At 36.8% G+C, this 142275-nt stretch overlaps 16 protein-coding genes, 2 non-coding genes and 1 pseudogene across 21 annotated transcripts; 10 read left to right on the top strand and 9 right to left on the bottom strand.

Annotated features, from left to right (window-relative positions):
- The first annotated feature begins 18997 nt into the window (after positions 1–18997).
- On the top strand, positions 18998–20996 carry LOC125204944 (uncharacterized). The gene has a single exon (XM_048103716.2). It carries the CDS (start codon positions 19014–19016, stop codon positions 20826–20828), a length of 1815 nt encoding a protein of 604 aa, XP_047959673.1. The 5' UTR covers positions 18998–19013; the 3' UTR covers positions 20829–20996.
- Positions 20997–24656: 3660 nt separating this feature from the next.
- On the top strand, positions 24657–36742 carry LOC125208674 (protein HUA2-LIKE 3-like). Of its 2 annotated transcripts, XM_048108325.2 has the most exons (12): positions 24657–25080; positions 26719–26795; positions 30029–32053; positions 32151–32559; positions 33678–33786; positions 33890–33999; positions 34098–34282; positions 34360–34843; positions 34950–35391; positions 35476–35652; positions 36200–36252; positions 36328–36742. In XM_048108325.2, the coding sequence occupies exons 1-11, from the start codon at positions 24961–24963 to the stop codon at positions 36223–36225; spliced, it is 4164 nt and encodes a 1387-aa protein (XP_047964282.2). In that variant the 5' UTR covers positions 24657–24960; the 3' UTR covers positions 36226–36252; positions 36328–36742. The 2 variants fall into 2 exon arrangements, with proteins under 2 accessions (XP_047964282.2, XP_088916529.1); XM_089060403.1 differs by having other exon boundaries at positions 36200–36742.
- Positions 36743–39292: 2550 nt separating this feature from the next.
- Positions 39293–39721, bottom strand: LOC125206315 (uncharacterized). The gene has a single exon (XM_048105588.1). The coding sequence runs from the start codon at positions 39719–39721 to the stop codon at positions 39293–39295; it is 429 nt and encodes a 142-aa protein (XP_047961545.1).
- A 3217-nt stretch (positions 39722–42938) lies between these two features.
- On the top strand, positions 42939–48633 carry LOC125207191 (uncharacterized). Of its 2 annotated transcripts, none has more exons than XM_048106431.2 (9): positions 42939–43081; positions 43508–43577; positions 43775–43934; positions 44092–44903; positions 45158–45331; positions 45443–45559; positions 46582–46761; positions 47710–47756; positions 48165–48633. In XM_048106431.2, the coding sequence occupies exons 2-9, from the start codon at positions 43530–43532 to the stop codon at positions 48469–48471; spliced, it is 1845 nt and encodes a 614-aa protein (XP_047962388.2). In that variant the 5' UTR covers positions 42939–43081; positions 43508–43529; the 3' UTR covers positions 48472–48633. The 2 variants fall into 2 exon arrangements, with proteins under 2 accessions (XP_047962388.2, XP_088917083.1); XM_089060957.1 differs by lacking the exon at positions 42939–43081 and adding an exon at positions 43424–43442.
- Positions 48634–49080: 447 nt separating this feature from the next.
- On the bottom strand, positions 49081–50310 carry LOC125207192 (putative phospholipid hydroperoxide glutathione peroxidase). Its single transcript, XM_048106432.2, is given in 6 exon segments — positions 49081–49125; positions 49127–49330; positions 49449–49567; positions 49685–49746; positions 49823–49899; positions 50177–50310. Coding segments are annotated over 6 exon segments (564 nt in total). The 5' UTR covers positions 50234–50310.
- Positions 50311–50746: 436 nt separating this feature from the next.
- On the bottom strand, positions 50747–57989 carry LOC125207190 (DNA-directed RNA polymerases IV and V subunit 2-like). Its single transcript, XM_048106430.2, has 8 exons — positions 57832–57989; positions 56937–57452; positions 56164–56391; positions 54934–55814; positions 54346–54643; positions 52828–53775; positions 51780–52051; positions 50747–51415 (listed from the first exon to the last, which is right to left on the bottom strand). The coding sequence occupies exons 2-8, from the start codon at positions 57450–57452 to the stop codon at positions 50914–50916; spliced, it is 3645 nt and encodes a 1214-aa protein (XP_047962387.2). The 5' UTR covers positions 57832–57989; the 3' UTR covers positions 50747–50913.
- Positions 57990–58677: 688 nt separating this feature from the next.
- Positions 58678–59267, top strand: LOC148923307 (uncharacterized; annotated as a pseudogene).
- An 8488-nt stretch (positions 59268–67755) lies between these two features.
- On the top strand, positions 67756–68180 carry LOC148923306 (outer envelope membrane protein 7-like). The gene has a single exon (XM_089060757.1). It carries the CDS (start codon positions 67885–67887, stop codon positions 68071–68073), a length of 189 nt encoding a protein of 62 aa, XP_088916883.1. The 5' UTR covers positions 67756–67884; the 3' UTR covers positions 68074–68180.
- A 1382-nt stretch (positions 68181–69562) lies between these two features.
- On the top strand, positions 69563–73227 carry LOC125207928 (protein trichome birefringence-like 11). 2 transcript variants are annotated; one of them, XM_048107451.2, is made up of 5 exons: positions 69563–70184; positions 71299–71366; positions 71535–71688; positions 72031–72189; positions 72486–73227. In XM_048107451.2, exons 1-5 carry the CDS (start codon positions 69775–69777, stop codon positions 72844–72846), a joined length of 1152 nt encoding a protein of 383 aa, XP_047963408.1. In that variant the 5' UTR covers positions 69563–69774; the 3' UTR covers positions 72847–73227. The 2 variants fall into 2 exon arrangements, with proteins under 2 accessions (XP_047963408.1, XP_047963407.1); XM_048107450.2 differs by having other exon boundaries at positions 69564–70184; positions 71299–71688.
- Positions 73228–74914: 1687 nt separating this feature from the next.
- TRNAF-GAA (transfer RNA phenylalanine (anticodon GAA)) lies at positions 74915–74987 on the top strand. The gene has a single exon. It is a non-coding gene; the product is annotated as a tRNA-Phe (tRNA).
- Positions 74988–76020: 1033 nt separating this feature from the next.
- Positions 76021–82261, bottom strand: SCY2 (SecY protein transport family protein). Its single transcript, XM_048107005.1, has 13 exons — positions 82141–82261; positions 81362–81877; positions 81181–81269; positions 80508–80587; positions 80293–80382; positions 79927–80018; positions 79483–79566; positions 78827–78968; positions 77553–77669; positions 77086–77215; positions 76868–76991; positions 76682–76788; positions 76021–76407 (listed from the first exon to the last, which is right to left on the bottom strand). The coding sequence occupies exons 1-13, from the start codon at positions 82184–82186 to the stop codon at positions 76318–76320; spliced, it is 1707 nt and encodes a 568-aa protein (XP_047962962.1). The 5' UTR covers positions 82187–82261; the 3' UTR covers positions 76021–76317.
- Positions 82262–98608: 16347 nt separating this feature from the next.
- LOC125206314 (protein FANTASTIC FOUR 4-like) lies at positions 98609–99511 on the bottom strand. Its single transcript, XM_048105587.2, has one exon. It carries the CDS (start codon positions 99402–99404, stop codon positions 98730–98732), a length of 675 nt encoding a protein of 224 aa, XP_047961544.1. The 5' UTR covers positions 99405–99511; the 3' UTR covers positions 98609–98729.
- A 3156-nt stretch (positions 99512–102667) lies between these two features.
- LOC125204535 (uncharacterized) lies at positions 102668–105401 on the top strand. Its single transcript, XM_048103221.2, has 5 exons — positions 102668–102826; positions 103942–104310; positions 104380–104457; positions 104544–104615; positions 104988–105401. The coding sequence occupies exons 1-5, from the start codon at positions 102770–102772 to the stop codon at positions 105204–105206; spliced, it is 795 nt and encodes a 264-aa protein (XP_047959178.1). The 5' UTR covers positions 102668–102769; the 3' UTR covers positions 105207–105401.
- A 157-nt stretch (positions 105402–105558) lies between these two features.
- On the bottom strand, positions 105559–105630 carry TRNAH-GUG (transfer RNA histidin (anticodon GUG)). Its single transcript has one exon. It is a non-coding gene; the product is annotated as a tRNA-His (tRNA).
- Positions 105631–109210: 3580 nt separating this feature from the next.
- LOC125207104 (cyclin-U4-1-like) lies at positions 109211–111215 on the top strand. The gene is made up of 3 exons (XM_048106319.2): positions 109211–109481; positions 110162–110613; positions 110705–111215. The coding sequence occupies exons 2-3, from the start codon at positions 110213–110215 to the stop codon at positions 110958–110960; spliced, it is 657 nt and encodes a 218-aa protein (XP_047962276.1). The 5' UTR covers positions 109211–109481; positions 110162–110212; the 3' UTR covers positions 110961–111215.
- Positions 111216–111311: 96 nt separating this feature from the next.
- Positions 111312–113107, bottom strand: LOC125207105 (uncharacterized). Its single transcript, XM_048106321.2, has 5 exons — positions 112914–113107; positions 112758–112835; positions 112603–112678; positions 111799–111872; positions 111312–111716 (listed from the first exon to the last, which is right to left on the bottom strand). Exons 1-5 carry the CDS (start codon positions 113010–113012, stop codon positions 111645–111647), a joined length of 399 nt encoding a protein of 132 aa, XP_047962278.1. The 5' UTR covers positions 113013–113107; the 3' UTR covers positions 111312–111644.
- Positions 113108–113679: 572 nt separating this feature from the next.
- On the bottom strand, positions 113680–117480 carry EMB3129 (GTP-binding family protein). The gene is made up of 9 exons (XM_048101765.2): positions 117287–117480; positions 116712–116855; positions 116479–116595; positions 115840–115983; positions 115665–115751; positions 114902–115017; positions 114446–114627; positions 114206–114263; positions 113680–114029 (listed from the first exon to the last, which is right to left on the bottom strand). Exons 1-9 carry the CDS (start codon positions 117425–117427, stop codon positions 113906–113908), a joined length of 1113 nt encoding a protein of 370 aa, XP_047957722.1. The 5' UTR covers positions 117428–117480; the 3' UTR covers positions 113680–113905.
- A 2100-nt stretch (positions 117481–119580) lies between these two features.
- On the top strand, positions 119581–123781 carry LOC125204697 (uncharacterized). Its single transcript, XM_048103405.2, has 10 exons — positions 119581–120168; positions 120243–120389; positions 120474–120563; positions 120654–120731; positions 120831–120920; positions 121023–121247; positions 121739–121870; positions 122545–122891; positions 122970–123301; positions 123365–123781. The coding sequence occupies exons 1-10, from the start codon at positions 119643–119645 to the stop codon at positions 123633–123635; spliced, it is 2238 nt and encodes a 745-aa protein (XP_047959362.2). The 5' UTR covers positions 119581–119642; the 3' UTR covers positions 123636–123781.
- An 83-nt stretch (positions 123782–123864) lies between these two features.
- LOC125204698 (ARM REPEAT PROTEIN INTERACTING WITH ABF2-like) lies at positions 123865–131396 on the bottom strand. The gene is made up of 19 exons (XM_048103407.2): positions 131050–131396; positions 130548–130711; positions 129456–129628; positions 129262–129382; positions 129111–129185; positions 128926–129020; positions 127856–127931; positions 127620–127727; positions 126843–126971; positions 126643–126711; positions 126472–126531; positions 126011–126134; positions 125741–125880; positions 125399–125462; positions 125239–125318; positions 124658–124722; positions 124434–124551; positions 124218–124342; positions 123865–124137 (listed from the first exon to the last, which is right to left on the bottom strand). Exons 1-19 carry the CDS (start codon positions 131342–131344, stop codon positions 124044–124046), a joined length of 2175 nt encoding a protein of 724 aa, XP_047959364.1. The 5' UTR covers positions 131345–131396; the 3' UTR covers positions 123865–124043.
- Positions 131397–142275: the final 10879 nt, after the last annotated feature.

Below are 142275 nucleotides of genomic sequence, written 5' to 3'. Positions count from 1 at the left end.
ATTCATATTTCGGTCATATGTTTATGACCATTTTTTACCTTTACTCTAAAAGCCATATATAGTAGATTTCTTTTTAAGTAACAATTTGGATTGCAAAAAATTAATAATTTTTATTTAAATTCGTTACTTGCATAATTCAATTTCTTTAAGTTCTTATTGTTTCGAATGTTATAGTTGAACCTTGATAACAAAATCATACTTTATGTTTCTACCTAATCTATCTAATACCTATATTATTTTCTTCTTTTTTTCTTATATAGAGTTTTAAGCTCCCTTCAGTATATCATTAAATAAATTAAAAATGAACAACAACAACAACAACAACAACAACAACAACAACAGTAATAATAATAATTGACTTTATAGTTTTTATTTTAAGAATTTTGTAATTTTTATTATACTACTTCTTTCCTTTCCAAAATATTAATTTATTTAAATTTTTTATTTTTAGAACATTGCAATCGAACTTCGATCAAATAAATAATTACAAGGTATTTTCTCTTTTGCTTTATAAATAATTGAGTTATTAGCTCAATTCACTATATCATGAAATAAAATTAAGAAAATATGTATAATATATTAATACTAATTGGGTGTAGGTTTTTTTTATATCATACTTACTATTTTAAATTATTCAATTTTGAAATTTTAATTTATTCAAATTTTAAATTTTTGGAAAATTATTGTCGAACCTTAGTCAAAATAAATATAATACTAATTAAATTTATTGTTTTAATTTTAAGTATTTTATAATATTAGTACTCTAGTTTGATTTTTGAGTATTTATTCTTATGTTATTCCTATGTAAAATATATAATATACTCCATTGAATTAATTTCACCGTGAGCTCTATTAGTCTTTATTATAGAAATTAGATCACCCCCTAATGATCATGCATTCATACTAATTGATTTTATCCAAAAATAGTGTTTGGTTATATTTGTCCACATATAAAATATAATTATGGCATAGAGACGTAAGGGTATTATGTCATGGAGACATTATGTCTCTAAATCACTACTCTTATACTAATTGCATCACATGCTTTGGGCCTGAGGCTTGTATAATTTGATTTGCATTAATTAATTAAAGTCTAACTACAATTAATTAAACCTAAATTTACTAATCTAGTCCATATATTTTCGCTAGCAACTTTTGTCTTTCGATACAGATAATTAATGATGATATTGTTCCATATTTCACTTTAGTCAAAGTTAAAATTATAGAAAATGAGTAAAGACGACTAAATACCACCTTAAATAAGGTAATTTCATTTTTCAATATTAATGACATTATTGCTATAGATAAAGACTCATTAGATTCGAAGATCAAATAGTGCTATGTAATTTAATTTGCACGACTCGTAACCTAAATAAAAATTATGTCGTCGCCACAATAGCAAAAATTACAGAACGATATAAGAGGATGCTCGACACTTGATAGCCTAACATGGAGCCTCTTGAGCACCACCTCAACAGAAAATACTGAAATGACACCCCGTCGCACATCATCAATGTGACGAGCATTTTGGTCAGATGTATCAACAATTAAAGGTTAGGTGCGATTAAAGACTTAAGTTGGAAGAGGATCACGCGGCTACATAGTAGTAGATGATCCAAAAACTTATGATATGATGGACCCAATAGTCTGATGCATTAGGAAGAGACTACACAACAAATGCTCCAACGACCTAGGGTTTTGTCACGACCGCATTTTCTAAGGATAGAAAATACAGTTGACCGCGACTAGGGGAGGGTTGAAACTTAAAGAAGCGGGGAAGAAAGGGAAAAAATCACAACTTGACCATAGCTTGAAATAACTTGGAATAGCTCGAATAAAATCAGAGTACCATCTCAACAATCAACAACTCAAAAGGAATACTATCTCAGCAATACTGTACTAAAAAGAAAAGCAACTACGCAGTGGAATCATTCGAGAGAAGAAATATGCCACGTGTGAAGACATGACACAATCGAAACATTTAAACATGAAATTTCTTCAACGGTCTTGCTCAACAACCACCGTGCTCATCACAACTCAACCTGCACATTTTTAAAACATATGCATGGCTGAGTATTTGATATACTCAGTGACACGTGCCAAAATAATTTTCATAAAATATTGTGTCAGCATTTAAAAGTGAACTCGAGGTTTTACAAAAGGCGGAGTCACCAAAACATTTTTTCGGTTAAAAGTATGGTCGTGCAGCCCATATTTCTCTCTCCTCATACCATATCCGAACCTCATATGTGAAATGAGAATGTGGCCACATTCTCGATCACTAGACCGGCCAACTCGAAAGATAACGCACGATCCTCTATATGTACACTAACTTGAATATGGACTCACTCACTCGAAAAACCCAAATTCGATTAAACTCAAAAGAGGGACTCACTCTGATACGACCCTAGACCCTACAACAACGGGGAAGCCACATTTGGTCGATGAGCACGACAACATGGAACCGGATCAGTCAGAGGTTGAGAGCATCGACACAACGGACGTGGAAAGTACAAGGATGCCGAGCAGTTCGAGCAAGAGCCGCAAGTCCAAGAGGAACAGGTCGAAGCCTGCAGAAATTCAAAGATTATGAGTGCTAGATACAGATCAATATTTTGCTGTTATTTATTTTCCTTATGCATAATTATTTTTATTTCCTTTTGAACAATAGTATTTTTGGTAGCTAGAATTTATAAATCTTTTCGGGTTTTCTTCTTGATTCTTTCCCGAATCGTAAGAGTCGAATCAAGCAGGGTCCGGACTCTATATAATAGAGTCCATTAGAGAGTCAAAATCATCGAGAATTGAGAAATAAAACGTTCTTTTCTCGAAACCTTGTTTCTCTCCAAACCCTAGTTGCTGCTAGGGCTTGTTCTTGTTTTCTTTCATACAAACGTGTGCTCATTCAAAACCGATAGGACTAAATATCCTATCATCTGGTGCTTGCATTGAGCCCTCTTCTCCCGACACTCTACGATGTCTACTTCCGGTACGACGAACGACATGGAGGACCCACCGTCTAAATACACGGTGGAGGAATTGGGTCAGATGATGTTTGACGCAAATATCCGTCACGCCGCTCTAGATAAAAAGTTGATGTCACAGCAATGCGACCTTGAGGGTTTTATGCGCCGTCAAGAAGCGACGAACAGAAAAATAGAGGACAGCCTTGCCCTCTTGCTTGACCCCGGTCACGGTCACCATACCAAACCGCCGGACCGCCCCCCTAACACGACCGCCACTCGTGGCTGGCACCCTCCGCCATCGATCCTTCAGCCGCCACACGGTGTTGTGCCAGAACCCTTAGTGAAGGTCAAGCCAGAACCGCCCCATTTTAACGGGGAAAACGCACCCGATTGGATTCGAAAAAATCCAAAAATATTATAATCACTACTTCACACCGCTGCATGATCGGATCTATCTTACATCCTATCTGTTCGACCACCCGGCTTCGAGTTGGTTGACATATTGGGAGGATAACTGCAGGAACAGAACTTGGGACGAGTTCCTAATAGCGGTCAAGCACCATTTCGACCCCGATATCTACATCGATCACTTGGGAACCCTTGCTACTCTGCGACAGACAGGATCAATTGAAGCCTACCAAACGGCCTTCGAGGACACTATGCAGCGTCTCTCCAACGTATCAGACGATACCCTTATGTCTCTGTTCATCGCTGGCTTGCGAGACCCAATCAAGAAGGACCTGCTAACAAGGCGACCCTCATCCCTGAACGAGGCATTCGCCCTAGCCCAGCAGGTGGCGGCTTGTCAGATTCTCCTGACCGGAGCACCCCCCACACCCAAATCAAGCTTGCAGGACCGTGAGACCCGCCAACGGAACTTCTCTTCGGGACTCTCTACCACGGTGCAACACCGCCAGGGGCAAGCCCCGCCTGGACAGAACCGCCCACCCTACCCGATTATCAAGGTGTCCGCGGCTAAACGGGCAGAGAAACAGAGGAAAAATGAGTGCTATTACTGCCCAGAAAAATACACTCGCGACCATGTGTGTAGTAAGAAGTTCTATGCCTTGATCGGCGAGGATGATGAGGAATTTTTGGATGACCCGAACGAAGAAACCAACACTGATCTGGATGGTGAAAACATGGTAATTACAGGGGATGTGTCGAGCATTCACATGGTCAACCCAAGACTTAAACCTCGTTCAATTCGATTGCTGGGAACAATTAATGGCAAGACGGTGAACGTGCTGATTGATCGCAGCAGCACACATAACTTCATTAAGCCCGCCGTCGCTGAACAGCTAAGTCTCCCTGTGCTTTCGGTTAATCCTTTTCGTGTTTTTGTGGGTAACGGAGCCTCACTCCGTTGTTCGTATGCTTGTGTTCATACCCCTATTGCCTTGCAGGGACACGCTTTTGAAGTTTATCTATATATCCTCCAAGTGGAGGGACCTGACGTCATTTTGGGCGTCCAGTGGCTGCAAGAGCTGGGCGACGTCACTAAGAATTACAAGGAGCTGACTATGCGGTTTGAATTGGGTGACAAACAAATTTTCCTCCAGGGTGAAGGTTCACCACCACGGCAAATATCTTATCATGGGTTATTTTCACTCTTAGCGCATTAGGATGACTGCGACCTATTTGAAGTTGTAGCTGCCGATCAGCCGACACCCGACCCTCCGTCCCCAGATCCCCTTCCGTTCGTTGACCCTGTTCTGGGGGTGGTCCTGGCCAAATTTCAGCCGGTGTTCGCGGTTCCAACGGCCTTACCTCCGGCACGTCGCTGGGACCACCGGATCCATCTGGCTCATCCAAACTGCCCGATCAACGTCCGCCCATACAGGTACCCATACTTCCAGAAGACAGAGATTGAGCGACTAGTTCAGGAGATGCTCGAGCAAAGGGTTATTCAACATAGCACGAGCGCATTCTCCTCCCCCGTCCTGTTGGTCTGTAAGAAAGACGGCACTTTCAGATTTTGTGTCGACTACCACGCGTTGAACGCAGCTACTACACCGGATCATTTCCCGATCCCCACGGCAGATGAATTGTTTGATGAATTACATGCTGCGAGGATATTTACTAAGTTGGATCTGCGGTCCGGTTATCACCAAATACGCATGCAGGTGGATGACATCCACAAAACGACCTTCCGTACTCATGATGGCCACTTTGAGTTCCTCGTCATGCCCTTTGGTTTGACCAACGCTCCCTCAACTTTTCAGGCAGCAATGAATGGTGTTTTTCAGCCGTTCCTACGGAAGTTTGTCATTGTTTTCTTTGACGATATTCTGGTCTACAGCAGCTCTATTCAGGACCACGTGGGACACCTTTCTCAAGTCCTCACTATTCTTGCTGAAAATTGCTTCTATATTAAGTTATCCAAATGCTCTTTTGGAGTCAACACCATCGAATATTTGGGGCATATTATTTCAGCTGGCGAGCTTCGAGCAGATAAAGCCAAGATCGAGGCAATGGTTGCCTGGCCCACCCCCACCACGATCAAGCAACTCCGAGGTTTCCTAGGATTGACGGGCTATTATCGGCGTTTTGTCGAAAATTATGCAATGATTGCGAGCCCACTTACTGAGCTTCTGAAGGACGCCTTTCGGTGGTCCACCACTGCGACCAACAGTTTCGTAGCACTCAAAGCAGCGATGAGCTCGGCTCCGGTGCTACGTCTGCCAAATTTTGAGATCCCTTTTGTCATTGAGACTGACACCTCGGACTTCGGTGTGGGTGCAGTTTTGTTGCAGGAGCATCACCCCATTGCCTATTTTAGTAAAAAATTGGGGCCAAAACGTCGCCTCTCTTCTACATATCATAAGGAGTTATACGCGATCGTCGAGGCTGTCCAAAAGTGGAGACAATACTTGTTGGGTCGGGAATTCATTATCCGCAGTGATCAACGCAGCTTGAAGGAATTGTTGTCTCAGGTCAATCAAACACCCGACCAACAGTTCTACATTCGAAAACTGATAGGTTTCAAGTTCCGAATCAAGTACAAGTCTGATGCGTCGAATCGTGTCGCAGACGCTTTGTCACGCAGAGGGGATGATGACGCTGATGAGATGGCGTCGGTATTGACTCTTTATACACGACCATCACCTACGATATGGTCCACGATCCGGGCCGAGAATCAATCTATCCAAGAGCTGATCGATCTACACAAGTCTGTTGCAGACAAGTCAGCTTCGCCTCATTTTACAGTAGCAGATGGGATTTTGTATTTTAAGCGCCGGATTGTTCTTAGTCGGGATTCAGCGGTTTTAAGGGATGTTCTGGCAGAGTTTCACGACTCCCATACCGCGGGCCACCCGGGTGTTCGGCGTACATTGGCCCGACTGACTGCGGTGTTTTTTTTACTGGATGGGAATGAGAGCCGATGTGGCTGCTTTTGTCGCGGCTTGTCCAGTTTGTCAAGTGACGAAGTATGTGACGCAGAAACCGGCTGGTTTGATTCAGCCGCTCCCTATCCCGAACTTGGTTTGGGCGGAAGCATCCATGGACTTCATTGTTGGGCTCCCAAATTCGCAAGGTTACGCAGCCGTGATGGTGGTAGTAGATCGTCTCTCAAAATACGCTCACTTCGGTGCACTAAAACCGAAATTCGACGCTCCCAGGGTTGCAAGACTTTTTGTTGAGACCGTGGTTAAGTTGCACGGTTTCCCGGAGAAATTACTATCGGATAGAGATGCCATATTTATGAGTGATATGTGGAATGAGCTGATGTCCCTTAGCGGCACGAAGCTACAATTTACAACGGCCTATCACCCTCAAACGGATGGCCAATCGGAGGTCACTAACCGTGCTCTTGAACAATATTTGCGCTCATTCACGTTCGACCAGCCGGCTCGTTGGTCTCAGCTCTTGCCTTGGGCAGAATTAGCTCTTAATTGTAGTTATAACACGAGCATTGGTATGTCTCCCTTCCAAGCTTTATATGGCCGGGAACCTCCATCGATTTTTGCTACCCCTGCCCGCCCGGCGAAGAATGGAGAGGCTGCGGCCCTTTTGGAGGATAGGATGACGACCCTACGGAAGTTACGCGACAACATTCGTCGCGCCCAGGAGCAGATGTCAGCATCGGCTAATCGCCATCGACGCGACGTCGAATACAGAGTGGGTGATAGAGTTCTGTTACGTCTGCAGCCTTACAGACAACACTCTGTGGGAAAGCCTCTGTCTGCAAAATTAGGAAGACGTTTTTATGGCCCTTATGAGATAACAGAGAGGATTGGGAAGGTAGCCTACCGACTTAAACTCCCGGTGGAAAGTCGCATTCATGATGTATTCCATGTCTCATTGTTGAAGCCTTTTATTCCCCCATTTTCGGATGATATTGTGTTGGACTTGCCAGTGACATTTCACCGTGGCAACCCGTTGGATGTTCCAGTGCGTGCGTCAGCGGAACGCACGATTTTGTTGGAGGGGATACCGCAGCAACAATGGTTAGTGCATTGGGCCACTGACCCGGAGTTTAACCCGTCTTGGGAACCAAAGGAGGAACTGCAGCGTCATTTTCCTTTTGTTCACCTTGAGGACAAGGCGGTTTCGAAGGGCGGGGGAGTTGATACGACCCTAGACCCTACAACGACGGGGAAGCCACATTTGGTCGATGAGCACGACAACATGGAACCGGATCAGTCAGAGGTTGAGAGCATCGACACAACGGACGTGGAAAGTACAAGGATGCCGAGCAGTTCGAGCAAGAGCCGCAAGTCCAAGAGGAACAGGTCGAAGCCTGCGAAATTCAAAGATTATGAGTGCTAGATACAGATCAATATTTTGCTGTTATTTATTTTCCTTATGCATAATTATTTTTATTTCCTTTTGAACAATAGTATTTTTGGTAGCTAGAATTTATAAATCTTTTCGGGTTTTCTTCTTGATTCTTTCCCGAATCGTAAGAGTCGAATCAAGCAGGGTCCGGACTCTATATAATAGAGTCCATTATAGAGTCAAAATCATCGAGAATTGAGAAATAAAACGTTCTTTTCTCGAAACCTTGTTTCTCTCCAAACCCTAGTTGCTGCTAGGGCTTGTTCTTGTTTTCTTTCATACAAACGTGTGCTCATTCAAAACCGATAGGACTAAATATCCTATCACACTCCCTACTGGGTGATCAGATAGGTGCATCTTCTAATACAAAATATGTCATCACAACATATTTGGAATTCAAGTACATAACTCATACTTGAAAGATATCGCGTAAATTTAAAAGTAAGCCCACAAATATTGCAGACTAGAAAAGCCCACCTTGTTCGTTTAAATTTCTAACTTGAAAATTCTCACTCTGTCTTTGACTCGCTTGTGAAAGAAAATCCTTTTGAAATAAAAAGATAATTTCGTCAAAACTCGAGAAACATCTAGTTTAAATGCATGGATCCTACATGAAAGCTCATTTTATTCTTCATCTTTTTCTTAGTAAAATTTCTACATTCACACTCCTTCCCAATAATTAATTTATTCCACCCATCACATAAAAATCTAATCCAATATCTAAAACTCTCGACCAACTCTATGTAGAAGGACACATCAAAGTTTAATCCTATTTGAGCCCACCCTTAACAAGTCAAACTATAATTCAACAACCCAATTAAAAAAACTAAAGGGGCCCAAGCAGGGGCAAACCCACGTTGTGGCATGGTAATCCCACCCATAACAAGTCAAACTATAATTCAACAATCCAATTAAAAAAAACTAAAAGAGCCCAAGCATGGACAGACCCACGTTGGGGCATGGGGTTCCATGAGACCCCCCAGCCATTGTAGTTATTACTACTGCTACTACCTCCGTCCCTTAAAATTTGCTACACTTTGATCCAACACGAGTTTTAAGAAATGTAATGGAAAGTGAGTTGAAAAAGTTGGTGGAATGTGGGTCCTACTTTTAAAGTATTAGTTTTATAATAAAATGTGAGTAGGAATGAATTAGTGGAATATGGGATCCACTACCAAAAATGGTAAAAGTAAAGTGTATCAAATTTTTAGGGATGGACCGAAATAATAAACTGTATCAAATTTTATTATATATTGTGTATTCACTATTCATAGAACACTTTACAAGTTTATACGTAGCCCAGCTGTTTTGCAAGTTGCACAACCGTGTTCGAATCCTGCTGGGAGTGCCTTCGCTCTATTAGTTTTCTATACTTAATTTATTTATGTTTATTATAAATTTTCTCTTAATTACATTAATTTATTTATTTAGTGATTAAGTCTTTTTTTAGTTTTCTTTTAGTTAAATAAATATATTTATCTAGTATTTGTAGTGTTCTTAGATATATGATAATAAAAAAAAATCTTTAACCCCATAAAAATAAATATATACTCCTTCCGTCCGCCATTAGGTGTCTCATTTCTTGGCGGCACGAGTTTTAAGAAATGTTAAGAAAAGTGGGTGGAAAAAAGTTATTGGACTAGGGGTCTCAATTGTATATATTAGTTTTAAATGAAATGTGAGTGTGATGAGTTAGTGGAATGTGGGACCCGGCCTATTACCATTTATGATAAAAGTGAACTGGAACTCATATTCGCGGACGAACTAAAATGGAAAAATGAGACTTCTATTCGCGGACGGATGAAGTATCATATAATATCAGTAAATTTAATTCTAATATTAAATTTTTATAATTTTCAATTGTTTCGACATTGACACTATTGAAATATGTATCTTTATTGTCCATTTATCGCTCATTATTCATCTCTATCTCAGCTATGTACTATTTAAGTCGAAATTGTTTCTACCGTAGTTGACATTTTATATATATATATATATATATATATATATATATATATATATATATATATATATGCAAAATTGTTATAGTAATTTGGACCCCAGTACAAAAATCTCGCATCCGCCACTGGGCCCAAGTAATTAAAAAAATTGAGTCACCCGGCGCTCCCCCCTTTGTGACCGGTAAGTCCCCTTAGTTCATTCTAACTCTAATTTTCTTAATCGATTTTGATTGGTTTATCGAAGGATTAAATTTTCAGTTGAGACAAAGGGCTAAACTAAAAGGCTTAACTTAAAGATTGAAACTTTGTACACAGCACGATGATTTAAAATTTAACCTAAATGAATGCTACGAATTCAATGTTGAGAATTGGTCGGTGATTACCTTCTTAGAAGGCCGAAAACTCTCTTCTCTAACTCGGTTCGTTCTCTTTTTTTTCCTCGAGATTTATGAAAGGTGAGAGACGTGTACATATTTATATGGTTGAAACTGATGCTGATTGCATCCTATTTCTCATGAACAGATTTGAACGGAAGATTTGAGCAGATTTGAGCTAAAGCATATCTGCGTTTGTTCTCATATTGGGCTTCTCTAAAGTAGTTTCACAAAAAGAAAATTAGGCTAGGAGAATAATAAATTATAGGCTCTAAAAAAATATTCCATAAAATCTCAAAATAAAATAGAACGATAATTGGCTAATAGTTCGACGGTCATCCAAAAACAAACTTACTAGGAATAGGAAAAGTCGGGTGTCACATTTTTGAACTGATAGTAAATTGAATATGATTTTGTTTGAACTAATAGTTGTACTTGATATCAAACTGTTGTTATAGTGACTTTGTTGTTTCATATTGTTACTTTGTTTTTTTTCCTATTCTTGATTAGTTGCAAAGAAATACATAATGTTGTTCTTGATTAGTTGCAAAGAAGTACATAGTGTTGTGTTAGGTAAACAAATAAATATAAAAACTTAAAACTATAATACATATGGATTATCAATAAAAATAAATAGTCGAAAATGCAAGACAAACTTAACGACAAGCATCTAATGTCGGTAACACTGACATACAAAGTTGTTAATAAACGGTGTAAACCGTGTAATGAACATCGTGTTCTTAGCAATGGAGTGCGTTGTTGGTGAACACGTCTGGAGGATGATTTCAGACGATAACTTACTGAATGAGAATGTCCATGTTGGTCCATTAATAATATTTACCAATGGCCTGAAATTCAGCGATGTTTTCTTTGTGACGTGCTGCTTTCATTGGCAATCTATCAATAAGACAACAACTATCAATAGCATTTTCAATTTTAACAAAGAAAAATCATCATTAAACTCCTTTTTTGCAATGCTAGAAACAAACTTGAAATTAAAACTTAAATAAAAAAGATAATTTAAAATATCACTAACAATATAGTGAGACTAAAATGTTATCAAACCATAGTATTTTGGTAGAAAATTAATCGATAAATGTTGTAAATATGTTGAATTGGTACATTAAATGATTGAGTACATAATTGAAAAGTTATATGATTCTATTACTACTATACATTAGAGAAATTATAGTTGAGCATTTCTACCCCATTTCTAATTAAAGAATCCTTTTTTATTATTGTTTTGATAATTGTTTCCAAATCATTACTAATTGAAATCTTTTCAGCAAATAGTGATCATTGAATCTTATATTATTAGTATTTAGTGCGTATTAAATAAAAAGTTGGGATAGCGTCAAACTGAAAATTTTAATTTAAACTCTCAGCTCAAACTGAATATATGAAGGTTACATGTTCAAAATACTCAATTATATACTTAGTGCTTTATGTTTAATGTATTTATTTATATAGTTAGATGTCATGATATAGCATAATATATGGTATATTTTATTAGTCATATGTCCAAAAATTTGTACTATAACTTTTTTTAATTGAATACATATACTGTAATAGTTCTTTTGTATAACAAAGTTTATGTGTGTAGCATTTAATTTTTTAACACGTATAGCTTATAAAATGAATACTGTAATATATACTTTGGGTGTGACTAGAATGCAATGAAGATATTATCTCTATTTATAAGGGCTATGATAATACAGATCAGATTAATCTTCTAAACTCTGTCCATACTCAGTACGATTTCTAAAATAATTGAGATTATCTAAAACGCTCTAATAAGATTTAGAGTTTGATACTAATATTTGGTGTAGAACTTTTCGCAATTATTTGATCAAGCATACTCATTTTTCTGAAAACACGAGTGATGTGTGAGGCTAAAGATTAAGACTTGAGTAGGAGTTTATTTTTTTGTTGTTTTCGAAATTTAGATGTAATTTTAATTATTTTGTTTGTGTCAAATTCTATCCCTATATGGAAATGAATTTATTTGCAGCCGTTTTCAACTAGAATTAGAAGTTGAATTTCGATATAATTAATTCTATCCTTTAAGGGATTGTTAGTTTTAAAATTTTAATGATAGCTTTTGAAAATTTTTAATAAACTGAGATTTAGGAACTTGAGTTTTTTTTTTTAATTGATTTCATTTACTGAATATATTTGGTTATTTTTTAGAGCGATTCGACATTAATAATGTGCTATGTGCCTGTCTAATTGCCCAAATTGAATTATTCGACGATCCAAAAATTGAGTGTAATATTACTTGACCTGATTGACATAATATCTTTAATATATTTATTGTTTGTTTCAGTATCAATTCTTTGCGAAAACAAATATCATCACTTTAATAAAAAAAAAAAAAGAGAAGAAATAACTATATTTCAACATTTTCATTGGTACCAGCACTATCCAAATTGATATTAAAAAATTGATCAGTCAATGATTCTATAATATTCATTCGTAAAGCGTGTCACTATAGTCCGAATTAATTCCACCAGATTTGACAATAGGAATGAATATATTCATTTATAATTTAATATAGTGCAGCAACATATACACAATGAATGATCAAAAATATTAATTACACATATAGTACATAATTGAAGTCTATACACGAACAGATACTGTGAATACTCTCACACGCATACACAAAGATGATCACAAATTAATTAAAACTTAGCAAATCCACAAATTGCAAATATAATACGACAGTTACTAGTAGTTTTTTTAATTATTATTATTATTATTATTATTATTATTATGATGATCAATCCCAACATTGGTAGTAGTTCTGATCTTGACTTTGGCTTGATCAATGTAGTTGGACACTTTATCATTAAAGCTATCTCTCCTAGTTGATTTTGGATTAGCACCACCACCGCCGCCGCCGTCTCCACCGATATGTGAGGCTGTCTTCACCATCCTGTTCTTGAACTTGGTGATGTAATCAGTAAACTTACCTTCATGATGATGATGATCTTCATCCTTGCTCTTGCCAAAATGAACATGGTGTGGTGGTGGTGGCGGAGCATGTTTTTCTTTCCCCGAAACAGATTTGGCGAACTTGTGCCCCCGAATAATGGCTATTTCTACCTCTCCATTGTTGCTATTTTGAGGTGAGAAATGTGCAGCCGAATGTCTGAATTCGACCGGGATGGTTTTGGATTGAGGTGAAGTGTTTTTGACTGAGCTTTTATCTGCGATGACGGAGATTGGAGCTCGGGGATGATCTGAAATACGAGGAGTTCTTGGCCGGAAAGGGCTGACAGCATTGTGGATTCTCTCGCACAGCCCGGCAGATTTCTTCTTGTGTTCCATGATGATTGAGGGCTTCACTAATCTTGATTTTTTGGTGTTGATACTATCTCAATTTATATGGAAGAGTGCTAGCTTGATTTTTGGTGTGAACAGGCTCATGCTTTACACGACTAAATTAAATTTAATTTATGTGATAATTATATGAGATTAGGGGTAATTAAGTAGCACTTCCTTTTTAGATTTCAACTAACGTTGAAAGACTTGGTTGTGATGAAGAAAATATGTGTTGCAGTGCAAATTTGTCAACAACACTGGCCCTTTATATTCTCCTTGCCTTGTTGAGTTGTTTCAAAATTGCAATATGTACGTAACACATTCAGGAATCACATGTCGAGTTAAATTAACATGGGTTTTTCTTGTTCTACATATATAAAACTCATCATTTATCAGTACAGAATCGGATTCTCAATGTGTCACATAAGTCTAAAGCATTTAGTTAGATGTGGGAATCACGAGTGATATGGTTGTCAAGACTTGTTGGAGTTGTCAAGAATCTATGTTGTGATAGTGAAGAATTGTTGGAGAAATGGGGTGGAAAATTAGGCAACATAAAAAATTCAAAACCGTGTCTTTACTTGGTAACATATTCCATTACTTTTAATTGAACACAATTTCAAACGAATCACTACTTTTGGAGTCTCGCATATGCTATACCAATATTGGAAAAATGAAATAGTACTTTTCGGCTTGGGCTGGTTTATATATAATCGTAGAGAATCAGCTAGTTAAAATAGTCAAATACTAGTCGTAAATAGCATTATCGTATGTTCTTTTCATTATATATATTCATCCATAATGCATATACATCAACACATAAAGAGTTGTATGATTTGCCTAGCATGATTTGGGGGGGTTATATTCAACTTATATCACGGATATTACGTTCTTGAAGCAGGTTCGATTCATATGTAGTATTACTATAGGATTACTATATAAATGCAAAGAATGAGCTGCTGTAAATTGTGGGAATTAATTTGATGATTGGAGAAATGTGAAGACTCCACATTACAAAGAATTGTTCGGAAATGGGTGGAAAATTAGGCCAGTGTGGGACCACCGAAAGAGTTTTGGTATGCTTTATTTTGGTGAAATAAACTAATAAAGGAGACATAGTATTTCAAAGGCACAGCTTATTTTCTATGATTTTGTCAGATCCCTCACTATTACTAATTATGATCCGGATACAAATTCAATTAGATGTATTATAATCTAGTGATATTGGCCCCTAATACTATGGAATTTTTAAAAAATTGGTTTTTTTTTTATGAACTTTGAAATTAATAAATAATATCATGAATTCTACCCTGAGTTTGTTATTTCCACCAATAAAAAAATTAAGGCAAATAATTTTATTTTACGAATTTTTTTCGTAATTTCTCGACAACAACTTCGAGAGCTTCGAGTTTTTCAATCTTTGAAGATAGTTTTTCTTGAAGCACACCCTCAAAAATTGTTCTTCAATCTATTAATATAGCCGTAATTTTTCATTGGTGGGAAATAACAAACTCAGGGTAAAGTTCGTGATATTATTTGTCAATTTTAAAGTTCGTGGGAAAAACCCAATTTTTTGAAAGTTTCATGATATTAGGTGTCGATATCCCTATAATCTACTACCAAATTTAAAAAATCTAGAAACTTTAAAACATTGAACTAATATTATATGAAAGATGGACTATTAATGTTATAGCTACTAAGACAGAGTGAACTGAACATCAAACCTAAAAATTTCTTGGCAGAGCAAATAATCCAATTTAACAACCATTGATAACTAAATTAAAACCAGAATACAGAAGAAGCAACTAGCGAGAAGCCGATGATCCATGAGCACGATGAAGATTGGAGACAGGCATGGAATGAAAAGTTAACAAAAGTAAGCAAGAGCGAGCTATATGGCAATGTCAAGAACGGGAAAGATATTAGATTATGATATTGAACTTTAAATTGATTAATACAGACAAAACAAAAGGATACAAGTTTATGGATCCAAAGCATATAGTCCAGTAAATTTATATGGTACAAAAGTTAAGAACGTGACTTTATTCTTATGTCATATTCAACTGCGACTCGATTCATAATTGTTTTGTAATTTCATGTGGATTAGTTTTATTTCTTAGGCCGATGCAGCTAGGCTGCTCATCCCTCCAGAAGTTGGGCAGGAGTGTCTTGTGTGGCTGGGCCAATACTTTTTCACTAACTCATTTGCTATTATAAGCTGGGCCGGCATTTTGGGCTGAAACCTATTAATTTGACAATCAATTTTGAGCTCTTATTTACTAATCCCTCCGTCCCTGAAAAGTACGAACATTTAGTTCAGCACGAGTTTTATTGCAGAATTAGTAAAGTAAGAGAGATAGAGTATAAAAAATAATTAAAGTATTGTTAGTGCATAATGGGTCCCACCTTCTTAGAGAGAAAAACTTTCAGAAATTAGAATGTTCATACTTTTTAGAGACGAACTAAAAAGGAAATTGTTCATACTTTTCAGGGACGGAGGGGTATTATAAATAAAACTATATAATAAATTTAAAACCAATTATACACAATTACATTAATTAGTTATTTAATTGATTAAGTTAATAATTACTCCATACGTCCGCCATTAGAGTCTCATTTCTTGGTGGCACGATTTCTATGAAATGTTAGAAAAGTTAGTGGAATATGAGTCTCACTTGTATATAGTATTAGTTTTAAATTAATGTAAGTAGAATGAGTTAGTGGAATGTGAGACCATATCCGTCCCATAAATATAGACACTTTTTTTTTCATTTTGGCCCGTCCCATAAAATAGTTCATTTCTATTTTTGGTAATTTTTCTCTCTCAAATGAGTTAAATCTTACGCAATCACTTTTTCTTTCTTATCTCTCTTCTAATTTACCAATTGTGCATTGAAACTTGTGTCACCACATAAGTGTATTTTTATGGGACGAATGAAGTATTATTATTTTTAGATATTCCCTTCATCCCATTTTAAGTGGAGCAATTTCTTATTCGGTACTAAATATATGCGGCTATATTTTGTGAGTTGAGTGGAGAGTGAATAAAGTAAAAAATGTTGATTAAAGTGAGACATCCAAAAAAGAAAAATGGGTCACTAATAGTTTGACGGAATGAGTAATAGGGGAGTGTTATATTGTTAACTCAATACCTAATTGCTAACTACAACTAAATAATAGCCATTAGATATTCAAATTAAGAGCCTAGATCATCAACTAAGAAATATCAATACGATCAACAAAAAACGTCAATAAAGCCATAGGATTAATTCTATAAAATATCAATAGGGGTATTAATGTCAATTAACTACATGTTTAGTTATAACTAACTTTTAAAAGAAATCCCAAAACTTTAAATTCATATAACATATATCAAATTAAAGATAATTTTATAAGGATTCCAACGATATCATATATGCATATGTTCCGACGTCAAAATTTGAAAAAAAATTCAAAAATTTTTCAATTTTTTTGTAAAGCAGAAATGTCAACATACTATATAAAATATGTCAATATAATACATGTAGAATGTCAATATAAGCAATGGGTTAACATTCTTAAAGCATCGTGTTGACATTCTCAGAGCATTGTGTTGATATTTCCGAAACACTATATTGACATTTTCATCTAAAACCCTAATTTGGCGTTTTATTTTATCTTTTTTGATTTTATTAATAAAAACGAAAATTACACGTGGCAAATTGTAGACCACACGTTTTCTCAAATCCTATGGCTTTAAATTAGTTGTAGTTAGCAATTAAATGATGAGTTAGCAATTGATCACTCCCCATGAGTAATAATAGTAAATGTATGTTTTACATTAATTTGAAATTGATAGTACAAATTAGGGAATAAACTTATTAATTAGATTAAATAAATTGTAATAGTAATTTGTTATTATTGTTTCAGTAACAATAATAAATTTAATATTAATATTAATTTGGAATTCACATTAAATATTTAGCATTTATATACTATTGTTAAGTCCATATTTACTATTTAGTTATTGAATAAATTTTTAATTGAGTTAATGAATTTTATTTGTTGAACGTTGTTTTTCAATGTGATAAGTAATTGAACTATGCTATCTTTCTATTGTTCGTCGTGGTTTGCAATAAAATCAATGTATTTTTACTCTCAAAATATCATTTAATTCAAACTTTCGTTATATATATTGCATGACTATGCGGAGGAATGATGTGCTACATATCTTATGTGAGCACCACTCCCATTTGACGCACGTTTAACACTGTTCGTTTCGATTTATATATTTATTTTAATTCTAATACATTAAAAAATGTTGAAATTTCTAATTTCACAAAATTCATAAAAATCAAAGCTCGATTTGCTCGTTTCAATTTCAAATAAGTTAATAAAATAACAAATCAAGCTTTGATTTTTATAAATTTTGGAAAAAGTTAAAAATTTCAATAACATTTTTTAATATATTAGAAGCAAACTAAATATATAAGTTGTAACGAACAACGCTAATCATTCCTCTTGGTATAATATTTCATCTTAATTTTCATTTCCATTAACTAGTTTGGTTTATACAAGTCATACATTTCAAATATTTATTTATTTCTAGAACTTCTTTTATAAAATCATGCTACGACGGATCTTTAATTGGTAATTTTGACACGATACCATAACCCGATAAGAATTTGCTTGAAATTAATGAGTTTGGGTCAAAACTTATTGGGTTCATGTCTTTATTGGGTCGACCCGGTAAGAACACGAAAATTTCGTGTCGAGTTCGGGTTACCTGTCAAGAAATAATTTTATAATATTATTAATTTTTATTATTTTAGAATTTGAGTGAAATGTGAATTTTGATTTCTAAAGTCTGAATTTGTTAATACTTAAATTACTTATCGAGTTGTGTTGACCCAACGTGGTTCGTGTCGTTAATGAGTTCGTGTCGAGTTCGGGTTTGAAGGTAGCAGGTCGGATTCATGTTCGGGTTTAGTGTTTTCTTAACAGGTCTTGTTCGTGTTTATCTTTATTAGGTCGGATCGTTAATAGGTTGACAACCCAACATGCACAATTTGCCACCCCTAGACCTTCAGTTTTTTTTAAATTGTCTCTTGCCGTTTACAAAGTTTTAAGAAAGCAAACGTCCAAATTATAATTAAAAAAATAGTTATCCAAATAATTAACAAATTAATTTACGTGCAATTTAGTGGGTAACTTGTCCTGCAAAAATGTCTATTGCCGCCCCTGATATCCCTTTAATTTGTAAACTCAATTTAATAATTAAATAATGCAAGTAGGCATATATAATATCACATTTTATGCAAAAAAAAATTTTAATACAAACTTTTTTATTCTAAAATTGTTTGTGTCCTTTGAACATAGATGTGTAGTGCAAGCAGTGTCATAATAGGAATCTAATTATATATGGCATGGCAGATTCATGGATTAATTAACTAAAAATATATAGAAGTAGTCGCCCACTAATTATGATGCATACAACTAGATAATTGAGTTTATTTTAAAGATTAACCAATATATATATATATATATATATGCAATATTAATTCTATCATCAAACACAGAAGAAACCAACACTAAATATGGAGAAACACAAAAAAGTAAAGCAAATGCCATTTTTCGTTTGCACAATATTACTTTCTATCATTGTCTCTCGTGCATCAGCTTATAAGCCTTACATTTATTCATCACCACCACCACCAAAATACGTGGAGCATCCCGAATACACCTACAAATCTCCACCTCCGCCAAAGAAGTACACCTATAGCTCGCCTCCACCACCACCATACCAATATAAGTCACCACCACCCCCAAAACATGTAGAGCATCCTGAATACACCTACAAATCTCCACCTCCGCCAAAGAAGTACACCTACAGCTCGCCTCCACCACCATCATACCAGTACAAGTCACCACCACCTCCAAAACAAGTAGAGCATCCTAAATACACCTACAAATCTCCACCTCCGCCAAAGAAGTACTCTTATAGCTCGCCTCCGCCACCATCGTACCAGTACAAGTCACCACCACCTCCAAAACATGTAGAGCACCCTGAATACACCTACAAATCTCCACCACCGCCAAAGAAATACACCTACAGTTCACCTCCACCACCATCGTACCAGTATAAATCACCACCACCTCCCAAACACATAGAGCATCCCGAATACACCTACAAATCTCCACCTCCCCCAAAGAAGTACACTTACAGCTCGCCTCCACCGCCATCGTACCATTACAAGTCACCACCACCTCCAAAACACGTAGAGCATCCCGAATACACCTACAAATCTCCACCTCCGCCAAAGAAGTACTCCTATAGCTCACCTCCGCCACCATCGTACCATTACAAGTCACCACCACCTCCAAAACACGTAGAGCATCCCGAATACACCTACAAATCTCCACCTCCGCCAAAGAAGTACTCCTACAGCTCGCCTCCGCCACCATCGTACCAGTACAAGTCACCACCACCTCCAAAACACATAGAGCATCCTGAATACACCTACAAATCTCCACCTCCGCCAAAGAAGTACACCTACAGTTCACCTCCACCACCATCATACCAGTACAAGTCACCACCACCTCCAAAACACGTAGAGCATCCTGAATACACCTACAAATCTCCACCTCCGCCAAAGAAGTACTCCTACAGCTCGCCTCCGCCACCATCGTACCAGTACAAGTCACCACCACCTCCAAAACACATAGAGCATCCCGAATACACCTACAAATCTCCACCTCCGCCAAAGAAGTACACCTACAGTTCACCTCCACCACCATCATACCAGTACAAGTCACCACCACCTCCAAAACACGTAGAGCATCCCGAATACACCTACAAATCTCCACCTCCGCCAAAGAAGTACTCCTATAGCTCACCTCCGCCACCATCGTACCATTACAAGTCACCACCACCTCCAAAACACGTAGAGCATCCCGAATACACCTACAAATCTCCACCTCCGCCAAAGAAGTACTCCTATAGCTCACCTCCGCCACCATCGTACCATTATAAGTCACCACCACCTCCAAAACACGTAGAGCATCCCGAATACACCTACAAATCTCCACCTCCGCCACCATCGTACCATTACAAGTCACCACCACCTCCAAAACATGTAGAGCACCCTGAATACACCTACAAATCTCCACCTCCGCCAAAGAAGTATACCTACAGTTCACCTCCACCACCATCGTACCAGTATAAGTCACCACCACCTCCCAAACACGTAGAGCATCCTGAATATACCTACAAATCTCCACCTCCTCCAAAGAAGTACTCCTACAGTTCGCCTCCACCACCATCGTCCCAATACAAGTCACCACCACCTCCAGAACACATAGAACAACCTGAATACACTTACAAATCTCCACCTCCTCCATACTACTACAATTCACCCCCTCCTCCTAAGGAATACTAAAACAGTGTCTGCATTGCAATTTCATATTCAAATTTGAGTTCGTGCGGATTTGATTGTCTTCAACATCTCATGGTTGTTTGTTTCTGCATGGGATGTGTCAATGATGAGTGAATTTGATTATTTATGTATCTTTGCATTATGTAATTTTAGTTCTAATGAAAAATTGTTTTTTTTTTTATGAATTATGAGCACCCATGTCGGATGACTGCTTTAAATTTACGCGGTTAATACTATATATCTATTGTTATTGAATGGTTATACCTTGCAATCTTAAAATGTTGACTAAGTTGGTTAAGAGTACCTTATTGTAAGTAGAACAAAACGCTTAATATAATGCAAGAATTATCATTACCATGATTTGACCATTAAAAAACATATAAACTTATTTGAAGCTATTTTAGACTCTATCAATCTTCTTTTTCATTTCATCGTTTCATCTATAAAGAGATGTTATTTAGATTAGAAAAACAGATGATATTTCATCTATCTCCTACATTTTTCATTCTTTTATAATTATTGTATTTGGCATATAAATTAGGCAACTCTGAAATCACACATAAAAATGTTATCCAATTTTCAAATACATATTACCATTGTCCTAATAAAGCTGATTGCGTATTTTTGATTGAAGGATTATGTATAATAAATGTCATACTAAAATAGAAAGCTCAACCAATGGTGAAAAACCCTACATATGATTTCGTAAAGCCCAAAACGTGACTATAGTTACATTTCTACTCTTCCCTTGTGAAAACAACATATGGTGACTCTAGTCGTACGAAATCCCATCTGACGTGCGCCATGAGGTTCTACTCGCCAATTTCCGCCAAATGATGCTGTTTCCGTAGTCGGACCCGCACTAGCACGGTCTCTCAATCTTATCAAGTGATCCATGGCCACTTTCACTCGCTTGTAAGATGCGACGCGTCTACAAGACGACATCTTTATTGCACGAGGGTCGGTCTTGGCTGCACTGTAGGGAATAATGAAGACACCAATAATGAGGACGTTTTTTTAGCGTCCGTGGTAGGTATATTTAGAAACACAAATTAACATCCTTATTTGTATTAAAAAATATTTTTAGCCGTTCATTATTTAGTGATTCCATGTTCTAGATCTGATTTAATTTCGTGAAGGAACTTGTAAAGTTTTAGAAGTCATCCTATGAGATCATCAAGAATGGAAGATCTTGATATATCCCTGACATAAGTTATACGATAACACGCATATTGAATCTGAATGATCTGTTATTAGATATAGAACTGCGAAAGAAGTTCACAATATTAATTCTATGAGATACTAACATGAATACAGAAAATTCCTCATTGAATCTCAAAAATCTACTTGTCGGATGAGTATAGTAAGTACCAAGGTTTGGATCCCAAAGAACTAATTTATATCGTGAATGCAATAACTTTATACTCTCAAATACGATAGATTTTAGTGTTTATAGGGATATGTTATCTATACATATATAAAAGGCGAGTTTTAGCCTTATTTTGAATTTTTATGAATTTTGGGTACAAATTTAAATATTAACAAATGTAGGGTAAAAAGTTGGATATTTGCATTGAAATTATAAACCCCATAAATTCAGTAACCGTTGCATAATGAGAAATCCCATGAATTAACCGTTGCATTATGAGAAACCGCTGCACACCTAATCAATTACATTATTAGTATATGATTACAATATTTAGGTGCTCATAAAACTATTGCAGAAACCGCTGCATTATGAGTAACCATTGGAATTCAATTTTGAATTCAAAATTTTCACCACTAATAAATTGCAATATTAACCACTAATAAATTTATGGCCGCTAATTGGTTAATGTCTAGACATTGCTTTATTTTTTTGTCTATAAATAGTGCGTGTTATTTGCATTCTTTTTACTCACTTACTCACTTCCTCATTGCTTGCATAAAAAATTCTTTAGGGTTCTTGCTCTTTTACCAAAAGTAGTATATTTATATTCATCTATTTATTTACTCTTTTTGTTTGATTATTACAAGATTCATATTGTGATATTATTAGAAGAAGAAAATTGAAACCAAGGAATTCACCTTCCTCGAAGACCTACAATCTAGCATAACTCAGTCAATGAAGACAGAGTCAAGGAGGCAGTGGAGATTACTTATGTGAGAGAGAGTGAAAGACGACGAGCTATTTGAGGATTGGATTGTGTTTTACGTTATGTTAGTTCATATTTAAATTTTATTTTTTGTTAGTTTTGTTTTAATATCTTATGTCTTAGCTATAACAATTCTTTTTTTACCTATTATTATTATCAATCGATTTTGTTGCCAAAAAATTATGTGGAGAAATGGTTCTCCTATAAATTACTATAATTTTTTTATGTAAAGAAATTATTAAATCATCTTAATTTTGCATCTAATTCTTTTATTGTATGAATAGATTTCATGGCCACAAAATATAGTAACCGCATATTAGTGTAGCAAAATAATTAGATTATCTTCCATTTTGGACCAATCAAATTACCACTGTTAATAAACACGTAGTAATAAATTTTGATATAGATCATCATTCATGCTTAAATCGTGAATCATGAATCAATGTTATAAAACTTTTAAGATTTAATGATATTAATTTTATTTAATTACTAATTATTTTTATTTTCCTTAACAATTATTATTCGTTGCACTATTTAACATTAAAGCCTTTACAAATAAATAATATATGGATACAATTTAAATCAATGGCTATAAATATACTCCTATCTTTATTTGCTTGTACGTTACTTATTACCTTCTATTACTTCACTGAATTTTTTGGAAAAAAACAATTTGTTTACTTTGCACACTCTTTTTGTGTGACTATATTTTGTTACTAATATTTGTTGTTTGCGTTTTTATTATTTGAAAAGATGGGGTCGACGCATGACAATGAAAGTGTTGGAGATGATGAACGGAGAAAAAGCGGGTGGGTAGAGCTGCATGAGCATAGGCGATTTTGGGAATTCATATTTTTTATTGAAAATTTCATTTTTTAGTTGCATCCTAATCCATTATATTTTAGTAATAGATGATTAACGATCTATTGTTAATCGATTCTCAATTAATAGAATTATTGAATATTTATTGATCAGTAATTAATGAGATTGATGACCAATTCAAATATAAAATTATAAATATAATATTTTATTTTTAACATTATTTAAAATAACCAACAAGACAATATGGGAAGCTCTTTTGTTTTTTTATTTTTAATTAATGTGATCTATAAACTCTATAAAATTTTAGATGTGATTTATAAATTCTCTATAATTTTACTTTTATCATTTTATTTGTTTAAAGTAAATTGGCATTTCCAATTTTGTGTGAAGAAATTTCAATGAGTCGTGCAACGCACGGGGGTGATACTAGTTAAAATGAAAACGCAAAAACGCAAAAAACTGATTGCAATAAAATGTACACTTAACTGGATATACATGTTGTATACAATGTTTCTTATAAATTGAATTCAAGTAAAATAAATAGTACTAGTAATTGTTAAATCTTGAAATTGGGTAATTTTTGTTTCTTAATGAATATTATGATTAAATATTTGGAGTCAATACAATACACTTTCCCTTGACTTGATTCTTTTAAAAAATATTAACCTTTTTACTTTGTCCATGATTTCATAGTTGAAGTTGAATTTTGTACCTAAAATTTAAGAAGAAGAGGGCCTACAACACAAGCTTAATCTTAGTTACCTTTGTATATGGAGTATGAAAATAAAAGTAGGCCCGTAATATGCGCGGCCTACTCTTGAAAATGGGCCAGTAATAATGCGGGCCACGTGCTGCCCGCGCTGTCGCAGTTTCTATCCTACACTACACCCACCACCTGCGCCGTTTAGCAAATAGCGCCGCCCCTTCCAGAAACTAACCAAACTCTCCATTTCTTTTGCCCAACTCTTTTCTACCACACAGCACCCACTCACTCCGATTTTGAATTAAGTTTAGGACTAGGGTTTTGTTCAATCGAACTCCTGTGCAGCTCGCCTACTCGAATATCGTGTTGCTGGGGTGCTCTATGCTGATAATTTCAGAAATTAGGGTTCTTTTTTGTCATATTTTATTGTTTGACTATCCAATGCTTTGGCGTAGTTAGTTTATGTAGCATTCATATGGCTCCGAGCCGGAGAAGAGGTGCGGCTAAAGCGGCGGCAGCGGCCGCCCAGCGGAAGTGGGAGGTCGGCGATCTCGTGCTCGCCAAAGTCAAGGGGTTTCCGGCCTGGCCTGCAACTGTATGTCTATTTAGCCTTTTATTTTGTTTTCTAGTTTCTCTCTCTCTAAGAGTTAGGGTTTCGTGTTGCATGCTAGTTTAATTGCGTTTAGTGTTCGGTTTCTTTATATATGTGCCTTTTATACTTTGCTAACTTTGGATCTGGGTGAGTGCCATAGTTTCGATTGATTTTGCGTTTTTTTTTGCTTGCTGAAGCTGTATATGTGGGTGCAGTTTAAGTTGAGTTCCACTTTGATAGTGAAGACTAGCGCAGGTGTTATTTTTTGTATAGCTGTGCTTTACATACTTTTGATGGGTATAGATAACCGTGAAGTAAATGCAATCAAGGCATACATAGCAACGGCGTTGTTACACTTTAGTTCCTTATATGAATTCGTAACTATTCCTGATTTAGTATCTGTGTTGATGTCTATACCCTGTCGTCTCTGTAGTCTGCGTGCCTTGTTGGAATTTGGGTGTTCTTTACCTTCAGGGAATCATAAGAAGTACAAAAACAGGGCTAGTTTGAAGTTGGAATGATTTGTGGATAAAATATTGATTAGTTCTATGTTGCCAATAGTACTTGTCTGTTTGTTTGGCACACCAGGTGCAATGCTGCAGAGGTTCTGCACAGTGTACTTCTTTGCCATTTAATTGGAAAAGTAACTGGGCTTTCAGGATTCTGGAAAAAAAGAATGGCCTTTAGTTTTAAGACAAATACTGATAACGAATCAATGTTTAAGCTTATTTATTGGCTTGTCATAAATCCTATTTATAGAGCACGACTTTGGTTAAAAGATATCGGCTGAATTGGATTATATGATCACGTTTATTCTGTTTTCCATCAGCATATAATAGAAAAAACCCACCCATTTACCTTCTAGATGTTAATACCTCTTACCATTGGAAGGTTTTAGTTACATTCCAAATCTTTGATGGCAGTTTTAACTGACTACTGTTCCATCATACACATTTTGATTTGTTTCACTAGAATACCATATAATACGGAGTATATAGAAAATTCTTTCAGAATGATGCACTCAGCTTCCCTGAATTTGCGCATGGGGGCTTTTGTGGTGTATCATTTTAAGCTCCTACTGCACCTTGCCTTATTTATGAATACTCGTTAAGCTCTGCAGTGTTCTAAAATTATGGCTATGTTGAACTAGTCTGGAAAAAAGGTGTTTGAATAGACAGATTTAATTTTTCTTTGTTTGCTAAAGTTATTACATGATATATTTTCAAGGTGAGGAAGCTTTCTTTAGAACTCTTCATCATCATGCTTTGAGGAACTGGAAAGGAGCTGGTTGAACTGACAAATATTACCGGAATATGATATCATCATATACTCTTGCATATGACTAGGGGTTTCTGCAGTTAGTTTAGGCGGCTGAAACGAACTTAGAGTTTTTGTTTGGCTTCCTAGTTTTGCATAATTTTAGTATTTTACTGAAGTTTAATTCACGTTTTGATTTTGGTAGTTGGTCTCAGTATGTGACCAAACTGAAAGAATACTGTGTCATTCATTGATAGTGGTAGAATCACTATATGTTGTCTGATTCCATGCCTTAATGGCCTTTCCCATAACTGTTCTGTTACCTTCTCAATTCTCATTCAAGTTACTGTTCTGACTATTGTTTCTTCATTTTCCCCATGGCAGGTGAGCGAGCCACAAAAATGGGGGTACCCTTCTGATCTGAAGAAAGTACTTGTTCACTTTTTTGGGACTCAACAAATGTAAGTTATATTTTATGTTTTGCGTAGATAATGTATGGTTAGGTTTTATTGGTTTTCCAATGGCTTGCATTAGAAAAGTGTCTGAGGTTTCCTTTTGGGCTGAAGTTTTGGTTTTATATGATATATCATGAGTAACAGAGTAAATGCCCTTATTTATTTGGTGATGCTACATGCTAGATTAAATTGAGAACCCGTAATTAACTGCACAGTTTTATTGTGTTCGATTAACTGCTCATCAATATTTTTAGGGGCGTGGGGCACTGAGGCGGGTAGGTAAAATCTCAGGGCGATGGAGTGACGGGGCGCACTAAATTGTAGAACACACATACATATGCTGTATATTAAGATAATAATAACACAAACCTATTGCGCTGACACTAATAATTAACAAAACTTGAATAACTAATTTAATGAGCAGCTTGAATTATGCTTCTAAAAGGTGTACAGTGCAGCTGCACACCAATGAATAGACTATGCACTGATAATTAGGAGTAATTAAATATGCACACCGATTTAAATAAAGATGCACACAAACAAATGTAATACACACTCCATGCACAAATAAAACACTATTTTTAAACTAGATGTGCAGAGAATCGTAGGCCCTTCATCCTCCTTATGCCAACCCTAATTATTCAGCTTGAACACCACTGCCAGTGCCAAAATTCTGTCCAGCCACAGCCAATTGTGGTTGTAAAGTAGAGGGGAAATACCAGGGAGGTGATAGGTAGTCTATCCTCAGAGGTTTCGTAGACTGCCGACGCCCCGAATGGCTGGAATTATAGTTACTACCCAGAAACCCTAATCACAACACCTTGGCCTTGGCCACCCATTCATCCACCCCTACAATATCACTCCTCCGCTCTGGTATGGTCGGGGTGATTAGAACAGACCCAGGCCCGCGGGCTTCAATAAATTAACTTCAATTTGTTATAACTTTTTTAACAAACTCCTAATTAACAAATAATAAAAAGAACATAACAATTGCCTAAAAGCTTATACTTTTGCGCGCGGTGCTCTCTCCGTCACTCTTTCATGCTCTTGGCCCGCGTGCTCTCTTACTCGCTCTCTCCAATTAAAGGCCTAAAACCTACAAAAATTACTTAAAACCCCAATTAAAGTCACATAGTTGTTAAGGTTGTGAAAACTCAAAACCACAATGCCCTTGTGGTGCGGGGTGCATGGGGGCTCGACTTGGGGCAATTAGGTTTCTTGTTGGAAACTATAAGAGATAAATGCCAATTCCGGCCAATTCCGGCAGTTATGGTTGACAAAATCTCCAAGTATCGATGACCCTTCACCGCCCCTTCCCGTTCTTTCTCCCATTTTCAGGCCACAATTGGCGGCGGTGGCTGCAAACTTAGCCGAAGAAGTGACCACCACCCCTCAAATTTTTTCTAATGGAAATTGGAAAGTACTCCCGGAAACGTCCCTTTCGCAGCGATAAGATACCCTAGCATCGACGGTGAGTTGTTGGCAACCAAGGTCCTGGCAGTGGTTGACCGGAATTCTTTCAGTTGCGGTTGAATTAGAATTTAAGGTTTAATTTTAAATAAGGATTGAGTTAGTGTTTTATTTGCTCTAATTTCAATCCTTGATAATTATCCTTTAATTCTGGATAAATTGTCATGTAATTTCAGTTAATAACTTGTAATTATATGTATCCGTGTAATTGTGCTGTTTTATCAGGCTTTAAGTGGATAAATATACACTTATCTGCGTATATGTAATCATGATGCTTTTAATTTCTGTTTATTAAGTTGTTTTGTCATGCAATTTGTTTTTGAGAATTTTCTGATTTCTTGAGTGATATGAAGTATGATCTGTATTGTTCGTATGAATAATTTTATGTTTTATTTGCTATTATTGAACTTTCTAGTGTAGGTTGACTGATTTTTAAATGGTTAGTAGTTAGTACACCCTTATTTGTGGTGCCCCCCCCCCACGAGCGCCCTGGATTTTTACGTAATCGCCTTTAGTGCGCCCCACAGTCCTGACAGCACTGATAGTTATGTAGTGTTATGAGTCTTATGACTTGTGAACTTATATTTGATGTTTTTTTTCATTTTTCATATATTTGTTATACTATTTCGTTCTTCTTGTATTAGCTAATACTCCCTCTGTCCCATTCAAGATGTCAACCTTTCCTTTTTAGTTTGTCCCAATCAAGTTGTCCACTTTCTATATTTGGAGATAAATCTCTCTCACCTCATTAAAATATTCAACTACCTTTTCCTATCTACTTATTCTACCTAACAACTCCTCCTATAATCCTGTGCCGCTCAAGAATGTGGACATCTTGAGTGGGACGGAGGGAGTAATATTTATGTGTATTTATGATTTATTCTTCGGTCTTTACACTCAGACTGCCTCGAGGCTTACACCTTATGAGGCGGAAGGGAAATGCCTATGATCTTAAAACATTTTTTAGAACCGTTGTGTATCTGAGCTGCATTTGGTATATTTGAGCTTATAGGCGAGCGGTTACTCTTAGTTATGTCGCAGTTATAGATCATATCTCTTATTTCCTTGCCATTTTTTTTATTATCCAAAGCTATCCTGCCCATGGCTGATGCAAGTTACCTGGGAATTAGTTTGAGTGTTTTGTTTAGATTGGGAATTAATATTATTTGTCAACTGGAGTATTTGATTAGAATTATTATAGTATATCTTTATTTGGTTTTAAGATAACTTATTTAGTAGATTTGCAATAATTTTGTTTGTACTAAATATATGTAAATACGAAATAAACATACTGACACATGTATGGAGATTTGTTCTTCTTATTGCCTCTTGTAAGCTTTTTTTTGAACCAACATCACAATCACAAGTTCCATTTGAAGACTATTTTTGTTGAACTAGTGTAAATTGAACTCTAATGGGAGTCAAATACTAAAAACTATCTAGTTATAAAACCAGGCTTAAGTAAACAACTTAGAATAATAGATGAAAAGTAAAATGCATGCATTATCATCATCACACTCCAGAATAATGTTTAAGGGCTTTAACTTTCTGCCAGCACATTCTGCCTTCTCAACAATGTGTTTGAGCTATATTGTTGGCACTTGGCACACTTTAGTTGCATCTCTAAGTTGACAACGAGGAACTGGAATTGGATGGCAATGTAAACACTTCATTATCTTTGTATTGTATCCGTATAATTGGTAGCATTTTTGTAAAAATTATTGTAGTTTTGATTTCTGAATTCTATCAGTATTTGTTCTCTTGTACAGTGCTTTCTGTAATCATGCTGATATTGAAGAGTTCACAGAAGAGAAGAAAGTATCTCTGTCAGGTAAACGCCACGGTAAAGGTTCTGATTTTGCTCGTGCATTAAGAGAGATAGTTGACTGCTTTGAGAAGCTGAAGAAACAGGACCTGGTTAGTGATAATGTCACTGAGGAAACTGTTACCACAAATGAAAACAACTCAGATGAGTCCTTGACTAGACCTGTGAATGATGAAGCTGCCATGACTACAGTTAAACAACTTTCTGGTGGATCCACTAATGATTTGAACTCGCTAACTGAAGCTGCTGTAGCGGCAGCAGCTGAAGATGCTCTGCATGATGAGGAGATGCAACTGGAGGAGGCACATTCAAATTCCGGGTTTACTGAAATACATGTTTATTCAACAAGAAGCAAAAGTGATGCTGCTCAATCACGAATTATTGGTAAGCAGAGGAGGTTATCTGCTAGAAAGTTGAGAAGTTCTTCAAGGGTGGATGTGGGTGGACTGCAGGAGCAAACATTGCCTCCTTCCAACAATCATAGGAGCTCCAGGCGGTTGGGTGCTAAGGCACAGGATAGATCTCTTAGAAGAAGTAGAAGGATCATTAAATCATCTGATGATTATGAGGGGAACAATGCCAACTCACCTCTTTTTCCGTCTAATTGTAGTGTGGAAGAGAATGACTCTGAGATTATGACAGCAGACTCTGATTCTGATAGTCTCAATGGTCGCAGCTCTGTGGACTCGGGATGCAAACCAGTAGAGGAGGACCCTTTCACTGAAAAGAACGAAGGAGCAACAGAGTTGAGTGACCGGCTTGACTTTCAAACAAATGCTAATATTATTAAGAAGAAAAGGAAGCCTAATCGAAAAAGACATAGAAGTGATCTGGTGGCTAAATCAGATGAGGTTGGTTCCGAGACTGAAGCACTTAAGACTGACTGCCTTTCACCTAGTAATAATGAAAATGTAGCTGAAAAATGTCCTAAAGAAGATGGGGATGAGCATCTACCCTTAAGCAAAAGGGCTAGAGTTCGTTTGGGTAAATCATCACCTGTTGGGGATGAAGATACCGAATTAGCTCATGAAGAAGAAAAAACTCAGAAAGTTCCTGAAACCTCTATACAGTCTGATGGGCTCTCGAATATTAAGGTGCATGTTCCTCCTGGTACTGAAGCAATATCTGTCAAAGAAGATTCATATATTTCACCTTTATCACTTGATAGTCTTGATAGAAAGCCTCAGTATTGGGAAACTAGAAAGAATCTTGTGGATGGTGAGGCTGCTTTACCTCCATCGAAGCGTCTAACTCGTGCTTTGGAGGCAATGTCTGCTAATGAAGCTGACCTCAGTCAGAGAACTTCTAGTTGTTCACCGAAGGTGGATACTCCTAATGAAGGCTGTTCTTCTGCAAAATGCTTTGAGCTGTCCACAGAAGAAAAAGCTGTGGTCGATTCGGGATTAGGATCAGTGGGGGAGCTCAGTACTAGAGTTCCTCTGTCAAGTGTTTCTGGGTCCTGTCCTGGGCTAAAGGAGGATGTCCCTGAAAAACATGGGGAAACCATTGAAGTGGTGTTAGATTCTTGTAAAACTTCTGGTGTTGGTAGCTCAAATCCAGAATCATGCAAGGATTCATTTCGTCACACCGAAGGTGTTGAGAGCAAACACGCTGTTGAGAGCAAACACCTGCAGTTATCTAGCTTGATTGAGTTCCGTGATTCTGTTCATCATTTAGATCCAAATCTGGATTTAGCGAGCACTCCCAGCTTGTCTCATTTAGACTGTAGCAGGCCATGCTTGGATTCATCTCTTGATAACTGCAAGAACGAATCTCCAGAGTTTAAGGAGACGACTAAAACAACTGATGCCAAGATTTCCCTGATGGACTCAAATTCTCTCTTGGTGGAAGAGACTACTGGTGATTCACTTGATGTTGAGAAATGTAAACTTATAGACAGTTCAGATTGTGGTGATAAATTACAAAAGAAAACAATCCTTTCTCTATCCAAGAACCAAGGGAGTCAGAGGTAAAATTAGTCTTATGTACTTTACTCTCACTTTTTCCTAGTCCGATTCAATTTGTCTGCCTAACACTTACCCTCTTCGGGCTTGATGTATCTCTAGGTCTGGATTTATCAGAGAAGCAAGCCTATCATGTGCAGATTCTAATATTGTACTATCAGTTAGTCCCTTGAAAGTTCTGGATAGCAGTCATCTAGAAGTTGGAACTGTCTCAGTTGCTCAGTCTTCTTCACATTTATCTGATCGAACAGGATCTGTTACGAAATCACCTCCTCCCAGTTCTTCCATGTGCGGCATTTCCTCATCTGATAGTTATGTTGAAAAGAGAGGCTCTTGCATTACTGCTCAATTGCATCCTGAAAAAGCTAAACTTGGGGTCAAGTCAAGCAATAAGGTGGAACTTTTGTCATCACTTGAAGCTGCCATCCGATCTTTGACAAGGACTAAGGAGAGCATTGGTCGAGCAACGCGGGTTGCCATTGACTGTGCAAAACTTGGTTTTGCAACTAAGGTAGCCTTGTTCACTGTTATCCATGGCTTTTATATCCTTTCTTCTATGTCATAAACCTGCATGTTATATACTCCCTCCGTCCTATTAAATCTGTAACGTTCGGCATGGGATTTTATGTAGTTTAGTTTTGTGAGTTAATGAAGAGAGAGTAAAGCAAGAGAGGGGAAAAAGTAGAGCTGATGGTATTTCCATTTTAGGAAATGTATCATTTTTAATGGGACAACCTATAAAGGAAAATATTTCATTTTTTAATGGGACAGAGGGAGTAGTTTATATTCCGTTACTTGCTTGAAGTTGAAATCAACATCCATTTTCATGATTATGTGACAGCAGATGTTTTATACTCCCTCCAGCCCAAGGTACTTGAGTCGTATTCCTTTTTGGGCTGTCCTAAGGTTGTTGAGTCATTTTCTTATTTGGCAAAAGCTTTTTTCTCTTTCTAATATTTTACTCTCTTTTGCTCTCATAATTTATTCCCTCTCTTAATTTATTCCTCTACTTTAACCTTTAACTCATCAATTTCTTAAATCATGTACCCAAAAGAAATGCCTCTACTACCTTGGGACGGAGGGAGTATAGTTTAAGTATGTGTAAAATCAATATAAATAGGTTTCTTGTGAGCTGAATGCCCAAGGGATAAGTAGGCGGTGCATCTTTCATGCATCTAAATGCCCAAGGGAAAAGTATGGTGCATCTTCTATGCATCTGAATCTCTGATATGAGAACTTGATTTGTACCGTTTACAATACTTGGAAACTCTTGCTCAATGCTCATATTGGTTCTGTTTAGCATTGGCCCTCTCCTCCACGGCCTCTATATTAAAGGATATTTATGGCAATAAAGATGTTTGGAATTGTAAATAGTGGTGTAAACTGTAAATGACCTGGAACTTCTCTGACTTAGAACAACTATGCGAGATTTATATGAGTTCATATTATGAATATGCGAGTTATGTTAGTTCACAGTAACGAATGAGCATGTGTTATTGATTTCTACTGACTGTAGTTTAAGTGTTAAACCCACATCAGTTCTTCCTTTAGTATATTTTCTCTTTGTTTTAATCTCTCTTTTCGGTTCTGCATAACCTCTTCGATGCGCTGATATTTTATTTTCCTTAGGTGGTTGAATTACTGGCCCATAATTTGGAAAGTGAATCGAGTCCACACAAAAAGGTTGACTTGTTTTTCCTTGTTGACTCAATCGCACAGTGCTCTGGTGGCATGAAAGGTAGCTTCTGTCCTAGTTCTGTTTTATGTACCTCTGCTATTGCTTACTTTGTTAATTGTACTGAATTCTCTTCGATGGTGATTTATATAATATACCTGGTCAGGTGATGCTGGTGTATATCCCTCAGCAATTCAGGCAGTCTTGTCACGTTTACTATTGGCTGCTGCCCCTTCTGGTACTGGCTATTGTGACAATCATAGGCAGTGCTTGAAAGTGAGTGAAGCTTCTTTTTTAATGTATTCTCATTGTTCCTCTCACAATTATTGCATATTTTGCAGTAACTGTTGGTTAATTTACTATGTGCTGGATAGGTTTTGAGAGTTTGGCTAGAGAGGAAGATTCTTCCTGAGACCTTAGTTCGCCACCATATTCGAGAACTTGATGCTCTTTACCATTCGCATGTTAGTGGTGGCTCTCGGAGATCTTGTAAATTTGAAAGGCCTTTTGATGATCCCATTAGGGAAATGGAAGGGATGTTGGTTGATGAGTATGGAAGGTAATTTTCTCTCCAGGCTTCCTTAGGTTTCAGCATTTGTTTTTATACAATGACTAACAAACTTCTTATCAATTTAGTAACTCAAGCATCCAGCTTCCTGGTTTTTGTATGCCTCCTATGTTGAGGGATGATGATGGAGGCAGTGATTCTGATGGAGAGAACTTTGAGGCTGTCACTCCTGAGCATAATATGGAAAATGTACATGTTGATGCAGAACCAAATGTGAGTGCTACAGCTGAGAAACGGAGCCATATCTTGGAAGATGTTGATGGTGAGCTTGAGATGGAAGATGTGGCTCCGTGCTGTGATGCTGAAGTTGCTTCTACCGGTAGTATTGCTGATAGCCATTATGGAGCACCATTTCTTGCTCAACAACACGAGGATGCCCATCTGATATCTGCACGTTTTCCGGGGTCTGCCCCGCCTCTGCCTCCACCTCCGCCTCATTCTCCGCTTCCACCACCACCTCCACCTGCGCCTCTAGCTCATCCACTACCTCGATCGGGTTTTCCTCCTGCTGTGCTTGATTCTGTTCCAAAATTTTCTCATTCAAATTCTCAGGTTTTTTATCTTCTATATCATATTCTTGGTCTTTTGATCTATGGCTAATTGAGATCTTTCTATTTACTTTGCCCATGTACCTTCATAATTGAAATTTGTTGATCAGGAACCCGTTATGAGGCGGTCTCCTTCGCCAAGAACCAAGTCAAGAACCTTAGACATGGTGCATCATCGGCATTATGACAACAGAGACTCTGAAGCCCAATTGGCAAGACATATTCCTTATGGCAGTAATAATCGTCCTTGCAATGATCAGCACATTCCCCATTTCTCTGGTAGATCATCAAATGGCTTCCAGCCAGCAGATGGGGCTTTCAGCAAGGGTTTTCATCTGCCCCCACCACACCCTGCGCCTTCAGATCATTTCTCATATGTCCAAGAGCCACGCAGCCAATCGCGAAGGGATATTCCACCCCCTTCTCATCCCAATAGATTCACATCACGTAGCACAGAAAATGGAAATTTTTACAGGGATCGAGACAGATATAAGTCTGGTGAGCGGGATAATATTGGAGAGCGCTGGAGGCCACGTATGCCGCCTGTCTCTGGTGACTAAAGCATTCTCAGTTTACTTTTTCTCAGGCCGTCATTTGTTATGTTCAGATCATGTGAATAATACAACTATATCTCAGGTCCATACCATTGTGATGGTTCCAGAATGGCTCATGCACCAATGCCATACTCTGGCCCAGTCCGTGATTCTGAATTTTCTAATAATAGGTGGAATTACCCTCCACGTTCCATGAATCACAGACAAATGAATCCTTATGGGCCACCATCTGAAGGTCCTATTCCAGTGGCAAATAAAGGTTTGTCATATCTCTCTCTTATGAAGGAAGTAATTATCTGGTCTTTGTTTTGCTGATGCGCTCATAAGCTCAGTTATTTGTGAATATTGAAGGAAAAGCAGGTGGGTGGGTTTTGATAGTATGCAACTTCCCTGTAGAAAATTCTGTTCTTTTTGGGTTCTCTAACAATTTAAGTTGGTAGGTTATAACTCCCCTGTAGGAAATTTTCACTTTAAATCTTAGCAATCCTATACAATTTATGGCCTCAGGAAGATCTGTATCTTTCCTTCTTGGATATGGTTGCACCAGCAATTCTGTTTACAGAAATGCTGCAGATATTTGCAATCCAGCCTAATAAAATCCTTGCTTCTTCAGAAAGCTGAATGATCAATCTACTCTCCCTGTAAACTTGAAGATACTTCAATTTCTTCATCATCAACTCTGCAGTAACCTGACAATTAGATACATTGGGAGTGTATTTCTGTTAAAATTGTGTGTTTTTACTATGGAATCATGTTTTGGAATTACTTAGCTGCTACACATTTTTATTCTCTGTTATGTTTCTCAGGCCCTAACTTTTGGAAGCCAGGATAACTTTTTTGGATCAGCTCCAGCAAACTGGTATTTCAACGTGTCCTATGAAATGTTCATTAATGTAATCCTGCTTGCTGACTTTGCCATGTACTATATGGTTAGCTCGGTATTTCAACAGAGATCACTCTTCTGGAACTGTCTGAGGGTTACTGATTTGTGGCCACAAAGAAGAGAGGCTGTGCTCCTCCGGTGGTTGTACATACATATGTTGTCAATCTGTTTGTCGCTGCCTTATGAACAGAGAATGAGAGGTTGTTTGGTAAGTGGGAGATGTAGTATCTCATCCCCGGGCCGCTAAATTATGATTACGTTTGTTGAATTATAAGCTTTTGGAGCAACAATATAGGATCTGATCTGCCTTCAACATCTGATAATGATATGTATCTTCTGTCCTATTCTCTTTCATTCTAAATAGGTGCTGTCGTTGTATAATTATCACGGTTACCATGTACATTGTGAGTTGTTCGACTTCCTCAGCCGATTATAATTAATCTAGCTCAAGGTTACATGTCTTTAACCATTTTTTCTCTTATAATGGCATTATATATTGCGTCTTGCATCTGGCTTGTAATTGTCGATCTCTTTTTATGCCCTATGTTTTGGATTGATGATATGATTCCACTAGGTAGGTTTTCTACGAATTAAGTCAAAGTAATATTTTATCTGACGAATCTGCCTAACTTTATACTATTCTCGGTTAAGCTGGTCGACTGAAAACATTCAGTTTTATTCTCTTGTTTTCTAGGTGTAACTGATGAAAGAGTGAAAGTTCTTTATTCGCATTGTTCATTTTTTTTTATATAAATTTTGGTTATATAGGGATTATTAAAAAAAATATGCACGCTTGTATTTAGAATTTTAATACGGGTATTATTATACAGTTAAATGGTATTCATTTGGATATTACTAGCATTTTGTGTTTTGTGTGATTTTATAGCCCATACTTTATTCACTACTCCCTCCGTCCTTGAAAATTTGTCATCTATTTTCTTTTTCGTCCGTACCTAAAAATCTGTCACCTTTCACTTTTACCATTTTTTGTAGTGGATCTGATATTCCACTAACTCATTCTCATTCACATTTTATTATAAAACTAATATATAAAAATAGGACCTAACATGCTACCAACTTTTTCAACGAACTTTCTATTTTATTTCTTAAAATCCGTGCCGGGTCAAATGGTGACAAATTATGAGGGACGGAGGGAGTATAAATCTATCCCACTACAAACAAGGTGTTTTTTTCTGGTTGTTGTTTTGCGAAGATAGTAATAAATAGATAAAGTGGAGAAAAAGTAAAGTAAGAGAGAATAATGTAAAAAAGAGTTGTATATACATTATTATATTACTTGTTTTACTTTATCTCTACTCTAACTATTTATTATCATTTTTTCAAAATATTGTCCGATTTGGAGCGCCTCATTGTAGCGGGACAGAGGGAGTACTAGTATGTATACGATACTACATATACTTAGCCGGACGGAGGGAATATTAGTATACGATACTACATATACTTTTTTACTACCTCCGTCCCCCAAATTTTGACATATATATTAGTTTTATAATAAAATGTGAGTAGTAATGAGTTAGTGGAATATGAGGTCCACTACCCAAAATGGTAAAAGTGAAGTGTGTCAAATTTTCAGGAATGGACCGAAATGGTAAACTGTGTCAAAATTTGGGGGACGGAGGTAGTAGTTATAAGTAGAGGTGTCGAAATGGGTAACCACGGGTATCCGCACCCAAAAATTGAAGTTTTTTGGTACCCAATACCCGATCCGCAAGCAATGCGGGTATACTGAATACCCGCTGCGGGTATCCGAACCCCGCATAAGCGGGTACCCTTCCCGCTGCATGTCCTGCTATGTAATGAAAAACTATTGTTTCTTATATAGATTTTGGTTTGCCATCTTTAATCTATGATCGATGTGGGAATGTTCTTGCTTAAAAACTTCAACCTAATACTAATAGTATAAAATATTCTTATGCAACTACTACTAACTATATTCATCCCTTTACTTTACTGTTCAAGTTAATGTAAAATATTAACTCATTAATTGAAAGAAATAATTTCACTGATACTTCTATCATTTTGCAGCTTTTTTAGTCAAAAGAGCTCAACTGAAATGGTGATATAAATACTATGGAATGTATATTTAGAATTAGTGAGGAGTAGCCGAGCAATTAACTATACCTTGCTATTAAACATTATCCAATATAGATGTATGAGAATAAAAATTATAACATATCTGAATTCACTTTTTGGGTTCATATATACTTAAAACTTATTTTATTTATAAAAATTTGAAAGTAATTAGAGAGGAATATAGCTATAGAAATAAGAAAGGAGAGTAAAGCAAATTGCTCTTTCTCATGCTTGGTTGTCCCACGAGATTAGATATATGGTGGTTTAATTTTGTGTTGTATAAATAAAGGACAAATTTTAGATTTAATTAAAGTTTGAATCGGGTAATTATTCGGATAGTTGGGTATACTCGCTCGGGTATTGGGTAACCCGATAACCAATAATCGCCTAGTTTGAATAACCGATCCCGAACCTGACCCCGACTTTTGCGGGTAGCGGGTGGCCGATACCCGCTGGGTATCGGGTCGGGTCTGAAAATACCCGTTACCCACTACACGTTTCGACACCCCTAGTTATAAGACATAGCTCCAAGTGAAATATACTCTCTCCATTAAGGTAGAGAAATGAAGTGAGAAAAAAGAACAAATGATTTTTTAAGGTAGATCAACGTTGATGAATAAATGTTACTTATCGTATATAACAACATTAGCATGCCCAAGTTGAAACTTGAATGAATATATACAGCATACATATACCATTCGAAAATATGGAAAAAGAGACATGATACAATTTACTATAATGGAATATTTCATGTATTAATATGGCGATACATGTTACCATGATGAAAATAATGACACTTACAAAATGAAATATAGCCTTTTGCATTGATGCAAGAAAACATGAAATGATATCTATAGATAATTAACTAGAAAGAGAATACCCTTTTGTTGAACAAACTATTTTTGCATTGATGCAAGAAAACTCAGAAGTTGACCAATCTGGAGGCGCAGCTGAAGCTGACCTCGCAGCTGTCGTCGACGATCACCTTGTACTCGTGGAGTGGCCTCGTCATGAACGGCGGCAGATGCACCAGCAGATCACACACACACTCCGTGTCCACCTCCTTCACCCACCGGCAGCACTCTCCCTCCTGCGCCGTCTCCACATACCCCTCCCGCCGCTGCCGGTGGTGGTGGTGGTGCCCGCTCTCCACCTCTCCCTCTCCCTCTCGGGCGGGAGGTGATGGTAGGGATGGTGGATTGACTAGTGCGTATGGCAGACGTCCGCACGCACGGTTCACTATTGCCAGCTGGGACACGCAGAGTGGCGTGGGGCGGCGGGGGATCCAGTGGGCTTGTGGGGTGCTGAGGGAGAGGATGAGGATGGTGGCTGCTAGTAATTTCATGGCCATTTTTTTTATCTTTGTTTTGGGGTGTTTGTTGAAATAATTGGTATTGTCTTGTGTGTATTTATATGGGAATATTGGTTGACAGGGATCTCATGGTTCTTTGTCTTGAAAGAGGTTGGTTCGAGCTATTGACCTACATTATTGTAAAGATCAAGAAAATGAGGGTTGAGTGAGGATTTTAATATATTTAGTGGTGAGGGTTACGATTTAGTTGAGAATTCTTAGGGACTATATATCGTTTTCTTTAAATGTAAGCTTCTTTAATTTACCATCTTGCATCGCATTTGAATGGGAGGATTCGGATTCAAATCTGTAAATAAAATCTGAAACAAAAACATACTAATTCTACAATACTACTATCACTTATAATCTGTGTGCCTTGCTGCTAAGAGCATCCGCAGCGGTGAAGAGCCGCTGCTCGTCCGTCCGTGCCGCTGAGCACCGGCTAGTCCGTCCGCTGATGGAGCTCGTCTGCCTGTGCCAGCGGCACGGCGCTGCTCTTAGCTAAGAGCACGTCCGTGCCGCTGAGCAGCACAAGTGGCGTCGCCTTATTCGCCAACGGCATAGCCGTTGGCTTATTTAAATTATTTTTTTTAAAAATGCAAAATTAATTAAAAAAAATGTTTTTAAATAAAAAAAAAATATTTTCCCACTTCCCAAAAAAATATATCCGTTTTCTCCCCACTTTTAATTTATTTTTTAATATTTTTTCCCCCAAAATTCACATTTTCATCTATAAATACCCTCACTTCAATACAAAAAAATCATATTCTCATCTATTCTATCACCATCTACATTCTCTCATCTTTTTTCCTCATACTCTCTCATCTAAATTCCCACCACACTACACAATGTCCTGCTCCGGCGATCACCCCTCCGGCAATCGCGGTTGGAACCACGATTGGTTCGACTCCGAGGCCGGATTTAGTCCGGAAACGCAATTTACGGCCCCTCCTCAAACCCAAGGTTCACAAGCTATGGGTGGCTACCGTCCTTACCCGGTGCACGACCTAAACGCCTCCAGGTTCGGGTGGGCACCCGAACCCGGATCGGGAGGGAGCAGCAGCTCTACTCCTACTCCTACTTCTGTTCCTATTCCTACTCCTTTTGTTCATGGCACCCGCACCCCATACACTCCGGGTGAGATGATGGCGATGTTCAAAGCCTACTTGGCAGTCTCCGAAGATCCGGGCGTCGGCACGAATCACACCGGGGATATGTATTGGTGGTGCATCACTCGCCTCTACAATGAAACCCGACCGGGGGGAACCATCTATCGCAATGATAGTATGGCGCGCAATTGCCTCTTCAGATGCAACGAGCAATCGGTAAGTTCCAGGGGTATTACCTCCAGGAAGAGCGGTCGGCGGGGAGCGGCACGAGCGAGCTCGACACCATCACTGCCGCCTTGGCGACCTACCAACGCATGAAGTTCAAAGTGTTCAAGTACCTCGATTGTTGGCAGGAGGGACGCCTACATCCGAAGTATATGGGCGGCATAGTAGCATCCTCCTCCAGCTCCTCTAGCAAACGGTCGAGGTCAGTAGCCCTATCCGACGGCGCCTCTGATGATGTGGCTACCCAGCTTGTCGGACCTAACTTGGGTAGCCCCGATGCTGGCCCGAGCAGTTCCCGCCGACCGCAAGGAAGGAAGAAGGCGACGAGCACCCACCGTCGCGCCCCGACTCCAGCCACCCCCGCCCCCGCTCCGGCTCCCTTTGTGCCTCCTCCATCCCCGAACAACACGTTGTGGACCCTCTTGGGTCAACTCTATTTGAACGATACGTCTAAGATGACTCCGGAGCAACTTGCAACACATGAGCAAATGATCCGGGGTCTAAAGAGGCAATTGGGGTTAGAGGACTAGTCTTCCACGTGTGTAATTTTTATTTTCTAGGATTTTAATTATGTATTTTTTATTTTTTAGTATTTTAATTATGTAATTTTTATATTTTAGGATTTTAATTATGTAAGTTTTATCTTTTAGGATTTTAATTATGTAATTTTTATTTTTTAATGTATTTTTATAATGTAGAAATGTTTTTAATAATTGGAGTATTTAAATTGAATAATAGAATGGTGAGACCCTTGAGCTTGTCCTTAGCTAAGAGCACGGATGTGGGTGTTGTGCTCTTAGCTAAGGACAAGGAGTAAAAGTGGGTCCGGGACCACTTCCGTGCTCTTACCTAAGAGCACGGATGAGGATGCTCTAAGGCCATCTACATCCCTGAATCAATATCGTCTCAATGTCGTCTCATCCCTTAACTATTCATGGGCCCCACTGCACTTTTTACTCCATCTCTTAACTAAAAGACAACACCTACAATCTCACATCTCCTAACCATCTCATCCCTTAACCATTCATTCAATTTCATTTTTTATTTTTATTTCCACCAAATTCAATTAATAATACACACTTCATTAAATAAAAACAAATTACAATTTAAAATCCTAAAAAAATAAAAAAAACACATAATAAATCTTAAAAAAAATAAAAAGACATAATTAAAAATACTAGAAATTAAAAATTGCACAGTTAAATTATAAAAACTAGTACTTCATTAATTTTTAAAAAAAATTTAGAAAATCGATTTTTTTTAAAAAATAATATTTATTGCGTCAGCATGACGACGTCCACCCGCAGGCCGGCGAGGGGCGTCACGCCTCGCGCCAGAGCTGGCCAGCTTCATCGAGGCGGAGGGATACGCGACACGACGCGACGGGAGGGCTGCATCGCTATCTAGATGCTGGATCGTCTCGCCAAGACGAGTCCGAGCCAGCATCGAGATGGCGATGCGGATGCTCTAATTCTTGATATACAAAACCTTTTTTGATTAGACATAAAATAAACTAAATGCAGACGCTCATGGGATTTAATTTCGTCATAAATCTACTAAGATTCTCTACAATACAGCAAGGGAAAAGAAAGGAATAGTTGCATGACGTTGAAAGGTTAAATTACTATTACAGGAGGGGCAAAACGAATATATTAGTAAAATTAAAGAAAATTGTGAATAGATTAAACAATGAACCCCCATTATTTCTATTGACATATCTTGATATAATTCTAACCACCGAACCATCATCCCAAGTTTTTTTAATACAAAATGACCAAATTACCCAATTTCTTAGCGCCATAGTGTTCTTCCGCTACATCACGTTGTACCTTAAGTCAAAATCAACCACGTTATCTCAAATGTACAATCATCTAAAGCATTAAATGAATTGATATAAATGACGTAGCCCTTTTCAAAGAGAGAAGGTCACTACTCACTACGTACAAGTTTCCATCTTTCGTTAGAGCAAATCAGATTGAGATATCGTTCTCATTTTGCTCCGCCGAAGAAATTCGGTCGCAATTTCGTAAGATTTAAGCTTCTATTTTCTTAATTATAGGGGTTTGCAGTTTGATTTCTCCTCGTTGTTTGCTTCTGTTTCTCTGCATTCAATTCCGCCTTTAGTTTAGTTTTCCTGCTGATTACGGGTACAAACTACGAATCTGATGCCTTCGTATCATTGCTCTCTCTCTCTCACACACACACTCCACAGAGGGCGAAGAAGACAAAGTTATTTTGTTGTTATTGTGATTATATGAATTACTTTTTCACTTTATCAAATTTTGGTTCAATTGTCGTTTTATATGTAAAGGTGATTGAGCGTTAGGTTTAGAAAGTTATTTAAACGTTTCCTGTATCTGGGTTTAACTGCATGCCGTACTGACTTGGTGAGCTGATTGAGTTTGAATATCTCAGTATGATCGTGTAGGTTGAATTTTTTTGTTATTTGCAGATCTGATTTTTAGAATTCGGTGATGGGATTCAATAAAGTTTACAAGTCATTGCAGGAGATTTTCCCACAGGTGCGTTTTGGCGTTCCCAACTTTTATTATTTTTGTCAGTCATGATTGTTTCCGGGTGGTACTTTTAGGATGCTTTTAAATTCTCGTATTCTGTTGCGATTCTTATTTATATTCTGAAAATTTGGTTGTTATATTGTGTTTTTTTCCCTAAGAAAGATTAATGTGACTTTTGCGGCTTATCATTTTTTCGGCAACAGATAGATGCTCGGGCTCTTAGGGCTGTTGCTATTGAGCATAGCAAGGATGCTGATGCAGCTGTTGAAGCTGTGCTTGTGGAGATTATACCTTTCTTCTCTGAACGATCGAGACCACATACCCCTTCAACTGGGAGTAGTGCTGTTGGAGAATCATCAGGAGGTATCAAGCTGGAAACTTTATCTGATTAAGATACCCAAACTGTCTTTTGGTCGCTTACTTTCCTATTGAGTTCCAGATGGTGAATTACTGCATATCTGGGGCAGGCCCTGTTGCTGTGGTTCTGTTTCTTGATCCCAATTCCCAACTGCTCTTGCAGGTGCTGTTACCACTGTTCAAACTGCGGATTGCACATCTGTGAATGCTGTTGCAGGAACAACTGATGCCCAAAGCAGTTATATTGCAAATTTTGGATATCAGAAGTCTTTTAGTGATGTTAATGATGGCCATACCGAACCCTTATCTGATACCAATGTTGAACATCATGAACTAGAGGGTGTTATGGCTTACTTGAATTTGTCTGGAAGTGTACATGATAACAACATGCAATTGAAGACTGATATTTACTCTCATGATGAAGTTGCTCATTTGACTAGTACGGATGGAGCAGATACTCTTCAGATTGAAGTGTCAGTAGAACCCAAAACTGACAAGACAGCTTCAAATAGCAGCATCCAACTTGCATCTGATGATGCATGTCATACCATGTGGACCTTGCAAGGAAAAGATTCTGGAAGCATTCAAGATTTGAATATGTTAAGTGAAGGATCAGACTCTAGGTGCTTAGAGACTGAGTTTGATACAACTACCAATGACGTATGTGAACAGGGGAAATCCTATGGAGATGAAGGGACTTGTGTGGTTGGACCTGCTTCATTTATTGTTCGTGATCTAACAGCAAGCCTTCCAGAAAATAATTTTCCGTTGTTAGCACTCCATGAAAAGTCTGTAAATGATTCAGGGGAATTAGATGTAAGTTATCCTTGTAACAGTGCTCCCAAGATGGAAGCTGGTAACAACATCGTTGACTCTGATGATGAGTCTACCTTAAGTGGCTCCATGTCTCAATCTAGCAAAATCCATATGATTGATGCTCTTGCGAATATTATAGCTGATGCAAGAAATAATAAGGTATGATAGAATCAATTTCTTTCTTTTTATTTGAATCTTGATAAAAAATCTAATGTTTGAAATGATTATCTTTCCTTTTTTTGACCGATTTACTCTACATTGTTGTATCTATATGCCCTTATATTCATTTTACATTAGACATGTATTTCGAGCTTCCAAGTATTATTATTTTAATCTGTGATGTTTTGAGTTACCAATAATCTAATTATCCACACTTTTCATAAAATTGATCAGATGTCTGATACATTTTGCAGAAAATGTTGTTCTCAGCAATGGACTCTGCAGTAAGTTTAATGAGGGAAGTGGAGCTTAAAGAGAAAGCTGCAGAACAAGCCAGAGTAGAAGCTGCTATGGGTGGAACAGATATACTGGTTAAGTCTGAAGAGCTTAAACATATGGTGAAACTAGCAGAGGAAACAAATTCCATGGTTGTATTGCTATTACTGACCTTATCCATTTAGTTTACAAGTATTTAAAGCACTTTGAACTTTCCAAATAAGTAAATGAATGTTTTTAGCTAAATATATTTCCTCTTCCAGCATGCTGGGGAAGTATATGGTGAGAAGGCCATCCTAGCAACTGAGTTGAGAGAGCTTCAGTCTCGTGCACTCTCGTTGTCAGTTGAAAGAGACAAATATCTTGCTGTTCTTAATGAGGTGCTTTTTAGCTTCACTTTCATTTTCAGTGCTAATGCTTCCTACATTTATTGCGTATAGTACTGTGGTAGTAAGTCTACATGCTCAATTGTGTTACAGATTTGTCAGATTGTTATTCTTTATTTTGATGTCCAATTGTTCCTAAAAGTGACTTCTTTTGACATTTTCAAGTTACTTGGTACCTTCCTTAGTAATATTTGTTTTGCAAACTAACAAAAATAGGGAGATGTGGAAGAAGTGCAATGACGACTTCCATTTGTTCCTCGGATAACCTTACTTGAGTATTTCTTGTGTAACATTGTGGGCTCATTCATCTTGAAGCTTTTGCACTATGTAATATTTTCTCATGTGTTAGTAATTTGGATTATTTCAAGTTAAAGCTTCTTCTTTACCTCTTTTGAATTTAACATAAAGTTGTGTGGCTTCATGAAGTGCTCAAGGTTTTTCCTGGGTGTTGTCTTGTACTTACCTCAGGTTTATCTGAAAGTGCTAGTTATTTTAAAATTTTACAACCAACAAAACTTGAGTTGTGTAATGCTTCAATTCATTTTTGAAGAGGTACCAATCTCCTCTATAATATGGGTATGAAACCTTCCTAAGTCCATGTCAAAAGATGATCCTTGTTTTTGGCGATGAAAAGAATAATGCAGCAACCATAGCTTATTGGAGGGATTGGCGACTGTGTGAGAATTATTTTGCTTGCTGCTCGCTTTTTTAGTGCTATTATGAGGATCTTTTGAATTAGACTATGACTTCAGCCAATTTCTTAAATCTGTATAGTTTGGATATGCATCTCAACATCTGCCTAACATTGGTTCCTTTTTAGCTACATCAATGTATCTTAGGCTTTACATAATAAATTACTCCAGATATAATCCTATACCGTACACCATATTTTTATTTCTTACATGTATACTATTAGCTTATATCTGGTGCTAGCTAACAAGGTGAACAGAATCATATAATTCCTCAATGGTTGATCATTGTCAATTTGTCACAGTTATTTATATTTTCTGCTGCAGATGCAACAAACCTTGGAGGTGCGATTAACTGAAGCTCAGAATGTAATAAAATATGCTGAGCTAGAAAAAACAGAAAAGGAAAATGCTGCAATGAAAGCCCTTACTGAGCAGGAATTGATTATGGAGAAAGTGTTGCAAGAGTCAAAGATCCTAAACCAACAAGCAGAAGATAACTCCAAGGTAAAGTGACTTGTCTCATATTTGTTGTACTTAAATGGTGATTGGTATGTTTGCTCCCAATCCCATTGATTGGATGAAACTGGTAAGTACATTTTCTTGTTGAAGCACCATTCTCATCGAGTCAAAATGACTAATGGTTATGATATTTTTACATAAATAATGCTATATACGGAGTAATATTATTCCCTCATATTTAGAAAAATAGTTTGACAACTAGTTTAAATAATTTAGGGAAAATATCACTTTGTCTCATCGTTTGTTGCCAACAGCATATGTGTCCCAACGTAAGTACAATTAAAAAAAGCACTCAATTTTTTAAAAAATTCAAGTTTGTGTCCCAACAAAAATAATCCAGCACCTGGATGATGTGACATGCTGAAATTCACATGTGACATCTCTTGCGTTTCCACAATAATATGATGTGTGTTTGCGCTCGATAACCCACATAGTATGTTCTGGAGATGTTCAAATTGGGCTTACGATGATTGCAGCAATTGAGGACATAAGAAAGGCCACATGTAGCTCCAGCGTGCCACATTATCACTTGGGTGGCAGAAAATTTTTGGGACACAATCGTGAATTGTCAAAAATGTTGTGCACTTATTTGCAATTATGCTTAGGTTATGGTGTATCTGTCGTCAGTGGTGTATATAACATTAAAAATAATTGTGCATTTGATAGGAAACCACTATTAATTTTGTAGAGATCTGATTTAAATTTTTTACAATGGCATTCATAGGAAAAAAACAATAATTTTCTAAAACAAAATCAGGAAAAACATCTCACTGTCATTTATCTATTTATCTTTCTAAAAGTAGTGGTATTTATTTGATTCATATGTAAATTAATTTGGACATAGGAATGCTAAAATGCTTTTTTACCATTGTAACAACTCCATTGTTTCTTGAACTATATTTCTAATTTATCTTGTTTTTATATATGTTGCAGTTGCGCGAATTTCTTGTGGACCGTGGCCGTGCAGTAGATACGTTGCAGTAAGTTCACATGTTCTTAACAAATCTTTCTTCCCTTATCTGCTATTATTATACCAGGTTGCTGACCACCCTTATTTTTTATCTGCAAATGTTATCCTGGTGCTGTATATTCCATAGGGTTATTATTGAATATTTTTTTGCTCATCGAAACCTTACTTTGAAGAGGAATAGTATTAATTTTGTGTGAGCCCCCAACAAAGGTGGTTATCATTGTTGAAGTTGGAGTTGGTGGGTGTTTGTTTTGTTGATGTGACTTTTTTTATACTTGGTGGGTATCAATGTTGGTGGTAAATGCCCTAATAGTTTCAGAATCTTTTGCTAGTGAAGTTGCTCGATTTCTTTTGGATGTCCATAGCATATAAGTCATAACAATTCCCAAGCTGACGACCCTCTTTCCTTTTGTTCCAGGGGAGAAATATCTGTTATATGTCAGGATGTGAGGATGCTGAAGGAGACTTTCGATGAGGATATTCCATTTAGCAAGTCACTCTCATCCAGCCAGACCAGCTGCATCTTAGCTTCATCTGCTTCATCTTCAAAAAGCTTGATTCGGGAGCAGGTGGACTTACTTCCTGACGAAGGAACTGAGTCACTGGACACTCGAGACAAGAAAGGAACTGCTTCTTGTTCGACGGAAAGCTCATCTCAAGATGAAGCTGCTGGGAATGATGACAAGGCACTTTCAGACGACGAGTGGGAAATGTTGCTTGCTTGAGTTTGCAATCCGTCCATATCTTTCACTTCTGATACTTCAGCATCTGCTTGGTTTTGTTTATTAGCTATTAAGATTATGTGGAACCTTAAACGCCTGAAAATTAAGTGATTGTGCCTCTACATTTTGTTCATATGTAATATAATAAAGCGCAAATTTCCAGGTGTTCGTTTTCACACTTTATTCTTTTCAGTTTCTATACAGTGGTGCTAGAAACCCTGAGATTAGGGGATAAGAAAGCTTCTTAGTGTGATAAGTTATTTGGCTTTGAAATAAGCCTCATGATTAGAAAATTATTTGGCTTTTATCAGCCTTGTTAATAATCAGGCATTCTAAAGTGATTGATCAAGGTTTCTAGATTTATTTATCGGCTTCAGAATTAATCAGAAAAACAAAGTACAGAGTCATCATAGACCTATACAACAACATGCCGCCAAGGCCAATATTATCTCAAGTAGAAATATCAAGAAAGGCAAAATGGTAGAGTTCCAGTCCCTCAAGGTTTTACATCTTGCACCTAAATGCTTCCCCGTTGATGATGCAGCATGAAGTTTGCCCGCCTTGCCTCAACGACATTTGTGGATACGATCAAGTTCCAGAGCCTTTTGTATGTCACCCTGCAATGCAACACAGAAATTGGCAGTATCAGTAAGGGAAAGAGGGGTGTGTGCGCACGGGGGGGAGAGAGAGAGACCGCGATAGCCGCTGGGGAGGTTGTTGTTCCATAACGATTGATGACATGTCCATCTCTGTCAACAAGAAACTTGGTGAAATTCCATTTGATGCTACCCCCAAAATGCCCTTTTTTATTTGATTTCAGGAACTTGTAAACTGGTGCTGCATTTGCTCCATTCACTTTCACCTTTAATTATGAGGCAATGACACTGTCAATATACAAAAATATAAGCACAAGACAACCTCGTGAAGTAGTATATAGCAATGCTTTCAATTTCCTCACTGTATTGTATATGTAGAGTGACCTTGTGAAATATGGGAAACTCGGCGTTGAATCTTGTGCATGCGAATTGCTCTTCGTCTTGGCTTGATCCCGGTTCCTTCTTCGAGAACTGGTCGCATGGAAATGCCAATATCTCCAAACCTAATACACTCCAAAAAAATTAAACCTTTTCTGAATCAAAATGAACATAAACAAATTTAACAGCAACAGAAATAATTCAGATCGTAAGAGGTCGTACTAATGCATAAAACAGCATACCTTTAGCCTTGAATTGAGTGTAAAGCCCAGCTAACTCGGTGAAATTCGAGTTTGTGCACCTACTGTTTCATCCAACAAAGATCAGTCTCAAGGAAACACCACACCACACGCACACAAAGAATAAAAGAGAGAGAAGACCATTGGGAGGTGACATTGACAATAAGCAACACTTTCCCCTTATATATATCGAGGCTGACGTCTTGACCTTTAGTGTCCTGCTTGCTCCACATTACGAAATAACACAAACTTTTATGTGTCAAAAAACACATGTATGCATACCAGTTGATAATGTTGGAAAGAAATATAGAAGAATCAAGGAGAAAATCCGGCTTAATCTCTTCGAAAGTGTACAAAAATCAAGATTGGTTTTTATTGATTATAATTGATTTAGCACGTGAATTAGTGAAATCATCTCAATCCAATGCAAGGCAGTCCTATGCTTCATTCAAATATTTATCTTGTGTTCTAACAGATATATGAGAGATAACGAACCTTGACAACGAAATCATGGATGGATCCCTCTGTGATTGATGATGAAGAATTCCCCATGGAGTCTGTTGTTATCTATTGTTTCTCTTACAATGACATTGTTGTTGGGTTGAAAGAGGAAAGGGGGATATGCAAACAAATTTTTATAATCAATCTCCGGGGGCAGCTATATCATTTTTTGCTTACTTGTGTAATATGTATGCATATGTAATGTGTAGTCAATGTGTATTGGTAATCACAATCCTATGTATGTATATGTAAATTGTAATGCGTGAATTGCAGTGATACACAATCTTATACATGTAATGTGTGAATCAGTGAATATGCATTAGTAATCCCGTGATACACGCACTCCATAAAATCACAATATTGAAATCCAATAAACCTTCTATTTCGATTTTCGAACATATTGTTAGGATTGTACTCTAACGCCATGAAATAGTAATTTTTGCATCCGATATTATTTCTAAAATCCAAAACCAATTCAAGGTTACACACATCAATTTTCAAGTGTCCATAAATCAATAGTATGATGTTATTGGAGATGATGTGATATGATATGATATTCAGAAGTTTCTGCTTGGAAAAGGGGAATTTCTCTGGAAACAAAACATAGTTTTTCACAGCAGCCATTAGCTAAGAAAAGTTGCATACAAGTTAGAAATTCTTACATACATCTTCATCTACATAAATAGCTAAGAACAAAATGCATAGTTGTCTGAAGAGATTTACATAGAAAATCAGCACAACTCAGTCTCAAACTTGAGTGAAATCCCCATGCTGAAGAGTTCTTGGCAAAGCAACTTAGCCCCATAAGGCACATTCACCCTCACCACATCTTCCACAGACTCGCAGAATCGACAGTATGGGCCACGAACCTTCTGACCACCAAACACTGATCGCTGGATCACACCAGCCATGTTCTTGCACTTCCTGCATATGTGCATCTGTGATGAATCGCTGAGGGTGAATAGACGCTCATGTAGATTGGCTGCTGCACCATGGGCTATAAGGCAGTCTCGTTCCATCTCACCAAATTTAATTCCACCAAAGCGTTTCCTGTCAGCAACGGGCTGACGAGTAAGAGGGTGAACCGGCCCGGTATTTCTGAACTTCACCTTGTCCTCAGCCATATGAGTAAGACGCTGGTAGTATGTTGGCCCCATAAAGATGAGAGATTCAACCTTTTCACCTGTACGGCCATCATATACTCTTTCCCCGCCCCATCTGGAATATCCGAGCCTGACAAGATGCCGTAGTCGTTTAAGTTGGAAAATATAGATATCAAGGGAAAGACAATTCTATATAGAAAGTTAGAAACCTTTTTCTCAGGTTGTCTGATTATGGGAAGTAGATCTTCAAACTAGCACTAATTTAGAAATCTGACTTACTTATAATGGATCAATATATAATCAACTTTTTGAAACGACAGTCCTGATTAATAAGCATACCTTTTTGGCCCTAACATGATGTATTCAATAGCCAACGATGAAATGCAAAAATTGGGAGTCAGATGGAATTATATTTATAAATAAGACGGTACTTAGGAGCAAAGAATCAGTTATGAAGTCAAATATTATAAAACTCCACCATTAAAGATAAATACCTGTGAAGTTGGGTGGTTATATCTTCAACTGAAGGAGTGGAAAATGGGGTCGCATATTTTAGTCCACCTCCAAGTGCAATCCCTTTGCCAAGGGCAGCTTCCAGAAGTTGTCCGGGTGTTTGTCGAGAAGGAAACGCATGTGGGTTTATCACAATATCTGGAACTATTCCTTTTATGGTAAAAGGAAAGTTCTCCTGAGACTCCAGAAACCCCAGAACACCTTTCTGCCCGTGCATGCTCGAAAATTTGTCCCCCAGGCATGGAGCACGAACCTGGGCAGAGCACAAGTGTACCCAGAAACAAGACATGGGAAAGTTAAGAAACTTAACACAAAGTGTATAAGGGATTGGGTCAGTGTGCTCGACCACAAAAATGCATTCTATATCCAACATATACGTAAATAGCAGTAGTAATCCCTTAAAACAGTGCATGCGTCTGAGCATACTTTGAATGCATTGTTGAGGTAAAGAGTGTATAAGGAAGTTTTAAATAGGAAGACACAGTGTAATTAGTACTTACTGAGCTGGAAAAGTGTATCATACTATTTAGCATCTAATTTCATGGAGTTACTGAGGCCAAGATTTCTATATCATGCTCACAAAAACAGCCTGCTCCTAGAAGGCAAACAGGGTCATAGAATACAAATCTCAAAGAGCAATTCACTAGGTGATCCCATAATAGAAATTGTAAAAGGTAATGTTTTAGGTAGAAATACTCCAATATCTGTACAAATACATACTCCATGGTATGACGCCAGAGAATCAGCAAAAGAAGCAGATAAATGAAGAGAGTATCCAGAGAGCAATAATAAAGTAAAGGGAAATACCACCAACTGACACTAGGAGAATACACAATTACAAGAAGTATATTTCAAGTCAAATAGTGTGAACAAGCAGAAACTGTATGCACAGAAGCAAAAGATTTTTATGCCTTAGGCAATTACATTCCTCATAACAGATCAACATTTCTAAATGCCTTTTTGTTTTTGTCATCTGCTACCTTTTTTGGAGAGAGAATGTGGGGTTAAAGTTCTGAAATATAAAATTACCTGTCTCAAAGACACAACTGCAAAGTTCTTTCCCTCATCATTGGCTGACAGCACAACCTTTTGAACCATGCCCCTTTCAGTATGCTTGAGCTTGATGCTATGATCAACCCCTGAAGCAGCATGCTTTCCAATGACTATGTCACCAGTTTGGAGATTTGCACCAATAAAGGGAAAGCCATCATCATCAAGGCTGTCAACACGCCCTATCTTGCTTTGCATCTTCCCAAAACTAACAAACTCATCAGTCTTGGTTCTTTTCCCCACAGCTTCTGAATTTTCAACCTCGGCCTTGTAACTCCTAACATGTTCAGTTCTGAACATGCCACGCTCTAAAGAAGCACGGTTCATCACAAGTGAGTCTTCTTGATTATACCCAAGATGAACATTAACAGCCACAATAGCACACTGGCCGTTGAAGAAGTCAGGTCGCGGCATCATCCCTTTGTGATGCTCAGCATACCTAGACTTCCCAAGGCAATCTGAAAGCATGGTTCTGAAAAGAGACCTCTGGGGATAGTACAGCTGATGGGAGTTTGTATCAACTCGAATGCTAGGATTTGTGGTCGAGTACCCAATGGCTTGCTGAGAGTGCTTAGCAGATTGGTAAAGAACTCTCCTAGCATGATCATGGTTGGCAAACGGAATTATGCCACAGCTTAAACCTAGAAGGAAAGAACTATCAAACTCACAGTGGGTATATTTCACAGGTGGGTTATCTAGTTCGGCAGTGAACAGGTAGTCAATTCCCCATGCAGTTTGACAGTCTTCTTCCTCTTCCGGTCCGATCAACTCAACTATGCCATTATTAAGAAGAGATTGAAACAAAAACTCTCCTTTCAAATCTTTGATCTTTTTCAAGTTCTGGACAACAAAGAGAGGTCGCAGTATCCTTCCAGCATCAGCAAATATACGCACTTCACCCTGATGCTTGTCTCTTTTGATCTCAATCTGCAACAGACAACAGGAATTAGTATCCAAGAAATACCATAATACAGATACATGTCCCTACTTAGAAGGAAACTGCTGGAAAGCTCAATCTAACAATAGTACAAAAATATGTGCCATGTTGAAACCTATAGACTTACACACACTTGGAAGCCATAAAGAAAGCATAAAGAGGCATTATTTTTATGTTTTCAGCTTTTAATTACTATCTGGATTCAGGATGCTTCAGATTAAAAAAGAGAACCATCTCAAGATAGAACCAGAATACTATCAGGCATATCTAAAGTTGATGAAATTGTATCATAAGAGACAGAATGCAGACAAGACAGCACTACGGATCCAATAGCACAGATGATAAAGTTAATGAATTTGCAACTTGTATGGGCAATTGAGTGATTACTTGAAAAAATAAAAATGATAACATATTTGTAAAGCCAAAGTCAGCAAGTCTAACTTATTCTGGGCTTCCGGAATGATTAAACCTTCAACAACTTTGGGACGTGATACAATACAACACATATATCATCTGCCACATAAATGATAGAAGAGAAGATTATATGAGTTTAAGACCACCTGATCAGGTATTTCCATTTTGCGTCTCTTGCGTCTCAGCTTAGCAACAAATGATGAAGAATCTTTGCATACTCCAACCCAATCTCCATCTAGAAAAACTTTGTGCTTTCCATCAAGCAAACAAGAACCATCATCGACCAAATTCTCCATTCCACACTCATGAAACCTCTTTAGAATGCTTTCTAGTTCCAGGATTTTAGTACTGACAAGACCCAGGCTGGCCAGATTCTTAACTAGACCACAATTTTCTCCATCTGGTGTAGAGAGAAAGCAGACCTTACCCCAATGAGATGGGTGCCTGCAGTAACCATTTCGACAATCATAAGATACTTATTTTCATACCAAATATAAGAATGCTGATACACACTCCTTATAATGAAATAAAACAGAATATCACCACTTGCGACATAATTAAATAAATGATAAATCACCTATAACTTCAGGATATGGCTCAGAACAGGTCCAGTTAGCATATTAGAGTTAATAAGGCTCAGCCTTAAAGAGAATAATAAAATTTGCTTTTGTTACTGAACATAGGGCAAGAAATTTCTATTCATCACTAGCTTTTAGGTGATAATGAAAACTTACGGGTATCTAGCATCACCGACTCTGCCTGTGTATGAGACCTGCTGTCGAGTTCTTCGCATATCACAGACTGCCTGCAAGGGATTTGTTCGCCTCAGATTAGCAACTACACCAGACATTCTTTCCATCCTCTTGTAAGGGTGCACCCAAGCTCCGGTTGAGAAGGCTCTGGAAAGACCATTGGTGATTATTGAGGCATCAAAGTAGTGATCGATGGTCTGCACCTCCCTATCTTTGTACAGGTCTCTCTGTATGGCTTTCACCATTCGCCTCTCCGCATGTTTAATGTGGACCCTCAGTTCTCTTTCAAGGAGTTCACCTGCCAACTCCACCCTCTTGTTCCTAAAGTCATCTCTATTGTCAACTTTGCGGAGCCCTCTGTAAGCCTCCAGCAGGCACTTGACCATATAGGCAAGAAAAGAAGCCTTCTGCCTCCGGCTCCTCAGATTGGGAAAGAGATAGGTATCAATCAAATCATCCACTGTTTCTGTAGGTGGAAAATTGCAGCCCTGCATCAGTTTCTTGATGTGCTCAATAGCATTGCCTGCCTTACGGAAACCATCAAATTTCTTATCAGCATCATATATCGATGGCACGAGTATATTTGAAATTGCAGAGTTTTCATCAGTGTCCAGACCAATCAGCTTAACCACCTCTCTATCATTTGGAACACCCAGAGCAAAGAACAAAAGCCAAATAGGAATCTCCGTGACATAAAAGTAGGCAGTGAGGATCTTGTCTCCAGCTATCAAATGCTCCACTTTTGGAATCAATTTTATATACACTCGATTCCTTTTTGCCACTGGACGATATGCAACTGTCCATGTAGGATCCTTAGCCACCCACAGCCTTTTAAGGCATATTTGCTCCTGAGCAATGAATGTCTACGACAATAGTTGAAGACTATATCAATAACTTTAAGCTAACAGAAAACAGAAAGACCTTTGTACAACTTAAAATTTCAAAGGGTTGTAATAATAAAGTAGAGTGTAGCAAAATATCAACAGTAACAGATTATGCCAACAACGTAGGCTACTAAGATCAACCAAGTCATGGTATATTTAGTGACTATAATGGAATTTCCAAGGTGTTACTGAAGTTATCTATCAGTTGGAATACGAGACAGAAATAATAAGATTAAGCAATACAAAAAATCAGATTTCAATACTTTCTACTCACTATCACATTTCCCAACTAATAATTAATGAAACAGTGACACCTAATAAGTCTTACCTTCTCAGCACCCTTGATAACAAAATAACCCCCTTGATCAAATTCACAATCTCTTTTTTCTTTACCATCAGGTTCAGGTGAACTCATCCAGCATAAGTCCGATTTCACCATGACAGGGAGTCTCCCAAAGTTAACATCAGTCTGAGTCTCACTCAGTATTGTCTTCTCAACAACTATATCTACACCAGTTTTGAATTTGTCACTTCTCGAGGGGCTTTCTGTGTACACCTGAAATATTGAGATTATCAAAACAGATTGATATCTGAAAGAACATAAGAGAAACAAAATAAAGATGGTGTTAGAATGCCACCTTCATTTTGTTGCTCCTCCAAATGGAAATAAACTAAAAGGTTTGCGAATACTTATGGATATCTACAAATTAGCATGAGTTTGTGTTGCTCACTTAGCTGAGATCCTAGTCTACACTGTTCCATTGGTAAAGTAAAGCAACTAAAGTTGTTTGGAATTGGAGCATCAAAACACTTGAGTGTATGAGAATGAAACCAAGAATCTAATTGCACGGTAAATCAACTACTTACTAGTTACTAGTATATTACAATGAGTTAATCCAATACGCAAGTGGATTTCCCTAACACCCATAAAAAAGCTATAACATTTATGAACCCTTAACTATTATAAAATCGAGTACTAACCACATTAAGTGGAGAATCGGTTGCTTAACTCGGAAAGCTAGAAAATAAAACACACTGCAACTGATCTACACAACCACAGAGGAATATACTACAATGAAGAAGAAAGAAACCACCTATTACCTGAAGAAAAGTCTCAACTTTAATCCTGGATGAATAGGTCATATTTTGAAGATGTGCATGCCTGGGCAAAAGCTCCAAAAACTCTTTAGCACCATCAACCGAAGAAAACTTTTCACCGGTCCAGAATGTAGGGCGATCAAGTGTGACTTTTCCAAACCTAAGAGTTGCACGTCTCCACTCACCATCTCCTCTTTTTGTAGGATCATATCCAGGTTCAATCATAATCTCCCCAATGGATTCAAAGACTTGTTGGATCCCATGCTTAACAAAGTCATTGTAAGAATTGATCTGGTGGCTAATTAAACCATATTTCTCGAAGAACGCCGTTGAAGCCTTCTTACAGAACCCTTTCAAGAAGCCTTTGTCCAGTTCTTGCAGGGCACAATCCACCTCATCTTCAGAATCAGAATAGTTGAAGTCTACATCATCATCAAATTCCATTTGTTTCGACCCATTAGAAAATTTATCCTTGACGCCGCTAGGTCCTACTTCATTTATAAAATCCCACCCATCCATCTGTATGAGAATCAGATGAACAAATCAAATATCCGACCAATTTTTTGTCCTCAATATTATAAATATGGAATGGGAAAAGTCCATCACGAAAGTTATATATACTAGTATTTCAAACAAAGTCACACTGTCACAGCAAATCGCACAACCCACTAGTGAAAGTATACCAAAATCAAAACACCCGAGCAATTCCCATTTCCCACAACCACACAAAAAAATCACAGTTTCATCATCCTCGTGCAACAGAAGCATAGTATGCGACATGCATTTCACATTCCTACACAAATACTTGGATAATTTTCTAGCTGAAATATACAACAACAACAACATCAACATCGAAAACACTTCAAGTCGATGAACGATCACCAAAGAGAAAACATACCTTGATTCCAGAGTATTTGCACCGATTATTTTCACAATTTTGGGGTGAGTTTTTTTCAAATAAGCATAGCAAGTGCTTTTAGTTCAGTACTTGGGCTGTTGGGAAGCGTGAGCTTTTCTCCTGAATCCACATAATTATTATTGGAATTTGTAATTTAATGGTCAATATATAGAAAAGTGAATATTGAAAAGTTAGAAAAATGTCGATTTATTTTTCTAGCAAACGAAAATTGGGAAAGCTAGATTCGCTTCTAGCGACAATAATGAGTGTGCGATTCTATAAGTATCAATTAAAATTTTAAATTGAAATTTAAATGTTGATTTATTCATTTTTCTGTAGTGGGAAGATAATTAAAACGTTAGTAATGAAGTGCCTGATCGCATTCAATTTAGTCACTATAAGAAATTGCCAAATTGGACTAGGCCAAATTTGGACCTATAGTTGGAGCATTATCTAATTGATTTTAATATGGATTTTGATTTGACAATTTTCGATACTACGAATTTCGTTAGTTAATGGATTATTATCAAGTTTTACTTTTATCGTGTTTCTTAAATATGGTAATCGAGAGACTTATAGAAGGATTGATAAGACGTAGTTGATATTGAGAGTAGAGAAAAATATGTATGTATTTTTCTTGTGTATTCCAAATGTTCATTACCCTAATATTTATAGGGTGAATGAGAATATTCTAGTACATCATTAAATGTAAATTGGTACTCTACATAGCTTAGGAACTCTACACTCTTGGAACCTCCACTTGCTTAGGAACTCATCTTCAATAAATGAGCAACGACTCTTTTGTCTTTCCAACACTCCCCCTCAAGTTGAGCAACGGTATCTCCAATGCTTAACTTGTCAAGAAATTCTTTGAAGACTTTAGGACTCATTGCCTTCGTCAATATGTCTGCAAGTTGCTCCTCAGATCGGACAAATGGGAATTCGACAATGTCACTCTCAAGTTTCTCTTTTATGAAGTGACGATCGACTTCTACATGTTTAGTTCTGTCATGTTGTACTGGATTTTCTGAAATGCTGATTGCCGCCTTATTGTCACAAAAAAGTTGACTTTTCCGTGTAGGTGGAAAGCCAATTTCTGTTAACAATCTTCTAAGCCAAAGTATCTCCATCAGACTACTGATCCCTCGAAATTCGGCTTCCGCACTTGATAGGGCTACAACTTTCTGCTTCTTGCTCCTCCAAGTGACTAAGTTACCTCCAACAAAGGTGAAGTACCCTCCCGTGGATTTCCTATCGACGGGGTTGCTTGCCCAATCGGCATCAGTGTACCCATCAATTTCCAAATCTTCCTTCTTCTCTAAGAATACCCCATAACCAGTTGTTCCTTTTAAATACCTCACAACTCTCATGACAACATTCATATGATCTTCCTGAGGCTGATGCATGAATTGACTCAAAACTCCAACTGCATATGAGATATCAAGCCGAGTATGAGCAAGATAGATAAGTTTTCCTACTAACCGTTGATACATTTCACGATCTGTAAGCGTAGCTCCATTCACAATCTTCAACCCATGGTTAGGTACCATTGGGGTTTCAGCAGGCTTGCAGTCCAGTAGGCCCATTTCGGCTAACATGCCGAGTACATACTTCTTCGGCCTTAAAAATATTCCGTGCTGGGATCTCAACACTTCAATTCCTAGGAATTACTTCAAAGCTCCCAAGTCCTTCATTTCAAATTCCTTGAAAAGGTTCTCCTTTAGATTTTGGATCTCTTCGGCATCATCTCCTGTTATGATCATGTCGTCAACATAGATGATTAGACATGTCATTTTTCCATTTCTCGTCTTCAGGAATAGTGTGTGATCTGAATGGCTCTGTTTGAAGCCATGTTTGAACATCGCCTGACAAAATCTTCCAAACCACACTCTGGGGGATTGTTTTAACCCATATAGGGTCTTTCTTAGTCTGCACACTCGTCCTTTCCCAAATTCTTCAGAAAAACCTGGGGGAACCTCCATATAGACTTCCTTATTTTTCTCAAGTTCTCCATGAAGAAAGACATTTGTAACATCAAACTGGTATAACGGCCAATCCTTACATGCAGCTACAGAAAGAAGAGCTCTTACTGTATCTAGTTTGGCCACAGGGGAGAAAGTCTCCTCGTAGTCTACTCCATACACCTAAGTATATCCCTTAGCAACCAATCTTGTCTTGTATTCCTCGATTGAACCATCTGCACGTCTCTTTATGGTAAAGATCCAACGACATCCTACTAGTTTCTTTCCCGGGGTAGAGTACACTTCTCCCATGTCTCATTTTTCATCAAGGCATCGATTTCCTTCTTCATTGCTTCCCTCCAGTGCTTGTGTTTCATTGCCTCATCAAAAGACTGTGGAATCTCTTCTTCTTCTTCTTCTTCATACAGTGCAGCTTCGAATGCCCTAGCCATTTCGGTAAGGTGTCCCCGGGTAAGATTGGCAACATAGTATCTAGTCTTCCGTCCTTTCCAGTCTGGTGAATATCTTCGAGGGGGAATGCCCCTTGTACTTCTGCGGGGCAATCTGTCGTGCCCTGTATCTTGTTCCGTAACTGGGTCTTCGGTATTGCTCCTGACACTGTTAGTGCTTTCAGATGAGGTATCAATATCCGGATGAGAAGTTTTTACCTCGGGATTTGAAGACTGGTCGGATAGCTCAGCAGTGTTCTGAGGTGGCACATTATGTACTAAGGAATTTGACAGCCCGGTGGTACTGCTAACTTCCTCTGTTGGACCGACTTCTGTGACAGAATTATGGTCTGGCTGATTGGTTTGGTCGTTCTCTCCCCCCTCCCCCCCCTCCCCCGAATGGTTTCTCCCCAAATAGGTAGCCAATTTAGTGTGTCACTACTCGAGTTTTCTAACTCACTCCCCCCATGACCGCTAGATTGGCTATAGAAGTATTCGCTTTCAACAAAGTCGCAGTTCATAGTTGTGTACATACGGTCTGTCGAAGGATCATAACATTGATAACCTTTTTGATTTTTTTCATAACCCAAGAAGACACATTTGTTAGAATTTGTTCCGGTCATGTTTAGGGATGTGGACAAACACGGTACAACCAAAAATTTTTGTGTCGAGATGGAGGGATGATGGTACCGAGTTTTGGGAAGAGAAGACCTCTAAAGGAGTTTTGAAGTTAAGGATCCCTGTAGGAAGACGATTTAAGAGATAGACGGCAGTTGCGATTGCTTCTGGCCAGAAGGACTTTGGGATGTTTGATTCAATGAAGAGGGCGGATATAACGAATTTTTCGTTCGGCTACCCCATTTTGTTCTGGTGTATAGGCACATGAAGTTTGGTGGACATGGCCTTTTTCAGTGAAGAAAGATGTCATCCTAGAGTTCACGTATTCCCTCCCATTATCAGATCTAAGGATTTGAATTCTGGAGTTATATTAGGTTTGGACAAGACGATAGAACTTAGTAAATTTCTCAAAAACTTCTGATTTTGTTTTCAAAAAATAAATCCAAGTCATACGCGAAAAATCATCAATAAACAACAAAAAATATCGAAAACCTTGTCCTCCTGTAACCGGGGCAGGGCCCCACACATCAGAGTGAACCAAAGCAAAAGGTGTTTTTTCTCTAGTGTTGTTTAGCTTAAAGGAATGTCTGTGACTTTTTGCCAAAACACAAATTTCACAATTTAAAACATGCGTAGAAGAAACTAACTCAGGAAAGAGTAGGCGAAGATATCTTATGGATGGGTGCCCTAACCGGTGATGCAAGAGCCAAATCTGTCAGTCAGTTAGTCCGTGAGTTAGCATCGCAGTACTCTGTTAGGCTATCTCATCCACGTAGTACAATCCATGTCGCTTAGTGCCACGCCCAACTATCGTCCCCGTCTTGATATCTTGTAACATACAAAAATTAGGTTGCATTAGCAATTGCTGTTGAAATCTCTTGTTACATGACTAACAGACAACAGTTTGTGGGACAATGAAGGAACATAAAGACAGTTCGAGAGGCGAAGGGTTGGTGAGATAGTGATAGTGCCTACCCCCTCTACTTGTGTTAACTCCCCACTGGCTGTTTGGACAATTTTTTATTTTTTTGTTGGATTGGGAAATATCGAGGAAGTCCGATGCATCAAAGGACATGGTATCAGTTGCCCCACAATTAAAAATCCAATGGTAATCTTTCAGTCCTATGTGGGAGGATGAAGAGTACGCTAGAGGTTGGAAAGAATTTATACATGGGATGGAAGGCTTAAACTCAAAAATATGTGGTGTAATTTTCGAATTTTCAAAAGATTGGGGTTGTTTTTCGAATTTTTGGATTGATTGGGGGTGTATATTGGATGAAAAGTTGGTGTGGGGTTTATTTTGGGGTTCTTTTGAAATTGGGGGGGCTGTTTTGCAAAATGGATGTGAGGCTTTTAGAAAACCCCCCTTCCGGCCATTCCATAATTCTAGCCACCTCCTTCACTTCTTCTTTCTTCCCCTCCGCACAGCACCCGCCGCCGGAGCTATGAAAGAATTTGTGACTTTTGGGAGGCGGCAGAGGATCGGCGTTGTCCGTCGGTGTGCTGGCCCCACGCCTCCTCTGCTTCTTCCTCCTTCCCCACCGCACAACCTCCGCCTTGTGCGGCTCGTCGGTCACCGGTGCAGGCTCTGGAGAGGTGACGCCGGTGTCCTTGGGCAGCTTCTTCCCTGCCGTCGGCTTCTTCTCAGCCGGAGCCTTTTCTGCCACGGGCACCTTTTCAGCCGGAGCCTTCTCTGCCGCGGGCACCTTCTCTGCCTCTGGTGCCATTTTGGTGAGAGAGATTTTGAGTGAAGAGAGATGTTGGTAGGGATTGGAGACAACGACGAAGTTCTTCGGCTGGTCGGAATTTTGGTTTTGATTTGTGTTGGTTTTGTACAAATCAATTAGATTTGAGATTGTCTCGGTCAATAGCTCGAAAGCATGTATTTGGCTTACCTCCATTTGTGGTTTTTGGTTGGTTTCCTGCTCTGATACCATCTTAAAGATGGTAATCGAGAGACTTATAGAAGGATTGATAAGACATAGTTGATGTAGAGAGTAGAGAGAAATATGTTTGTATTTTTCTTGTGTATTCCAAATGTTCATTACCCTAGTATTTATAGGGTGAATGAGAATATTCTAGTACATCATTAAATGTAAATTGGTACTCTACATAGTTTAGGAACTCTACACTGTTGGAACCTCCACTTGCTTAGGAACTCATCTTCAATAAATGAGCAACGGCTCTTTTGTCTTTCCAACAGTGTCAATATTTTTATCGATCAAGACAATAATTTGAGGCTAACTATTGCATGATAAAATGAAGAGAAGTGAATGTGGGCTGCAAAGGAGACTAATTGCTTAAGCGGAGGAAGAATAAAAGAAGTGCGATCCAATTATAAAATGGACATATCAGATTATAGAGAAAGGTAGCTGGTGTATGGTGTCTTGTGAGAGTGAATGAGCCCTTGCACTTGAAAGAGGCAGCAATTATAAAGAAGAATGTCAATAGGCTTTATCTAGGGATGTAAATCGGGCCAGCCCATCGGGTTTCAGGCCAACCCTACTCGGGTTGCGGGTCAATCGGGTGCGGGCTTGCCGGGTTGTGATTTATTTCGGGTTGTAAAAGTTCGGCCCTAACCCTAAAAGCTCGGGTTTCGGGCTAGCCCGACGGGTTAATCGGGTTGCTACCGATAAGGTTAAGACTCGAACAATCCAATAAATCATGATGAAAATTAGTTATATTTATAAAATATAAAATATTTAATTATGATAAATTTGATATATATGCTTAAACTCAATCATAAAATACTAATATTTGTGACATTTCGTGAAATTTTAATGCATGCTAAAAATATAGATATTCTTTTAGTGAGATTAATTTATTTAACAATTATTATATTAATAAAAATTCAATATATAATTTATATATTTACCATAAAATTGAAAGTTATCTTTTTTAGTTATCTATGTCATAAAATTAGTCAACGAAGTGTCGAATTAGGAGTAAAAAATTGAAAAATATAAATTTTACCGGGTTATCGAGCCAGCCCATCGGGTTTTCGGGTCTGGCCCTAACGGGTTGCGGGTTAATCGGGTGCGGGCTTATCGGGTTTTATTTTTATCAGGTTAGAAATATCTGACCCTGACCCTATAAATTTAGCGGGCTATTCGGGCCAGCTCACGGGTTGCGGGCTATATTGACATCCCTAGCTTTATCTATGTGATTCATTGAGGACAATGAATCTTAAGGGGGATGTATTGTTAGAGCATCTACAATGGTCGGCGAGCGACCGGCTAGCCGATTCCCAGCGCTGGCCGGTCCGCTCGCCGCCATTGTAGGCTGGCGAGCGGCGAGCGATCGGCCAGCGCGCATATTTTTTTAAATTTCCGAAACACTATATATACTCGATTTGAACGTCATTTTCATTTGCACCGCTTGTACTAACGAGCTATCTCTCTCTCTTAATTTCTGTACAAGACCAACAACGCAAAATGAGTAACGCGAGTGGTAGTAGTGATGAGGAGTATGAACGGAAAATGGACGAGCATTGGAGGCCTATACGTCCGGTGGGATAGACCGGTTGATACAAAGTGCTTTGCAGCCGGCGGTACCTCGACCTCGACCCGCTGTACACCGCCGAGCAGTGATTGCTCGGGATCACGTGGTTGCACATCAGCGGCTATATGACGACTACTTCGCAGAGCAGCCGCGGTTTAACGCCAACCTGTTCAGGCGCCGTTTTAGGATACGCAGGGAGCTGTTTATGCGTATCGTTGACGCTTTGGAGCGTCGATATCTGTGTTTCCGCTTCAAGCACGATGCGGCTGGCAGACCCGGCCACACCCCTCTTCAAAAGTGCACTGCGGCAATCAGGCAGTTGGCTTACGGAGGCGCGACAGACATGTGGGGCGAGTACCTCCACATAGGTGAGACGAATGCCCTGCAGTGTCTGAAGAATTTCTGTGAGGGCGTCGTTGAAATATTCGGGAACGAGTATCTTCGAAGCCCTAACCCCCAAGATTGTCAGGATCTGATGCAGATGCACGGGGAGAAGCATGGGTTCCCAGGGATGTTAGGCAACATAGATTGCATGCATAGGGAGTGGAAGAACTGTCCCGCTGCCCGGAAGGGGTTCTACACCACCGGCTACAAGGGAAAGAATCCAACGATGATCCTCGAGGCCGTAGCTGATTACTGGCTGTGGATTTAGCATGTGTATTTTGGGGTAGCCAGGTCGAACAACGACCTAAACGTCCTCAACTTGTCGCCCCTTTTCAACGAGCAGTGCCAGAGCGTCGGTCCGGCCATCAGTTTTGTCGCCAACGGCAACCGGCATGATATGGGCTACTACTTGGCGGATGGGATATACCCTAGGTGGCCCGTCTTTGTAAAGACGATCAGATGCGCAAATGAGGACATGATGGCCTACTTTGCGGAACGACAGGAGTCAGCGCGCAAGGACGTGGAGCGCGCATTTGGTGTGCTCCAGGCTCGATGGGCGGCAATTAAGGGTCCAACGCGTTTGTGGCATGTCGACTGCATTGTTTCTATAATGTACGCATGTATTATCATGCACAACATGATAGTCGAAGATGAAGGTGTACAACTGACTAGTTGGGCCAATGACGATGAAGCCGGTCCAAGCCACGGCGTGGCCACCCCCAACGTACGACGGGGGGTACCTCACGATGAAACCGGCCGCCTCTAGGCACATGCCGACATGCGCCAAGTGGATGCCCATATTCAACTCCAAAAGGATTTGAAGAGTTGTGGGTGCGGAGGACTGCACGGCGATAGTTGTTTTTTATTTTATTATGTATTTTTTTTAATCATGTAATTTTTTTTTGGGACGTACTTTTTTTATTTAAAAGAAATTATTGCTTTTTTCCGTATATGTGTCGTACATTTAATTCCGTATTTTGTGTTTAATTCCGTAAATTTAGTTGTTTTTTTTTAATAGTTCTGATGATGTGGTCAGCCTATGGCTAGTCTATTGCTTGTCGAGTTGCTTGTCCTGATGATGTGGCAGGAGGAGTTTGTGGCTGGCCTATGGTTGGCCTAAAGCCATTGTGGATGCTCTTACGATCACAAGACTTATGTGCCAGCTAGAGTGCCACGTCAGCTGAAGTAGAAATGAGAGGGAAGGAAAGTTGAGGAGTCTAAATGCAAATGATTGAGTATAAGTACAGAGGCTCTCCTCTGATAATTCAAGAAAAAATGGTGTGAATGTGCACTGAGCGCTTGGGCTAGGATCGTGGATCTGTAGCACTTCTATCTTAGCTGAGTTTCATACTCCCTCCGTCCCAGATTTGTAGTAACATTTTGCCATAAAAGTCCGTCCCACATTTGGAGTAACATTTAGAATTTACCATATTTGCACATAAAATTTTACCCTATTATTCACTAAAATTACACTCAAATGTCATTATCTATATTAAAATAAATCAAAACAAAAATAAATAAATAAAAACCAAAAAGTCAAAGAGGACTCACCTTCAACCAACTCACTTCATTTATTACATAGTCCATCATCTCACTTCATTTATTACACACTCCATCATCCCAATCCACCATTTCATTTTATTTATTACACACTCCACATCTCACTTCATTAATTACACACTCCACCAATTCCTTAAAACCCGTGCCATAACTAAATGTTACTACAAATGTGGGACGGAGGGAGTATTTCATTATCGTTCAATTCCTTACATAGAGTTCTTATTTGATTATGTGAATCTTTCAATTCATCTGTATTACATTCTGCAATTGGTGTTATTGGTTGATAACTTGAGTTCTCTCTTTTGTGTGACTTGTGGCGTTGATCTTGTTGATTTGGCGTTGCGGATTGTAATTGTGGAGTTGAGCTTGCAATATTCAGCTGGATAGAGCTGAATCGCAACACTAACCTAGTAGTATTTTTGTACTCCATATCTGATCCCCACACCATCGACGCAACAACTGGGTGGCTGGCTGGTCCAAGTCGAAGACTCCAGTGAGGCCAAAATACAATGCAAGGCTCCTACAAAAATGTTCTTATTATCCCACAAAATGCCAGTAATCAGTCTACTTATTAAAGAACCTAGTATTAGTAATGCAATGAATCTATCAGTTGACCTTGATCATGATTTTCCAACAACAGTTTTTAGAGGAATTGTACCATCCAATAAGCTTAGAATACGAAATGCCGAAAATGGAACCTACATCACAAAACTTTGGGTTTGAACTTTGAACTATATAAGTGGAAAAACAATGACATGTAACAAAAAGTTTAACCAGATCTGTAATCCATTAGCCCTGCATCATAAATCCAATAAGAAACTGGCATATAGCATCAAATCATGTTAGTTATAAATTTCCAAATAATGCACAATTTGTAACAAAGTTACAAAACATACCAACCAAACATCAAATAAAACCCAAACAATAACATGACATTGCGTGGAAAATCTATTCCATTGTAATTTGTGTTATGTTTGAGTTTTCTCTCTTATGAATACTAATAAGTTTAGCAAAAATTTTAAAGGTCTTGTAAGATGTTCAATTTTCCTTTAAAGGGTGGCATTCAAGTTTGCAAATCAAGAATTGAAACATATAAGTTATTGGTGATTTGAATGCACCCCTTCTAAAGTTCATGATTTTAATCGATAAAATGACAGATTTGATAGAAGCAGTCATTTAACTTACAATTAACCTTGCCTTAAATATTTTGTAAAAAAGGTCTATAGTAATTATTTTCCATGCTAAAAGTATTACTACAAATATTTTTTATTCAACTAAATCGAATTCTTCTTGTTGAAACTAGAACGGAATATTTTTTAGGAACAAGTCTTTAACTATATACTTGTGTATAAAATAAAGTAAACAATTAACTTATCATTTTGGAAATGATTGACAAATGGTATAATATTTAAAATATAAATATAAAATGGTCGCTTGTGCAATTTAAATCAAACTTAAGTTGAATCCCTTTTTCTCTCCCTCGGGAAAAAGAATTATGCTATAGAAACCCTAAATCGCAATAGAAAAAACCCCCAAACGTAGCTACAGCTTTCGCTCTCTATTTCTCCGTTAAACTCAAAATGGCGCAGTCAAGTTCGACGAAATCGGCCGCGATTGTATTCGGAGCCTTGGCTTTCGGCTGGCTGGCGATCGAGATGGCGCTGAAGCCATGGATGGTCAAGGCCCGCTCCGCAATGGACGACACCGATCCCGACGACGCCGACCTGCCCCGCCCCGCCGACGAAGGCGATGACAAAACCGATGATTAGTCACTCCTAGGTTTTTCTTTAGGTTTAATTACGTTTCTATTATGCCGATCTACTTAATTGTTAATCAATTAATCGACAATTATAATTTAATGTGGCCTTTGTTTTTATGTTTTCGGTTCTGTTTTGATGAATTTGGCATTTCGTTCGATTGTCGGCGTTTTCGAATTTCATTTTTTAAGATGATAAATTACCATTTGTTTGTCGGCAATTTTTTATTTTTTATGTATAGATTCATAAGTTAGCATACAATCCAGCATAGGATCTCATCTCCTTTCATTCTCCGGCCACTTTTTATTTCATAAAAACCATATAACCACTTTTCCATTAATATCCGTTTGTGGATTGATTACATGATTTGATTTTATGCTACTTCTAATATAATTTGTGTGTATAAAAACATTCTACTGTTTTATTATAACAACTGAAAACTATTCTCAAGACTATAATATGGATGTATCCTTGGATTGGATAATTGGAGCTCTTTGGAGATTCGGTGTCTATCAAGAAGTCGGTCCAATATTTAATATTTTTGATCTATGGGCCATAAGCGAGTCCAATAAATACCACTAGTAGTATTTGCAAAATTAAGAAAAATAAAATAAAATGCGTGTTGAAGGGTTCAGATTCATAGATTGTCTTATATTGTATGAATAAAAGAATTTTGGTGTCCATCTCATCCCCACAAAACATGCATAACGTTAGGCTAGCATCTAGATGCATCCCACTTCATTCAATTGTCCATTGTTGGTAGGGACCTCTCACTAAACATTGATTGGAGCCAATTAAAACCAGATATACACTTTTTTAAAGCTGGGTAATTAAAAAAAATGCATTCCAATAAAATCATAATTATTGGAGATTTACGGAGTCACATGTACACATCATGGAGACTATACCGCTAAAGAGTATCAAAAGAGTATAGTTAGTTGGATGAACCAAAGTGGTAAAATTGAATTCTGGTACTATTAACCGTAAAAAAACTCTTTTATGATTAAAACTTTGGGTTGCTTCGACCTGCCAAAACCCATAAATTATTTAATGCCGTGTTATGATTCTTGACGAGTTTGTACGTTCAAGTTTTGAAGCACACCAAAATTCATAAATGAAGATGTCCAACTATATTTATAAATTCAACTATATAGTCCGTATTCAATATTACGGTATGGAGAATCCGATGCATCCTACATAACTAGTCTTGATTAATTGCATTTTAATAAAAAAGTGTAACAAAATATTATCCGAATGTTAATAATCATTAATTTGGTAAGTATTACTCGACTCAATTAATAGAGAGTATTAATTAATTTGAATATAATTGTGGTCGTCCACTCCAAATCCAATTGTGCTACAATAGTATTTATTGATTAAAACAATATATTGCGTAAGTGGTAAGATAATGTAGATAAAAATATAAAATTGTGGTGTAGTAAAACGCATTTGGCAATTGTCGCTCCCATCTCGTAAACGCGGGCGGGAAAGTACGGCAGAGCAATAAAATATAGCAAAGAATGTGTCATCATTTTTCATGTTTCTTTCTCTCTCTTCATTGTCGTGGTCGAGGAGTGGGAATCTAGTAAAGGCGAAGTTGCTCTGCTTTCCATTCAAATTCAATTATTCATTCTACTATAACTTCTTTACCTTACTCTTCTCTCATAATTAACCCATTTTTCCTGTCTGCTCTAAGTAAAATCTCAAGGACTAATGTTTTGCAACATGCCCCTTTCCGATTTCTCCAAGAAATTCAAATTCTTGAAACCTCCGGATTCCACGCTGGGCGTTGTGGGCTGCTTCTCCTTCTGCCTATGCTTGATTCTTTGCTTCTTCCTGCTGGACTACAGCGTTGTGGAGAGCTTTCATGGGAATTCATCGTTGATGGCATGGTTCAAGCCGAATGGTTCGTTGCCGGGGCAGGAGAGGGTGGGATTTCTTGAAGCAGGCGGTGATGGGTGTGATGTATTTAATGGGAGATGGGAGTGGGATGAAAGGTATCCGCTGTACCAATCGCGGGATTGCGCTTTCTTGGATGAGGGTTTCAGGTGTAGTGAGAACGGCAGGCCAGATAATTTCTATACTAAGTGGCGCTGGCAGCCCAATCATTGCAACTTGCCAAGGTTTGTGTTTGCATCTGTGTGTGTTTGTGTGTGAAAGAGACACAGAGTTTAGATTGGCAAACTGGAGATGTTAAGTTGAGTAATTGAGATGCCATTTACTATTTATGTGGGCTTGAATTATTCTGTGCAAATTTTTTTGCTTGGTTGGTTATATGCTGTATGGTTAGTTGATGCTGATGCAATTCCAAATCTGTGTGCTTGTGTGGGTGTGTGAGTTCATATTGGCAAAAATATGTGAAGTTGCTGAGTGAATTAGATGTCATGTAGTCTTTATTTATGCAGGCTAAAAATTTTGTCCCCAAATTTGTGAGGGATGATTGGAATTTGATGTTTCAATTGCTGGCTTATTGTTGAGGAGAAAAGAAAACAACAGATTCCAGATTTAGTAATACTAGAAGCTAGGTCTAGATTCTGGTATGCAGTTCACTATTATATGGTGGTTTTCTTGAGGTTCTTTCTCTCTATTGTTTTGACAAGGGGGGTATCTGCTCATTGGTGGTTATGGTACATTTCGGTCGCATTCAATAGCCTAGAAACCGCCTAATGCAAGAAGAGTCCTTGTATTTACCTGAATAGAACCGGTCAAGGATGGTGGTAGTGTGAGGATGGATTTTGAAGTATGGTGATGCGTGTTATTTGAATTCATGGTAGTTATTTGGATTTCTAATAATTTTGTGTGTAATTCTATTGATAACGATCAGTAAGCATGCAGAGTGCTCTTTTTCTACTGTTTTGTGGTAGATTGGTCATTGTTCTTCAGTTTACACACCCAAGTCGCTTGGTATATTCTACTTTCATGTGTCTATGTTATTGATAGCAACTCATAAACTTGCTAGGTTAATTTGCTCGGTATGTACTGCTTTTTCTTAGACTGTCAACTAGCTTGAGATATTTGTGTCAAAACCGACTAAGTTCTTATCATGTTTTGTTTATCTATCTTCCCTACTAAACATGCACTACTGTCAAATATTTTTCTAATTTGTTTGTTGAAATGATTGAATTATCCTTGCACATATTGGTAGGTTCTGTACTGTATCTTCATTTTGACTATAAAACCAAGTAGGTTCTATCATTTGGTGAAAGACAGCATTAATCGTTTCTTGACTTGGTGTAGATTTGATGCGAAAGTCATGCTGGAGAAGCTGCGAGGCAAGCGCCTAGCATTTGTTGGAGACTCTATTGGTAGGAACCAATGGGAGTCACTTCTTTGCATGCTATCCTCAGTAGTTCCAAACAAGACTTCGATTTATGAAGTTAATGGCAACCCTATCACAAAGCATATGGGCTTTTTGATCTTTAAATTTAAAGACTATAACTGCACAATTGAGTACTATAGAGCTCCGTTTCTAGTGTTGCAGAGCCGGGCGCCCACTGGTGCCCCCAAAAATGTGAAAATGACATTGAAGCTGGATCAAATGGATTGGAGCTCGTCAAAGTGGAAGGGTGCGGATATACTGATTTTCAACACCGGACACTGGTGGAATAACGAGAAGACCATCAAAGTGTACGCTTCGTGCTCTCCTTGTTATTATCTCGTTTTCTATTTTGATTTTGACATTATTCTGATGAACAACGACAAAAGTGCAAAAGAGAAAACATCACTATTTTGAGATAACCTTAGAAGTTATTCAAGAATTTTTCGATCAACTATCAGTCATTAGATCATCTAATTGAATGTTTCAGTTAAGTCCTATCCCTGGAATCGGTATTTGGTTAATATTTGTTTCATTTCCTACATATACCATGAATTTCAATATTTTTATTTGCAAAACAATCTCAACGAGATAATATGACTTGGTACCTATTAGATCAAAGGCTGAAACCGAGAAATTCTTATTACGCGTAGGGGATGTTACTTCCAAGAAGGGATGAAGATTAAGATGGGGATGAGCGTCGAAGATGCCTTCCGTAGGTCTATATTTACGGTAATGGACTGGATCGATCGTCATGTAAATGTTTCAACAAAACATATCATCTTCCGAACCTATGCTCCCGTACATTTCAGGTATCAATCATACACTCAATCTTGAAATTTCCGCTAAACCCATACTTAGCCTTTCAGTCGGCACTCTATTGCACCGTTCTGCACAGATGGATGGTTTTCACTGTGTCAAGGAAACTAAAAACCTACTAATGAAAGTGCTATATTTTGCACCTAAAAAGAATAACTATGAATTCCCATTAGCAAAATTTAGTTTTTTTGTATTCTTCGAGATTTGGTAATCATCCATAGATGTAATAGGAGATGTTGCACAATGATGCAATGAGAACTATTCGTTTAATGTCTTGTTGCTTGGACAGCGGAGGGGATTGGAACACCGGTGGTGGCTGTGACCTAGAGACGTTCCCAGATTTGACTGCATCCACGATGTCACCTGAAACACTAGTGGGGTTCAAAACCGTTGTTGATGCCTTGTCCGAACGTCAGAGACTCCCAGTTATAGAATTATTGAACGTGACTAGCATGACGTCCCAAAGAAGAGACGGGCACTCTTCATACTACTACTTAGGTCCTGCAGCCCAACCCTCTGCTCTTCAGCATCAAGACTGCAGCCACTGGTGCCTCCCTGGCATCCCTGACTCATGGAACGAGCTTCTGTATGCTGTTTTACTCAAACGAGAGGGGTGGAATTCAACAAAAACTCCTCATTCCCCTGGCTAGCGCAATACAAGATCAAAATGGCTTTCGATGCAAAACCATCAAGTGATGATAACTTGAGGTTTGATGCAGTGATCTGTGCTGTTCGTATGAAAGATGGGGATGCTTCTTCGATAGATTGATCAATTGAGCATTCGACACTGCAAAGAAGCGCACGCCACTGGTTAGGTCAGTCGCTTTGATGTTAGGGAGATGTGCAGGGAGTAATTTGAGATTATTTTTAGGTAAATATATATTCTTATCGTTGCATTATTGGAGAAATACAAATTTGATGGCCAAGAAATGCACAGATTTAGAGCTAAATTTAGGTGAGTCCTATTTATGAATTTATGTTGTTGAACTTTGTTTGAATTTGGATATGTTGAAATCTCATTTATTCGATTATGTGTAGCAATTTAATACAGATTCAGTGGATAAAAATGAGTACAATAAAGAACATACATAGATCAATAACTGACTCAACTGACTCCTATTATGGGTTTTATTCTGATTATGAGTCAGTTAAAAAGTTCATTACTATTAGTATTTACTTAATTTTCATGCATCCAAAAATGTAATAGGGTCACCTTATTTAGTACACCGACAATTACTGCACAGATCTAAACTAGAATAAAAATAAAATAAATTTGATTTAATGTACATTTATCGTATTGATACAATTCTCTGTGTGATACCTCGACGATTGAGTTCTTTCTTCGTAGAAAGAGAGCCATTGATAGATATTCCGAAAATTTGTCATTACATGTGTGACTTAGCTAAATTTGATTCAATAACTTTATTAAGTAAGATGATTGTTAGATACAGAAAATTACTCCGTACTAAGCAAACATGCGAATAAACCTTGATACTCGTAGTTAAGGTAGAGCTGCCCAAGGTTTACCGAACCGACGGTTAAAACCGAAATCGTAACCGACGGTTACGGTTCCGAACTGAAACCGCAAAACATATCCCGAACCGAAACCGTGAATTTTATAACCGTGGTTCGGTTCAGGTTCCAAAATTTTCGAACCGAAACCGCGATCGAACCGCCGGTTCCGGACGGTTTCACGGTTCCAAACCGCCAATGCAATGATAAATTTAAACATAGTTAATCCTTATATTAAAACTATACTCCATTCAATAAAACATTGCTGAATGATCCGGTTTATGAGTTTTATACTTATATAAGTAACTTTCATTTTTAGATTTGGTAATATATGTAGAAACAATAATGTGGGACAAAATTTTGTAGCAAAAATAACTTTATAATACTATTTGGTAAAATTGGATGGTAATTTGGAAAACATAAGAGAAAAGATAATAAAATAAAAATAACTAAATTACAAGATGGAGTCTATGGAGTATGGTTATGGTAATAACTTTAAAATACTATTTTCGATTTTATTAATTAACATAGTTTTTTTACGTATGGAGTCTATGGAGTATGGATCATTATTAATAAATATCTATCGAACATTTTTTAATAAAACTTAGAAGAATTGATTACTTTAAATAAAGCATAATACTCAAATTAACATAGGTTAATGAATTTGTAGTCTTCAAAATTGATTAGTTGAGTCTTCAAAATTGATTGGTTAGCCGTGGGCGATGGTTGCACTATTCAAAATTGATTGCACAAAACACCATTTCTTTTATTTTTATTTATTTATTTTGTTCTTAAATGTTGATTTTAAATTCAAATTGGATCTCATTTCTCTCTATTTTTATCTATAAATACTCCTCTCTATCCTCACTTACACTCGCCTCATTTTCGTGTTAACAAGAATTTCTCTCTTCAATTAAAACTATCCATTTCCTTGTTCCAATTTATTTTATAATTTCAAATTATATGGCAAAAAAAAATTAAGGAAAAAAACCGTAAAACCGCGAAACCGCTACGAACCGTTCAAAAACCGGCGGTTCGGAACCGAAACCGAAACCGCCGGTTTTTGAACCGAAACCGAAACCGTGAAACAGCCTCACGGTTAGGTTCCGGTTCCATATTTTCCAAAACTGGAACCGGCGGTTCATGAACCGTGGGCAGGTCTAAGTTAAGGTATATTTTATGAAATGTATTTTATATATTGACAACGCGGGGATAGCTCAGTTGGGAGAGCGTCAGACTGAAGATCTGAAGGTCACGTGTTCGATCCACGTTCACCGCATATCTTTTTTCATGCTGATTTTTCCCTCTGCTTATGCTTATTACTATTATCTTTTCCCCTCCTCTGCTTATGCTTATTACTATTATCTTTTCCCCTTTCCATAAATTAAAATATGTATTGCATAATTCAAAAAAAGTTGCAATGCAAACTACGGCAGAATTAATCTTAATCAACCAATTTCATGCCTTCATTTACGCTGACAAAAATAGTGTTTGAGATTTCGTAACACGTGCTGTGTCTATCTTAAGCAATAATTAATTATCAACGCAGACAATATGCATGCACCCCATATGGGCTATATATTTCTCCAACCACTAAAACCATTTCTATTGTATTTATGTAAAACGTAAATTGAATTTGATAATGAATTTCTTTTGTGAAGTAGTGTCCAAAACTAAAATATGCATATCTTGCAGATTTACTTTGGTAAGGCTTATGGCAGAGATGGTGTTGATTAGGGTTAATTAGAGATTTCCTAATTAGTGTTGTGTAAGCAATTCTCAGTGTGTACTGAATATTATACTTAAACTTATTATTTTATCAAAAATACTTAATATTGAGAAAAATCTCACTTATATTTGACCTTGAATCCTAATTATTTATAACCAAATACTGTACTGAATTATGCTTGGAAAAAAGTCTCAATGTGCGATCTTCAGACATTCACATGTTTTGTTCTTTTGTGACAGTATTTATCAAGGTGAATTAAGCTTTAAATGCTACCCATATTGTATACACTTCTTCTTAGATTCATTCTTCTGTCATGAAACCTTATTAAAATAAAGTCTTGTACACATGTTAAAAAACCGTATTTCAAAACATAATTGGCGCATCATGTACCGACCTACGACCCTATCATACACTCCTGCAATATACTTATTATTTTATACCTATTTATTTATGATAGTTTTAATTAAATTTTGATTATACCTAAAATGTATTATACTGTACATCTGTTAGCTGCTATTTACATATTAATTACTTACATTCAGTAATTTATGTGCATCGCACATTTAGTGTTGTAGAAATCATGTGACCTAACAAATTTTTGTCTCCTTGGCTGTTGTACATCTACATATCCAATCAATTAGTATTACATGTGTAGAGACTCAAAATGAAGTTACATTTCTACATATGTATCAGCAGCTCCCAAACTTGCTACCTTGTTCAAAAACTGACCTGCCAATCTACGGTTATTGCTTGCTACAACGAGAGTACTCGATTTAACCATTGATGATTCTAATCTCGTTGAAACAGCAGATCCCGCCATCCATTTATACATTCAAGAATTTTTAAACATCACAGGGCCTCGTTCTCCTTAACGTGATAATCATAGTCCATAGCGTTGCAATGCCTTAGCAAGACTCGGCATTACATTGTATGCTTGGTAGGATCTTCGCAGTTCAATGATCGAACCCACCTGGAGATACCATGTCGAAGAACATCAACTCTATTTTGTTTGCAATAATTAATTAACCCATCTACTTTTACGAACTGTTAAATTTAGGTCTTTGTTTCTCGTGTCGTACAAGGACCCAATTTCAACATAAATATACCTAAGGGGACTTCAGATTTTACACCAACTAATTCAAAAGTAAGAGGCCCTAAATATGCATTTTCCAAAGTTCAGAGAAAGATTGGGAACATCTATTTTACCAGCAAAGAGAAGTCATCTGAGATATGTATATACTTACAATGATGAGAATTGAAGTGAAACCAATCGGAAACCCTTCATTGATACTGCGTAAATAATGATCTAGAAGGACTGATGTAGTCGCCAAAAGACTTAGCAATACACCACCTGCAATATAATTGGCAGAGTACAGTTAAGATGAATAGCAGTAGCATGCACACTGAATAATGTAGTAAAAGCATTTTACCCCAAAAACGTGTTGAAGCTTGGATCTTCGTGAGAAAGTCAACAGTGGCTTTTCCAGGTTTTATATTTGGAACTCTTGCACCCATCTTATTCAAGTAATCAGCAATCTCCTTTGGCACATTGGCCTGAATGAGATTGTAACATTCCGTTAATTAAAACCCATACAAACGACCTAATATGGAAATTATCATGTGAAAAAAGGTCCTAAAATTTGCTTACTATGTCGATTATATTAAAGATGAAGACGCAAAATGCATATATCATATAATAAACCCAAGGATCTGCACCGCGCGATGTATCAGGATTCAGGATATCTCTCACGTGTTCCCATAAGCGCGAGCCAAAAACACTGAGGACAAAAACCACATTTAAGTTTTTTTAAAACTCGTAAAAACGGTAAAATGTACATAACCATGGAGAGGATAGAACAACAAACAGTTCAACATGAAAGTAGTATTTAGGAAGGGAGAAGGTAGTCTGAAGCAGGTCCTAGCCCATTAAATCAACATGCATGCGTGCATATTTATGCAATGCATGATGGTCTCATAAGATAATTGCTTGAATCCAAGAAATACCCCACATGTTAACATGAAGTATCAACAAAAATCTTAGACACCTCTTTCTAATTGAATTGACATACCAAACAAAAAATAGGAGAAACAGTAAGAAATTAGAAGCCACACTACCTTGCAATCAAGCTGGGAAATGCCAGAAAATATGAAGTAGTAAGTACAGGTTGCATCCCGGCAGGATTTATGTTGAACGGAAGATAAGGTTCAACTTCGGTTATAGGAGAATCTTCTCTGCAAAGAGAAGGAAGAAAAATAAAAAAACTGGTACAGTTAGTAGCCAGAACTTTTTCAGAATATATAAGATTCAAACTAAACCCATTCTCTATATCACTGTATTGTGTGTTTCATTTGTTTTACATGAAAATAAAACTAAATAAAATAATGGATAGCAATGTTGAGTAGCTGAAGCTCTGCCCTTAACAGACAAAATAAAGAAAAAGAAAGCAAAAGAATTGTTACCAACAGATTTTGTTGTTAATCTTAAGTTTGGGACATTGGTCAGGTGACTCAGGTCAGGCATCAAGATTTGTTTGCGGCATTAAATATAATCATATTTTCTATTGTATTAATGGAATGTATCCCAAAGGATATATTTTCTATGAATTTTTATTGACCAATGGGAGATCGACACATGGCAATGAAAGTTGGAGAAGATGAGCCATTGAAAATTGTGCCAACTAAGCACCAAATTCCATATAAGCCCTAAAGGTCCATGACATTGGTGGCCCAAAGCCCACAAGCCCCCACTCTTATGCGTCTATAAATAGGGGTGTTGGGTGAGCATAAATGATAAGCGAAGGGGGTGAAATATTGTAGAGGAAGGAGTCCTCTACAAGTTTCCACTAATGCTCAACCTTATTCTCCAATTGAAGGGGGGGTCTCTCTACCTAATACTCTAGTATTTCCTCCAACATCCAAGGCGTTCTTCGTGCAAATCATAATATTATTCGTCTAAGTCTTCTCAAAATCATATAAAGGATGATGTTCAACAAGGATTTAAGGTGAACGCCATCTATATTATTCTAACCGAACCAAATCCAAAGCTCAATCAGGAAACAAGACAAAAGTCCTCTTATTGACATTGTGAAATCCAAAATATTTGAAGATCAACGATGCGTTCTTGATCAACCCTAGCGTTCAGTCCGGAGACAAGATGGTCCTATTAATTGATGTTTTCAAATTCAAGCATCTCAACAAGCATTCAAAGATCATCCAAGAAGCAAATCGAAGGAAAGAATCAGGTGACAGATAGAGATCGAACTAGCACACATTTTTAATCAAAAAAATATTGATTTGTATCCAATTTCTTGTTTATTGAATTAAATACTACGAAATTTTGTGTTACGACCCAACTCAAGACTTATTCTCTGAAAAAACACAATGGTTACCTGGTGGCGGAAGCAAGTTTGAAACCATAATATTGTAACTTGATCTTTCGGAAGCTCTCAGTTACAACAACCGCCCACATTGCAACTATGGTGAAGACACCTAATACTGCAAGGACATATGGCCACCAGCTCACAGAACTTCCTGCAGTTGAGCAGTAAGCCCCAAAATGTAATCACCATTATCAACTTAAGTTGCATCAGCTAGTAACATATACTATAAATATATAAATGTGTGTGTGTGTGTCGCCCCAAATGATTTGATCTCCTAAGATCCAGTTCGGTTTGAAAGATTATATCTCATGATTGAATATGTATTATGTTTGGTTCATGAGATTGAATATCATAACTTAATCCTTGATGGTTAATCATGTGATAATGAGTCATAGTCATCCTCCTCCAACTAAAATAATCACACAACTTAATCCTAGATGGATAATCATATGATAATGAGTCATAGCAACCAAACTACACCTAAATATATAACTTCAGTCTTTCACAAGAATATTTAAGAGAATTCTTGAACTAAGACGAAACAAAACAGAAAAAATTCACAGATAGACATGTTATGTGATTATACCAGATAACTAAAGAGAGAAACCAAAACGTAATGAACTGAGAGCAGTATAGATCTTAGAGACTTTGTTCTCCAGGCTCACCTGAGAGCTGAGCCAACATCTTGTACAATGTATCAGTATAACCAGTCAGGATGTTGACACAGATAATTAAAGATGATCCTTGACCTGGCCATATATAGCAGGTTATAAAATCAGTGGAACATAATTTAAAGCCATGTAAATATTTAATTTCTGAACTACTCTAAGAAATCAGAACATATTTTGTCTGCATCATGATATTATAATGCGCTTCACTATTAGTTATTGGGTTTCTTTTCATTCTTTTATTTCTTTATGGTTTTTGGTCAAAGGACTTTTACATGTCATTAGATAATTTATGCCTAAAGAACTCCACAAATGAAAAGGTGCATTCAAAATTTCAAATAACAAACAAAGAGAAGATACTTAAAAATAGTAGAAAATATAATGAATTGCACGATGCAGATATCAAAAATGTATATTTGCATCATAAAGGAACATAAATACCGAATCCGGACTCTGATATCTTGTCAGATATCCAACCCATGGTCATCGCACCACACACCAGAAATAAAGTTGTGATCATGACATGCTTTACCCTGCATATTTTTGGTCAGAGGAAATCCCATCACTTCAAAGGACAAGGAAAAAAATTGTGCTAATGTAAACGCAACTTGTAAGACTGATTACAGCATGGAGTGATCAGTCAGGGGCATCATATGATGGTGATATGTCACCTTTTTGAGATTTTTTAAAGAGAAATTCCATTTAGAGGTGAACACTGAGTTTCATTATATCATTGTTTAGCAAATCTAAGTTATATTGCGAATATAGAGCTCAAGTACATGAACGAATGTCTTCTCTCATGATTACCTGTGGCTAGCTGCATATATAGAATAGGGAAGTGAATAACAAGAAAGAATAAAAGCCTGTATGAGAGCAAATCCTAGTGAAATCCACCATCTGAAAAATAGATCAGATACAAGTAAACACTCAAATCATTCTGTGGCAATTAAAATATGTTCTAAAACCAACAAAATATTTCACAAGGGCTTGTCTCACTGCTTGAGATGAATAACTAGACACACATATATCTCTTGATCTTCTCATTAGCATCTAAGCCTTCTTTCCGAAGCTTCACTAAGGGAGGGAGAAGGACACATAAGATCTGAACCAAAATTACTGTAGTTAGCATGATATAAGAGATAGATCAAAGTGAGGCAGTGACATAACATTTTGACATTGCTAAAAATAATTAGATCCAGACAAAGGAGCCAATATGACGTTTAGCTACTCCACCTCTTTATAAAAACTGATCTGTAAATTTAAAGATCGCAGAATTTTTTTATCAACATGGTCCTCAAGTTATCATGGATACTAGGAGAGCCATCTTTTCCTCTGTAGCAAACCTTTTCCTTCTAAATACCACATGCAAACTGGTTCAGCTTGGAAAATATGTATTTCTTCTTAACATGAATAGTAATGAGAAAATATTCGTGCAACATGGTTATTGATTGAGTTTTAAAAATCTTGGGATTGGGCATGACAGTTATCTAGCAAAAGGTGACATCTTTGCAACATTGAGTATGTAAGGTTTCTCTGCAAATAAATGAGGGTAGGAAAGATTTCCTGTACATAGTGAACTATCTGACAGAGCACAGAGACTCTGCAAAGGTTACAAGATCATTTTTATGGTGGACGATATCAAGCAATTCATAGGTCTATGTTTTCACTTAACAGTAAGTACATCTAAATGTTAACCTGCATAAGGATAGATGCTGCTATTTGAGGACTAAGCCCGAGCTGAAAGAGAGAAAGCTCAAGTTCCGGTGTGAGATTACCAAGCTCCTCTGTAAATAGTGAAATCACAACTAATGTTATAACAAGATCAATCATGTCAATATTCAACTGTCTGCAAGTAAGAAGGCGATATTCTTCTCACCAGTAGAACCAGAGAGAAAATTGAGATAATTTTCAGGCATCAACCTCCTGTCGAATCCTGGTAAGGGAATAAAGTAGCCAAGGCGACTCACAAATAACAAGACAGCAGTCACAAACAGCCTTGTCCGTATTTCACTCTTAAAAAAGGATTCCAAAGCATTGTTAAGGATTGCTCCAAACCGTGAAAAATTCAAAAACCGATTCCTGAATGGCTCGGTCTTCAGATCCAAGGCTACTGAATTTTCGAAACCATTCACATTCAGAGCACTTTCGCTGCTCCCTGATGTATCAGCAAACTGTTCATAATTTATTGGATCTGCGGAAGCAGCTCGAACAATTGCTGAATTCTGCCGAAAACAATTCAATGACAAAAACCCTTTGTTTTCTTTCAGCAACACATGATCTCTTGACGAACAAAACCGTTTTCTGCTTAATTGCAGAGATACTGGTTTAGCACATATACGGTTTCCGAATAATCTTGTGTTGTGAAATTGGGAATTGCACGACGAATTCCCAGCTGCCAAAAGCATTAAAACAAAAAATTAACTACAAACAAAGCGCTGAGGGAGAGCATAACAACATTCAATAATAAAACCGAGCACCATAAAAAAAATATAAATATTACTAAGCAAAGGGCCAAGAACACCATGAGTCCTCAATAAACTATATCAGCAAACACAGTTAAAGTAGCAGTATAAGCAAATTATTCGACCAGTATTTGCAGCCCCTTATTTGTCATATAAATAAGAAAAAAATACAATCTTGGAAAATAGAATTAACCTTGAACGTAGAAATGAGGTTGAGTTCTAAGAAGTGTGGCTTCCATGGAGCTGGCAAACTTTTGGAATTGGCAGAAATCGAAGAAATCGGCTACTTATCTGTTCAAGTAATCCGATGCTTCTGGAGTACGTGCTCCCCAAAATAAAAGCTTCTTAAATGGAATTAGCAGTGAAACGACATCGTTCTGCTCGGGGGGGTTTTTAGGGTTTTAGTTTTCTTTTTCTATTTCAAATTTGTTTGATTTTAATTAAATTAGTAGGTGAATATTAAATCGGGAACAAAAATGCAAATTATATAAAAAAATTTATCAATTAATTTGATAACGCAAGTACATCTTGTTAGGCATGCTTATTCGACCGGTTCCGGTTGTAATCGGATTGGTTAATCGGTTTTAAATTTTCATAAATCCTAGAACCAGAATCGGAACCGATCGATTCCGGTTTGGAACCGGCCATTTAAGAATTGGTCGATTTTGGTTTCGAACCGAAACCGATGTGTAATTTTAATTCGATATTTTTATAATTTTAAATAGTTCAATCCTAAAAATTTAATAATCCAACATCTATAAATATAACAAATAGTACCTTAAAATTAAAAAAAATACAAAAAAAAATATAAACCAACAATACAATAATATTCATATATGGATAAGAGTGATGCCAAATGTAGTAGGTCATCAGACTAGTTTGTGTTAGCAATTTTTTAATAAAAATAAAAATAAAAGTTCTACGCTTTAGCAATTTTATTTTAAAATTGAATTCCATTTTTCCTTTTTTTGGCTAAAATATTCAATGGATTTCCAATACTAATTGACCTTGTTGTGACTTTTTGGTTTATAACGGCAAAGTTAATAAATTATTGACAAACAGGTTAAAATCATCGTATGTTAAATAAATTGTTACATAAATTTGTTATAAAGTTAAATTTCTATTATATGAAATGATATTGTATTTGTATAAGTTCTTTTGGAAATTAAAAATAAACATATGATGTCATAATCATTGTAGTTAGTTCATAAAAAATGGACTGAGGAAATAATTGTAGATTCAAAGTATCGCGATTTAAACATTTTAAATATTTCATAAATTAGAGCTCGCAAATCTAACACTGTTTAAATCTAAAAATCACTTAATGTTTCAAATTATTTTATTTTAATTCAAAATTAATTTAATTTAATTAGATTTATTAATATATTAAATTATAAAAATAAAAATTGAATTATAATCTGGTTTCCGCTTAGGAACCGGTCGATTCTGGTTCCGAACCGGAACCGATTTTATTTAAAATATCGGAACCGGTACCGGAACCGATTTTTCCGATTTCTCAATTATTATAATAACATTGAGATTCTACCTATACAATACAGAGTACTTTTTAATTAATTTAAAATAATGTAAGTACGTATTGGATTATAATTAGATAGGCGGTAAAAATTTTGATTTAAATAAGTTTCTTTGATGGACTTATGTCAGTGAGTATATGCTCATAAAATGTGGATAAATCAGGCACAAATATTAATTGACACTTTTTATGATAATTTTATATTTTTATTGGATGGTAAACGAAAGATATCTTGCTTTAATTGATTAAAAGTGTAGCTTTTATTTTGGCAAAACACATTTTTAAGTCCTCATACTTTAATGGTTTACTTTAACAGATCCTGGAGTATAATTTTTCTGTTTTAGTAAGTCTTTGTACTTTTATATTTGATATATTTCAATTCTTATTTAACGGAACGTAGCTTTTATTTTGGCAAAACATATGTTTAAGTCCTCATACTTGATGGTTTACTTTAACAGATCCTGGAGTATAATTTTTCTATTTTAGTAAGTCTTTGTACTTTTATATTTGATATATTTCAATCCTTATTTAACGGAACAGTTAACTTTTCTGTTATAAAATAACGTATTATATATTACTTAAAATATTCCACCAAATATTATAGTTGAAAAATATCAACATAAAATAAAAAGAGGTAAAACAATAATTCCTTCACCTTTTCATCCACCTTCGTCCCTCTCCCTAATCTCTTTCTTTTCTTCAATCCCTCAATCTCTCTTAATTAATCTCCCACTCCGTTAGCGCCATTTTTTTAGCAATGGGAGCGGCAAGCAGCGCTGGAAGATCTCCTTCCACAAATCCCCCTCGCCGCTCAAGCAGATCCAAATTCCGGCCGAGTTTCTCTGCCCTCTCTCCGGCGCTCTCATGGCGGATCCTGTAATCGTCTCCTCCGACCACACATTCGAGCGCAGCTGCGTCCAAGCCTGCGTCTCCTTCTCCTTCCACCCCACTCTCACCGGCGCCGCCGCAGATTTCTCCACCATCATCCCCAATCTCGCCCTCCGATCCACGATCATCAACTGGTGCCTCATACATCGCCTCGATCACCCGAAACCCCTGTCTTGCACTCCGCCGAGAAAATCATCCGTCAATTAATGCCTCCGCCGCCGCCGGTCGAGTTTAATCGGACACCGAGCGTCGGCAGCTCGGAGGAGTCCGCGAAGCCGTGAACTCCGCTCCTTCTAACCACTAGGCCCGGCGTGCTACTCTTTTTTTTTAATCTCTTTCTTTATGTTATGTTATATCTGTGGATATTAGGTGGAATATATTTAAATGATTAATAGATGATGTGTCATTTTAATGGAAAAGTTAACGGTTCCCTTAAATAAGGATTGGAGTGTATCGAAAATAAAAGTACAAGGAGTTAGTAAAATAGAAAAATTGTATAAAGATCTATTGAAATAAACAATCAAAGTACAAGAACTTAAGGACGTTTATTTTTATCGGAAATTTGAAGGGGACATGTGAAATATCTATGGGAAATAGAGAAGACTGTGGGCTTCACTATATAATTCAAGCAAAATATCAGCACTACTTCATTTCTAGTCCATTTCTAAGCCCAATTCATTTTAGGAAAATTGTTGGATCAAGTTTAGTCAATTTCTGATAAGTATGCAACGTTCAAATTAGTCAATTACTATTATAGATTCGACAAGGGATCAGATACGTAGAACACTATATTTTTTGGTCATGTAACAATTAAGAAAACTGTCGAAGTTATTTACCAAACTTAGATGATTTTTTGGGCAATTTTTCCTTTTTATTATAACTCATAAGTATCGTCGCTTGTTGCTTCGCACCATTTCATTTATTCTATAATTCAAGTTGGCGTTCCAAAATAGGGTTATAGCCATGTGCAATACCGGACCCCTTATATTTTGCAACTTGCACATGTACGGTCCACAAACTTTAATTAACAATGTCAATGCATGTCTCTAAATTTCGATATAATATCACTGGAAATGGAACGACTTTAACTTTTTTGGGTTTTAAACACCCTCCAATCATGAAGGGCTATTATCATCAAATTCTTTCTCCTTATATGCATGGCTCTCCTCCCCTTAATTTATTTATGTTAGTGTTTTTTATCTTTCATTCTCATTAATTTACTCCATCTAATGCAGGTGCATCTTTTGAGATTGAAGTATTCCACCCTTTTACGGAATAATGCAAGCTAAAAACTGCTTCAGCATTATATATTTATATATAAGTCTATGATTTGAGATTTTTTAGGCTAAATGAGATGCAATTTCAACCATTTATTTTTATTAAATGAGTAGTCCAGATTTTGCTACAAAAAAAATGTTTTTAGATTAATTAATTATGAAAGGGTAAAATGGTAATTTCATATTTTAATTAGGGTTCCATTTTGGGCGATTTCTGTGAGATCTCATTCTCCGCAGCCTTATCCACCTCTGGCTCTCCCACACCGACCCCGCCCAGGCTCCGCAGCCGCCGTGTGCCGTCTCCAGGCATGAAGCTGCGGTGATCATCAAAGGTGAGGTCGACGCCGCTTCCTTGCAGAAGCTCGTCGATTTCATGAAGGCTTCGGAGGGGAATCTGAAATTCGTCGCACATTCCAGCTCCGCGATTCCGAGATTCGTCGAATTCTTCGCAGAATCCGACGAGATTCGGATTCGCGAGCTGATTGCTGAGGTTTTCTATCTGATCTCGTCGGAGAAATCCGTGAGAGAGAGGGCTGAACGAGCTCATTTTGAGTTCCGCCTATTGTCTATCTTCGTTCGCGACGATTTTGCAGAAAGGAAACACCGAATCGAAGGTGAAATCAACGAAGATTTTAGAGTTAATCGCGTTAAATTTACAGATTTAAACTAAAAGCGATGGAGATTGGGTTCAGGTTGATGCTAAGCCGCATACCAGATACCAAACTCTCTCTCTCACAAACACACACATCAGATGGATAAGTGAGTTGTAATTTGTAATCTATCGCTTCTGTTTCATGTCGCATTAATAAATCGATTTGTGGTGGTTTTTGTTTCTCTGATTATTCCAGTTGTTATTCACGCTGTTGATTCGAGTTACTTGTTTATGACTTTCTAACAGTGTTTATAGTTGTTGATTCGATCAGTTCAATAGTAGATCTTTCTACAAATTTCTTTTTTGTTTATTAATTTTTGTTTGGCTGAATTGAATTTTTTAGGTGTTTATAGTTGTTGATATTTTAATACGAGTTGATGACATTTGATATTCTCGGTATTGATACGTGAATTATAAGTGTTATTTTTTAGTTGTTGACATTTTAATACGAGTCGTTGACATTTGATATTCTCGGTATTGACACAAATAATACGTCGTTGACATGAAAATATTTGTTGTTGACATTGATTATTTGTAAAATGTTGTTGTTGACATAATAGTTGACATAAATAAAGTTTGATGTTGACATAAATAGAGTTTGCTATTGACATCGTAGTTGACATAAATAACGTTTGTTGTTGACATCGTAGTTGACATAATGTCTTTGTAGTTGACATCGCACGAAAATGACAAAAATACCCCCTTGTTGACATAAACGACACACTGTTGATATCGCGCGCAAATTGTGAATGAGTGGCTGAAATTGCATCTCAATTCTCAATTAGGCCTAAAAATCTCAACTTAACATGACCCTTTATATATATATATATATAGAGTTGTGATCAATGTCGAACCAATTTTAAAGACCGAACTTGAGACCAAATCTGGGCCATTAGATCTAGTTTTTTTGAAGAGTTTTTGATGAGATGTGCTGCTGTGAAAATTTTTTCGGCTTCATTACTAGCCCATTTTACTTCATTGTATAGGTTTATTACTTCATTACGTACGTAATACCTTGAAACTACAACATGTTTTCACTTGCTTCCAGTAGGTTTTGAAATGATTCAACATATGCTTCATTCAAATTCATTGACGTGGGTTTTTGCTTGATTAACATTTAAATATGCAATTTATTCAAGTAAGTTTATTACTTCATTCAGAAACGTTATTACTTCATTGGATAAGATTTTCACTTCATTCCAGTAGGACTTCAAATGCTTCTACACATACTTCATTCAAATAATTTATTATATTATTCCATGTGTTTATTAAACCATATTAGCGCCATGATGGTGGTGATAGATATCGTAGAGAGAAAGAACGGCACGCGACGGCGAAACCACATTTACGTACTGGAATGAAGTAAAAACCTAGTGGAATGAAGTAAAAACCTACTAGAATGAAGTAATATATTCTGGACGAAATTAAATCTTCGTAATATGTTAGTATGACTTATTTACCTTCGGATGAATTAAAATAGGCTCGTGATGAAGGCGAAAATAATTTATAAATTTCAGTATCTTATCCATAAAAAACTAGATCTAAAAGCCCTAATTTGGTAGGGTTCGGTGGTTCGGTCTTTAAGAGTGGATTTTTGGATAATAGGACTCTATATATATATATATAGAGAGAGAGAGAGAGAGAGTTGTGATCAATGTCGAACCAATTTTAAAGACCGAACTAGAGACCAAATCTGAGCCATTAAATCTAGTTTTTTTGATGAGATGTGCTGCTGTGAAAATTTTTTCGGCTTCATTACAAGCCCATTTTACTTCATTATATAGGTTTATTACTTCATTTTGTACGTAATACCTTGAAACTACAACATGTTTTTACTTGCTTCCAATAGGTTTTGAAATAATTCAACATATGCTTCATTCAAATTCATTGACGTGGGTTTTTGCTTGATTAACATTTAAATATGCAATTTATTCAAGTGAGTTTATTACTTCATTCAGAAACGTTATTACTTCATTGGATAAGATTTTTACTTCATTCCCGTAGGACTTCAAATGCTTCTACACATACTTCATTCCAATAATTTATTACATCATTCCATGTGTTTATTAAACCATATTAGCGCCATGGCGTTGGTGATAGATATTGTAGAGAGAAAGAACGGCACGCGACGGCGAAACCACATTTACGTACTGGAATGAAGTAAAAACCTACTAGAATGAAGTAATATATTCTGGACGAAGTTAAATCTTCGTAACATGTTGGTATGACTTATTTACCTTCGAATGAATTAAAATAGGCTCGTGATGAAGGCGAAAATAATTTATAAATTTCTGTATCTTATCCATAAAAAACTAGATCTAAAAGCCCTAATTTGGTAGGGTTATGTGGTTCGGTCTTTAAGAGTGGATTTGTGAATAATGGGACTCTATATATATATATATATATATATAGAGATGTGATCATATCATAACCCTCAAATCACATAATAACTCTATAACTAAATCTGGACCACACATATTTGATAATCTTGTGGTTGAGATTCAAACTTAGATTTACTTCATAAAAAAGGCGCAGAGGGATAAAAGTGTAATTTCCTCATTTAATTTCTGAATTTTACTCTAAACACGCGATTCACGCTTTCATTCTGTTTGAACTCAATTCTCTCACCTTCATCTTCATCTTCATCTTCACAATTAACAGATCGATTCTCTCATCTTCATCTTCCATATTTCTCGCCTATTTTATTTCAACATCTCCAGATTTTCTTCGATTTGTTCATTATTCCGTAGTCTCCAGATTTTGTTTCCATATTTCTCGCATAATTGTGATCGGGAAGATGTTTTGAATTTTGTGTTCTTATTTTCATTGATTACCTCTTCAATTGCTGTGAAAATTTGCTTCGATGGAATCTGTAGAAAATAACGAAGATAACAATCATTATTGATTGTGTTCATATTCATGTATTGAATTTGATTTTAGATTAATATTAGTCGGATAAAATGATACTACGATAAAATGATACTTTGGGTTGATAAAATGATAGTCATAGCTGATAAAATAATACTTTTCAGACGTGTCATAGCTGATAAAATGATAGTCCTAGGTGATAAAATGATAGCCATAGCTGATAAAATGATACTTTTGGCTGATAAAATGATAGTCATAGCTGATAAAATGATACTTTTGGCTGATAAAATGATAGTCATAGCTGATAAAATGATACTTTTGACTGATAAAATGATACTTTTCAGACGTGTCATAGCTGATAAAATGATAGTCCTAGGTGATAAAATGATACTTTTGGCTGATAAAATGATAGTCATAGCTGATAAAATGATAGTCATAGTACTTGATAAAATGATACTTCTTACTAATAAAATGATACTTTTGGCTGATAACATGATACGTTTTAGCTGATAAAATGAGCAACCTTGGAACAAAGTTTCTACAACGGTTTACATCTACAAGGAAACTTCTATGACAAACTATCTTTGAAGAGGGCTTCCAAAATAATTTCAATTGAACAATACAGAAGAGTTCTCTTAACATTGCACAGACCTACAAATGAAAAGTCTAATCTAGTTCAAATTGAACCACAAACAATGGCAAAATAATGTTTAAAGCCTACATAAGTAAATGTCTACCAACAAAATCTATGCTGAAGTATGGTAATTAAACCAAGCGCTGAGTTTCAGTTAGAGATCCTATCATGCTCGCGCTTGGCTTCACCATCTACGCACTTCACCATCTACGCTTGGCTTCAACATCATCAATGTTCTTACCTAATAAACAAATGATTTCAGTGTGTTAAACAGTTTATGTAATTATATAAAGTCAAAGTATCATTTTATCCCATGAAACTATCATTTTATCCCATGAAACTATCATTTTATCAAGAGCAATTATCATTTTATCTTCTGAAACTATCATTTTCTAAATTTCAATGAGTTCAAAAAAGCAGAGAGGGCATAACTTGTCACTTAAGTAGAACAAAACACTATTCACAAATTATCATTTTCAGAAACTATCATTTTATGCATCCAAAGTATCATTTTATCAAGCAAAAGCACAATTTCTACATTTAAACAGATCATACAAACACAGCAGCAGTAGCCTCAGGACACACACACACACAAACATAAAGTATCATTTTATCCCATGAAACTATCATTTTATCTTCTGAAACTATCATTTTATCCCATGAAACTATCATTTTATCAAGGGCAATTATCATTTTATCAACTATCATTTTATAATATGAAACTATCATTTTATCCCATGAAACTAACATTTTATCTTCTGAAACTATCATTTTATCAAGGGCAATTATCATTTTATCAACTATGATTTTATAATCTGAAACTATCATTTTATCCCATGAAACTATCATTTTATCAAGGGCAATTATCATTTTATCAACTATCATTTTATAATCTGAAACTAGCATTTTATCCCATGAAATTATCATTTTATCTTCTGAAACTATCATTTTATCAATGGCAATTATCATTTTATCTTCTGAAACTATCATTTTCTAAATTTCAATGAGTTCAAAAAAGCAGAGAGGGCATAACTTGTCACTTAAGTAGAACAAAACACTATTCACAAAGTATCATTTTATCATTTTCAGAAACTATCATTTTATGCACCCAAAGTATCATTTTATCAAGCAAAAGCACAATTTCTACATTTAAACAGCTTATCCAAACACATAGCAACACACACACACAGCAAAACACACATAAACAAAGCAAAACACACACACAAACACAGAAAAACACACACCAGTAGCACACACAGCAAAATGTAAATCTAAATATATAGATTGTTCTCAATATTGTTATGCATGAATGATATTGTATAAATATAAGAAATATCTACACTAAAAAACTACAGAATCTAAAAAAATCGAGAAAATCTCCAGCAAAATGATAAATCGAGCAAAATCAAAAGTGAAATAAGTAATAAACTTCATCCAACCTTTCTTCGATGATGCTTGATCGTTTTCCTTCGACATTTTCCAGAATCGGATGATTTTTCCTTCGATTCGAAGGCTTTGAAACATGATTCAGAGGGTTTGATTGTGTGAGAAATTGATGCAGGGTTTGAGTCAAGTTTCCTTCTTTCCCACCAAATTTTAAAACAAAATGACAATTTTGCCCTTAATATGTCCGAAAATGATAGTTTTATTTGATAAAATGATAGTTTTGTTAGATTAAATCTAGACCACATATTTTAAAAATGTGTGGTGGAGATTTAGTTATAGGGTTATCACATAAATTGGGGTTATCATTATAATGCACCCCTATATATATATATATATATATATATATATAGGGGTGCACTATGGTGCCACATAGGATAACACCTTACCACCAATATAGTCCGTCAGATCTCATCTATGGACGACTAGGATTAAGTTTCGTGAAAAAACACGGGTTTGCAGTCTACTGTATTAGATATTGCAGTCTATTGCATTAGATATTGCAGTCGTGGTAAACTGCAATATGTTGTGGTAAGACTGCAATATTCAATGAACAGCACTGCAATCTGGTAACGTAAAATTAAAAATTTTCTATTTTACCCCTCCGTGTTTTTACACGTGGCAACATGACAAGCACACGATTTTCAGATTCAGTGGCCTAAAATGGTGTTATGGTGTTAGAATAAAGAGGGTTGTTATCTTAGTACATCCCTCTATGTATATATATATATATACGTAATATGTAAGATTTCTGGGAAAACACAACTTTGATTCGAACAATGTGTGCATCATCAAATTTGTGTAGACAGGCTATAAGCTCTAATAAACTGATAACATCTTATTGGTTCGAACTAACAAGATGTATCGACCTAAAGCACGAAGAAAAATATCATTATAGATCCATTGGTAGAACCGTTATGTTATAATCAACTGAACCTCTATAATTTACTTGCAATGAGGTGTATCTGCTATAGAATTTCAATCGAATGAACACAAATAAATTTCCTTTCTCACAATATTTAGGAATTTGTTTTTTGAATTCCTTTTATTGGAAATTTTAGGATAATATATTTGGTATGGTAGATAACTCATCTAGGAATAGAATTCTACTCTACCAAACATGCGCAACCTATAAACTAAATTGTACTCCATGTGTGATTAATAAATATAACTGGCCATGTGTGCGTGAAATCCCGATATCCTTGTCGTGAAATCTTCAGATTGAAAAAGTGCAGGATACTATACTGAAGCCAGGTCTGGGAAAGGAAATCCAACTTAGATTCGTACACACACGCGCACACTGAATCTATATTATATACATACACATGTGACATGTGAGTGTGAATATAATCATATATATATATGCCCTATTTATTTGAGCAGGATTTCGTTCTGAATATATGAGATATGCAGTCAGAAAATATTTCAATAATCATGCATGCATATTGTTGAAATGATCCAAACAACAATTTTTTGGTTAAGTGGTGAAGATACACTCGATGATAGAATTTGTGGGAGGAGATAACTGTGGGCCCTCCACCTCTAGGTTTTAATTCATTTACTTAATAAAGTTTTCAAAAAATGTGCTTGTGAAATGACTGAGAATTAATGCATAATTAGTAAAGTATAATAGGGAAAAGAATAGAAGTTAAATTAGAGTATAGTAAATACTTCCTCTATTCCATAAAGATTGTCCCACTTTGTCTGGGAACGGGTTTTAAGAAATGTAATGAAAAGTGAGTTGAAAAAGTCAGTGGAATGTGGGTCCTACTTTTATATATTAGTTTTATAATAAAATGTGAGTAGGAATGAGTTAGTGGAATATGAGGTCCACTACCAAAAATGGTAAAAAATGAAATTAGACAAACTTTGTGGGACATACTGAAATGGAAAAATGGGACAATCTTTGTGGGACGGAGGGAGTAGTGAGATCCACATTATTATTAATATTGAATGAGTTGTGATAGTGAATTATAGTGATATAAGTTATAAATAAATTAATGTATATAAATAATGAGACAGAAATGGAAAGTGCAGCATCCGAATCAGATTTAGCTAAACCAGAAAAGTCCCATATTACCATGATTCAAATTTCAAAATATGATATAACGAAACATCTTTGTATAAAATCGGTAAAGTCGATTGCGGCGTCTCAATAGTTGTGTGAATAAAATTAGTAGAACAAGTATTTTACTCCCTTCGTCCCGCTTTAGCAGTCCTAGTTACTTTTGTGCACTCGTACTCTTTTCTACATATTCTCTTTTACTTTACCAATTTTCCACTTTAACGGGTGCACAAAAATAACTGGGACTGCTAAAGCGGGACGAAGGGAGTACTAGTTATAAAATATTTTATAATTCATTCGTCCAATAAGAATAGCATATTAATGTTGGAATGATACGAATTTTAATACACAATTGGTAAAATATGAGAGAGATAGAAAAAAAATGATCGAAGTATATGAAAATGAGACACATATCACTAGTAAAAATGTTCACAAAAACAAAATATTAATTTTTGTAGGAGATACTAAAATAATAAAAAAAAAATAGTCTATGTCTATGAGATAGGAGTGAGTATGTGATAACTATTGGTATATATTTATACAAGAGAAATGTGGTTACTTCATGTTATATCAATCCATTACTATTTCATTCCACCAACATAACACACCAGATGCTATAGAATATTAGTCCACGATGAAAGATGAGATACTCGGAGTGACCATGACACAATTCACATATGGATCATCAATTAGGAAAAAGAAACGGATTAGATAGGTGACACCATAGTGGGTCATGTAAAAATTTGAATGGCTATAATCCCCAGACTTAGGAAAGGTGCAAAATGTATCCATATATATTTTATATATAGTGAGAGAGAAAGTGGTAAGTATTTGTGGAAAGCAATGAAATGCATCCAAAACCAAGTAGGAGACAAAGGTTGGAGGGTGAAGCACCACCACAAGTAATTGCTAATCCATTTCATTACCGCCGTGGCAAGATGAGTCTCACCACTCAAGATCGTCTCAAGCATCAATTCCTGTCTTTATGGGCATGACCGATGCACAAATAATACTACTAGTCAGTAGTCACTCCATTCCACGACAATTTTTTGTTGGACGCATATTTTAATAAACAATTAGTAAAACAGTAAGAGAGAAAAAATAACTATATATTATTAGTAGATAATGAGTCACACCTTATTAAAGAAAAATAGTTTTCAAAATTAGAAAGCACATACTCTTGTTATAAAATGGACTAAACAAGAAAGAGTGTCCTCTTAGGAGACCGAGGAAGTATTGATAGAGTCTACAATTCACTACTTTAAACGACTCCTAGTAATTATAAATTGAGTGAACTACAAAAATAGTCCCTGGACTATGCGTTTATCTCGCCAATGAATCCTGGACTTTAAAAATATCCCCAGACAACCCTGGACTAAACGTTTATCTCGAAAATGGTCCTTTTTCACTGTTTCGTGACGAAAATACCCTTTTGGGGTTTGGGCAATTTGGTCTTTTTACATTTTAAATCTGATATTATTTCAATGATGTAATAAATCTGATATTATTTCAAAATTATCATTCTTCTTCCTTTTTGCCATCCTTCACTTTGTTTCTTTATTTCAATATTAGATTTAATTTTATAAAATTAAATTTTAAATTTTAATTTTTAAATATCAATAAAAAAATTTAATTATTAAAATTACTATTAAATAATATATTAATAGTTTAAATCAATATTTGATAGTGTCTAATATTTAATCAATGAGGTACGACGACACCTTAGTTTTAATCATAAATAGATCATATAACACGATTTATTCCGAAATAAATATGCATCTAATGTAAGATTAATATAATTTTCGTTTATTAATTTGAAAACAATCAAAATTAACTAGAAAATTTCAACAAAAAATCTCCTATATCAAATTTTTATTAGTATCAAATTTTTAGTCAACTTCGTAATATTTTTAGTCAAATTCTCCTATACATTTTATTTCGGAATAAATCGTGTTATATGATCTATTTATGATTAAGACTATTAAATATTGATTAAAAATTAAGGCGTCGCCGTACTTTATTGATTAAATATTAGACACTATCAAATATTGATTAAAACTATTAATTTGTTATTTAATGGTAATTTTAATAATTAAAAAAATTTACTGATATTTAAAAATTGAATTTAAAATTTAATTTTATAAAATTAAATCTAATATTGATTAAAGAAACAAAGTGAAGGATGGCAAAAGGGAAGAACAATGATAATTTTGAAATAATATCAGATTTACTACATCACTAAAATAATATCAGATTTACCAAATTGTCCAAACCCCCTAAAATCCCCCAAAAGGATATTTTCGTCACGAAACAGTGAAAAATGACCACTTTCGAGATAAACGCTTAGTGCAGGGTTGTCTGGGGATATTTTTAAAGTCCAGGGTTCATTGGCGAGATAAACGCATAGTCCAAGGACTATTTTTGCAGTTCACTATTATAAATTTAGTTTGTGAAGTATGTGGTATATTATCTAATGTGATCTTCCGTTTTTTTAAAATATCTCAGAATTATCTAACTTTTGATGTAATATTGCTGGAAATCATTTTTCACTATTTCGTGAATATTTTGCCATTCTGGTAAGAAGAACATGAAATAGTAAAAAAGTTATTTCAGCAATATTACATCAAATACTAAAGCTGAGTGAAGACCTTTTTAAAGAATGGAGACCGCGCGCATCTAATATGATCGGATGGTTAAGGGACAAATTTGTAGATTCTTAATTGGTAAAGTACAAATATGTCTCATAGGTTAAAAATACCAAGAAATAGTGGAAACTGGAAAAGGCATTACAGGACATTTAAAAAAATAGGGACCATATTTATTATTACTACATAGTTCAGAAACTAGATTTTTAGTTCTCTTTTTGAAATATTGTGTTGATTCACCTATAATGTAAAGAAAAAGAATTGGTGGTATTATAAATTTAAAAATATTACATTAAAATCAATGTGTTCACAGTAAAAGTAACTATACTCGAAAAATTTAAATGAAATTTTCGTCTTGTGCGATACAAACCTAGTGTTGCAATCATCTAGGAATATACATCTATCGTGATTCTCTTGAAAATGTTTCTATATTTTGATTTCAAATATAAAATTTAATAATTCCCATTCTATACTACCAAATTAAATCAAGGGTCTTCCTTCATAAAAACTCTCATACGGCTTTGCGATATACCTCCAATCTCCATCCTAAAAATACAGATTTTGATATATTGAATAATAGAGATGAAAAAAAATATTAAAATAATATTATTAAAGAATATAATTCACCCAAAAGGGGAGACTTCGCTTCCCAATGAAAGAAGACTTGTATTTTACTCCCTCCGTCCCATATTTGGAGTTACTTATTGTTGTGGCTCGGATTTTAAGAAAGAGTTGAAGTGTGTAATAAATAAAGTGAGATGGTGGAATATGTAATAAATGAAGTCAGATGGTATAGTGTGTAATAAATGAAGTGAGATGGTGAAGTTGGTTGAAGGTGGGTCCCTTTTGACTTTTGATTTTTATTTTGGTTTATTTTAATGTAGATAATGACATTTTGATATAATTTTGATGAATGATGGGGTAAAATTGAATGACCAAATATGAATAAAACTAAATGTGACTCTTAAATTGGGACGAACTTTTATGGCAAAAAATGACTCTTAATCTGGGACGGAGAGAGTACTTGGTTTGATTTTTCCAAGAAAGGAAAGGGACTTTTTTCTTTCTCATTCGGTCCCACACTCTGTTGGGAACAACCGCCGCACTCCGGCGCTCCAATGAACAAGAGTTCTCCGCCTTACTCTATTTAGAATAGTGGTCGATCCCTCGTGAGGGAGTTACATTCGTAGCAACACCTTATGAACAAGGAAATTTATTAGAAATAAAAATAAATCAATTTTATAGGACCAATCAAAATAAGGAAAAAAAAGAGACTAATACGGATGAAGTATTAATGGAAGTTGGTCACAATAATATACTAATTAGATTAAAAAGTTGCTATGAATCAAGAACTTTTTTGCCACTTTATAGTCTTTTTTGTATTACTATCATTGGATGATACAAAACAGTTATGTAGAAATATTGAGCTCGCAAATTTAGGTACATGACATAATGTCATTATCACATTATACTATTAATAAAATAAATTTAAGTAAAATAGAAACATTGGGCTCACATAGCGCCTTGTAATTTTTTATACTTTGTTGACACGCCTACTAAACAATACTTACTCACTTCTGATCGAGCAGGATTAGTCGGATTATGTCGAAGGCGAGTTCGATACACCATGATCAAACCAAAAAAAGAAGAAGAAAACAATACTTACTCACTTCCAATAAAACATGAGTTTGTAATTATGTGTATACAGTATACTTACTCCCTCCTTCCTAATCTAAGTACGGTACTTTCCTTTTTTGGTACGTCTCAATTAGTCCCAGTCTAAGTAGGATGCTTTTTTTTTGGTGTACGTCTCAACCTAATTAAGACGTTTCCTTTTTAAGAATAATTAACTAATTCATCTCTTCTACTGCATATCTTTCTTACAATATCATCTCTTCTTCCATGGTTTTTTGATACTTTATTCTATATTTCTCATTCTTACTTTATTTTCAATAATTTAATTAATTAAGACGACTGCCTAAATTCTCATGTAAAAAATAAAAAAAACATTTCAATTAAGACGAGGAGAGGGACTGAGGGAGTACTAGATTGTGTTGTAGTACCCCCTCCTTTTCTATTGAAACATGCACACTTTTATTTTTTCATTTGTCTCCGTATTCATTTTCTAACACTATCCCACAACAAATTATAAAAGAATAGTAGTACATATTTACTCACTAAATAATAATGCCCTGAAGTGGAATTATTTTCTCCATTCACTAGACACAAACAATAGTATAGTCAATTCTTGATTCACCCATGATAGAAACATCACTAGATTTCTTAAAACTCATGTGAAAAAAATTTGTGCATGTTTTATGGGAACGAGGGAGTGTTGGATATTTCATATTTGGATGGGATTATGGTGGTGGGCATATAGTAGGCTCATATCAACAACATGTTTTTTTAGTTGGTTATACGTGTTGTCATTCTCAACTTCCAAATTCTTGTGATCATGAAAATGACGAAAAGGGAAAAAAACAAGGAAAAAGATACGAGAAAATAGATTTGACAGCCCCTAAATATAGACCTAGGCAAATTTACAATTATGGTATATGAAAATGGCTAATTTCATAAATGTACCAATTCTTTTCTTTTACTTTTACAAATTTACAACTACTATTCAATAGATACACAAAATCTGGTTGAGCGTATTATTTGCTTAACACAACAATAGTAGACTAGTAGTAGTAATAATATTATCTATTTAGTACTACTTCCAATATTTAACACTTGTAATAGGGGAACCTGAAATAAGATCTAACAATTAATTTTTTTATGTAAAGGCGACACAAAGTGGCAAACTAGTTAGGCTTTTGTTGCCACTCTCATCTCCACATTTATAATTGCGCCTAATTTTCCTTCCACTCTCTTTGTTGTTTCGTTGGTCACTACGGATGTAGTAATAATCCTTGTGCAGAAACACCCTCAGCCTCCCGTTTTCGCGCTCCACGCTGCAGGCGGATGAGGAGGCGAGGATCGTGATCACTAGCCGGCCACCTCCACGCTGAGCCTCCACTTTAACACTGGTGATAGAGGTGAGCGGTGGTGGGAAACTGCTAGTCTGTTTGGTTTTCTTGCCAATTTCCCGAGGCTTGATGTTGCTCGAATATTGTCGCTCTTGTGTGTTGTCCGAGCATATGTCGAAACTTGGATCAATGCAGCTTCCACTTTCACTCCCTAATATCTCTGTGCACATGTCCAAGCCTTTAGTGCTTAGTAAGAATATTGATGGATTTGTGGCTGTCTGTTTGAGTCCATGTGTAGTAGTAGTGTTTTTGCCATTCTGCAAGAAATCCCAGCACCCGGTGGCCTTTGTGCTGCTCATGCTGCTGTCCGGACAACCAGTGTTCTGGTTGTCCGGGTGAGCCCATGAAAACGTGGAGTATGGTTCCGGGTCCGGTTTCGACCAAGATTTTGAGATTTGGGATGTTCTCGAGATAGACGACATTTTTCGGTCGATAAAAGGAGAGTTTTGAGAAAACGGGACGAGAAGAGAGCGGGTACAGGGGAGACGCAGGGGAGATTTGCCTATTTTAAGAGGATGAAAACAGAGGATAAACAGAGATGGTGGGAAATAATTGTGGGAGGGGACGAGGGTGAATATATAGGTGCAAAAAGTGTTGGAATCTTAGTAGTAGCTTTTACTCGGCCACACATATTTTAATTAGGGGATACAACAAACAAGAAAATCCAATAAAATTATGGCCATATTTGTCGCATAAAATTCCACTAAATTGCTTGGTTTATTCTCCACAAAAATAGACATCGATACAGTCCATACCAGATTGGCTGACGAGGACAACAGTCAACAGTACAAATGAAGCCGATAATAACATATTTAGGCAGCATGTTTTTATTTAAATATTTATTTCCGTACATAACCTGAGCCCTCAAATTTTGAAAATTTATGATTGTTCCACAATATCGCATGAGGCGTTCTAAAAGTAAATGTGAAATGTAATCGTATTTATTTTATTTTTCTTTTTTCTATTTACAGCTATTTTCATTTCAATGACCAACTTTTCTTGATAGGTACTACTGACAATGGATGTCAATCGGGCCAGCCTACCGGGTTTCGGGCCAATCCTATTCGGGTTGTGGGTTAATCAGGCTGTGATTTTTTTGGGTTATAAAAGTTCAACCCTAACCCTAAAAGCTCGGGTTTCGGCTAGCCCAGTGGGCTAATCGGGTTGCTACCGATAAAATTAACGTGCGATCAATCCAATAAACAATGGTGAAAATTAGTTATATTTACAAATTGTAAAATACTTAATTATGAAAAATTTGAGATATATGCTTAAACTCAAACATAAACATGATCAAATACTAATATTTGAGATTTATGCAAAATAAAACATAAACATCAAGAATTTTTAAAGCATGTTTTAGAAATTTAAATATATTTTTAGTGAATTTGAAGTTTCTAATTTATATAGTATCTATTATTATGTTAATAAAAATTTATATATTTAATATATAAAATTAAAAATTATTTTTTTAGTAATCTATATTATAAAATAACCAATGAAGTGTTGAATTAGAGTCAATCAAATAGAACGATAGAAATTTTATCGGGTTTTCGAGCCACCCCATCGGGTTTTCGGGTCTGGCCCTAACGGGTTGCGGGTTAATCGAGTACGAGCTAATCGGACTGTGGTTTTATCGGGCTAGAACTTTTCAGCCCTAACCCTGTAAATTTGGCGGGCTATTCGGGCCGGCCCACGGATTGCGGGCTACATTGAGATCCCTACTACTGACTTATGATGGCACTGAATAGAACAGAATAGCCATCCCAATTTGATTAAGAGTGAACTACATAAATGGTATCTGATCTTTTACTTTCGCACATGAATGGTACCTGATCTTTATTTTATATCATTTTTGGTACCCAGTGACAAAAATAACCCTAGGTATCAAATATGTGATTTTTTTTTCATTGAGGATATTTTTGGAGATTTCAATTAAATGGTACCAAATATGTGATTATTTTTTCTTCCTTTCTTATTTCTCTTTTTCTTATTTAGTTCCTTATTCTTTCTTTTTTCTCATTTTCTTCTTTCTTTTTAGTATTTTATCTTCCTTTCATTTTTTCTTTTTACTCCTTAATTTATGTTTCTTCTTTCTTCTTTTTTCTCTTTTCTTCTTTTTCTTCTTTCTTTATAGTGTTTTATACATACATCTTATTGCATTATATAAATAAAAAACAAAATACCTAATTACTTTAATTATTTGAAATAATTAAATTAAATATTTTTTATTAAATTATTTTATACTCATTTTAAGGTTGAAACGCCTAACTAATAATATTCAATTTTTATATCATTGCAGTTCACAACGTTAAATTTTTATTAAGGCTATATTGATTAGTTAATAATAATAACAATAATAATAATTATTATTATTTTTATTATTACATAATATTATGTGATTCATAATTTATATAATTATACTATAATTATTTATTAATTACTATTAGTTTTTAGTATTATAATAATAATATTATAATAATAATTAAATATAATTATAACTATAATTATATTTAAGTATGTTTGAATGATATTAAAAATGAATTAATTATTAATTTATAATATCAAAATAATAATATTAATATTGATTAATAATAATAATAGTATAAAGAATTAGGAGAATGAATGAAGATGTTATAACATCACTTTTGGTGCTAATTTTATGGATGCCCAAAAAACCCTCTATGACATAAATGGGAAAATATATTTGTTTAAAGGGTATTTTGGGAATAAAATTGCATCAGGTACCAAAAATGTGATTTATAGGTACCAAAAATGATATAAAATAAAGATCAGGTACCATTTACGTGCGAAAGTGAAATGTCAGGTACTATTTATATAGTTCACTCTTTGATTAAAATAGTCGTAATAGTGGATTTTGCTACATGCTAGTACTATTCATTTATAATTTCCAAAACCAACACCAAATTTTGGTGAAAATGATTTTTTGGCAATATTGCATCAGCATTTTAAATTGAAAATTGCTTTTTTTATTATTACGGCGTTACCATAATAATAAGATTAGAATAGAAATTTTACATTACATTTAATTTTAATTAAATTTGTATTTGTACACATAGGATAATTTCATAACCAACTAGTGATACGAAATTTAAAATCTAGTTTTGTCTCAAGATCTTGGATAGGGATGACATTATTATAGAAAATATATATGGAATAAGAATCATAGCATATGTATTTAGTTTGAACATTCGAAACAAATATTCATATGTATTTATAATATTTTCAAGTAAATAATCACATATTTTTATATCAACATAATACAAATATATTGTGATATCCTAATAATATGTTATTCATGGACTTGAGAGTATTTTCGTCTAAGAAAATTTAAAAAATGAAAAGGTAGTTTAAACGATATTATATTGAAGTTAATGGGATCTGCTAGGATATTTTCAAGTGTTACTTACCAAAATTAATATATTGACAAAGTTCGTGGACCAAAATATGTTTTCGTCTATAATAATAACAGTATTAATTAGTACTTATAATTGTATAAAATTATACTCCATTAAATGAGAAATTAAAAACGATTTAAATTCGATTAGATATGATTGGATTCCAGTAATCATTCTCGTTCGAGCCAAATCGCACTGTGGGACCCCAATGGACGGCCAGGATTGAACACAGTCTTCAGTACAATTACAACGCACCGCCACTATTCGTTTATTGAGAAACTAAAACACTTGAAAAACACCAGACCTCCACCATACACAAGGGGGTGCTGTTCATTCTGCCCTAGTGTTGTGTTTCTAAGTGAAGGAGAATGGGTAGAAACAAAAAGATGGTCTCTTTCCAGTTACCTAATGATGCTGCTAAACAGGTTTAACACTTCTTTTCCCCCCTTTTCTTTCCAAACTTGTCACTTATTTTATTCTATGTTTATGCTTCATGCATCATGGTTATTAGTACTCCCTCCATTCCATAGTAATGGAGACAATTCTTTTTGGCACGCAGATTAAAAAAAATTGTGGTAGGTGAATTAAGTAAATAGAGACTATAGAGTGGAAAATGGAAAAAGGTAGAGAGATGTAGAGAGAATAAAAGTAGGTGTGGAAAAATGTGTTGACTTTTACTAAAAAGGGAAATGACTCTATTACTATGAACGTACTAAAATGGCAAAATGACTCTATTATTATAGAATGGAGGGAGTACTTGCTGAGCTATTTTTAATTGGTTAGTTCTTTTTTTTATGAACGCTGCTGTTTGTTGGTTTGAGGCTTGATGACATTCTGTCCATGTTTGGTGTTTAATTGATGGCCGAAAGTGACGGATTTGGATCCTCTGCTATGCTCAAAGCCACAGCAGGGGATGCTGTTACAAACAAGCTATTATTTTATATAAGATAAACTTATGAATAAAATATGTGTGTATTAGAGCACAACATCCCCTGCTGTGGCTTTTAGCACAGCAGGGGATCCAGATCCGAAAATGACTATTTTGTTACTTTGTGTTGGAGCATTTCTTAAGAAATAAATATTCAATGAAAGTAGAGTGAGAATAAAGTAAAACATAGAATGAAATAGGAGGGTTGTGAGAGTATATTAAATTAAGAGAGGAGTAATAAAGTAGGATAGAGTTTGAGACTAAACTAAGAGAGAGAATAAAGTAAGAGTGATGACGTGTGTTGTGTTTTTTTAAAAAATGAAATGGCCCAACTTTAATGGGACAACTATTTGATGTTTTTCATTTTTCGTTATTTCTATGTCACCATTCTTATCTCGTTGAGCGATGCAAAGTCTTTTATCAAGAAAACAAGAAATATTCAGCCAAGTAGGCACAAGAAAGCAAAAGTATGCAGTTGTTGCAAAACATGGTATTGTTGTAAATGCATGTCTGTGTGTATGAGAGAGATTGTATATCTTTGAAGTGGTGAGAGATATGGAACATTTGAAAGTTCTCAAACTAGAAGTTGAATGTATTATAATTGTATGGTAGGATAAAGCATCCAATGCTAGTTCAGAAATGAAAACCGGTGTGGAGAAACTGCATCTGCAAGCTAAGGAGGCTTTGAATGTGGAGAAGAACTCAAGGGCCGGGACTGTGGTTGTGAGACGATCAAGTCGTATTAAGAGTTTGACCCCATCTACTAATAGCCCTGAGTTGGAACATGTTCCGGAACATGTTGATCTTGTTGAAGAGGAAAAGGAACAAGAAACTGAGTTTCAGCCAGTTGGCAATCTGCTTGTTGAAGAGGAACAGGAACAAGAGGTTCAGCCAGGTAGCAATCCTCCAGAAGCGCACGGAGGAAGCCTGGAAGAGAAACTCGATTATCTTGTTGAAGCTGTAGATTATTTGAAGTTCAAGGTTGCATAAGTTTGTTTGAGCTACCAATCTCCACGAATTTCCTTTATTAATGAATCTGGTTGTTGGTAGGTTTGTAAACGAGATGCAATGGCGGTCCCTTCTCCTGATCTCAGCTACAAAAGCTTGTACCTCAGTTCACAAAAGCAGGCAATGACGGCTTATGGTTTTTTGTTTTTTGATCAATGATGATCGTATATTACTTTTGTGGAAGGCTGAATTTTCTTTTGTTGCAGATTCAGATGTTGATAGATGAACAACTTAGGCTGGTCAAGAAGCTGGAATTCGCTCGTGGAAAAATTGCAGCAGTAATCTTAAACTAAACTCTACTTTGTTTTTGTGTTTTCAAGATGTGTCTTTTGATAATATCTCATATTTATTGAAAATGTGAAACAAAATTATGAAAACAAGATCATGATTTTTTAGCTTAACTGCCTAACATCCATGGATTGTGCCTGCCATCTTTGCTATTAATATTCGATATACATGTGTTTGATGGAGGAGTCTATTTAGTTCATGTAGGAGTATTATCATCATAATATGTACAATTTGGATTTGGATTTGGATTTGGATTTATCTGTTGGTGCACTATGTCTGTTTTATCTTTAGGATTTGAATTGTTTTAGTTTGAAATAGCTTGTGAGTTGTGACTGTCTTTTTCCTTACACTGATTTTGACAGTATGAGGAGATGAAGGTTGCTGTGGGAGGTCAGAAGGAGTTTGTGCTAGTCTCCGAACTGGCAAATGCTGCAGGCGTTGCCACTGCAAGCTTATCGCCTAAAGTAGATCAAAAGAGTAGCCCATCTCCTCCGCCTGAAGCAGTTCAAAAGAGTGGCCTGCCATCTCCCAACGTTCGTAAGCAAAGTAAGCAAATTGGCCAGAAACGGGCGAGGTGTTGATGCTGCTGTTAGTCGTCGTAAGTAGGACATATCTTTGTGGTGGTGGCTTCTACCTTTATTGGGGTTAGTGTGCAAATGTTGTTTAGACTTTGTGGCTATTTTGTGGCTAGTAGAAGAGAAGAGTGACGATGAAAACTTGTAGTACTACTATAGTATTTTGCACTGTTTCCTTAAGGCTTGTTGAGTTGTTGTCCATGCCTTTCTATCCACACTATAGAGAAAATCAGAAAATGATCATTTTAGTTGGCATTAAATTAAATCACTGTCCGTTTGCTAAATTCTCTTGGCACCATTAAATAACATAAAAATGTCTGATAAAGTAGTACTTGTAATTAATTAAAAAAAATTCTAGTGTGGCTGCTGGGATTCGAGCCCAGGTCTCCACGGCCACAACGTGGAATTCTTACCACTAAACTACAGCCACTTTGTGTTCAGCGTTTCTTTATTTATCTTAATAACATTTCTAGCGGTGTACGCGTTATAATTTGTGTGATATACTCTCTAGTCCAATTCAATGAATTTTCATTTACTTTAATCGTATTGTATGGGTTACTTTGCACGATGAAATTCCAGCTATGAATTTTATATACTATTGGCTTTTATGAAATACCAAAAAACGAATATAAATATTGCACTCTGAAGACTATCTAGTCTCCTTGTCTCCTATTAATTGGTATACCATTTGATACAACACACGTTTTAAGAAATTTACTATTTCTTCCATCCCACTATAAGTGACGTGTTTCAATTTAGACGTTGTTTTACAAAAATGATAATAATAAATACTTAGAATGCATATAAAGTAAAGTAAACGAGAGAATAATGTATGTGCAACTCTCTTCTATATTATTCCCTCTCTTACTTTCTTTCACTCCACTCTATTTATTTATTATCATCTTTGTAAAATAATGATAAAAAAGAAACACATCACATATAGTAGGTCAGAGAGAGTACAAAGTGGGTGAAATAGTTAGTAAAATGCGGCTCCTACTTTTATATACCGTTAATTTTGTAATAAAATGTGAGTGAAATAAATTAGTGGAACACGAGTTACATTACCAAAAATAGTAAAAAGTAACCGTGTCAATTAATTGAGAACGAAATGAAAATTATTTTTTTGATGCTATCTAGTATGGACTCACTTCCGAAATTAATTCGTGACATTCAACCAAAAACTTAATGTCTTTAAAACAGTAATTACCCCTAAATTTATGCAGTCAAACACTAAGAGCACTCCCAATGGAGGTGGCGAATTCTCGGCGATAAATCGCCGATTATCGCCGAATTATCGCCGGCCATTGTGGCGAAGTCGGCGATAATTCGGCGATAATGTTACCGTTGCTTCGCCGAGTGGCGATTTATCGCCGGATTATCGCCGAGCGATCGCCGGCCACTGTGGGCGACGCTCGGCGATAATCGGCGATTTTTAAAATTTTTTTTTTTTTTTTTGGCCGAACGGCTATTTTATCCCACCCCTATAAATATTTCATCCTCTTCCTCCATTCATCACCCACAAACTTCATTCACACAAATTTTCAATCTTTTTTCTCTCCATCTTTATTAAATGAGTTCTGATTCATCGTCTCGTGCTCAGTCCGACGAGGAAATATCACATTCTTCTTCCGAAGAAGAGGTACCTCCCGCTCCCACCGGATGGGATGTAGCGGGTTTCGCCAACAACCCAATCAACAACTATATCTCCCGCTGCATACAAAGCGAGATCGCTCGAATGCAGCAGCCACCCCCCCAACGGCCAATCCGCCGGCGGCGCCGATACATCCCTCGCAACCACACTGGTGCGCACGATCGGCTGTTCGCCGATTATTTCGCGGAGGAACCACGTTATCCGGCAGATGTATTTCGTCGCCGGTTCAGAATGCGCCGCTCCCTCTTCCTGCGCATTGTTAATGCGTTGTCCGCGCGTTACCCCGAGTTCCGGCTCCAGCGAGACGCAGCAGGGAAGCCCGGACTATCGCCCCTACAGAAATGCACTGTTGCCATCCGGCAGTTGGCATATGGAGGGTCCGCCGACATGTTCGATGAGTATCTGCAATGCGGCGAGACGACTGGCAACGAGTGCCTGAAGAATTTCTGTCAGGGCGTGCGAGAGATATTTGGGGAGCACTACCTTCGCTCGCCGGACGCAGCTGACTGCCAGTTCCTACTGGATTGGCACTGGAGGACCCACGGCTTTCCGGGGATGCTCGGCAGCATCGACTGTATGCACTGGCAGTGGAAGAACTGCCCAACCGCGTGGCGAGGCCAGTTTACTACCGGCTACAAAGGTACGCATCCCACCATCATTCTTGAAGCCGTTGCCGACCAACGGCTTTGGATTTGGCATGCTTATTTTGGTATAGCCGGGTCGAACAACGACCTAAATGTTCTCAATTCCTCGCCCCTTTTCAACGAGCGGATCAACGGATTAGGCCCCTCCATCGAATTCACGGCCAATGGCAATGTGCATAACATGGGGTACTACCTGGCTGACGGCATCTATCCGCAATGGCCCGTGTTTCTGAAGACGATCAGATGCCCACTCGGAGATAGAAGAAGGTATTTTGCCCGAGCGCAAGAGTCTGCGCGCAAGGATGTGGAGAGGGCATTTGGGGTGCTCCAATCGCGATTTGCACTGGTAAAGGGTCCGACGCGCTTTTTCTACCAGGGGGATATTGCCGATATCATGTATGCGTGCATCATCATGCATAACATGATCATCGAAGATGAACACGAAGGCGTCCTCGACGTCACCAACGACCCAAGTGTTGCATCATCGAGTCACGGTGTCTCAACCGAGTCCGCCCGCCAGGGTGTACCGCACAACGAACATGAACGGTTCCAGGCGTTCATGGACATACACCAGAAGGAGGCCCATCAAGCACTACAACACGATATCATCGAAGAATTGTGGGCAAATAGAAACCGCGCCCACCGCCCTTGAATTTTTTTTTCTTTGAATTTTTTTTTTGATTTTTTATTTCCATTCGTGTACTTTTTTTTTTTTTAATTTTCTTCGTTGTAATGTGTACCCGTGTTTAATACAACGAACTTTATTACTATTTATTTGATTTATCTTTATAAATTAAATAAGCTAGCTTTATTATATATAAAAATAAAACAATTAAATTAGTGATGATGTAAAAATGAAATGTTGAGTTAGGGAGAAATAAGGGAGAAATAAGGGAGAAACCATTGTAGGGGTTGGCTAAAAACTGGGGATAAAATGTGATGCTGATGTGGCGCTGATGTGGCAGGAGTTAGGGAGAAATAAGGGAGAAATAAGGGAACTCCATTGGGAGTGCTCTAAACTACATTTTTTCATGGACAGTCTGTTATTACTCAATTATTTATTGCAGTTTCCCTGATAAACTACCATAAAGTGGCAGCTGCCGCGTAATTAACAGACCTAATTATTTTTTAAGTATTTGATTGTATTGGCATTTACTACCAAGGCATTGCCACCTCACATGATTTATCATCCCATCGACAGAAGAAGAAACCTGAAAAATTATTCTTCGATAGACAAAATATAATCAATCTCCCTTTGAGATTGTCAGAACAATTAAAATGAAGTGGAAATTTTATTTATTTATTTCATGATTTGTGTTTTAGTTAGATCATAGCTGTCCTTTTTAGAGAAGGTTAAGGAGTTAGACACACAAATCTTATTTTAATTAGTCCATTTGACGTTTGACCTCAATGTTTACTAACTAGGGTAAGCAAGTAGTCTTACTTTGTTAGTGGCTTCAACTCCTACTAATTAACTTCAGTTTTTTTAATCCAAAATGAAAAAAGTTCACCGCAAATTTAAACGCATAACATAAAAAATAGCCCAAGTGTGTAGCAAAAGAAGCCCTAAATTGGAAAAGAAAAGGATTTACCCATATACGAAAAGGGAAGGGAAAATAAATAAATAAATAAAAAAAGGAAAAGAAAGTATATAATGCGGGTCCCATGCCGCACCGCAAGCAGATAATATTTCTACCGACAATCCATAATGAATCCCACCAGGCTTCTTCTCTCTCCTCTGTCCTCTCCCGCACAAGCACACACACATCCATCAACCATGTCAATTGAGTGAGAGAAACGGAAGTTGGGGGATTTATTTCTCATGTGGAGTGAGTTGAAAGATTGCCAAAATTAGAGGTGGATATCGCATATTTCTTGCTTCTTCATTGAATGAATCTCCCTTTTTCTGTTGGATAAGCAACTGCTGCATCTGATGTTAGTGAGAAGTAGCTCTGATGACGCAATTCACACCACAACCATTTGGGGGTAAGTTTCCTTCTTTTTCATTAGGATACAACCCACATTCTTCTTCTTTCTTGTTGTAATTTGTGGGTTCCTGATTTGTTATGATTTAATTTTCGACTCAAGCACAGCTTTTGATTCTGAGTTACTATTATTTATGGAAAGGTTAGAATTTTAAAAAAGACTGCAACTTTGTGTTGGGTTTTTCTTGAATCTTGCGTTGTTGTGATTCTGAGCTGGATCTACTAATGGGATATTGGGATTCTTGCAAAATTTGATACTAGAAACTAGGTTTAGTAATGCTTAGTCCATGCATGGTAAAATCTAGTAGTATTTCGGTTTAATTGCAGAAATTGACTGTAACAAAAATGGAAAGTAGAAAATTTGAGACTAAATCTCTGTGCATATGCAGAATTTTCTTCCATTACTAAAAAAAACATAAGTTTGACTTATCTTTTGATTCATAAGAATCCGCATGTAAGATCTTGCATTCTCTTCCTGTCTTGAAATTCCATTTTGATTCACTTGAACTGGAACTAGATAGAAGCTCGACCTTTTCCTTGTTCGATTTGTTGCTACTGTATCACTTCTTTGGTTAGTGTTCTTTATTTGCTAGAAGAAATCTTTGTGTTGTGTCGTTGTAATTTGTGAAGGAAATTATATAAGTTGTTTAGTGCTTGATGTTAGTATATCACCTCTTGCAGCATTGCTTGCAAATCTTTGACATTTAAAACCGAGCATTGCTATAACTGAGGATGGGAGGTTTGTCGTTTGAACCAACAATCTTCTGCCCGCTTGATTATGTGACTCTAGGGCTCAAGGACCCCATCAAGGACTACCTGGGAAAGCCCCGGATCCTTTCACTTCTTTCAGTCATTCTGGATAAAACTGTCGACGAAAATGAGAAGATGCTTGTGACATCAGAAGCCAAAGATGTCATAACTGTTTTCCATGGTACAAGAGCGCCTTCTCTGAGCATTCAGCAATACATTGATCGCATTTTTAGGTATTCCAACTGCAGTCCTTCCTGCTTCGTTATCGCACATATATACTTGGACAGATTCATTCAACGGACAAACTTATGCCTGAATTCCCTCAACATCCACCGCCTTCTTATCACTAGTGTAATGGTGGCAGCAAAGTTCATTGATGACGCGTAAGTTCATTACACTCACTCAAGCTTGAGAAACTGTTTGACCTTTTAAGTTAAATCATTATGTAAAGTAAATGTAAAATGACTTCCACAGATTCTTCAACAACGCATATTATGCTAGAGTCGGAGGCGTCTCCACTAGAGAATTGAACAAGCTAGAGATGAAGTTTCTCTTTGGAGTGGATTTCCAGCTTCATGTTAGCGTGCAGACATTTAAGAAATATTGCTCGATCCTGAAACAGGAAGCCTCATGTGGACTCATTGAACGCTCCATCCCCATATGTGGAACGGAAGACAGCTGCACAAGCAGCAATGATGATGGCGCCCTCTGTTCTGCTTCAGTCTCTTGATGAGAAACTTGTACATGCTGATGCACATTCAGCATCGAGGAGACGAGGCTCATTCCACCTGTTAATTGCAGCCTACTGTATCTGATAAAAATGAGGGCTTGATAGTAGTTTTTGTTGGCACATAGATTTTTTCTGGGCTTCCCTTCTTTTTTTTCGTGTTGTTTGGTGGTCCCATGTATTGTATTCTTCAGTCTTGAAAGTAAAACTGGAACTACGATTCTTTAATTGATAATGTCATTTGATAGATGTTTTTAATTTTGCACATGTGAATACCTCAAGGTTAAGATAAAGAAGTCCTACTTCCAAATATCACCAGACAATGGCCAATATGATCGAGGTCGAAGATAACAATTAACAACAATCGAAGGCCGAGGTCGAAGATAACAATTAACAACAATCGAAGGCCGTAACCATTGTTCGTCATTTCATCTAGAGATAGATATGGCAAAAGGCACATGTCCTGTACTAACTACACTAAGCACTAACAAATTCCACAACTTCATCAAAAAACATATCACATGATGCCTATTTGAGGTTTCTACTCTACTCTACGCCACGCCATGGGTTGTTAAAATTGCATAAATCTGCATTCTGATCCAACCTCGTGCTTCCAGTTATGGAAAAAAAGCCTGCTGCATTCAAGAGGATCCCGGAGTCTAGCCACTGGGGAGAACAAATGTAAAATCACCACATCGAGCATTTCATACCAAGGCCGTTGCACGTGAGAATGAGGCCCTTGTAGCGATTAAGATAATCCTGCATTCCCCAAAACTAGTAATGAATGAGCATCATAAAATTCTTGAGGATTTACTATAACAAATGGATGCTGAGAGGTCACCGCTATGTTGCTGTCAAGCGTATGGAGCATGCCCATGTTGTCATATTCATGTCGCTTTACAGGATCACTCAACACTGCTCCACAAGGTTAACAAAAAAGATGTGAGATTTCAAGAACATACAGGTAGCTTTTAATAATGAAAATCAAGTCAGGTTTTAGCATATACTCCATATCTATTCTGGCTGCACAGAAAGGAACGATGCGCTCACTAGAGGTCACCACATGTCCACATTACCACATGTACACAGAATTCAGTTGCTTAGAAAACTTTATCACACTCTAAGCCATCAAGAGAATGACTACCGGTGATTGGTGAAAGTATCCACAACGGTGAAATTTTTTCCTATTGGAGCCTTTTCCAACTACTGCCAACACTGGTTATTCTTCTTCAACAGTTGTTGAAATAACCATATTTTCTTATCCAAAAAGAGTTGGAATCTACATAATGAGGAGCTTATGTGCATTGACATATTCCTAATATCGCCATTCAACTCCCAGAGTTAGTTTTGGGTCAATATTAAGTCAAGTGTTTGGTTTGTATAAACTGAGAGATTAATCAATCATGCACTTCAATAGTATAGATAAGCTCTGAAGCATGAACCCTAATTTTTGTGGTTTTCAACAAAAACTAAAGCCAACTACAAATTTGCATATTATGAAGTTCTCGCCAACCCACAAATAAAAGCTTGAGATCGAGATAGATACTACCAAAATCAGAATCCCAAATTTCCAAATACTACTACTAATAATAATGATGGTATAACTAAATTTCATTAAAATAAATAAACACATATTTGCAATTACCCTGATAAGCTTCACTGATTTCTTGAAATTTTGAAGTGGCAGTCTCCTCGCTCTTCTTTTTATCGGGATGCCATCTCTGGGAAATAAAAAAGTAAAAAGTTAATAAAATAGTACTAAAATTTACTGAAATAAGAAGAATGTAGAAAGTGAGGTACCAAGGCAAGACGGATGTAGTTGGATCGAATAGCTTCGTCGGAAGCATCATAATCCACTTCCAAAATCTTGTAATAGTCCTGCAAGGCGGGATTGCGAATTTACAAAACATTGCTTGCAAAAATCTATAGTTTGATGTAGAAGGGGGAAATTTAAACCTTTGGTTTCGAGACAAGGGAGCAGAAATCGAAATTGAAGTGAGAATTATCTTCAGGTTCTTCCTTGTGGTTAAAATCGTACGACTCTTCACACATCATTTTTCCACAAAGCACTACAAAATTGAGTTATTTCAGTTCTATCTGCGCCTGCGCCTTTTTTACAGCCGAAAACAAGGCGAAAGGAAACGGATAAAATTATGAGATGAATGAATGCGCTTTATATACATGATAAAATAAATTTAAATAAAGATAAACATTGATAAATTATACTCCTCCATAATATCCCAATATTTTAAATTAAATCAGATGAATTTACATAAATCAATTTTATTAGTAGTAGGAATATTAATTATTAATGCTCTTATTAAACTGCTTTTATTATATTTTAAAAGATTTAAAAAAATAAAAGATTATGATACATTAGCACATGATTTCCAATTTATAAATCAATTTGATCTGGATATAATCACACAAATATCTAATGAGAAAGTAATTTTTTTTTATAAATTTGGAGACATTTAATCTAAAAAAGGTTAATATTTACCTAATTATTGCTGAATAATAATATGTATCAGTTCGAATAAATTATATTCAGAAATCGAGTTTAAATATAAAAACCTAAAATTCAATTATATTGCTGCTTTAAGGATGACATGAAGATTCGATATATATTCTGATTCAAATAATCAAGTCAAGTTTAAATAGATTCCATACTTTGTTTCAATAAAACCTAAATATCGAATAACCGAAATCCGTGCCAACTGACTAACCTGAAACGGATATAGATAGGATATTAAAACAAGGATGTTGTATGTCAGCCGAATCCAGAATCCAGAATCCAAAAAATAAAATACACTACTCGATTTAAGCGAAGACAATACACCCCGAAAATGAAATTTCCACAAAATTTTAGTACAAGCTATAAATATGTTATATATACAGAAACTTCTACTCCAATCATGCTCCAAGATTACTTTTAAAAATATAATCATCTACCTTGGAGGCCTCTCCAAAGCTACCCAACCAAATTTTCCTTTCCGGAAATCCGACAAGATGCGGAATGATGCTTGGTTAGTATCCCCATTGAACAGTCGAAGAGCAAGCTTCTGTACAAAACTGCAATCAAGTCATAGGAAATCCATCAAAATACGAAGTTGCAGCAATCAATAACTACTTCTGACATAAACTATGGCAAAGGCTCTGAAAGATTGCGTGTTTTCTGCAGAAATGGCAAAGAAGCTTCCAATAACACAGAATGTGATAAGCACTAGATATCATGCAAAGCAACTTACATTCTACCAGCTCGACCATCTGTCTCCAACTTGTAGCGGTCTTGAAGAGCTTTGTTTCCTGTTTCAAACGAATAAGATGAGCAAACAGCAGATACTTCTCTTTTTTTTTAATCTAATTATGTCTGATCAAAAAAATCTTCAAGTTAATAGGTCATATTTGATGAAGAGTGATGTGAAAACGTCTCTTTCATCTAGAATCTCAGCATGTCTGTTTATGAGAAATAATTATACACGACATACCAACTTCAGGCAGCCGAGACAAAGTCTGTACAAGGATGGCTGCGACTTCAGAAACATCATAAGACCTCTCTCCAATGTCATCACATATGGCAAGTTTAACCGCAGCTGACTGATCGTCGATCCTCATTGGGATTATGCCAGGAGAATCCAGCAATTCCAAATCGTTCCCAAACCGAACCCACCTTTTATACCAAAATTAATATTAGAATCTATGTTACATATGAGGAAAAGACTGGCATTGTGCGTGTTCTATTAACTTGAAACTATTTGTACTTTATATACAATTGTGGTGATGATAGCTACCCTATTTTCTATATTAAGGAGCAGCAAATGGAGCCTGATCCTGGAATTTCATTATAGCCGTCAGGATTCTGAAACTTTACAAAAGCACATGTACTCTTTTTAATCTTTCCACAGTCTAGTTTATATAGATAACACCACAAGGATAGAACATACTTGAGCTCTCTTGTAACACCTGGTCTTGGGGCGGCAGGACACATCCGACGCTTGAGCAACCGGTTTATCAGAGATGATTTTCCAACATTTGGATAGCCCACTATTCCAGCTCGAACCTGTAAAAGAAATGCATGAACCTCGGATAGTAGTAGTAATTAATAATACATGCGTAACAGATACTATAAAAATTAAGAGTTAGAACCTTGTTTACTTATGTCTTCTTGTAACTGAATTAAATACTAGATCACATCCAACATACTAGTTAAGGAAATAGGTGAAAAGAGATGTAGTCCCTTTGCCCCAAAAATTTAGTCTGTGTTCCCTTTTCATGCATATTACAGTATTTATTAAGAAAAAAATGTAACTAATGTACTTGAAAAAGTAAATATAAAAATTAATCGTATATCCTTATTCACTCATCAAAAATAGAAATATTGTAAATTTCAAATGTTAAGGATGGTAGTTATTATGAGATGAAAGGAGCACTACAATTGAATACCTAATAATGAGCACATTATGTTCAATCATTGCCAGAGATATTACAACTAATAGGCATCAATTTCAGTGACCAATCTCAACGAGTTCATAGTTCATACACATTTACAGTTATATAATTGACTCAAACACAAGGCCAATGTAAACTCAACTCAAGACAAATTTGTCAACGAAACAAATCTAGTAATGATAGCTTGTACATTTGCTACAAGAAATTTTTTTAACAGAATGATAGCAATAGAAAATAGAATAATTATAAAAAACTCACAGGACGAGGAAGCAGTCCTCTGGATTTGCGCTTGATGTTAACTCCAACTGCCAATTCCTTTGCTAACCTAGTCAGCTTCAAGGTACCCTGATGTTCCCAAATTAAGAGTAATCATTAAAAAATGAGTTGTTGAAGTGGTATAGGTAAGCTATTTAGGTGGATGATTCAATAATACCGATCCAAACTGTCCGTTTGAGAAGACAACTTTTGTCCCCTGCCTTGCATAGTAACTAGCCCAAGCATCTCGGTCGGCTTTAGAAATCATGTCTTCTCGATTCAAAACAACAATCCTCTTCCTATTCCCCAACCATGTATCCATCTATTCACCAAAGTCTAACAAAAATGAATACCTAGCATAGAAACACAGGAAAGATACAGCAAGGCTCGAAAATCAGCCTTGAGAAGGTTTGCATTATTAATAATATTGAGGTTGTAAGTTGCTGTAATTTTATAATTTAGAGCATCCAGACAAGCTTCATTATGTTCACAATATTTTATGACCTTACATTCATCAAGTTTCTGTAAGATTAGAATGTCTTTCTTCATAAACTAAGAGACCAAATGCCACAAAAAATCATGGTACTTGGTCGTGCAAAAATGGTACAGTCATACATCTTTCATCTTCGTCTGTCATAACCATAAACATTTCCTACATTATGATTCCATTCATATTATAAGTAAACATGTAGTGGTGTGAAGACCTAACAGCAAAGACGGATAAATTTCTTCACATAGGTCTGCAAGGTTAAGAATCAGCAGAAAATATATGAAGTAGCCTGGATTCCAAGACACAATAAATCACGGAGATCTTAACCTGCGGATGGCTGGTGGAAATTGGAATCCTAGCATCTCGGACTTCTATCACAACATCCATCAATTTCAGCTGGACCTTGAGTTCTTTTTCTGTTTTCGCAATGTGACCAGGATACCACTATGATTTCCAACAGTATTACGAACACAAAAAAATAAATTTCAGCCTCAGTAGATGCCACGAGAATCAAGCATAGTTGCCAAAGATTGGTTGTTAAGACCACACCTTATTCCTACCTGAACTGGACGTAACACTTTTGTCCAGTGATAAAGGTCTCGTTCTAATTCTGCCCAGTTAAATTCTTCAGAATCAACATCCAAAGTGCTACTGAGCTTTGAGCTGTCCATTCCATTCCAGCCCAAATTTCTTCCACCAACAATCTGCAGGCATCTTCTGCTCTAAGTGATATATATTTCAACAAAATAGATCCATATAACATTTTAAAGGACAATCCATTCGTCAATTGCATATTGCTAAGTTATATGACAGTTGAGGGGGAAAATACTAAGTTGAGATGGAAAATCCCTAAAACCTAACAGTTCAGACGACATAAACGACTGAGAGAGAGAAAAAAAAATGAATGCATGTACATATTATTGAACAGTTTAGTAATTTAACTTACTGCGTAGCATATCGCAGCTACACGATTTTATTCAATAAAATCAACAGTGAAAAAAGGCTCCGAATTTACTATTAAAAGATTCGAGAGATAATTCAGATAGAACACTGGCCAAATCAATGCATACGCAATCAAAATCAGAAATGAACTGACGAGAAAAATAGGTTAACAAGACTGAGCAATGTGTCGTGCCTGGATTGTGGGCGAAAAAGTAGAAGGGTGAACGGCGGAGACCACCGCCAACGGAGAACGGCTAAACCGGCGGTGGAGTAACTCGCCGGTGAGCGAGGCGGCGGAGCTGTTAAGCCAGACGCCGGAGAGCTGAGCGGCCATCAATGATTATCTGCGAAAGGATAATTTTTAGGCGGTCATTGTTCATATCTTTGATTGTGGGGAAGAAACGCGTTCAGCTTAATGTCTTAATAAAATCGCACTTTGAATTCTCAACGCGATTTTGATCGTCTAAGAGTTTCGAGCCGTGGCCATCAATTATGTAGAAAAGGCCTATATTGATTTGGGCTAGCTTTAACACATTAATTAAGTCGTTGATATATCAATGTTTTAAGAAAAATAGGCCCATCTATTTTCCTTTTCAAATTAAGAAATTAGGGTAAATATCTATTTCAAATTATTTTCTTTAAAATTAATGAAAGAATCCAAACTAAAGTTGATTACTTTCTCTTTTTCTCATACGTCGAATGTCTCACGGCAACAAAGATTCAAGAATATTGAGGTCTTTAGTCCTATTGAGTATTGAACACAAAATAGAGCAAATTCTAGTTTGTTTATGGTATTATCCCTCTCTTTTTAAGCATAAAGGTCATAAACAGAGTTAAAGTGGTATTCATTATCAACTTTATTTTAAACTTAATTTGACCCATTTAATCCGTTATGCGTGATTCATGTTTTCGGGGATTATATTCACTAATTTGGCAAAGTTTTAAAAAATAATTAATAATTTGAGGTAGAAAATGATCTTGATGTAACGATGTGTGAATGGAGTGATGAGAAATGGGGAATATTTACATGAGTATTTATTTTTAAAAATAGATATTATTAACTTTCAGAACGGAAAATAGACTCTCACCGTTTCTCTGTAGTAGAGACATTTCTTTTAGATACGAGATTTAAGGAAATTGTATTAATAAAAGAGAAAAAATAAACCAGAACATAGAATAAAGTAGAGAGATGGAGAGAAAAAGTGTACTGTTCTTTGCTAAAAAATAAATGACTCAATTATAGTAAGATAGCCCAAAAGAAACACAACTCAACTACAAGGGGCAGATGAAGTATTAAAAAGGAAAATCAAAATTCTACTAGCTTATAAAAAGTAATAGCGGGAAGTTCAAAGACACACATTATCTCGGAGCACACATACAAATGAGTGGTGCTACGGGGAGTGTCGCTAGCCCATTGAGCAGGCCCATTTTTATTTTTTGTATACGCTACAATAATGTTTATCTCATATCGATTTGTATATTTCATATGTTTCATATAAATATGCACTCTTTTCATTTTTGTTGTAGGCAGATTTTTTCTTTGTAATGAGGACTCTATGCTTCTCTAATATTCCAATCACTTTTTTATTGCTACTTTTTTCCTATTTTACCAATTATGCATTCATCATCCAAAAAAATATCAAATTTTATGAGAGGGAGAAAGTGTTTCTACTGAAACCAAATAGTAAACGCTTCTTTGTATAGAATGTGATTCAAGTTCCCACATTTGAGCATAAGTTGCAAGTCTACAATCATTACGCATTAGTGTTTTTAGTTCTATACTATTCATCTACTTCACATTTCTTATTATTTATTCGTAACTTCCAATTAAATTATTTTATAAATAAAGGGCAAATACTAACATTTTATTAAATATACATAGTAATAAAAACTAAATAGCACATAATTGAAATTAGAAATACAGCGAGTGTCCCAATTTGGGGTCGAGCATGGCCACAAATCGGCAATGCTCCGCGTCCTACTCGAACAATCCGTTGTCATTGGATTGTCGCATTTGTGGCACCATTCCCGTGTCTAGGATGGAAGATGCGACCTTTTGACCCAGCAGAAGAAGGCTTTTGGTCTTAGTCGCATCATCACTTGGACCGCCTATTCTTCCCGAGCACTTCTCGTACTCAAGTTCTTCTGTTGATAGATCTTTTCCTCTTTAATTTATATGCCTCCTAATTCCATTTGAATCTTTATTTGTTGCCGCGACAAAAGATATACTACTACTAATGTCATGTTACACTAAATATAATTATACTATAAATCAAGTGAAAAAGAATATTTATACAGCGACTGCTATATAATGTAACATACACATCAGTACTTTACTGAATGGCGTGTTTGAGTGATTAATAGTAGTACAAGATAGAATATTAGATAGGTGTAAAATGATACATATGGGCCAGACCATATATTCTGATTTCGGAGACTGAGAAAGCACATGTATATAAACTGAGACTCCATCTCCATGCCACCACCAAATTAAAAACAATCAATATCTATTAGTATAAGCAAATAAGCATTGAGAGAGAGAGAGAGAGATGAGGCCAGCAATGGAGTACTCCAGGCAACAAGATGATGAGTTGGAGAAGGTGAAGAAGGAGCTGCTGCACTATGCCATGAGACGCGACTGGTGGCAGGTGCTCCATACCTACAAACTTAACAACCAAGCTCCCACTGCCAAGATCACCCGCTCCGGCGACACCGTCCTCCACATGGCCATCTCCGACTCCGACTACCACTCCCTCACCGTCAGACGCCTCCTCGAGTTCGCCACCAAAGACGCCCTCCGCATGGCCAACGATCACGGTAACACGCCCCTCCACGTGGCCGCCTACCTCGGCAACGCCAGGGTGTGCCGCTGGATCGCCAGCGCGCGCCCCCACCTCATCGGTGAACGCAACAAACACGGCGAGACGCCTATCTTCCTCGCCGTCGCCCACGGCCGCAAACACGCCTTCCTCTGCATGCACACAATCATGAGGCGGCACGGCCTTGGCTTGGGCTTTTGCGGCAAGGACGACGGCAGGACCATCCTCCACTCCGCCATTTCCGGAGGGCATTTCGGTCATCTTTTTCATAAACCAAAATAAGTCTTTGTACTACTGCTACTACTACTACTAATAATTTGTGAATGGCAGAATTGGCATTTCAAATAATCCATATGTATCCGAAGCTAAACCGGAACGATGCAAATGGAATCACTCCGCTTCATCTTCTGGCTACCAAGCCATCCGCCTTTAAAAGTGGGACCCGCATGGGAATTCTTCGAACTATTGTCTATCACTGTAAGTTTCATAACTATCAAAATCTATTTTCATATATTTGTCATATCTGACCACAACACAACCAAATCTACTTATATTTCAAAGGTTTATACATTAGAAAGCTTCAGTTTCATAAGGACGAAGACGATCTACAGCAACCTCTGACCTTTTGCGCCCACATTCGTTCATGGCTCTGTAAGTATTAAACACATTTTTCAGCTAGATATATCATGTTAATTATAGGAATGGATAATCCAATATGGAGTATTTTCATTTCTTTTACAGATTCGAGCCAAGAAAAGGATACAGAGAATCCAAACAATGATCGCCAACGACCACCCCTGGAATTTGATAGTAAAGGAGGTGAACTACTTCAATTAATTAAGTTTTTATTAATTTCATTCTTCACTGGGAGAATATCCATTCATTTGAAAATTAATGGTCATACTACTATGTATCCAGGCTTGGACTCCGACTACGTCTCCTTCTGCGCACCCATTGGCGAATGTCTATCACTTATATTTCACAAATTTGTAACATGCTTAACCTTAGGTAACCCCCATTTTAATCCAAATCAACCCATAAAATAGCCAAAGAAAGCATTAAACATTAATATCGCCTCGTATTTTCATTTAATGTTGTATTGATGGTTAGGGATGAACAACCAAATACGAATGGTTATAGAGGAAAAGAGACAGCATAAATGGACGGTCCAGATCATGAAAGAATTGGTTAACAGAATGTCTTCTTACGATTTCGAAATAGAAGTGAGATCGCCTCCTCCATCGATCAAGAGAGATGGAGATGGTGGAGTGTTTGATATTAGTGAAGTCAAATTGCAAGATCTTGAGCATCAAAAGTCCAACATTGTCCAAAAAGGTAAATTAACCATATTCATCGATCTAACTCTCATTAAGTAGGAATCTTGTACTAGTAATTTTCCTATACGTGGGATCTCTCCACACTTTTGGTGTCTGTCTCTATTTTTTCAATGGACAAATTATCAAATAAATCACGAAAGATGGTCGAATTCTAATCTGCCCCACACTTTTCAAAGTCTGAAAAATAAATCACGAAGTTTGAGATCTGATCAATTATCTCATCCTTCCCTCTAGCGGTGAATTACACGTTGATGTGGCAATCGGTTTAAAACACATTGACAAAACGACGTTTTAAATTTAATTAGCTAATGTCGGTTTGCCCAATCTCTTCTGAGTGTTTTAAAGTGGTTGACAAATCAGCATGCAATTCCTCAGAAAAGGGAAGGATGACTAGGATTTGACCATCTTTCGTGATTTATTTAACAGTTTTATCATTTTTTATGTATCCGGCCGTAACTACTTATTAGCTATACATAATATCGTACGCAGATGGAGATGACAAGAAAAGAAACGGAAGAGAGGAGATGTCATTTTCAGCTGCATCGCAGCAAGAAGTGACAATAATGGTGGAAAAAACAAATGGAAATTTCGGAATAACTATTCGAGACAATGAGGATAAGAGCATTCCCAATGGAGGTGGCGAATTCTCGGCGATAAATCGCCGGTTATCGCCGAATTATCGCCGGCCATTGTGGCGAAGTCGGCGATAATTCGGCGATAATGTTGCCGTTGCTTCGCCGAGTGGCGTTCTAACGCCGGATTATCGCCGAGCGATCGCCGGCCACTGTGGCGACGCTCGGCGATAATCGGCGATAATTAAAATTTTTTTTTTTTTTTTTTGAACCCAACGGCTATTTTACATTCCACCCCTATAAATATTTCCTCCACTTCCTGCATCCAACACCTGCAGAGTACGCTGGGGCTCGATCCCGACGCCCCTCCGGCCCCTCCGTCTTAGATTTTTTTTTTTTAAATCTTTGTTTATTTGCGTTTTTTATTTGTAGTTTTTTTTTTCTCGTTGTATTATATTTTCCAATGATTAATACAACGATGAATTGTTCATTATTAGTCTATTTATTAAATACATTTGTAGGGAAAATTAAATAATATAAAAAATAATGATGTAAAAATGAAATGTTGAGTTAGGGAGAAATAAGGGAGAAATAAGGGAGAAACCAATGTAGCACTTGGCTAAAAACTGGGGATAAATTTTGGTGCTGATGTGGCGCTGATGTGGCAGGAGTTAGGGAGAAATAAGGGAGTTTTTAGGGAACTCCATTGGGAGTGCTCTAAGAAAGGAAATAAGACATTGAAGCAAAACCCTAAAAAGGAAACCCCTCTGCTCTTTGCAACGAAGCATGGGATAATAGAAATGGTGAAATACATACTTGGGAAATACCCTTTGGCCGTTCACAACGAGAACGTTGATGGGAAGAACATAGTTTTGCTGGCTGTGGAATCTAGGCAACCACATATCTACAACTTCTTACTCAAACAAAAAATACTAACTCAAACCATTTTCTACAAGACGGACAACGACGGTAATAGCGCCCTGCATCTCGCCGCCATGCTCGCTAACCGGAGGAACTGGCTCATCCCGGGCCCCGCCTTGCAGATGCAGTGGGAGGTCAAGTGGTATGAGGTAATTAAGCCCATCTTGCAAATGAACTTAGCCAGTAATATAATGTGAAATTATATGAAATTGAATAATCTGTTGCAGTTTGTGGAGAAATCAATGCCTGCGAAATTCTTTGTGCCATGCAACCAAGAGGGGGAAACACCCTGGGAAATGTTCACCGAAAACCACAAAGAGCTGGCCAAGGAAGCTAGCGAGTGGCTGTACAAGACGTCTGAGTCGTGCTCCGTCGTGGCTGTGCTCATCGCCACTGTGGCCTTCACTGCCTCCAGCACTGTGCCCGGAGGCATCGAGTCCAATGGCACACCCGTGCTTAAGAAACAGCCCGCATTCAATGTTTTCGCCATTGCTTCACTGGTTGCGCTCTGCTTCTCCATAGCCTCGGTTGTCATGTTCATGGCTTTCTTCACCTCAAGGTATACAAATTGTCCTACTTATTATTTCTTTTTCATATTTTTATTCAGTTTTTTTCTTGGCAGGCATCGAGAGAAAGATTATGGGACGAATCTGCCGGCAAAGCTGCTGGTAGAGTTGACGTCGCTGCTAGTATCAATAGCGGCAGTGCTGGTATCGTTCTGCGCAGCACATTTTTTCGTGATAAAGGACACCTTCAAATACACGGCCTTCTCGCTCTATGCTGCAACGCTTTTTCCGGTGGCACTCTACGCCTTCTGGCAGATTCCGATGTACTATGAGCTCGTTAAAGCCACTGCCAGGTCCACGCCTCAGAGAGTATACGAACACGACTAGTTTCCTTCTTTCCATTTTTACCCTACCCATTTGCCATGTTTTTGTTTGGGAATAAAGACTACCTCTGTAACTGCATTCCATTATGTGTGCACACCATATTACGAAATACTTTATGCTCACCTATCTCTACAGGTTGTCCTCGTTAATTCCTCTTCATTTTTGAATTTTTTTTTTGAAGCACCACAAAGTACTACAAGAAAATTGTGCGAGATTCAAGTTCCAGAAGAAGTTGAACACAAAATAAACCATAATTATATGGCGTTTCCATTAACGGTGCTTTCACACCAAGACAACAAATGGAGACTCCACAACTACTCAAATGAGTAATTAATCAAATTTTTTCTGTACATTCATTCTCACCGTCGTTAATGGGTCAATGATCAGTCTCAAAAATTGCTACCACAAAACTCATCGTCTTAATTCAGCATGGTTAGGTCTGGTCATCACTCTCACAAAGTAACTTCTCGTCTCTGGCAGAATGCGAGGGATCAGCTGGGAGTACCTGCGTTCGTTCATTCACAGATAAGGTAAAGCACAGAGAAAATAGTAACCAATGAACCAGAGGTTGAAGGCCAAACATACCAGGGCATCACAGACAATTTGTCGTAGTTATCCAGAATGTATAGAATGCAAGCATGTCTTAAAGATAAGGCGTTGAATGCGTCTGACAACTCAAACATGAGGGATACATTTTCAACTGAAATGTCCTAGAGAGAGAAAGAGAGGGAGGCAAATGAGATATCATCACAAACTGAAGAAAATCCATTTAAAATCAGTAAATTTCTCATGCGAACTTACCTGTGCAATGGCATATTCGCACAGACGCTTTAGACCCTCCAATAAATACTGATCAGCCGCCCGTAGAAGTTCCTGTGCTATTTCTAAGTTGACGTCTACAGAGCCCGTGTATATGTATCTAAATCCAATAACAGACCAGTTTCAGGATCTATCTATAGAATGATATAATTGATTCATAACTTACAATGACCGGACTTTGTCAGGGTACAACCCAAAGTATTTACCTCATCATCAACTCAAAGACATCCCATCTGATATTTGGGATCTCTATGTCTTTGGCATCCCTCTCCTGCAACATTATGTCAAGTTTTTAGAGTATTAACAAACCAACTGGACAAGGACTTACCTGCTATTCAGTCTCACATGTCCATAATATTTACACCGAGGCCTGAGCACAGCTTTGCATTTGAAGTTTGTTTCAAATAGATGCTTAAGGGCTATGGGCAAACAGAGATGAAAGAGATAGACACATAAATGAAGTTCAATAGGTGGAGATCTAATGGAAGTGGAGATTCTAATTTCAGTGAGGTTTCCTAATTGATGGGTAAACAATAAACACTAAACAGTGGCTGTAAACAGCTCAATTTACTAGTACAATCGTATAACAGCTATCACAAAAGGGAATCATACTCCTCTACAATAAGATATGTGCACTACTAAGCAGGGCGAAATAGCAGTTATGAAAGACCTTAAACGTAGTGTCCAGCACAAAAGTCTCTTCTTCCATCATGGAGAGTGAGGCCATAAAGGGGAGCAACCAAGCACACAGAAAAAAATAGTAACAGGAATCAAATAGCATGCTCACCCGATAGCCACCATCAAACATAGCTCGAAATGCATCGGAAGAAGCAAGCAAACAAATTCTGTGTGCATAGAACCGTCTTCCTGGTAATCCAAAATGGAAAGGAGAATATTAGCAGCGATACATATTTATGGAAATTTCAAGATCTGACAAAAATCACTACCTTCAACCAGAAATGTTACATCAGATAGTGTGGGATTATTTACATACTGTTCACCCAGATATACCTGCAGTAATATTCCATATTTAGTACGCGCAAACAATACTACTCACACATTCAGTGCATCTGTGACTTCAAAAGAAAAGTAATTGAATTCTGTTTTTCCACTTAATTTCCTACTCTGTGGCCAAATGATTACACAGAAAATACCCACACTTTCGAACCCCCAGAAGCCAAAACTGAATCCTTATAAACGCCTTTTCTTGTTTAGTTCAAAATAATTGTTTGATGACAATTTATCAGTTGATTGACTGATACAACAGCAATAACACAAATAACAGTCACCTGAGGTATTGGGGAAGGAGGAGCAGCATCGACTGGAGAAAGTGAGTTTGCTTTATTAGCCAACCTGCATAATGCCATAGAACTATCTCTTTGATGCTTTGAGTTAGTTGATTCCAGAAGTTCCAAAAGCAAAGCAAGTCCTACAAATACACAAGAGTGAGGCAGGAAAGTGAAAGCTGTCGTCAAGATTATCTGCCATGTCGCTGCAGAAAATCTTGATTTAGGTAGATGTTAAACTAACTTTATAAAGTAGTTTCGAAAATCAGGTACCATTGTTATCAATGAAAATGGTTCTTTGGTCATCTGAAGAACAAAGATGAGCAAGAGCCAAAGCCACGCGTCTCTGAACATTTCTTTCTCCCGCACGCATCAAGTATGTTAAATGACTTAATACCTGTACAAAAAAAACTATTAACCAAGTTGCATATCCATATTAAAATGGCACCTAGAGCAGGCCACATCAAGAACTAAAAGTGTGCAGTGTGTCATTCTACCTAAAGCACATAAACATTTTCAAATTATTCATGCTTAAATATTCTGCATACTACCATCATCTGCTTCTTCAAACTCAATGCTGATGAAATCTAGTCTTTTGAGTGTCATGCTTAAATATTCTGCATACTACCATCATCTGCTTCTTTAAACTCAATGCTGATGAAATCTAGTCTTTTGAGTGAAGCATTAGAGGAATCAGTTTTCTCACATCCTACAAACAACTAAAAGTAGCTTACCCGCCCATGAATCTTCTCTTCAAGTCTTTTTAGTGTCTTGGCTACACAATCTCTAGTAGGCTGCAGAATTAACAAACCGGACATATATCTCTGATTGAAAAAAAGTAACATTTGTCCAACCCAATTACAAATATTCCATAACAGAAATTTCAGTCAGGCATAGGATTGTACTTGGACAATAAATTCACCATCTTGAAGTTTCTGAACACCCCCCACCCTAATAAGATCTGCAACATTATCCTACAACAACAAGAATGCCAAACATAAGAGTAAGAAACAATGTGATTATGTTACCAAATAAGAATGAACTTATAAAAAAGGCCAAAGCTTTACGAGCACAACCACTAGATAACTCAGTGATTTTGCTATACCTCATTATCTGCAAGCCCATAAAGAGCAAATGCAGCATTATGCTGCAAAGATCCATTTTTTGATTCAAGAAGCTTCAGTAACGGCATTATTCCACCGCTGTGGGCAATACCAGCTTGATTATGAGGATCCTGCAAGAGGAACAATTAATGTTAAGCACCAAAGACACAAATAATTTACATTGCACCACACACACACACACATACATACATACATATATACATAGGGCGGCTAAAATAAAAACTACTTTTAAAAGATAACTACGAGCCATGAATTGAGCATGTATGAAATCACTGGAAAATTTTATGAATTCAAACATAAAAAACTTTGTTAACTTTGATATTTGAACCTAGGATCATGAAGTAATTCAACAAGGAGATGAATCCACCATAGATCTTCATGGTCTAAGGGTTGAAAATGGGTCCTAGTTTATAGCCTAAGAGTGCTTTGCAGAACAACCCCTCCCTACACACACACACACATACACATATATAGGGTTGCATTATAATTATAACTAATTCCAATACAGAATGCATAACTATTTCAAGTCCGTATATTGAAATTATCAACACAAAATCATAACTTTATCATCTACATTGTGTTGATATTCAAATTTACATGTTATGTTTATAAAGTTATGTCTTTGTGTTGATAATTTTAAATACAAAATTGAAAGTTATGCGTTCTGTACTGGAAATTAATTATTATTTGATCACAACCCCCCTATATATATAAAGATTGTCTTTAGGCTAGTGTTGGTGGTGTAAGAAAAACGTTACCTGAGCTAACCTCCCTAGGGCAAATGCTGACATTTCCCTCAATTGAGCATCTGGTGACTGGAGCATCTCTATAAGTGGAGGAACAGCACCTCTTTGAACAATGTGGACCTGCAGAGGTATCACACCGGATTTTTTTAGCAATACATAAATTAGGGACTATACTATAGAGAAAGATTTTTTGTGAAATTTCATAAATAAAGTTACAGGTGAAACGGAAAGATAAGTTATCTGTCAACCTTACAGTCTGAATCTGTTGCAGCAAATTGCCCAAGAAGGAGAGCAGCTTCTCTTTGACTCTCTGAACAGCAGGAGCTGTTATTCATGGATGTCAACCAAATCAAAAGTTCAAAAAATTAAATCCATTTTCTACTTTATGGAGACCTTGTACATATATACTAGATCAGAACTGGACAAAATAATTAGCATAAACCATGCAGAATATAGTAGGAGCACAGACATCTAACAAAAACCGGATTTCAAAAAAGAAATAGGCAGAGTTACTCCAGCATGTTTAGCCAAAGGAATCAGCCAAATTGATTGATTACACCACATCTATGTAAAAATTATATTTCGTCCCTCATAATAATAGCAACAACAACACCAACAAAAACAACAATAAAAATAACAATGACAATAATAAATTAATAATAAAAAAAAAAAACACAAAGCGGTAATGCAAGTATGCAACAATCAATTTTGGAACAGTGTATTCCACAAAGTGGCTAAGTTCTTATATGAGAACCATATTCAATAGCCATTACATTCCTTTAGTGTATTTACCTGGTCTAAATACCTCTTATAACCCAATAGCATCTTATAAATCCATCCAGGGCTCAAATCTGTTTAGCTAACTAATAAATTCACACAAGGAAGAGCTATAACAAGTCAAATACCAACTACCAACCAAAAAAGAACACTTGATATTTTAGTTATATCTAACCCCCCCCCCCCCCCAAAAAAAAAAATCTCTTTTTTTAAAAAATTGAACTCAAATGGGAAAATGTTTCTGAAGAAAGAAAAACCGAAGCAGAAACGACACTCAATTTGGTAAATGTCTAGTATTCCCTTCACAAAGGAGGGGGGCATAATGAGAGTGTTTGTCAGGGATGAACATCTATGAGCACATCTAAACATGATGATGCAATTTCCACTCATGATTTATTTTTCCACTTAGAAAATACCTGATGTTATGTAGCTTTTTGATTCTCATAGTAAAGTTAACAAATAAAGTTACGAGAAGACAAAAAGGCTTCTGCAAATAAGTATTGAGTTGATAACAGCATTTCTAAAATTCATTTGGTCATACCGAAGTAAACCGATAACAGGCTGCAAAGCTCCAGCAACAAGAACTTCCTTCTTAATATTTGGTGACGAGTGGACCAGATTACCAATAACACCAACCTGACAATTTGCAGTGACTATAAGCATGAGTACACATGATACTTACTTTTAAATATAACCATATAACTGAAACATAAGATAGGAGCGAACCGCTTCATAATGTATAGCAGTGTCCTCGGACCGCAACATTAGAATAAGTGTAGGTAGAGCATTGCATTCCACAATCTAAAATTAGCAAACAACTAGTAAAGACTTCATAGCGCATGAATTGAGAGAGGGAAAGAAAGAAGAAGACAAATACCTGATTCTTGTTCTCGTCATTCTTAAAGGCAAGAGTACGAAGAGCTCCTGCGGCTGCTCTCTGCACCTTCGAGTCAGAAAACTCAAGCATTTCAACAAGAGGAGGGATACCACCTTCAATCCTGAAATCATGATTTCAGATTTTAGAAGACAGAAATTTTTATACTCCACCACAAAGCCCACAAGAGTACCAACCTAACGCGTATTTTAATGCTGCTATTCTCGTGAGCAAGGTTAGTAATTGCATCAGCCGCTCTCCTGATGACACCACTTACCACCCGAGAGTTCGGACTATCATTATGCCTCTTCAAGAGATCCACGAGATGGGGTAGGGCCCCCGCATCAACAATTAGTTGCTGATGCTCTGGCTGTCAAACAGAAGGGATAGATTGACAAATTATTAGTATAAGTTAGTATATGTCATGAAGATTGGATTCATCTAATGATAAATAAATGCCACGAGATCTTTCTGATTCTGTCATCCTTCCATGAAACACAATTACGAAAAACTTTCCCATATCAGGAGAACAAACCTTCTGTTAAAATCCCAACATTAGTTTCCCAAGCCATTCCATAACCATTTCTATACTCACTGTCTACTCTTATCAATAAGCTGTCTTCTCAATGAAATGAAAGTTTACAACACTTATTTGCTTAAGTAATAAATTTCCAATATTTATTCCATACACTTTTTTATACTACTGTTTTCTGAAAGTTATACACAAACCTACTTCTATGCAAATGAACGTATAGCGTGTTGCAGATATCAGAAGCATGGCGCTAACATCACCAAATTCAATAGTTAACAAGCTAACAATGATTTGTCATGATCGTGCGCATCACTTCAGAAAATAAGCCAAAAACAGAAAAAAGCTGAAATAGCAAAAGGCCAGTTCATTCCTTAAACAGTCGAGCATTCCTCTATGGATCATTCACTTGCAGGCACCTATCAGGTTAGCACCATGATCATTTGTCATTTGTTGGGGAGCTACTATCCTTTTAAATGCAGAAATAAGGACAGGATATTTTGCCATAAAAGAAATTAAACTAATTCACTTAATACAGAAAAGTGAAATCATCAAACTCATTGAATCAAAGTAATCAATATCTTTGGCATATTACCTAATAAGGAATGTCCCAATTTCAGCCAAATGTCTTTATATCAAGACTAAATTCATAAGCAATTGGCAAACGACAACTTAGACAGCAATTAAAGTTGCTTGATTCAGAGAGGAAAATAACCAAACAAAACATATAGACTCAGAGCTATGCAGTGCTGGAGTTTACTTTAATGGCTAGGAGTCCCAGAGTGAACGCACTTCCTTTCTCCACTTCATGCTCATATGAGCTCAAACCACCTTCCCCGTCCCTCCCCAGAGGAGGCGGAGCCTGAAGATGCTTTACCAATACAGGAACCGCCGCACAGTCAACTATCAAATTCACCATATCCTCTGCAACCAAGCACACATAATTACATCACGGATCATAGAATTAAACTCAAAATCCAGCACAGGCACCCTAGAAATGCAAAAGGACAAAACTGAGACGCGCCCAAGCAAACTTCGTCGAATGATTATCTCAATAAACGGAACATAAATATAATCTCCACTCATCTCTATCACCTACAACCACCACACGGATCATTTCACCACAGATCTAAGCCCTAAGCTCAAAATCCAGCACATGCACACTCAATTAAAACACCATATCGCACAAAAAAGCTAATTATACAAATTAGAATAAGAAAGATAAGCAAGCTTTTACTAATTGTTTTTTTCATTTCCAGTACCGTTCTTCGCGAGCTCCGACAGGACATGGATGGCGTGTTTGGCAGACGCGCGATCCTCCTCGGCGGCTGAGAAAACAGCATCAAGGATCTCAACTTGCGCTTTTATATCTCGGATGAGATCTTGTTGCGAAGCTGCGGGCGATTCGCCACCGACACTTGCACGATCTTCACCGCCGACACTTACACGATCTTCACCGTACTCCTCTTCGAGCTTCCTCTTCAGGCTACGTCGCGAGGACGGCGAGGCTGATTGCTCGCGGAGGCGCCGCCCGGAGTTCTGGCTCTGGTTCTCCATCAGTGGAAAAGAAGAAAAAGAATGGATTTGATGAGAGAGAAAATTGAAATTAAGTGAAAGAAATAGTTTTAATTTTATCTACTTGATGATGTGGGGTGCTCGTGGGGGTATTTTTGGAATTACAGTCTTTTTAATCTAAGAACTCGTTCTATGATTATACAGCAAACCCAACTAATTTAGATGATTTAAACGTTGTCTCCCGCGTTTCAAAACTAGGCAAAAATATTACTACTCCTCCATTTCTGATATGTTTACATATTTATATCGTGGATTGGATATAACATGATAATTAACTTGGGATTAAATTTTCGGGCCATAAGTTGGATAACATCTGGATATGATTTTTGGATATGATTTTTGTGATGTTGTTTTATAGACTAGATAATGCTCGGGGTTATTAGCAACAGAGAAGAATCGAAAAAAAAATCAGAATCATCCCTGATTAATTTCTGATTTTATGGAGTGGAAAATAAACAAGCTTGACTTTTACACATTAGAAAAGGCAAAGTGATGCTTCACAAATTTTCAAACGGGCACCACTTTCGCAACTCTCGGAGATCTTAGAAGAAATCATCACTGCCACAATTTGTGTAAAATTTCCAGTAGCAACAATGAATCCATAGAACAGGAAGCTCAGCTCCAGAACAAATCATCTATCAATATCGGTGCCTAAATGATAATTGAAAAAATCTATTGAAGCAATTGACAGAAAATCGAAGCTCAGATTTGGAACATCAACAGTCCAACCTCATCACCGCCTCACATTTGCCAAAATTGAAGAAGACGACGGATGTGTCAGTGGCTATGCCCAGTAACCAAAATTGAAGAAGACCATTTTTTGGGCGGAAAGAAGAGAAACGCATCGACTTCAATCGATAGAGAGAGAGATAGAGATTGACGGAGAGTGTCGGCGGCCGATTGGAGAGAGACCACGACCACTGAACCACACAGCCGTCGCCGGCCAAAGCATCGTACGGAGAGAGGCAAGTGTAATTGATAGAGAGAGAGTGAATGAGAAGGTAGAAGATGGAAATCCATTTCAAACAGTGTATAAACCCACACATTTTTTATGGATAATAGTAAAGGCTCAACAGTGTAAAATGCTGATGTGGACACGGGCCTGGATAGGCTTTCTAAAGCCCGACGGGCTTTGGAAGTTTTTATCCAGTCTATAAAACGATGGATATATATAGGATTAAAGTCCTAAACCTACTTTATCCCTGCTATAAAACGGGTCCTTACATTCTAAAATCTTGAAATATTTTGAATCGATAATTGAATTTTGAAAAATAGCCCAAATTCAGTTCTGCTAATAATGACTTATTTTACTCCCTCCATTCCCTCATAGTTGAGGCGGAACTTTTCGGCACGGAATTTAAGAAATGAATGTTGAGTGTGTTAAATAAATAGATAAAAAAATAAGAAAGAGAATAAAGTAAAAAAGTGAATAAAGTAGAGAGAATAAAGTAAGAGAGAGTAAAGTAAGAAAGAGAAAAAAGTTACTATATATGAAAATGACTCAACCATGAAGGAACTTCTCGAAATGGAAAAATGACTCAACTATTAAGGAACGAAAGGAGTATTAATGTAAGAAATTATTTTTTGAGGTGTGATTGACAAGACAAAGGTATCTTGGACTCGGCTCCCTTTATAGCAAACTCAATTTTTTTTCCATGTGATGAAGCAATGTGTGAATGTGGCACGTGACAATAATAACTCTATCACTGTACAATCTAATTGGAAGTATTATTTGCTGCATAATTAGTTGGAATATCGGTACTTCATTCATTCTTATTAATTAATCTTATAATTTTAATTTGATACTGAGCTTAATTCATGATTGGAATAATTAAATTAGTGGTAGACTATTGAGAGGTAGTAATTAATAAGGATTCAAAAACTCTCAACTGAAGCACGGGCCAGCATATAATTTGAAGTTTGAACCAACTTCTACAAGAATTTCAATCATTATGCATATATCCTTGATTCAATTTGGTTTTCATTGCATCTTTGTTTTATAATTCGTGCAATGATGTGATAACGAGAGGTTAAGAATTTAAATATTATCAATAATTTTTATTTCAAAGTACTTTATTACTCGTCCACTATAATAGTTACTTCCTTCATCTCTAAAGAGTGAACATTTTGTTTATCACGATTTTTAATGCATAATTGAAAAAATAAAAGAGAGATATAAATAAAAAATTTTTAAAGTATTATTAGTGAAGAATATATTATATAATCTAGATATATAACTACTCAAAATTGTTCAATATTGTACTTCTAAAAGGTCGTCCAAATTAATCACACTCTTTGTTTCTAGACTATACATTTCTAACTTTTTTATGGAGAGATGTGAGATGTCACATTTATTGATGCCCATCGAATATAAATCCGAGTGCTATAATTGAATGTTTGATAGAGTTGAGGTGGAAGTTCTGAAACCATACTCTAAAAATGAGTTTTGGTGTGAAAATCTTTTCTAATCATACACCAAACTCAAATATATTTTTAATGTTTTTTTTTGAAACAACACTAAATATGGTATTACTGCAAAATATTTGTGAGATAAAAACTTAAAAATAGTGTAAATTTTGAATTTGATGTAAACGATTGGAGTATAACTACTTTTTAGTACGACATATACTTGAAAATGAATTTAAATTTAGTGTAATAGTTGGAGATGTCTATTACAACTAGATTTATCCTTTATTTTTACGTGTGTCTCGAGATCACTATTAAAGCTCAACTAAATTTTATCTAAAGGTGACTGAATGAGATCACTGTTATATTTCAACTTATCACGTCAATCTTTACGTAACAATATATCAAAAAGTTTGTTTCAAATAAAGTTGTCTTCTAAGTTAACATTGAAATCATTATTGCATATACAAAAAATTGAAATCATTCTACCTACTACAAAGCACCAATCATTTTTAAAGATTTTTCTTTGTGATTTTCTCACATATTGTTATTAGTGTAATTTGTTAATTAATTTTATTTAACTGCTAAAGCAGTTGCTATATATGGTTATGATGTGGCAATTGCTATTCATAAACTACGAATTTTTTTACTACTTCGGCAAAACCAATTTTCGGTGGCTAAAAAAAGACAACATGTGATCATTTGCCTTGTTTAATGGAGTAGTAGTTTCGTGCTAGATTATTGGGACGTTCGTCATATATTGTGGATGCTCATAAGTCTTAAATAGTAGTTTCTCAATATGACAACTACCGACTCAATACAGTCTAATTTTATCAAAACTAAATTATTTAACGAGTTTTCTTTGATCTAACCACCAAATATAGTCAAACTCGACTTGATTTATTTAGCTGACAACTTTCAACTGAACTGAACTCAAACGAGATCTATAAAACCAAAAATCTAAATAATTCACGAATAACTTATTCATTTAAAATTTATTATATCCCATGGCACCAAGCCACCAACAATATCAATCATCAACCAAGTTACTCCCCATTTTAGTATAATACAAAACCATTAAACCAAAAAATGAGTTAAACCATTTCGTCACACCAAAAAATAATTTTTATTTCAATTATTTATATTAAATATAATTTTTTTTTACCATTTTTGAGCATACGTCTCACAAAATTTTTACAGTACACCCATATTTGATGTTATACCCAAAAAAAATACAAGAATGAATTTGAATTTGCTATATAATTGAAAAAACTTTCTACAACTAAAAATGAAATTTGATGTATGATTGGAGATGATCTAAGAATTATAATTGCTCTATCTGAGCTTGTACTAAACAAGATAATGAGATCGTTATCTGTCAGTAATTGAATGGCCTCACATATTGGGGCATTTATTTAGGGCCAGTTTTTTAGGCCTGATGGGAATAAGTTGGTTAGGATATGGGCCTGGACTATTTGCATTGGCAAGGCTGTTTAGTGATCCAATAAACTTATATTTTGTAACTTGGACAAAATTGTTCTTTTTCCAGTCCATTGCTTTATACGGCTTGACTCCAGTTGGCTTCCATGTAACTGACTAATATGCCGAGAAAATACCATATGCTCATGGAAGCTGAATCAGCTAGATTTCCTGCTAATATCTCTCAGTCTATATATACGACGACGCATCTCCTCCCGCCATAAGCCCTAGAACTCCCACGAAAACAAGTCAAGCTTCATCGGATGCGATTAACGCAGGTAATTCATCTCCGCGAATCGTCGATCAGTTTCTGAGTTTGTTCTGAGTTTGTGAACTAAATTTTTGTGTTTTATTCATGTAGATGTCAGCCTCCATGCGTACCAATGACAGTCAGTAAGCTCCTTCTGGAAGCAAAGGTTGTTGTGCATGACATATGACGAATTTGGTTTTAATTTTACATATGAATGAGTACTTATCTATAATAGATGTAACTGGATGCAGATAGGACGCATCGTGTGTGGAGCGACAAAGAGGAAATCTTCTTGCTGGGAGTAATGAAAGAGTTGGTAGCTACTGGCTGGAAGTCCGATAACGACTTCAGATCTGGGTATCAAATGAAAGCGGAAGAGGCAATGCACCGAGAGTTTTCGGGGACTGATTTGAAAGCGAACCCTCACATCCAATCGAGAATTTACACCTGGAAGAATAGCTTCTATGCTCTGTCAAAGATACTAGATCGAAGTGTGTTGGATTCAATGTTAACGGTGACTATAAGATCGACGTAAGCGACAATCAATGGAGCGAAATTGTTAAGGTACTTGTTGACTCCATACATTTCTTTTGAACTATATACTATCAAGACTTTCGCAGGTGCTCTTTTGTAACTAGCATCATTAATACAGAGATGGGGGTGTTCGTTCGCTACGTAATAAGTCATGGCCATATTACGAGGACTAGAAGATCATCTTCGGTAAGGACAGGGCGAATAAAGATGGAGCTGAAGAGATGCTTGATGCTTATAACGATCTCAAACCGATTGAGCATGTGGCAACTATTGGACCTGGGCTTGATTTCGACTTTGGTCTCCACGACTTCCTTGGAGGTGATGCAGGGCTTCACAGGGACTCCCCTACTGTGATGAGTGAGAGTGGATTCTCTCGTGCGCATGAGACACCTCCTATGACGAGTGATAGTGGATTCTCTCGTGCGCGTGAGACACCAACTACTGAAACCTCAAGCAAGAAGCGCAAAACGTGCGATTCTGGATTGGAGGGACTTGTGGATGTGATTGGAAAAATGCATGAAGCCACTAACACTCACCTTGAATATCTCGGGTCCAGAATTGGGTATGAATTCGACCTCACAAAGGCACGTAAAGATGTTTTCGAGCTTGTTGCTAAGGTGAATGGAATCAACCTTGCCGAAGTCTTTGATGCTTCTAACTTCATTTTGGAAAAAGTTGAGCGCATGGACTTCTTCATGAGTCTACCCGAGGTGGCCAGGCATGAGTCTGTCTTTCCCGCATTGAAGAAGTATTCTGCTAAGTGATGGGGAATTTGTGTGTGGGGTGGATGGCAGTGTAGCTACTGTTGCCATTGGTTATTAGGATCACTCTGCTTTTTGCTATGTAAATATTGAAGGAACTGGCAGCAGAAACGTGCGTCGTATTATCATAATTTAATAATTATTAATCGAGCAAATAAATCACATAATAGTCAGATCTATTTAGCTGATTATTTAGACAAAATCTATTCGCATAATTCTCACATGTATCATGTTCATAACTTGAATTAATCATGCTTTAAGAATATTGAAACCTAAAACATGCTTTTCTACGGAGCAGAAATAATACCTAATTAATTCTCCAAAGAATTGATGATGGCTAGCGACTTCTCCACGTGACGCTTTGAATACTAGACCACGGATCTTCTCTCTGGTTCCCGGACTGTACTCCAATATCAGTGTGGGCTGATCTCACCGGAATACTAGGACTTAAATAAAAAAGACAGAAGAAATCCCTTTCCAATTTGGAGAGAATTTCGAACTCCTCTTAGTAGAAGGGGACGAAATTTTGTGCTAAAATAATTGTGTTTTATGTCTATTTATATTAAGTTCCTTTTGGGCCCAGACATGGATCTATGGAAGGTTTTGGATATGAGCTCATCCAATTTACTTTTTACTAATTAAATTGAACCCACAATTTAATATAAGCTTTAATTGGAATATTACGAGTAGCCACTACAGGAGTAATATTGAACTCTCCCCATCCAAATCCGAAATTATAAGTAATCCGGGTTTCTGTTTTAACTTTCATTTCTCGCACTTAAGATAAAAATGTCCATTAATTACTTAATGTCTGCTAAGGACTTAATTAATTAACTTCTTATTAATTCCAAGAGTGGACTTAGCATGAAACGCTTATTTATTATTCATAGAGTAATCAAACTCCAACTAGCTAGGTTCCGAATATTAAAACCTTGTTTCACGCTCCTCTTGAGGAGATTATCAAACGAGACTCACCTTGCGCACGATTCAATATAATAGCAATCCTAGCACCGCTAGATATTAATCACCACTACCCAATATATTAGGATTATTGGGTTACGAAAAATCCGCACCATTTGATAAACCAAAGTAATGCATAATCAATACTGTATGCTCAATGCTAACCTACATTGATTAAGAAACAAATATTTATCAAGACCTCGCCTTCAGTAGATAGCCCAAGGACAAGTCTTGCTATTAGATCCGTTCAGCGTTTTACCACACCAATGTCATCTTATTTCAGTAAGGCTTAGAAATATGCGGACTGACATTGCAACCTTTCACGATGGATAGTCTAATTCCATCTAGGTCGTGAAATTATTCTTTTTCTTTGTTTAGGACTGTCCGTGTTACCTTAAAGTGGATGTCGCCCACAACCGGTCCACTAAAACAAAGACTTAGACTTTGTTAAGTTAACTAATACATTTAAACATGCAATTAACATCCATTAAATATAAAACATAACAATATTATGACAAAAATAATCTGTTTTATTCCTTGGAAAATAAAATAAGAGTTTTACAGTATTCAATCACTCAAAAGGTGATTTCTAGTATACAAATTCTAACAAATATAAGTACTAGGACGTAGCTCTAAGTTGGTATGGTTTGCCTGTTGGTATAGTTGGCTAAGGTAGTATCTATTTTGCTAATGTAAAAAGATGCATAAGTATGAACCAGTATGACTAGGTTGTTTGTATGGTTGACTAGGTTGATGGTTATTTTGTCATCTATAAATGCGAATGGAAGTAATGAAGTAAATGCTAGTTTGCTATTGAAGCAAAGTGTTTTACCATCATCAAGTCCATCCATAAAAAAACATAGAGAAAACTTGCCAATAACTGAGTGGCTTGATTACATAAAGAGGACGAAGAACGTGACGTGCGTGTAGCTGTGTAAATTTGAACTTCCCAGACCACTAGACACTGGGTCTAGGAACTCAGAGAATCCTCGAGTTGCCTGTCGTTAGGCACACAATCACTTCCTTCCCTTTTCAAAACCCTCAACCCGCTATGCTAAAAGATTAGTACAGGGAAGCAGGGATCGAATCCACAGAGACGGATGCGTAAGTAAACATGTTAAAAGACCTGGAAACTATTTTTGGCTGCTGCCACGCAATTTTCTCGGGGTTGAGATTTAATTCCTAGACTCGGGAAATGAACTGCTCTTTCCTAACAGCTAGATCTAGGCAGAGATAACAGAAAATGCATAACAATAATCCAACAAGTTGAAATGACTGCTAGACCTAGTAAACGGCTTCCTAAAACTAACCTAGACAGAGGAACAAACAGAATGTGGGGACCATTTCCCAAAACAACATGGTACGACAGAAAAGCTGCAGATTAACTACATAAAGGTTTTAACTAATAACGACATCATCTTCTTTAAAATTAGATCACAAAACGCAAAGGAAAAACAGAGTAAAGCAAAGATCAAAACAGGGTAAACCAAATTAAACCGATTAATGCGATCAACTACAGAAACTAAAACAGATCTACTATTACTAGACGAGGTAAACAGGAAAACAGAAATTAAACACTACAACCATGCAGACGTGAACAGATCTCAACACTGGATGCTTCATCCACTCCGGATCCAAGCCATCCACAACAAACCAACAAAAATTCCATCTCAGATCTCACAGATTTAACCGAATTCAGCTGATCAACTACAAACCTCCATGCAATTTAAACTCAAAATTCAGATCAATAACCAATATCCATCAAAAGTAAACATGAGAGGCAACTATAACATAAACGAAACCAAAGCAACAGATTCCATAGCAAAGTAGAACAATATCCAACGGAAATGTAACAAAATACGACCGAGCTTCGAACAGCGAAGACTCGGAAAAACCAGAAACGTAAACAGAAAGCAGTAAAAGATGATTGTATCTTCTCCTCCCGTGGAGACGGTGTTACACAACGACTGATTTTACCAGGGAGCTTGCATAGATGTGGCAGGGATGTGAGCATTCCAGAAATTAAGTGGCAGTTCCTAAAAAAAAATTCTCATGATGAGTACCAGGGAAGCCTTTGCGACAAATAGAACATGGTGTGAAATTGGAATACTCACGAAGCATCCATATTTCTTTTTGTCAGTACCACATTGAAAGTGGGGTGTTCGCCACAGTGTTGTTAGGGTCGCGGGTCGGCCTGGGGCGATGAAGCTGGACCTCAGGTCGCGGGGCGATGGGGCACCGGGGCGAGGGACCCACGAATCGGGGCGCAAAATTATTTATTATTTATATATTAGCAATAATATTGATTAAAGAGAATTTTCACTAATATATAAATACTTGTACTTGCATAATATACTCTGTTATGAAAATATATTTAAAGTTCAACCTTGACATTTGGGTAGAAAAGAAAAATTGAAGGAGTTATAGTCAATTATTTATTTTGATAGTTATTAATGAATTTTATAATTGAGTATTTTGGGGAAAGATGAAAGGTTGGTAGAAATAGTAAATTAATTAGTATAGAAAAGTGGAAAAGTAAAAAGTTGCCTTCATATTAAAATACTAATAAAAAGGAGAAAAAAAAACAGTTTTCTTCTTCCTTAACAACAAAACGGAATAGTCGCCCCAACCGCCGCTCCAGTCGCCCCAACCGCCCCTATTGCACCCCGACGGCGCCCCACGTATCTCGCTCGGCTCACCCATGTTGGGGCGAAGCCGACCTCGACCTTGGCGACCCGCGCCCCGAGCGCGCCCCTTTTAACAACACTGGTTCGCCTTCGGCCGACAACATCAGCTCTTCTTCGTGTTCATCCTCAGCCTCTGTATCAGACTCAGTTTCAGACGGAGAGTAATCGTCAGATGATTGTATATCAGGAGAGTAGTAGTCTTTATCGCTTGGATTCTCTCCAAGAGCTTCACATAAAGAAGGGTAAAAACTTTGCATCTTTGCCTACTACTACATGAGTGGAGTGAGTAATATGAATATAACTTGTAGGCAAGCACTACCAAAATCAAACCGTTTCACATGGAACGTGCCTCCCCCAAGCCAGGTGAAGATCAGCAAGTCCAAATTCATGATGTCGTTAGCCTGAACGAAGTTTCTCCATCCAACCCTGAAGAATAAGCCATTTGCAACTCTCAACAAGCTTACACCCCATACTCTCCTATAGGGCATCATAAGAACACATTGATGTGGTAAGGATACCCCATGTCGACCAACAAATTCAGGTGGGAAGCGTTGTAGATGGTTAAAAATAATAGAGTCGTTTATGTTCAAGTATTGACACCAGAATCTAACATATATGAAATAATAGAGCTGATACTTGCTATTCCGTTGCTGTGGAGACTCTCGGAGAAGCACTTGAAGAAACTTGGGAGCCTCGCATATTCACCGTCATTCATATTGGGAGCAACCACTGTGTGGTGAGTACTACACCACATGCAGAGCTATTTATTGATGTGGGATTGTAGGAGAAAGAGGAGAGGGGTCATCACCTAACTACAATAAATTGCCAACTTACCCAAATATAGTGGGAGCAAACTGTAAAGTGGACTCCGAAAATGGTGCACATTGCACACCTACTCTGCAGAATAGTAGATTGGGTTGGCTGGGGTAGTTCGATGTCAATCCACTCTGAGATAATGAATGAAGTGAGGAGATATTATGCAGGTTTATCACATCTTCAATTAAAGCTAAGCATTAATAACTGAGTTGGGAGTGGGTAGTTGTGTGAAGTAATCACCTACACCTTTCACAAAGATGACCATTATAAAAAGATTAGGCTCTTCAGTTTTTCAGTAAACATCTTTCTACTACATATATCTATAACTTTCGGTCATGGCTATGAATCAACCTCTGCAAGTGATTGTTATTTCCGACTCCAGTGAGGAGGAAGATGATGCATCCACGGTGATTGTGGTTTTCGACTCGAGTGACAAGGAAGAAGATGTTCCCACAGTGATTGTTATTTCGGACGCGAGTCCCACTGGTGGAAACCTGATCCCAATCAAATATGCATCGTCGTCGGAAGATGAAGATGAGGCAAACTCTCGTGCTTTTGGAGCTACACATAAAGTCCGACATAAGCTATTTATCGTTGATGAAAGTGAGAGTGGTTGTCAATCGTCGACTGTGAAGGACCACTGTCATGTGGTTCCACTTATGGTAGCCGGACTCAAGACTGGAACGAAAAATAATCTACCACGTCCCCCTCAAGAGACTGCCCACGCGTATTGAATGCCTCCCCTTTTGCGAGTTCATGTGCCTCGTGTAGCCCTCTCCCAACAAGCCGACGTACAGCTCCATAGTAAGATGACCAAATTATGCATAATAGTCACCGATGGCGCTTTGTTTATATTATGATAAGCTTTGTTGATATTATGTTAGATATGAACCAACATGTCTCCCCTTTTATGTTTTTAATGTCCTCTTTTAGGCTTTTGTGGATCGAAGGTGTAAAGTGGTGCGTATGGGGATATGACTTTTGTACAAAAGAAATGGTGTATTTTGGTGCGTGTTAGCT

The sequence above is a fragment of the Salvia hispanica genome, chromosome 6, assembly GCF_029641045.1.
Source record: "Salvia hispanica isolate PSC_SH4W2 chromosome 6, Shi_PSC_v1, whole genome shotgun sequence".
Taxonomy (NCBI): Eukaryota; Viridiplantae; Streptophyta; class Magnoliopsida; order Lamiales; family Lamiaceae; genus Salvia; species Salvia hispanica.
Note: the sequence above shows the minus strand (reverse complement) of the source record. Positions and strands in the feature narration are given on the sequence as shown.

Excerpts from the sequence above, each read along its gene's own strand:
- LOC125204944 (XM_048103716.2), top strand. The coding sequence starts at position 19,014 with ATGCCATTTTTCGTTTGCACAATATTACTTTCTATCATTGTCTCTCGT.
- LOC125208674 (XM_048108325.2), top strand. The coding sequence starts at position 24,961 with ATGGCTCCGAGCCGGAGAAGAGGTGCGGCTAAAGCGGCGGCAGCGGCC. Across the intron at positions 26,796-30,028 it reads TTTTTTGGGACTCAACAAAT|TGCTTTCTGTAATCATGCTG; the intron begins GTAAGTTATATT and ends TCTCTTGTACAG. Across the intron at positions 35,653-36,199 it reads TATTCCAGTGGCAAATAAAG|GCCCTAACTTTTGGAAGCCA; the intron begins GTTTGTCATATC and ends TATGTTTCTCAG.
- LOC125206315 (XM_048105588.1), bottom strand. The coding sequence starts at position 39,721 with ATGGCCATGAAATTACTAGCAGCCACCATCCTCATCCTCTCCCTCAGC.
- LOC125207191 (XM_048106431.2), top strand. The coding sequence starts at position 43,530 with ATGGGATTCAATAAAGTTTACAAGTCATTGCAGGAGATTTTCCCACAG. Across the intron at positions 44,904-45,157 it reads CTGATGCAAGAAATAATAAG|AAAATGTTGTTCTCAGCAAT; the intron begins GTATGATAGAAT and ends TACATTTTGCAG. Across the intron at positions 45,332-45,442 it reads CAGAGGAAACAAATTCCATG|CATGCTGGGGAAGTATATGG; the intron begins GTTGTATTGCTA and ends TTCCTCTTCCAG.
- LOC125207190 (XM_048106430.2), bottom strand. The coding sequence starts at position 57,452 with ATGGATGGGTGGGATTTTATAAATGAAGTAGGACCTAGCGGCGTCAAG. Across the intron at positions 54,644-54,933 it reads GTCGGTGATGCTAGATACCC|GCACCCATCTCATTGGGGTA; the intron begins GTAAGTTTTCAT and ends TGGTTACTGCAG. Across the intron at positions 51,416-51,779 it reads ATAACCACCCAACTTCACAG|GCTCGGATATTCCAGATGGG; the intron begins GTATTTATCTTT and ends GCATCTTGTCAG.
- LOC148923306 (XM_089060757.1), top strand. The coding sequence starts at position 67,885 with ATGGCGCAGTCAAGTTCGACGAAATCGGCCGCGATTGTATTCGGAGCC.
- LOC125207928 (XM_048107450.2), top strand. The coding sequence starts at position 69,775 with ATGTTTTGCAACATGCCCCTTTCCGATTTCTCCAAGAAATTCAAATTC. Across the intron at positions 70,185-71,298 it reads AATCATTGCAACTTGCCAAG|ATTTGATGCGAAAGTCATGC; the intron begins GTTTGTGTTTGC and ends GACTTGGTGTAG. Across the intron at positions 72,190-72,485 it reads TATGCTCCCGTACATTTCAG|CGGAGGGGATTGGAACACCG; the intron begins GTATCAATCATA and ends TTGCTTGGACAG.
- SCY2 (XM_048107005.1), bottom strand. The coding sequence starts at position 82,186 with ATGGAAGCCACACTTCTTAGAACTCAACCTCATTTCTACGTTCAAG. Across the intron at positions 79,567-79,926 it reads GATATCAGAGTCCGGATTCG|GTCAAGGATCATCTTTAATT; the intron begins GTATTTATGTTC and ends ATATATGGCCAG. Across the intron at positions 77,670-78,826 it reads AAACTTGCTTCCGCCACCAG|AGAAGATTCTCCTATAACCG; the intron begins GTAACCATTGTG and ends TTCTCTTTGCAG.
- LOC125206314 (XM_048105587.2), bottom strand. The coding sequence starts at position 99,404 with ATGTCGTCTATCTCGAGAACATCCCAAATCTCAAAATCTTGGTCGAAA.
- LOC125204535 (XM_048103221.2), top strand. The coding sequence starts at position 102,770 with ATGGGTAGAAACAAAAAGATGGTCTCTTTCCAGTTACCTAATGATGCT. Across the intron at positions 104,458-104,543 it reads ACCTCAGTTCACAAAAGCAG|ATTCAGATGTTGATAGATGA; the intron begins GCAATGACGGCT and ends CTTTTGTTGCAG. Across the intron at positions 104,616-104,987 it reads CTCGTGGAAAAATTGCAGCA|TATGAGGAGATGAAGGTTGC; the intron begins GTAATCTTAAAC and ends TGATTTTGACAG.
- LOC125207104 (XM_048106319.2), top strand. The coding sequence starts at position 110,213 with ATGGGAGGTTTGTCGTTTGAACCAACAATCTTCTGCCCGCTTGATTAT. Across the intron at positions 110,614-110,704 it reads GCAAAGTTCATTGATGACGC|ATTCTTCAACAACGCATATT; the intron begins GTAAGTTCATTA and ends TGACTTCCACAG.
- LOC125207105 (XM_048106321.2), bottom strand. The coding sequence starts at position 113,012 with ATGATGTGTGAAGAGTCGTACGATTTTAACCACAAGGAAGAACCTGAA. Across the intron at positions 112,679-112,757 it reads ACTACATCCGTCTTGCCTTG|AGATGGCATCCCGATAAAAA; the intron begins GTACCTCACTTT and ends TTTATTTCCCAG. Across the intron at positions 111,873-112,602 it reads AATCAGTGAAGCTTATCAGG|TGTTGAGTGATCCTGTAAAG; the intron begins GTAATTGCAAAT and ends CTTGTGGAGCAG.
- EMB3129 (XM_048101765.2), bottom strand. The coding sequence starts at position 117,427 with ATGGCCGCTCAGCTCTCCGGCGTCTGGCTTAACAGCTCCGCCGCCTCG. Across the intron at positions 115,984-116,478 it reads TTTCCACCAGCCATCCGCAG|ATGGATACATGGTTGGGGAA; the intron begins GTTAAGATCTCC and ends TTTGGTGAATAG. Across the intron at positions 114,264-114,445 it reads GTCTCGGCTGCCTGAAGTTG|GAAACAAAGCTCTTCAAGAC; the intron begins GTATGTCGTGTA and ends CGTTTGAAACAG.
- LOC125204697 (XM_048103405.2), top strand. The coding sequence starts at position 119,643 with ATGAGGCCAGCAATGGAGTACTCCAGGCAACAAGATGATGAGTTGGAG. Across the intron at positions 120,564-120,653 it reads CCACATTCGTTCATGGCTCT|ATTCGAGCCAAGAAAAGGAT; the intron begins GTAAGTATTAAA and ends TTTCTTTTACAG. Across the intron at positions 121,871-122,544 it reads TCGAGACAATGAGGATAAGA|AAGGAAATAAGACATTGAAG; the intron begins GCATTCCCAATG and ends AGTGCTCTAAGA.
- LOC125204698 (XM_048103407.2), bottom strand. The coding sequence starts at position 131,344 with ATGGAGAACCAGAGCCAGAACTCCGGGCGGCGCCTCCGCGAGCAATCA. Across the intron at positions 129,021-129,110 it reads CTGCTATACATTATGAAGCG|GTTGGTGTTATTGGTAATCT; the intron begins GTTCGCTCCTAT and ends GCAAATTGTCAG. Across the intron at positions 126,972-127,619 it reads CCCTAGGGAGGTTAGCTCAG|GATCCTCATAATCAAGCTGG; the intron begins GTAACGTTTTTC and ends TTCCTCTTGCAG.